Genomic DNA, 142800 nt, shown 5'->3' with positions numbered 1-142800 from the left:
CACTATCTTGCCCAGGCTAGTCTCACACTCTTGGGATCAAGCAGTTCTCCTGCCTCAGCCTCCCAAAGTGCTGAAATTATAGGTGTGAGCTACTGCACCCAACCCAATCTATTTCTTTTCTTATTTTCTTTTTTCTTTTTTTTTTTGAGATGGAGTCTCACTCTGTTGCCAGGCTGGAGTGCAGGGGCACGATCTCTGCTGACTGCAACCTCTGCCTCCTGGGTTCAAGCGATTCTCCTGCCTCAGCCTCCCGAATAGCTGGAACTACAGGCACATGCCACCATGCCCAGCTAATTTTTGGATTTTTAGTAGAGACGGAGTTTCACCATGTTGGCCAGGATGGTCTCGATCTCTTGACCTCGTCATCTGCCCGCCTCAGCCTACCAAAGTGCTGGTATTACAGGTGTGAGCCACCGCTCCCGGCCAGCCCAATCTATTTCTTTCTTTCTTTTTTTCTTTTTTTTGAGATGGAGTCTTGCTCTGTCGCCCAGCCTGGAGTGCAATGGTGTGACCTCGGCTCACTGCAACCTCTGCCTCACAGGTTCAAGCAATTCCAATTCTGCCTTGGCCTCCTGAGTAGCTGGGATTACAGGCACCCACCACCATGCCTGGCTAATTTTTGTATTTTTAGTAGCGACGGGGTTTCACCATCTTGGCCAGACTGGTCTTGAACTCCTGACCTCGTGATCCACCTGCCTCGGCCTCCCAAAGTGCTGGGATTACAGGCATGAGACACTGCCCAGCCTCCCAATCTATTTCTATAATCAGTTTTGCACTTGCCAGCATTTTAGTGACCAAGACATGTTAATCTAATTTTATTGGTTCACTGAATTTTTCCTAACACAAAATATTCCTAAATATACACACATATGTAGTATCAATTTTAAGGTATATTTCCTTATATATTACCACTACAATTTCCCAATTTTAATTGATTGGCAATACCTACTATTAATCACTACTCACATACAATAGGGGGAGGAAAAAAAAAGGACATTCACAATAGCTACCATAAAGAAAAGGGACACCTCCAGGGAAGCACCATACTTGGTCATTGGTCCAGGAACTGTGTTGTGTCTTGCTGGATAAGGCTGTACAGGTAAATGATAGAAGCAGTCAATGACAGAACCAACAAAGTTCACAAGCCTCGTTTTTGTGTAACTCACTTCCTGGACAGTGAGTTCCTTAGTCCCTGTGGTCTACCTGTTTGGAAGCCTTCCCTTGTATGACAAGCATCCTTCAGGAATGCTCCAAAGGCAGTAATGAGTAGGGTTTCCTGTTGGGAACTGTGTAATTTGAACCATCCACTTCCTATGATTGCGGGAATCTTTTATATGTCTGTCTGGGGTTGAGTCTTCCTGCAACATTGGCTTAAAAAAATCTCAGGCCTTGGTTGGCCAGCACTATGTATTGTTTTTTCCTGGTGCAACAATTCCTAAAAAACCTGGTAGCTTGAGCATTTCATTTAGGGGGAGTCACTGCTAAAAAATTCAACCCAGTAAGCTTGTCTTCTTTGAGAATTTCCAGGCCTGGTAAGGATTCAGAGCAAGGCTTGCTTAGGGGGGTTTCCTTCCTTCCTTCTTTCCTTCCTTCCTTCCTTGAGCAAGGCTTGCTTAGGGCGGTTTCCTTCCCTCCCTCCCTTCCTTCCTTCCTTCCTTCCTTCCTTCCTTCCTTCCTTCCTTCCTTCCTTCCTTCCTTCCTTCCTTCCTTCCTTCCTTCCTTCCTTCCTTCCTTCCTTCCTTCCCTCCCTCCCTCCCTTCCTCCCTCCCTTCCTTCCTATGGGGTTTTGCCATGTTGGTCTTGAACTCCTGGCCTCAAGCAATCCATGGGCCTTGGCCTCCCAAGGTGCCAGATTACAGGTGTTTGCCACTGCGCCTGGCCTAGGGGGGTCCTTTCGTCCATTCCAATTCCTCTCTAGTTAAGGGCCTCAGCCCCAGGGTATGGATGATGAATAATGGGGTTGGAGGTGTCTCATGGGAGCCTGTCTCCCCGATCTACTTTTTTGTTTGTTTATTTTGAGATGGGAGTGTCTCTCTGTCACCCAGGCTGGAGTGCAGTGACTCAATCCTGACTCACTGCAACCTCTGCCTCCTGGGTTCAAGTGATTCCCTTGCCTCAGCCTCCCGAGTAGCTGGGATCACAGGCGTGCACCATAATGCCTGGCTGATTTTTAATATTTTTAGTAGAGACGGGGTTTCACCATGTTGGATAGGCTGGTCTCGAACTCCTCACCTCAAGTGATCCGCCCGCCTCGGCTTCCCAAAGTACCGCAACCGGCCTCTAAGCCATTTTGGAAGATTAGCGTTACATGATTGTTGCATTCCACAACTATCGGTAGATTCTCTTTAGAGGGGGAAGCAATTTCACATTTGTCCAGCAGAGGGTGCTCAGTGGGAGATACTTTGGAGAGCCCCGAGGTTTGGGTTTTTCTTTTCTTTTTTTTTTTTTGAAATGGAGTTTTGCTCTTGTTGCCCAGGCTGGAGGGCAGTGGGGCAACCTTGACTCACCGCAACCTCTGCCTCCCGGGTTCAAGCGATTCTCCTGCCTCAGCCTCTGGAGTAGCTGGGATTACAGGCATGCGCCACCACACCCAGCTAATTTTGTATTTTTAGTTGAGATGGGGTTTCTCCATGTTGGTCAGGCTGGTCTCGAACTCCCAACCTCAGGTGATCCACCTGCCCCGGCCTCCCAAAGTGCTGGGATTACAGGCGTGAGCCACCGCGCCCGGCACCTAGTTTCTTTCATGTCTTGCTCAAATCTTGCCTTTTCGGTGAGACGTGCCTGACCTCCCTATTTAAGATTGCAATTTCCTCTTCCCTAGTCTCCATGAACTTTTTACCCTGCTCCATTATTTCCTCCAGAGTACTTAGCATTTCCTAACATACTATTCTATTGTAATGGTAACCAACGAATATCATTATTTGTTATGTTTACTATTATATTTTTCATCTTTATTCTTTCTATAATTTAAGCTCCTTGAGGGCAGGGGTCTTTGCCTGTTTTGTTCACTGTGCTTAGGATAGTACCTGGCATGGAGTAGGTGCTCGATTAGTAAATTATTGAATTAATGAATCAATACTCTTATTCCAACAGCTAAGATCTGGCCAGATGCGGTAGTTCACGCCTGTAATCCCACCAGTTTGGTAGGTCAAAGCGTGAGGATCACTTGATCTCAGGATTTTGAGACCATACTGGGCAACATAGCAAGACGTCATCTCTACTTAAAAAAAAAAAAAAAAAAAAAAAAGCCAGGCCTCAGGAGGCTGAGATGGGAGGATCGCTTGAGCCCAGGAGATCAAGGCTGCAATGAGCTATTATCATGCCACTGCACTCCAGCCTGGGCAGCTGAGTGAGACCCTGTCTGAAAACAAAGAAAATACCTTACAGTTTTCTTTTTTTTTTTGAGACAGTCTCACTGTCACCCAGGCTGGAATGCAGTGGCACGATCTCAGCTCACTGCAACCACCGCCTCCCTGATGCAAGTGATTCTTCTGTCTCAGCCTCCCGAGTAGCTGGGATTGCAGGCACTCACCACCATGCCCAGCTAATTTTTGTATTTTTAGTAGAGTTAGGGTTTCACCATGTTGGCCAGGCTGGTCTTGAACTTCTGACCTCAGGTGATCCACCCTCCTCGGCCTCCCAAAGTGCTGGGATTACAGGGGTGAGCCACCGTGCCTGGTCAAGAGTTACTTCTTTACTTCCCCCAGGAGTGTGGCTTGCCAGAGCACCTCTGTTAGTTTGACTGCCTTACCAAGAACCATGTTTTCTTCTTACTTCTTAATAACTCACCAGTTTGAGCCTGGTGTTCCTCTTCTGCGATGTTCTGTGTGCACCAGCCAGTGCATCATTAAGTGACTTTCTCAAAGTCTCACAGCCAGTTGATGGTGAAGACAGGATTCCTGCTCAGGAAGGAAACTCATGAATGAAGCAGGAGTTGTTAGGGAGGTAGGAGAGCCAGAGGTATTCTGGAAGCTCTCCTGGCTCCTTTCAGCATGCTGTGCTCCCTTGTCTCACCCCTGCTCCCACCTGAAAGTTCCCCACCCACCCTGGCCTCATCAACTCAGCGCTAATGTCTTCAGCTGAGACCATATGAGAGGCAGGTGCTGTGTCTCAGTGTCTGTGGTCCTGGTCCTTGATGTGCCTGATTCTCCCTCCGCGGAGACTCTGAATGGCTGGGTCAGGTCTCCCTCTGTTTGGCACAGAGTTCTGGCCAGAGCATCACATCCTGTTTTGTTTGGTTTGGTGTTCTTTTTTTTTTTTTTTTTTGAGATAGAGTCTCGCTCTGTCGCCCAGGCTGGAGTGCAGTGGCCGGATCTCAGCTCACTGCAAGCTCTGCCTCCCGGGTTCACGCCATTCTCCTGCCTCAGCCTCCCGAGTAGCTGGGACTACAGGCGCCTGCCACCTCGCCCGGCTAGTTTTTTGTATTTTTTAGTAGAGACGGAGTTTCACCGTGTTAGCCAGGATGGTCCCGATCTCCTGACCTCGTGATCCTCCCGTCTCGGCCTCCCAAAGTGCTGGGATTACAGGCTTGAGCCACCGCGCCCGGCCTGGTTTGGTGTTCTTGAGGAGTTTATTTGGGCAGACCCAGGGTGAGAGGGCCCTGCACCTGTAAGATGTCGGGCCTCTTGGTGGTGACACATGGCTTGTTGCTGGCCATAGAGGACCCAGTGGGGCAGCAGGAACTCAACCTTGGAGTCATGGAGCTGCGTGACTGCTGGCCGGTTGCACTTGCTGGCTCTGGTCTCCTCCACCTTCATGATCTGGATCAAGTGGGCCCAGATGTGGTGCTGGGTGCCCACGTCTTGGTCTGCAGAAAACAGGAGAGGGCAGGGTGACTGTAATCACTGGGATCTGGGCATTTGGCAAACCTCCTATCAAGTACCTGGCACATTCTGTCAGGCACATCAATTGCCTGGGAGCCCCCACTTGGGATTAACTGGGGGACTGGGTGACCACGAGTGGTGTAGAACCTCCAAAGTCACTTTGAGGGGCACAACCACAGCCCCTCAAAGGTGACAAGATCTTCCTGTTTGTTCCTCTGTTTAAACCACTGCTGCAAGAAAAAGAGTGTTGAGTTTAAGTGCGACATGTCCTACTTTTGTTTTTTGTTTGTTTTATATATTTTATTTTTTGATTTTGATTTTTTATTTTTTAAGACAGAGTCTCACTCTGTCGCCCAGGCTGGAGTGCAATGGCATACGATCTCGGCTCACTGCAACCTCCACCTCCCAGGTTCAAGCGATTCTCCTGCCTCAGCATCCTGAGTAGCTGGTATTACAGGTGCCCACCACCACACCTGGCTATTTTTTGTATTTTTATTAGAAATGGGGTTTTGTCTTGTTGGCCAGGCTGGTCTCAAACTCCTGACCTCAGGTGATCCGCCCACCTCAGCCTCCCAAAGTGCTGGCATAAGCCACTGCACCCAGCTTTGTTTAATTTTTGAGATGGGGTCTCTCTCTCTCTCACCCAGGTTGGAGTGCAGTGGTGCAGTCATGGCTCACTGCAGCCTTGACATCCTGGGTTCAGGTGGTCTTCACACCTCAGCCTCCCAAGTAGCTGGGACTACAGGCTCATGCCACCATGCCCTGCTGCTAATGTTTGTTTGTTTGTTTGTTTTTTGGTAAAGATGTAGTCTCGCTATGTTACCCAGGCTGGTCTTGAATTCCTGGCCTCAACTCATCCTCCTGCCTTGGCCGCCTAAAGTGCTGGGATTACAGGCATGAGCCATTGGGCATGGCCTGTTTTCTGTTTTTTTTAAAGAGACAGAGTCTCACTATGTTGCCCAGGTTGGAGAGCAATGGCTATTCACAGGTGTGATCACAGCTCACTGCAGTCTCAAACTCCTGGGCTCAAGCGGTCCTTCCATCTCAGCCTCCTGAGTAGCTGGGACTACAGGCGAGCACCACCACACCTGGCTCACTTCCTGTTTTTTGAGAGGGAGTTTCACTATCTGGCCCCTGCCTCTCTAGCTGGGTCTTGACTGTTCAGTGCTATGCATGCTCCAGCTTTGCCACACCTCTCACTGGCCCTCAACAAACCTGCATTTCTACACTGCCATTCCTTCTGCCCTGAATGCCTTTCCTCCCCAGCACTGTATGGCAAACTCCTACACATCCTTCAAGGCCCATCTGGAATGCCACCTTCCCTGTGATGACTTCCCCTATTGCCCCAGACTTATTTCCTTGTCTTCAGTGCTCCCATAGAACTTGGTGCACATCTACTCCAGTAGTCATTGCACAGAACAGTAATCATTTGTTATACATGGTGACCTCCTGGAGAATGGGGATGTGTGCTGTTTCTCTTTGTATTTGTCTTTTGTTCCCAGAACAGGTAAGTACGTGGTGCCGGGTATAGGTAGGTACTCGCTCAATAAGCGTGAATGAGTGAACGAGGGGTGGGGTTGATCAGAGCCTGAAAGAGGGAGCGCCCTAGCTGCACTTTCCCGGAGCAATCTCTAGAGGGCAGTCTCACACCATGCTTGTCTTCTCTAGCCTTTTCCCGAGTTGCTTTTTTTTCTACCATAGGCAGCTCAGATATATATGGGTGGGTGGATGGATGGATGGACAGATGGACGAACGAACGGATGGATGGATGGGTGGATGAATAGAGAGATAGGGTGGGCATGGTTCACATGGGCTCTGGAGTTGACAAGCTCTGGGACCAGGGAATCTAACCAAGTCAACCTAGGCACTGGAGGCACTGCTGGCCCATCCCTTAGACGCAGTGGCTTAGGGGCTAGGCTTATTATTGAAACCTGGAAAAAAGTTATTGTTTTTAAAAAAAAAAAAAAAGTTGCAAAATGGCATTGGATAAATATTGAAATAAATGGCTACAAAACAAAATCTCAACCAATTGCAACTCAACTCAGTTTGCATATATAGTTTATGTATAAACTACATTTCAGGCGGGGCGCGGTGGCTCACGCCTGTAATCCCAGCACTTTGGGAGGCCGAGGCAGGCAGATCACCAGAGGTCAGGAGTTCAAGACCAGACTGACCAACATGGAGAAACCCCATCTCTAATAAAAATACAAAAATTAGCCAGGTGTGGTGGTGCATGCCTATAATCCCAGCTACTCGGAAGGCTGAGACAGGAGAATCGCTTGAACCCGGGAGGCAGAGGTGAGCTGAGATTGCACCACTGCACTCCAGCCTGGGCGACAAGAGAGAAACTCCATCTCAAAAAAAAAAAAAAAACCTTCTGTGGGATGTGAATGCAGTTTAATATTTTTGACATGATGTGGGCACTCCTAAGTGTCAAGGACCCTTGACTTATTGAAAAGGCCCTGCAAGGACCAAGCGGAATGGAACCCAAGACTCCCCACCAGGGGGCTCAGGACTCTGCTCATTATAAGTCCCTGCTCTGAGTCGGAGGCTGCAGGTCCAGTCCTTCTTCCTACTGAGGGCTCTGGAGCCAAACCCGCGAAGATAACATTCAGTAACACAGGCTGCCCTCAACCATAGTCTTTCCTAATCTCAAGGTAAGATGGGAGAGGGTGGTGGTATTTTGTTTACTTAAGCTCCTACATGGGGGAGATATTGAATAAGAAGAGGCTGTGTCTCCTGGGACTGCTGGCTCGGGAGTGGAATAGACAAGAGACAAGAACAGAACTGAGTGTCGTGTACGCATGCCTGTAGTCCCGGCTACTCAGGAGACTGAGGTGGGAGGATCACTTAAGCCCGGGAGATTGAGGCTGCAGTGAGCCGAGATTGTACCACTGTACTCCAGCCTAGGTGACAGAATGAGACCCTGTCTCCAGAAAAAAAAAAAGTCAAGATTCAAGGACATCTGATGTTTAACCTAGTGCTCTTAATCACTACATCATAATCATACCCTCTTTCAGAGTGACCTGCCCAATCTCACAAAGCTGCTGATCAGGCGGCAGGACACTTATTGAGTGCTGGCAATCAGCATGTGTCAGCTGCTCTACCCATTTTAACGCATCTGGCTGAAGCAGGGACTATAATTGTCAATGCCATTTTACAAATGGGGAAACCAAAGCCAAGAGTGGTTGAGTGATTTGTCTAAAGTTGCCACCAGACAGTCTAGTTCCAGAGTCTGGGCTCTTCCCATGATGACCTATTAGCTTGTCTACTTTATGGAGGGACAAGGTTTGGGGCTGTCAAAACTCAGGGTCAAAAATGACAGGACAAATGGAATAGAGGATGGGCAGGAGGGATGCAGGGGTGTGTGAGGTATGTGAAAGAGGTGGAACATGAAGGAGAACCCAGCCACAGAGGTTCACAGATATTCTCTGCTGTTTCCTCAGTAGGAACTCAATGCTGAGTTCCTATCAAAACTACTGACAGCATATCTCCCCAAATATCATTTCCTTAAAAGGCATTTTGGGCCGGGCGCGGTGGCTCAAGCCTGTAATCCCAGCACTTTGGGAGGCCGAGACGGGTGGATCACGAGGTCAGGAGATCGAGACCATCCTGGCTAATATGGTGAAACCCTATCTCTACTAAAAAATACAAAAAACTAGCCGGGCGAGGTGGTGGGTGCCTGTAGTCCCAGCTACTCTGGAGGCTGAGGCAGGAGAATGGCGTAAACCCGGGAGTCAGAGCTTGCAGTGAGCTGAGATCCGGCCACTGCACTCCAGCCTGGGCAACAGAGCGAGACTCCGTCTCAAAAAAAAAAAAAAAAAAAAAAAAAAAAGGCATTTTGTCAGTGTCTTTTTTTTAAGAAATGGGGTCTCACTCTGTTGCCCGGGCTGGAATGCAGTGGTGTGATCTCGGCTCACTGCAACCTCAGCCTCCCAGGTTCAAGCAATTCTCCTGCCTCAGATTCCTGAGTAGCTGAGATTACAAGCACCTGCCACCATGTCCAGATAATTATTGTATTTTTTTTTTTTTTTTTTTGAGATGGAGTCTTGCTCTGTCACCCAGGCTGGAGCACAGTGGCGCCATCTCGGCTCACTGCAAGCTCTGCCTCCCGGGTTCACACCATTCTCCCGCCTCAGCCTCCCGAGTAGCTGGGACTACAGGTGCCCACCACAACGCCCGGCTAATTTTTTGTATTTTTAGTAGAGATGGGGTTTCACCGTGTTAGCCAGGATGGTCTCCATCTCCTGACCTCGTGATCCGCCCTCCTCGGTCTCCCAAAGTGTTGGGATTACAGACGTGAGCCACCGCACCCGGCCTAATTATTGTATTTTTAATAGAGCTGGGATTTCACCATGTTGGCCAGGTTGGCCTCGAACTCCTGACCTCAAGAGATCTGCCCACCTTGGCCTCCCAAAGTGCTGGGATTACAGGCCGTGCTCAGCCTGTCAAAGTGTCTTACTTAGCAAATACAGCTGATTTGCAAACGGGTTCCTTTTTCCCTTGTGACTAGGGCCACTGTTCTGCCAGAATGGCTAGCCAGTCCTCCAGATAGGGTTAGGAGCCACTTTGTTGAGAAGGATATGAGCAAGATGGCTGTGCAGGGGGAATGACTGGTGTGGACTTCATCAGAGATTGAATTAAGTGATGGAAAGGGAATGTTCCATGGCTTTGGTCCCTAATATAAATCTATTCAGGGTCGTGGCATCGGCCCTAGGTTTCCTGACTCAACTGGAAATCATAAGGACAGGTTTACGGAGGTAGAATGATTCCATTTGGAGAAAGGAGAACTAGAAAGAGACACAGAGCATCTGTAATTAAGTGCAAGAGCTCTGAAGTTGTTCTGCCTGAATTCAAATCCCAACTCTGTAGGCAGGGCATGGTGGCTCACACCTGTAATCCCAGCACTTTGGGAGGCTGAGGCTGGCAGATCGCTTGAGCCCAGAAGTTCGAGACCAGCCTGGACAACATGGTGAAACCCTGTCTCTACAAAAAATACAAAAATTCTGGTGGAGCGTGGTGGCTCACGTCTGTAATCCCAGCACTTTGTGAGGCCAAAGTGGGTGAGACCAGCCTGGGCAACATGGTAAAACCCCGACTCTGTCTCAAAAACAAAAAACAAAAAAAAAAAACACAAAAATTCACTGGCCATGGTGGTGCACACCTGTAGTCTCAGCTACTCAGGAGGTTGAGGTGGGAAGATTGCTTTAGCCCAGAAAGTAGAGGCTACAGTGAGTTGACATCATGCCACTGCACTCCAGTCTGGGCAACAAAGCAGGACTGTCTCAAAAAAAAAAAAAAAAAAAGTCCCAACTCTGTAACTGTATGACCGCGAGTGATTTATTCAACCTCTCTCCGTGGCCCATCTGCGAAATGGGTTTATTAATACCTTTGTTAATTATCACATATTAATGATTAATGTTTTGTTGTGGGGGTTAAAATGATCAAATACGAAGTGCTTAACACAGTGCTTACCATATAAGCACTCAATGCCTACTATTTTTTTTTTTTTTTTTTTTTTTTGAGACGGAGTCTGGCTTTGTCGCCCAGGCTGGAGTGCAGTGGTGCGATCTCGGCTCACTGCAAGCTCTGCCTCCCGGGTTCACACCATTCTCCTGCCTCAGCCTCCCGAGTAGCTGGGACTACAGGTGCCTGCCATCATGCCCGGCTAATTTTTATATTTTTAGTAGAGACGGGGTTTCACCGTGTTAGCCAGGATGGTCTCGATCTCCTGACTCCCAAAGTGCTGGGATTACAGGCATGAGCCACCGCACCTGCCCTATTTTTTTTTTTTTTTTTTTGAGATGGAGTTTTGCTCTTGTCACCTAGGCTGTAGCGCAGTGAGTGGTGCAATCTTGGCTCACTGCAACCTCCGCCTCCAGGGTTCAAGCGATTCTCCTGCCTCAGCCTCCTGAGTAGCTGGGATTACAGGTGAGCGCCACGATGCCCGGCTAATTTGTATTTTTTTTTTTTTTTTTTGAGACGGAGTCTTGCTTTGTCGCCCGGGCTGGAGTGCAGTGGCCAGATCTCAGCTCACTGCAAGCTCCGCCTCCCGGGTTTACGCCATTCTCCTGCCTCAGCCTCCCGAGTAGCTGGGACTACAGGTGCCCACCACCTCGCCCAGCTAGTTTTTTGTATTTTTTAGTAGAGATGGGGTTTCACCATGTTAGCCAAGATGGTCTCGATCTCCTGACCTCGTGATCCTCCCGTCTCGGCCTCCCAAAGTGCTGGGATTACAGGCTTGAGCCACCGCGCCCAGCCTAATTTTGTATTTTTAGTAGAGACAGGGTTTTACCAGGTTGGCCAGACTGGTCTCGAACTCTTGACCTCAGGTGATCCACCCGTCTCGGCCTCCCAAAGTGCTGGGATTACAGGCGTGAGCCATTGCGCCTGGCCCAATGCCTACTATTTTATCCAAATTAAAAGATGTTACACTTAAAATTTTGTTAAGAAGGTAGATCTCATATTGTGTTCTTACCACAATGAAAACAAAGTTATGACAGAAAAGCAGGTAGTCAGCAGAAAAAAAAAAAAAGTTAACTCAGAAAAAAATAAAAGATTATATACGGCAGATGCAGAACACAACAAAAATAATCCTGTTGTTCAGTATGTGTTAACAGGGACTGAAGCTGGCTACAGGAAGAATTTCCCAGCAACAAAGTATGGGAAGCCCTAAGCAAATTGTAAAAGCTCCTCCTCAGTTTCTTCCCAAGAGAAGTTTTCATCTCAGGGGTGGTCATTTCTGGAGGCAGGGGCCTGCAGGAGACGCCCTGGTAACAGGCAGGTCTGTTTGGCTTCCTGAATCTGTGACAGTTGATAAACAAGGCCCCTTCAGATGCTCTGTTGGGTATTGCCTGGGGTGTGTAACCAGGAGATAGAGTGCCTGCATTTCCAAGATCATTTATAGCTGTTTCCTGTACCCGAGTAAATTTTTGATTTTAAAGATGCCTCCTGGCCCAACCCAAATTTCGGCTTAACATTAGCAGTTGCTTCTCTTTGGCTGAGCAGATGAACTGCAAAAACTCTCAGAGTGAAAGAGGGAAGGAGGGTGGAGCTGGGTGAGGCGGCAGGGATGGGTTCCAGGAAATGGGAGGTGGGACTGGTTCATCACCAGGGCCTCTCTGGTAAACTGGAAGGCCGAGCTGGCTACTGGCAAAGAAAGAGTTACTGAGCATCAGCTGAAGGGATGGCAAGCAGTGAGGGAGGCTCTGGCCCAGCAATTCTTATCTTCAGGAAAGTTTAAGAGTCATTGTCACTTGCAGGGAATTTCCTGGACTATGAACTTTATTGCGGAGAGGACAGAATGGCTGGGTGGGAGGAAGTTAGCCTCAGGTTCCACACCCACCGCTCCCATTCCCCCACAGCTGGGTTTGCTGTTTCTCCCAACAGTTTAGTGTTAACAACATAAACCCTGGTCCAGCCTGGCCTCCTGCAGCTGTGTGGCCTTCAAGTCTTTATCCTTGCTAAGCCTTGGCTCCCTCATCTACAAATGGGTTTAATAACAGCACTTGCTTATAGTAAATGCCGAATATATGTTGGGTTTGAATAATGAGGAGGGAGCTGGGGCCAGAGATTTGCACTGAGGAGAATGAACAGAAATCTGTCCCTATTCTTCTTCTTCTATTTATTTATTTATTTTTTTAGACGAGTCTTGCTCTGTAGCCCAGGCTGGAGTGCAGTGGTGCAATCTCAGTTCACTGTAACCTCCACTTCCCAGGTTCAAGTGATTCTTGTGCCCCAGCCTCCCAAGTAGCTGGGATTACAGGCACCCACGACCACGCCCAGCTAATTTTTGTATTTTTAGTAGAAATGGGATTTCACCGTGTTGGTCAGGCTGGTCTCAAACCCTTGACCTCAGGTGATCTGCCCACCTCGGCCTCCCAAAGTGCTGAGATTACAGGCGTGAGCCACCGCGCCCGGTCTGTCCCTGTTCTTGGATGCTGATTAGAGGAACAAGACAGGCATGCATCAAAATAAATGCACTTGGTTGCCTCATCTAACCAACGGTGCAAAAGCACCAATCTTGAAAACAATTTCTAGTTACACCTTGTAGTATATTTTGGGTTCTTGTTTGTTTGTTTTGGAGATGCAGTCTTGCTCTGTCACCCAGGCTGGAGTGTACTGGCATGATCTCAGCTCACTGCAAACTCCGCCTCCTGGTTCAAGCAATTCTCCTGCCTCAGCCTCCTGAGTAGCTGGGTTTACAGGTGCCCGCCACCACGCCCGGCTAATTTTTTGTATTTTAGTACAGATGGGGTTTCACCCTGTTGCCCAGGCTGGTCTCGAACTTCTGAGCTTAGGCAATCCGCCTGCCTTAGCCTCCCAAAGTGCTAGGATTACAGGCATGAGCCACTGCGCCTGGCCCCTTGTAGTACATTTTGTCTTCCCAGTCTATTTTGAGTTGTTGTTCAAGTAAATGTGTGTCCCCAGGGCTCCAGCAGGCTCACAGCAGGAAGCAGCAGTCAGGAAGTGCAAGGTGGCAAGCAGGACACCGGTCGGAACGTGGTCGGAACGTGTTCTGGACCCACTGGCAGGTGAGGTTTGCTGAATTCTACACAAGAGCAGCTACCACATCCTTCTGTGTTCTGGAGCCAGGGAAGCTTCCAGACAGAGGGGGCTTCTCCCTGTAATTTGAGGGAGATTATTGGCTCAGGCAAAGGTGAGAGGGTTTAAAGAGGAGAAAAAGAGAAGCACCGAGCAGCCTCAAGCTGGAGAAAGCCCTGGGGACCTTGTAGAGCTCCTCTTCTGGGGACAAAGACCATGAGGGGTCATAGGTGGCAGAGCAGAGCACAACATCCCAGGGAACAGATGTTGAAGATGGATTAGACCCTGACAACGGATGTGAAATATTGACCCAGCGAAAAGTGCCTGGTGTTTGCACAGAGGCCAAATCGGTGCAGCAGCTTCCATGGGAGGAGGGGCCGGAAAGTGCCCAGGTCCGGAGGTCACTCTCCACACTCCCACATACTCTCCCAGGGGCCACAAGTCAGTCTCCAGCTCAGGGAGGATTTAAAGGAGGATGCCTGTGTTGGAAATCAAGGCAGGCATTCACGGGCATGCACCCACACGTGCCACATAGTCTTTTGTCTTTACTTGAAGGCTCACCTAGTTCTGTTTGTGTTAAAAAAAAAAAAAAAAAAAGAAAGAAAGAAAGAAAGAAAAGAAAAAGAAAAAGAACGCTCACCTAGGCCGGGCATGGTGGCTCACACCTGTAATTCCAGCACTATGGGAAACTGAGGCAGGAGGATCACTTGAGGCCAGTTCAAGCCCAGCTTGGGCCACATAGCAAGACCCTGTCTCTACAAAATTAAAAAAAAAAAAAATTAGCCAGGTGTTGTGGCACGTGCCTGCAGTCCCAGCTACTCAGGAGGCTGACGGAGGAGGACTGCTTGAGCCCAGGAGGTTAAGGCTGCAGTGAGCCGTGAAATACCACTCCTGCCTGGGTGAGACAGAGTGAAATGTCTCAAAACCCACCCCCCCCCAAAAAAAAAATCACAAGCTCACCTATACATAGAAACAACTAGATGTACTGGGTCATGGTAGTATATGCCTACAGTCCCAGCTACTCTGAGGCTGAGGTGGGAGGATCACTTGAGCCCAGGAGGTGAGGGTTGCAGTGAAGTATCGTGTCACTGCACTCTAGCCTGGATGACAGAGCGAGACCCTGACTCAAAACGATGTTTTTAAAAATAGATGGGAATGCTAATAATTGTGTTTGGTTGATGTAACTATACTTAAGTTTTGTACTTTATGCATTTTCAATGTTCTCTAATGAGAATACATTTTTTTAAAGAGAGAAAAAAGCTTTTCTGCCTGTCAACATTAAGTTCCTAAAATCAAAGGTTTCTTTCCAGTCCTACCCTACTAGTATTTGACACTATTGAACCCATTTTCTGAAACGATTTTCTTGCTTGGCTTTCAGGCTGTCCATTTTCTCCTGGTTTTTCTTCCTTTCATGGATGGCTTCTGGTACCCTGCCTGACTCGTAAAGTTAGCATTATTCAGGGTCTGTCCTCAGCCTGCCCTATCTTTTCTCTCCAGATTAGCTCGTCCACTCCCTTGGTTTCAGCTATGCCACTCATGTCAGGAATAACCTGCAGCTCCAACCCAGTTCTTTGCTGAAACATTTATCCCATTGCCTACTGAGTATCCCCACAAGACCCTCAAATTCAGTGAAAACTTGAACTTCCCTCCCTGAAGGCTGCTGTTCCTTCTGTGTGTTCTATCTTGACTGGCTGGGTCAGAATCCTAGTAATCATTTATCTGCGCCTACCTTTCTGTAGTGGGTTGAATGGTGTCCTCCCACCCAAAAAGAGATGTCCACACATGCCACCAAGCCTGGCTTTTTCTTTTTTTGTAGATAGGGGTCTTGCCATGTTGCACAGACTTATCATACCCTTTATATAGTGAACAACTATTGCCTTATACGACAAAAGGTGATTAAGTTAAGGATCTTGAAAAGACTTATCCTGGATTAGCCAACTGGGCCCTAAATCCAATGACATATGTCCTTATAAAAGGGCACACAGAGCACCCACACTGAGGAGAGGCGGCGGCACAGGGGGGAGGCACTGTGGCCATGGAAGCAGGTTTTGGAGTGATGCCACAAGTCAAGCGACACCAACAACCACTGAAATAATGGACTGTCCCCTACAGCTTCGCGACGGAGCCTTGTCTCTCACTATGCCCCACTAGAACACATACCCTCACCTCACACATGGTTGCAATTCCTTCATTTCAACATGCTCTTTGAAGCTCTTCCTTAAAAAAAAGAAAAAAAATTCAGCTTTTGAGATAATTATAGATTCACATGCGGTTTAAGGCTGGGTGCAGTGCTGGGAGGCTTGCAACCTGGGATTCTGAGCCACTCCTACATCCTCGTAACACAATCCTTCCCCACCTTCACCCTACCCTTTATTAGCACAAATAAGCTTGTTAATGTAGCTCAACTAGGTTGTGTTTTCTTTCAGGACAGAAACTAATTTCTTTTCATGTTCTAGTATTTTTGCTTAAAAGTCCTTTGCATTCTGGTACTGCTTCTCCTTCTGTCTTTGCAGAGAACCTCAGAATACATTCCCCGTGTCTGTCTGCCATCTCTGTCCCTCTGCCTCTTCCAAAGCACACTTCTCGAACATCCTTAACTTGAGCTTTCAAAACACCTTTAATTAACACTGAGGTCCCACAGCTGCCAAGTCCTTAATTTGCAGGATGACTTCCCTTATCTTTTAAGTATCCTTAGGGCTGCCGGTTAGCTCAGTTGATCAGAGTGTAGCGCTGTAAGTATCTTTACATTGCTTTTCTGGGTGGTTTTCTCCTTTCCCCGTCTGACTGGGAGAGCCCTGAAACCAAAGACTTTCTCCCCCAGCAGTTTCCGAGCTCCCAGAGGCAGAGACTTGGTTAATCTTGTATATCCCTCAGGGGAAGAACTTTTTACTTTATAAATCCTGGTCTGATACTAGCTCTGCACACTGTGGGTGCTCAATAAATGTTGATTGACTGAGTAAACAATGAACGTAGTCCCCTGGAGTGTCATATTCCTCCTTTCCACAGGGAGAAAGTAATAACATTAGGCAGAGCAGGCTGGATCTCTTAATGTGATTACCTGGGATTTGTGGGCCAGTGACTCTGTCCCCCAACTTTATTGGGTACATCCATCTCGACAGAATAGATATTACCAAACAGAGACCACTAATGCTGTTGGCCAAACGATGGGCTATCACTAATTCCCTTGACCCTATTAATCTTGATTCTATCGCACTGAAGCTGCTGCGTCCAGTCCAAGATAGGGGGAGAACGCAGCACAGCTGTGGTAGTGATTGTACTGACATCAGCGTAATCTATCCAAGTTCAACAGTGTTTAACTTGCTCTGGGTTTGTATTTGAGACATCCTTCCTGTCTCAAAGGATAATTTGAGATCTAATTCACAATGCATAAAATGCATCCATTTAAAGTATGTAACTCGGCTGGGTGCGGTGGCTCATGACTGTAATCCCAGCACTTTGGGAGGCTGAGGCAAGGGGATCACTTGAGGTCAGGAGCTTGAGACCAGCCTGGCCAACGTGGTGAAAGCCGTCTCTACTATAATACAAAAACTAGCTGGTTGTGGTGGCACACACCTGTAACCCCAGCTACTTAGGAGGCTGAGGCAGAAGAATCACTTGAACCCGGGAGGTGGAGGTTGCAGTGAGCCCAGATCATGCCACAGCACTCCAGTCTGGGTAACAGAGTGAGACTTCATTAAAAAAAAAAAAAAAAGGTATGTAACTTGATGGTTTTTAGTATATTTGGTGGTGTAACCATCTCCACAATCGAGTTTAGAACGTTTTCTTTACCCTCCCAAAATAAACTCCATACCTATTAGCAGTCAGTCTCCATTTCCCCCCAACCCCCAGCCCTAGGAAACCAAACTATTTTGTTACTACAAATTTGCCTATTCTGGACATTTCAAATAAATGGAATCATACAATAATGTAGTCTTTTGTGACTGGCTTTTTTCACTTGGTATAGTTTCAAGGCTCATCCATATTGCAACATATATGACTACTTCCTGTTTATTGACAAATAATATCCCATTGTATAGATATACCATATTTTATTTATCCATTCATTAGCTGATAGACATTTGGGTTGTTTCTACCTTTAGCAAGTTATTTCTGCATGTTTCAGCTTATTCATCCATAAAGATGAGTTAACAGCTGCCTTGTCTTGGAGGATTATGAGAGGCACCCAGGGAATATGTGAAATACATTCTAAACTATAAAGTGGTACAAGAATGTAAAGATACTTTATTACTTTAATTTTTTCAGAAATAGGGCATCAACTCTGTGGTCCAAGCTGGAGTGCAATGGTGCAATCGTGGCTCACTGCAGCCTCAACCTCCTGTGCTCAAGGGATCCTCTTGCCTCAGCCTCCCCTGTAGCTGAGGCTACAGGTACATGCCACCATACCTGGCTTTTTTTTTTTTGGAGAGATGAGGTCTTGCTATGTTGACCAGGCTGGTCTTCAACTGCTGGCCTCCAACAATACCTGCATGGGGTATTATAGATGTGAGCCATCACACTGGCCTAAAGACTTTTTTTTTTGAGATGGAGTCTCACTTTATCATCCAGACTGGAGTACTGTGGCGCGATCTCATCTCACTGCAACCTCAGCCTCCCAAGTAGCTGGGATTATAGGCAGGCATGCCCCACCACACCCAGTTTTTTTTTTTTTTTTTTTTTTTTCTTGAAACAGTCTTGCTCTGTCGCCCAGGCTGGATTGCAGTGGCACGATCTTGCCTCAATGCAACCTCTGCCTCCTGGGTTCAAGTGATTCTCCTGCCTCAGCCTCCTGAATAACTCAGGCTACAGGCACCCACCACCACGCCTGGCTAATTTTTGTATTTTTTTTTTTTCAGTGGAGACGGGGTTTCACCATATTGGCTAGGCTGGTCTCAAACTCCTGACCTTGTGACCTGCCCGCCTTGGCCTCCCAAAGTGTTGGGATTACAGACGTGAGCCACCACACCTGGCTAATTTTTTGTATTTTTGGTAGAGATGGGGTTTCACCATGTTGGCCAGGTTGGTCTTGAACTCCTGACTTCAGGTGATCTGCCCACCTCGGCCTCCCTAAGTGATGGGACTACAGATGTGAGCCACCACGCCTGGCCCTAAAGACTTTCCTTTTTTTTAAGGTGAAGTCTTGCTCTGTCACCCAGGCTGGAGTGCAGTGGTGTGATCTTGGCTCACTGTAAGCTCCACCACCCAGGTTCAAGTGATTCTCCTGCCTCAGTCTCCCGAGTAGCTGGGATTACAGGAGCCCGCCACCACACCCAGCTAATTTTTGAATTTTTAGTAAAGATGGGGTTTCACCAGGTTGGCCAGGCTGGTCTTGAACTCCTGATCTCGTGATACGCCTGCCTCAGGGTCCCAAAGTGCTGGGATTACAGGCATGAGCCACCGCAACTGGCCAAGACTTTTTTTTTTTTTTTTTGAGATGGAGTCTCACTGTGTCTCCCAGGCTGGAGTGCAGTGGTATAATCTTGGCTCACTGCAAGCTCCGCCTCCCGGGTTCATGCCATTCTCCTGCCTCAGCCTCCTGAGTAGCTGGGAATACAGGCGCCTGCCACCAAGCCCCACTAATTTTTTGTATTTTTAGTAAAGACAGGGTTTCACTATGTTAGCCAGGATGGTCTCAATCTCCTGACCTCGTGATCCGCCTGCCTGGGCCTCCCAAAGTGCTGGGATTACAGGCGTGAGCAACTGTGCCCGGCTAAGACTTTTTAATATTTATATGAGAGCAGCTAAGGAGAGCACTGGGGCCAGTGTAACTTCACTGAGCTTATGCCCTATTGTTGGTTAACTCAGGGCAATCAGTTGAATATCTCTTTGGGTCTCGTCTCTATGTAGAGTCCATTTTGCTTTTTTCCTAGGTAATGGACTGCATCCACATTTCATCCACATTTGTTCGTAGGAGACCAGGTTAGAGTATGCTTACTTCAGTGTAAGCTACTGCCACCGTAGAAAATCAAATCACAGGAGAATGATATTTGAACATCAAGGCAGTCATATTTCATCCAAATTTTTAGCAAGACCAGGGAAAAGGGCTGAAGCTATAGGTGTTAAGGCCTAGGTTTCCCAAATATCTTGCCAACTCTCCTTTTCTTGATTTTTTTTTTTTTTTTTTTTTTTGAGACAGAGTCTTGCTCTGTTGCTCAGGCTAGAGTGCAGTGGTGCAATCTTAGCTCACTGCAACCTCTGCCTCCTGGATTCAAGCAATTCTCTGCCTCAGCCTCCCAAGTAGCTGAGATTACAGGTGCCCGCCACCACACCTGGCTAATTTTTTGTATTTTTAGTAGAGACAGGGTTTCACCATCTTGGCCAGGCTGGTCTTGAACTCCTGACCTTGTGATCCACCTGCTTTGGCCTCACAGAGTGCTGGGATTACAGATGTGAGCCACCGTGCCCAGCCTCCTTTTTTAATTTTAAGTTAGCTTTCTTTCACACTCACATGTGCCAGGGTGACTTTCTTCACCCTTCACTGCCCATCCAGTAAGCATGCTAAGGTAATGCAAATACATTTTAATATTAGACCAAGAAAAAAGAAATTAGGAAGGAAAACCTGTTGCCATAACAAGTACAAAGATTCAAAAATTCAACTCAGATATATACCATTTGCTCCCCTAACTTCCTATTTTTTGCAGGTATATAGCTGTAAGCTATATAATGTGTGGGTGAGAGAGGGATGGAGGAAGGCCAGGGTGGGCAGTGGGTTATATAAGAACTACTGTTGGCTGGGTGCAGTAGCTCACGCCTGTAATCCCAGCACTTTGGGAGGCCGAGGCGGGTATATCACGAGGTCAGCAGATCGAGACCATCCTGGCTAACGCGGTGAAACCCCATCTCTACTAAAAATACAAAAAATTAGTTGGGCGCGGTGGCAGGCGCCTGTATTCCCAGCTATTTAGGAGGCTGAGGCAGGAGGATGCCGTGAACCCGGGAGGTGCAGCTTGCAGTGAGCAGAGATTGAGCCACTGCACTCTAGCCTGGGAAACGGAGCGAAACTCTGTCTCAAAAAAAAAAAAAAAAAAAAAAAAAGAACTATCGTTTACTACTAGTGGCTGCCTAAAGCATAATTTCCCCCTTCAAAGCCTTGGTAAGAGCAGCTGGGGAACAGTGGTTAAAAATGCTTTGTTTTACACCCAGCAAAAAGGGTCATTAACACCTCAACTGTTTTTTGTTGTTGTTGTTTTTTGTTTTTACCAAGCCCTGTGGAAGGGCTCCTGCTGCTGCTGACAATCATGGTAACCCTCGGGGTAGCAGGGGCAGGGGTGGATAATTCACCACAAAATGCTATTCACTGATTTGGATTATGTGCGCCACTGTTCTTCTCCATTCATGTGCTTAATTAAGAGCTGACTAGTACGAAATAAATGAAACTGCAATTCTTCACTAGAACTATCTGGGGAGCAACAGAAATTCTGCAGGGAGGGTATGTGCCAGAAAAACTCCTTTATTACCATCTCCCTATTATATATTTCTATTCTAGGGTTAGTGTTAATGTCAGGTCTCATTCTTAAGGCAGCAAAAGGCCTGGAGAAGTAGTATAAGCTTCATCTTCATTTTATCAAGGATGAAATCAAAGCAAGGAGCTGTGACTAGGACAATATAGTTAGTCTAGGGCATAACTCCCAACCACGTTGGGGAAAGCCCAGTAGGAACACAGGGCTATAGTTGGCTCAGCCCTTATTCATGACAACGTGTTTCACATCATTCAAAAGTTTTTGTAGAAGTCTCTGTAGTGACCAGCTGATACTGCCTGGGAGTTATTTCCATTTGTTCAGTCCCTGAGGGGACAGAAAATGGAATTATTGCTTTCTTATAGTTCAGTTAGGCAAATGTGGATAGAGGGCATTGAACTTAGTTCACAAAGGGTGCCAAAATCCACACTGCTCCTTTAAAAAAAAAATGCATGAAAAGTTACAGCAAGAAGTCAGGGCCTCAGGCTGGGCATGTGGCTCACGCTTGTAATCCCAGCACTTTGAAGGGCTGAAGTGGACGGACCACATGAGGCCAGGAGTTTGAGACCAGCCTGGCCAACATAGTGAAACCCTGTCTCCACTAAAAATACAAAAATTAGCTGGGCATGGTGGCACACACCTGTAATCCCAGTTACTTGGGAAGCTAAGGCATGAGAATCTCTTGAACCTGGGAGGCGGAGGCTGTAGTGAGCTAACCGCGCCACTGCACTCCAGCCTGGGTGACAGAGCGAGACTCTGTTTCAAAAAAATAAAAAGCCAGGGCCTCGGATTTCACAAACTAACGTTTCATCACCTCCTTCCCCACCTCAAGATAACTGCCAGGACACTAGGACACTCTTTTTTGTTTAATACTGAAGACAGGTGAAGAGAAATCATTGGTGGGGTCTGTCCTTCCCATAGTCCTTTTGATCACAGTTTTCCCATGAGCTTCAAAATAAAAGACTATAAACTGAAGGTTTACTTTAAATTACCTAAGTCCCTGAAATAGAAGAGTAATTTATTTTTAGTATTAAAGAGATTAACAAGTTGTCTCATTATTCTGACTTATCCATATTCAAAACTCACCTATCAGAAAACTGCAAATCCATAGTTGCTAACAATCCCTATTTAACCATTAAGAAAGGATTTACAACAATACAAGCTATGTACATAGGAAATATCAGAGAGTAGAAAGTGCTGACCAGAGGTACCCAGAAAAGCTTTCTGTGACTGAAATAATACTTCCTGTCTAAGGTTCAGGAGTAAGATGCTTCTTTGGGGGCTGAGAAATTAACATGAGAAACCTTTGGTATCCAAACTGGACTTCTGAGCTCTTTGCCATGGCATTTTTGGCTAGTCTAACGCAATCATTTGGAGAAAAACACCGAGGATGAGGTGGAAGAATTCTCAACCTCGGACCGATCTCTGGCCCCAGGGTTAGGACTGAGAACAAATACACTCAAGGGCTGACTTTGAATGGCAGTGGGACAACTAGGAAAACCAATCACTTAGTATCAAGTCAGGCCTGTTGTGAATACCCACCATGGCTCCATCCCAGGGCCCTTGTACTGAGACCCTCGGAATAATGATAGGTGAGAGGATGATACAGCTAGAGTTATGTGACTTAAAGGTAGCAACCCACAAGGATGGCAGCAGAAGTCCTTAACAGTGACCTTCAGATCAGTGACACAACTCCACTATTAGTGGCAGCAGGGCTGAGTAAATCCCTAATAATTTCAGGTTAGGCAGGATCTTGACTCATATAACTCATGGCAGAAGCTACAGGTTCTACTCTATAAAATCTCTGTACACATCCAAGAGGTTGGGACACTCAGAGAGAGTGGCAGAACACATGGTCTTCAAAGATCTGCTTCTCTGTAGCTGGGAAGATCTTGTCACAAATTGGACAATTCAAACAAAGGGCCTGCATCTGCTGTTGCTCCAAGGTGTGATCACAAATATCATCTGCTTTGCAGACAGGGCATTTCTTGATGGAGAGCTGGGAGGAAGAGTAAAGAGGTCAGTACAAATGTAAGCTATATGTGGCACAGATGTGGCCATCCTGTCTTCTACTATATCCTCAGTGTCTAGCATAATGACTGGCACATGGTTAGGCGCTCAAGAAATAGTGAATAAATGAAGAGAATGCACATTTGGAGATACTTACCAGGCTTCATCTAACCCCAGAATTGAAAGGGCCTAATATTGCTGAAGTAGCCAAAGTAGCTTCTAGCCTAGAAGGGGCACTGGACAGAACTTGTTTGGCTAGCTGCCTGGTTCCGATCTCCTCCCTACTTATGCTACCAAACAACTTAAAGGTATAGATCCTAAGCAAAATGCTGATGGATGAACTGTGCTTTCTTCTCCCTTCCACAACAGGCTGGCTCAGCCTTGGGCCCAGAACAAACTGATCCAGCTGACTTCCGGAGTTATCAGAATGAACCTGTCTCCCTATGGTTCTCCCATGAACTGGAAAAGGAAGGGAAATTTTCAAGGGCTTTGTGGGAATATTCTCATGAATCAAATACTTACCTGGCTGGGGGAAGAACTTTCTTGGATACCTGAGAAGAATCAAAAAGATCTCATTCAATGAGAAAACACCACCCTAGCTTCTTCTCATATGTACTGCTGATAGAGGGGATCTAGGTCAATGATAAGGTGAAAAGAAAACATAAATAATGAAATCTTTTTTTTTTTTTTGAGACAGAGTCTCGCTCTGTCCCCCAGGCTGGAGTGCAGTGGCGTGATTTCGGCTTACTGCAGCCTCTGCCTCCTGGGTTCAAGCAATTCTCCTGCCTCAGCCTCCTGAGTAGCTGGGATTACAGGTGCCCACCACCATGCCTGGCTAATTTTTGGTAGTTTTAGTAGAGACAAGGTTTCTCCATGTTGGCCAGGCTGGTCTCCAACTCCTGATCTCAAGTGATCTGCCTGCCTCGGCCTCCCAAAGTGCTGGGATTACACCACGCCCAGCCTGAAGTTGTATTTTTTTCTTTCTTTTTTTTTTTTTTTTTTGAGATAGAGTTTTGCTCTGTCATCCAGGCTGGAGTGCAGTGGCACGATCTCAGCTCACTGCAAGCTTCGTCTCCCGAATTCACACCATTCTCCTGTCTCAGCTTCCCAAGTAGCTGGGACTACAGGCGCCTGCCACCACGCCTGGCTAATTTTTTGTTTATCTATTTTTAGTAGAGATGGGGTTTCACAGTGTTAGCCAGGATGGTCTCGATCTCCTGACCTCGTGATCTGCCTGTCTTGGCCTCCGAAAGTGCTGGGATTACAGGTGTGAACCACTGTGCCCGGCTGAAATTGTATTTTCATTAGCTGTGCGTGTGTATATTATATATATATACAGACACACACATACACACAGACTTTATATATATATGTGTATATATATGTTATACAGTCAGAAAAAACAATAGGGCTATTTTCAGAGTGGGAAAAATGAGATTTTAATAAAAATAGTAACAATTTAAGGACAATCTGAGAATAGATTTTAAGACTGTATCCACAGACAGGTACAATGGCTCACACTTAAAATCCCAGCACTTTGGGAGGCTGAGGTGGGTAGATTGCTTGAGCTCAGGAGTTTGAAATCAGCCTGGGCAACATGGCAAAACCCCAACTCTATACAAAATACAAAAATTAGCTGGGCGTGGTGGCTGGCGCCTGTAGTCTTTGCTACTTGGTAGGCTGAGGTGAGAGGATCGGTTGAGCCCGGGAGGTGGAGGTTGCAGTGAGCCAAGTCCACTACTACGCCCAGCTAATTTTTGTATTTTTAGTACAGACAGGGTTTCACTACGGTAGCCATGCTTGTCTTGAACTCCTGACCTCAGGTGATCTGCCCGCCTTGGCCTCCCACAGTGCTGGGATTACAGGCAGGAGCCACCGCGCATGGCTACAAACTTAATTTTAAAGAAAAAATAAACTTGTTACCTGTTATAAACATCTGGTTGTAACTCTAAAGATAATGCTGCTGCTTTAAAATGCCACAAAAAGCAAATGAGATCTCATATTGCTTTTGGAGACAAATGAGAAAAGCTCCCTGTTTGGCAAGGACATGTTACCTTAAGTCCTTTTCACCCCCATTTCCTGTCCTACCACCGAGGAATCTCTGCGGAGCATGTTTCTGCTGCCCTTGGTCAGCCATCAGGGTGGCTGCTGTATCCACTAGCTCCTGGGCGGCATAACTTGCCTCTCTTGCTACCATTTCAAAACCTTAATTAGCTTCCTCAGCTTTGTATGTGTATATCTTCTACATAAAGACATTTCTCTGATTTACACATTTGGAATATGGCCATGGGACTCAATTTGTGTCTGCTGCCTCTAGGCGAATGATCTGATTTGTGTCTTCTGAATTCAGATTTATTTCTCAATTAACACTTCTCGCCTGGCAATCTTTCCATTGGGTCCTCAGCTTCTGCCCAGCAAGTCTTAACAATGAGACTGGTCTTAATGAGCACCTCAGAAACAAAAATTTAGTAGGGGAAAGGGATGCAGGCAGGGTCCTTCCAGTTGGAATGGGAAAGTTGTCTTACCAGAATACGGGTTTCCATAGACAAGTCCTGGATTTTGTCCTGCGCCTCCTTCATCTGAAGTAGGTACTTGATACGGCAAAGAATTAAAATCCAGACCCATGTAACTGAGCAATCTGCTGTTCTCCCTCTTCAAAAGCTAAGGATAGAGGATGTATAGACACGTTGAAAGACAATACCAAGAATGGCTACCAGGAACTGGCTAGGACATGTCCCTCCCAGGTAGTTCTCAATTAGCAATGTGGCACTGGAGAAACTCAGTAATCGATAATCCATAATTCTTCAGAAGGGAAGGCAGCAGTTTCAATATTCCAAAGATCTAAGTTCTTTATACCTGAATTTATTTATTTATTTTGAGTCAGAGTCTTGCTCTGTCTCCCAGGCCAGAGTGCAGTGGCACCATCTTGGCTCACTGCAACCTCTGTCTCCCAGGTTCAAGTTATTCTTATGCCTCAGCCTCCCAAGTAGGTGGGATTACAGGCACCCACCACCACGCCTAGCTAATTTCTGTATTTTTAGTAGAGATGGGGGTTTCACCATGTTCTCCAGGCTGGTCTCGAACTCCTGACCTCAAGTGATCCGCCTGCCTTGGCTTCCCAAAGTGTCAGGATTACAGGTGTGAGCCACTGTGCCCAGCCTATACCTGAATTTAAATATATTTACTACATTTTGTTTATATTAATACAAAAAAGAATTTTAAATCTCTAAATACATGCCAACTAAAGGGAGGAACAAATGTGTGAATATATGAAAGTGGCAGGAGCTATATTAATACTGCAACTATTCTGATAGATATATCAACATTGAAACTATTGTGTATTATTATTATTGTTGTTAAATTTGTTTTTTTTAGAGACAGGGTCTTGCGCTGTCACCCAGGCTGGAGTGCAGGGTGCGATCATAGCTCACTGCAGCCTTGAACTCATAGGCTCAAGCAACCCTTGCACCTCAGCCTCCTTAGTAGCTGGGACTACAGGTGCATGACACCATGCCTGGCTGACTTTTTAACTTTTTGTAGAGATTATAGACTCTTGCTTTGTTGCCCAAGCTGGTTTCAAACTCCTGGCTTCAAGTGATCATCCTGCCTTGGCCTCCCAGTGTTGTATATTATTGAGAGCAGCATATTTTTTCAATTTCCTTCCTAGAATAATTTCTTACATAATGTAAATATTCACGTGAAATAATTTTTCCTTCTTCATGTTTTATCCCATTCAAATGGATATACCAACACAGAGAATGAGTAAGAAGGCAGGGTGGGAGGGAGGTAAGGAAAAAGAAGAAAATTACTAAAAGTGGCACAGACAGTATTTAAAATTCTTAGGAAAAGGGAAAAAAGCAAATTTCCCTTATCGTCTTAAGAGGGTTTTACTACGGTTCTTAACAAAGCTTCCAAATACCGAATCTTTCCCTTCGTTTTGCAAACTGTGTGTACACCTGCCCCCCAACAATCAATCAACTAACCTAGGAAAAAGGGATTTCAAACTCAAGGTATATATATTAAGAGAATGGGAATAGGCCGAACACGGTGGCTTATGCCTGCAATCCCATCACTTTGGGAGGCTAAGGCAGGCGGATCGCTTGAGCCCAGGAGTTCGAGACTAGCCTGGGCAACATGGTGAAACCCTCTCTCTACTAAAAACACAAAAATTAGCTGGGCATGGTAGTGCGCACCTGCAATCCTAGCTACTTGGGAGGGTGAAGCACAAGAATCGCTTGAATCTGGGAGGCGGAGGTTGCAGTGAGCCAAGATGGCACCACTGCACTCCAGCCTGGATGACAGAGCGAGACTCTGTCTAAAAAACAGACAGACAAACAAACAAAAAACAAAACAAAACAAATAAATAGAGAATGGGAATAACAAGACTAGAAAGAGAACCCAAAAAGCCTTCTGCAATTATGAAACACATTGGCATAAATGATATAATCAAAAGTAGAAATTGAGGAAGAATTATTGTTTAGTAGGTATGAAGTTTCAATGTTGCAAGATGGAAAAGTTCTGGGGATCTGTTGCATAGCACTGTGATGCACTTAACTCTACTGAACTGTACACTTTTACATTATTAAGATGGTAAATTTTATGCTTTTTTTTTTTTTTTGAGACAGAGTCTCGCTCTGTCACCCAGGCTGGAGTGCAGTGGCATGATCTCAGCTCACTGCAAGCTCCGCCTCCCAGGTTCATGCCTTTCTCCTGCCTCAGCCTCCTGAGTAGCTGGGACTACAAGCGCCTGCCACCACACCTGCTAATTTTTTTTTTTTTTTGTATTTTTAGTAGAGATGGGGTTTCACCGTATTAGCCATGATGGTCTCAATCTCCTGACCTCGTGATCTGCCTGCCTCAGCCTCCCAAAGTGCTGGGATTACAGGCGTGAGCCACCACGCCCGGCCACATTGTGTGTTTTAACCACAATTTTAAAAAGAAAAAAATAGTAAAAATGATCACTAGGAGGCATAGGCCAGAAGGATTACAGAGGGTAAAGATCAGGAGGCGGAGGTTGTAGTGAGTCACGATTACGCCACTGCACTCCAGCCTGGGCAACAGAGTGAGACTCCGTCTCAGAAAAAAAGATAAGTCTGGGTGCCATGGCTCATACCTGTAATCCCAGCACTCTGGGAGGCCAAGGTGGGCAGATCACCTGGGGTCGGGAGTTCGAGACCAGCCTGACCAAAATGGAGAAACCCTATCTCTACAAAAATACAAAACTAGCCAGGCGTGGTGGCACTTGCCTGTAATCCCAGCTACTCAGGAGGCTGAGGCAGGAGAATCACTTGAGCCTGGGAGGGGGAGGTTTCAGTGAGCCAAGATTGTGCCATTGCACTCCAGTCTAGGCGTGGTGGCAGGCACCTGTAGTCCCAGCTACTCAGGAGGCTAAGGCAGAAGAATCGCTTGAACCCAGGAGGCAGAGCTTGCAGTGAGCCGAGATCGCACCACTGCACTCCAGCCTGGGCGATACAGTGAGACTCCGTCTCAAAAAAAAAAAAAAAAAAAGAGGGTAAAGATGAAGAACTGATGAAATGATGGAAGTACAGATACAGGAGTAGCAGCCAGAATGCATGGACACCTATTCTTTGATGCTGAGCAAGAACATGAGAATGGGCCGGGCATGGTGGCTCATGTCTGTAATCCCAGCACTTTGGGAGGCCAAGGCAGGAGGACTGCTTGAGCTCAGGAGTTTAAGACCAGCTTGAGCAACATAGCAAGACCTTGTCTGTACTAAAAGTAAAAAAAATTGGCTGGGCATGGTGGCCTATGCCTATAGTCGCAGCTACTTGGGAGGCTGTGGCAGGAGGATCACTTGAGCCCAGGAGATCAAGGCTGCAGTGAGCCAAGCTTGTGCCACTGCACCCCAAGCCTGGGTGACAGAGTGAGACCTTGTCTGAAAAACAACAACAACAACAACAACAACAACAACAACAAATAACATGAGAATGACTTTGACTTCAAATACAACCACTTTATTTTCTGCCATATCATCTTCAGTCAATCAATAATAAATGTTGGTTGGATGAATGAATGAACCAATGAATCAATGAATCAATGAATGCACAGCATTTATTAGGGGCCTACCATGGGTCCAGCACTGGTAGAGACCACCACTTCTGCTCCTGGTTTGGCAGCAGAGAAAAAGGAAAAAGTTGTGCTGAAGGAAAGGAGTTCCCTGCTAGCATAAAGTTATGTAGGACGTTATTCCCACATCCCCCAAGGCAACACATATGAGCTGTAAAGTTAAAAGCAAAAATAAGTTAGCTCTTCATCAGTGTGGCTTCTTTCAAGGTGACTATTGCCATGCCAAACAAGTTTCAGTTGTAGAATAAAGACAGGGTTTTGTGGTAGATTAGGAAATTAGATTAAATTTACTCTTTGTTTAGGAACAACTGTTTCACCCACTGTCCCAGAAATGGCCCTTAACTTCTTATTTTTATCACTGCATCTCTGGGCCACCCTGCTCCTTCCCCTTAAAACCTTGGGGTTTTCTACCCTCTTTCACACACTTACATCATTTTCTCCTTCCAATCTCTCTTTCTCTCTCTGCAGAGCATTATATATCATTTTCTTCTCACTCAGTCTTCTTGACAGGTCAAAGTTTTCATCCTGTCAACAATAAAAAAAATTAGGACTAGGATCACATATTGCAGTCTGGGTACAAGGCGGGAAATTGTAGAGGATCTGGCATTGCAAAGAGGGGAGACTGAGATGGAGGAGAAGGCAAATGGGAGGAAGCAATGGTACTATGGGCAGGGTGCTAAATTAAAGTGACTTAAAAAAAACACTTGAAGGCCTGAGCTGGCATCAAGATGCCAGTTGTTTTTTTTTTTTTTAAACTGAGGGTATAAGTGACCAAGGAGGGAAAAAGCAATCTTGGGGGAAATCTCAAGACTGACTTATCAGAATTAGGGATAAATGAAACTTTTTTAAATCCCACCCAACCATGAAAACTATCATCTTTGTTTTGAATAAACATCTCACTCAGTGAGGCCTGAAGCACTTAGGTTTGGGTTGATGTGATTCCTTCCTACAGTGTGAGGATAGGTATCTGAGCTCAAGTTACATGAAGGAAGAGGGAACACAGGAGGTCATTTGTCCAAGGATACAAGGAGCTCAGACCGCGGTCTTGAGCATCCCAGTGTGATAGGTTGACCTAACTGGTTTCATGCTTCAGAGTTTCCCGTCTTCTACCTGCATACATACACATGCGCATACCTCACAAAGACACTTAAGCTAAGCCTACTAGTTGTGGTTTTTGATCCAAGATTTTTTATTTGAATGCTGGTGCCCAAACTGCCGTGCGTGTCTAGCCGACCCTGAGGTAGTAATGCGAGAGGGGGCTACCCGGTGACAGTGCTGACTGCAGGCTCCTTGCTTCCCATCCCCATTGGCTCCTGCTGGCTCTTCTGGTCCTGCTTCACTTCCTCAAAAGGCAGAAATAAGAAAGGGCTCTCTGAGTCTGCACAGAAACCTGCTTGATAGTTACAAAAACCTTCCCTTAGACCTGCGGCTAAGTTGGGGCCTATATTTTCAGGGACCCCCACGCTAGTTTCTGGCCATACACTACATCCCTCTTTTTAGTGGAAAGATAGCTTTCTCACCTTAACAAGGGTGTACAATCTTCTGGACTTAGTCTAAAAACCACTAACCTTCGCACCCCTTGCTTTCCTGGGCCCCTTTATCTCTGTCACCTACCAGTGCAGCCGCCCTGAGTTGCCTGATCTGTTTGTGAAGTCGTTGACACTCTTTGTACTTCTCTAAGAAACAGGCTTTCCCGGCCTCTACCTTTGCCTTAAGGCGTTCCACCTCTTGTGCTAACTGCTCCTCCACAGTTAGTGCCGCTTTCTTGTTCCTAGGCTCCTGAAGCATAAGATACACAGTCCTCATATTTAGCGGCCTTTTAGGATGTATGAGGAATTAGGATTGCTATCAGCCAGGTGGGGAGCCCCTAGGTATTGAAAAATATCCCATGAAACCTAAGAAAACTGGCCGGGTGCAGTGGCTCACACCTGTAATCCCAGCACTGTGGGAGGCCAAGGTGGGTGGATTACCAGAGGTCAGGAGTTTGAGACCAGCCTAGCCAACATGGTGAAACCCCATCTCTACTAAAAATACAAAAATTAGCTGGGCATGGTGGCAGCCACCTGTAAACCCAGCTAATCCCTCAGGAGGCTGAGGCAGGAGAATAGCTTGAAACCGGGAGGCAGAGGTTGCAGTGAGCTGAGATCAGGTCAGTGTACTCTAACCTGGGCAACAAAGCAAGACTGTCTCAAAAAAAAAAAAAATATATATATATATGTGTGTGTGGGTGTGTGTGTGTGTACATATGTGTGTGTGTATATATATAAAAATGTATATATGTATATAAAAGAAAACCAAGGAAATCCATACCCATCACAAGGTGGCTCAAATCTTTGAATGACTATAGTTTTTTTTTTTTTCTTGAGACAGAGTCTCACTCTGTCGCCCAGGCTGGAGTGCAATGGCGCGATCTCAGCTCACTGCAACTTCTGCCTCCCGGGTTCAAGCGATTCTCCTGTCTCAGCCTCCTCAGTAGTTGGGACTACAGACACCCATCACCATGCCTAGCTAATTTTTGTATTTTTAGTAGAGATGGGGTTTCGCCATGTTGGTTAGGCTGGTCTCGAACTCCTGACCTCATGATCCGCCTGCCTCAGCCTCCCAAAGTGCTGGCATTACAGGCGTGAGCCACTGCACCCAGTCGGGACTATAGATTATTTAAAACAGTAATTTCTTTGCTACATCAGAGGTCACAAACTGGAATGTGCCTATAGAGAGCAGGCAAGAAATGTAATCGAATGAAGGAGTTGAATGCAACAAAACAGTGCAGACTGCAGCTAGATGGAGAGCTCATGACCCACCTACAGGGGACAGCAGCTACTTAGCTCTAGCTATTGCTGCTGCACAGGAATGTGGGCTCAGCATTGCTAGGTCCTCTCATTTCTCAAAGGAAGCTGGAAATACAAATTTTTATGGGAAATATTCCTATTTTTAAATGTTGATAACTACTTTATAAAACATATCTGTGTCTGACCTTGACCTATGATCTGCTGATTTGCAAACTTTGTTCTAGTCTTTCCTATATCATGCTAAAGCATATAGTATCTTAGATATAGTAGGTACTCAGTGATTGACTGGATGGTGCATATATGATGTGAATTACAATCCCAATGACTGGATATCCCTCGGACATCAGGATTTCTCATGTCCTTGGATCAACTAAGTAAATGGGGCTTCCAGGCACCTGTCAACACCAGGGGGCCTCTTCTTCAACAATGTATTACAGGAAATTATTAGTCAATTAGGCTTTCATTCCTATGTAATTGATAATGATGATAATGCTAATATATTAATTATAACAAGATTTGCTTTGGGTGGTATATTTTCCTGTTATAGAGCCCTTTATAACCATTCATTTGTCTGCCCCCATTGTAACTCTATAAGAAGAGGGTAGGGGTTATTCTGTGTGAGCCCTAGTCCAAGGATCTAGTTAACTACATCTTGTCATGAAGTTTAACTTGCAGTATTCCTTTATCACTTATTACACATTGGAAATGCCCACTTCTAAACATTTTGTAAATCTCTGTCCTTTTGGCTAGAAAGCAAAACATCTAGAGGTAAACACTTTCTTACTTATCCTGTCCATCACCTGAAAATAGGCCCATATCCCTTTCTTCTATATCCCTATAGGCTCCCTCCCACATAACCATCCAAAGACAGACGTGCCATTAATTCCTGTTGTTTCTTCATTGCCATAGTTTCATTCTGCTTCATTTCCTCCACTGTCTGCTCGAGCTTCTTCTGGTCCTTCCTCTGCACAAAAACAGATTTCAGTACCATTGCTGGGAAAACACACACATGCACACATACACCATGGAAGGGCCTGCTAAGCTAATGAGCAAGCAGGATGCAGAGGGAGAGGCAAGTCTTCTCTTGTCAGTTTCTAAAGAAAGCCATGAGCTATCTCATTTCAGACTGTTTCCTCTGAGCCCTTTCCTAGAGCCAGTGATATCCAGGTATATTAAAGAACATTAAAATGTTCTTTATACAAAGAACAATGTATATTTTCTTGCAAATGCCTAAAAGTATTGTTTTCTCCCATGACTCTACCTGTTCAGTTAAACTGAGAAAGAGGTGGCCATTTTCCTTTTTCAGGTGCTCTAACTGCTCTGTCTTATCTTGATCTCCCTGAACAAGCTTCTCCATTTCTTTCTCTTGAGTTGACAACTGGGCCTAAAATAAAAATAGTGAACATAACCAAGATACAAAAGAAGGAAAAAAAAACAGGAACAATGCTTTTTAATGTACAATAACAAAGAGATGTGTTTCCCTAGCAACTCCCAACTGCCAAATATCCTGTAGAACTCCTTTACTTTTCAGCTCAACCTTATAGCCTAAGAATCTAAGACTCAACTGAGTACAATTAGACAAACCACTCTTTAAAGCACCTCTTTAAGGCATAGCTTCCTAAAAATGAGAGCAGTTCTGCTATCTGCTCTATATTCCAGACTTTCGAGTACGATTTTGCTTGAAAAGATTAAAGTTTGATTATTGATATAGATGATTGTCATCTATATTAAGAGCTCATGGTAAATTAACTTAGTAATACATGAACAAATCACTAAGTTCCTTGTCAATTACGTTTTTTGTTGTTGTTGTTGTTTTTTTTTTTTTTTTTTTTTTTGAGACAGAGTCTTGCTCTGTCGCCCAGGCTGGAGTGCAGTGGTGCGACCTCTGTTCACTTCAACCTCTGCCTCTGGGGTTCAAGTGATTCTTCTGCCTCAGCCTCCTGAGTAGCTGGGATTACAGATGCACCTGTAAATTAGCACGCTTAGCTAATTTTTTATTTTTAGTAGAGACGGGGTTTTGCCATATTTGCCAGGCTGATCTCAAACTCCTGACCTCAGGTGATCCACCTGCCTCGGCCTCCCAAAGTGCTGGGATTACAGATGTGAGCCACTGCACCTGGCTGTGAATGATTTTTTTTTTTTTTTAAAGTGGGGGAGCATGAGTAGGGTGGAGGCTTACCTAGTTCAAGAATAGAAAATACATAACCTGAAACTTTAGTGTGATACTTTGAAAAGTATGCCATTAGGCACTCACTGCAATGAAATACATCTTTCTAGGCCACCAAATTGGAGCCATGGTAAGGCTAAGAAAATATCCTTTGACAAAGGTATGGCATTACCTACCTGAAGCTGATCCACTCTGATTCCCATCTTCTCATTTTCTGAGGACATCTTCTGGTTTTGTTCTTTCAGTCTGTGGAGGTGGAGATAACTATGTGAAAAATTCACTCATTGCAGGTCAGCTACCCCTGGCCTTAAATGATTTAAGGCTGGCTTGGCCCTAAGCCTGCAGAGTTATTTAAAAATCTACTAGTCTCCATTGCAGTCCTGTTTTGGCTTCCTGACTCCAAAAAACTGCAAGTATTCAATCCCTAAAGTTAATATTTGAAATCAGATCATTTTTCCTGACTATTCTGATACCAATTTTCTAATTCATGATTCAAAGGGCAGAGAATCACACCTTCAATGTCATAACAGTGTTTTCTCGCAAATTCCAGAAATCTAATCTGACTGTATTTAAGGGTATCGATGGTACAGCAGCTCTTCCCCTCCCAGAATTATGGGACACACTCACTGAAGCAACTCTGTCTCCCAATAGTCCTTCTGTTCTTTCACTTTCAGTTCCAACTTCTTATTGATGCTCTGTAGGGTTTCTAGCTCCTCCTATAGATTGAAACACCATCAGAGGGACAGACTATTTCTATGACTTTTGAATGGGTATCTTAGGCAGGCAACAAATATTTATTGAGCACTTACTATATGTCAGGCATAGCATGACACAGCAGTAAATGAAATACTCAAATAAAAGGAAGATGTTCTTTTTTTTTTTTTAAGACAGCGTCTCACTCTATCACCCAGGCTGGAGTGCAGTGGCGTGATCTTGGCTCACTGCAACCTCTGTCGCCTGGGTTCAAGCGATTCTCCTGCCTCAGCCTCCCAAAGTGCTGGGATTTCAGACATGAGCTACTGCACCCAGCCACAAAATGCTCTTTCTATATTAAAAATGCATCACCTTAATTTCTTATTCCACTGGAGCTTATAATTTGTTCATTAAATAAATATGTACTCAGAGCCTATTCCATACTAGACACTGTTCTTGCACTGCAGACACAACAGTGGACAAAATAGACAAAACTGCCCTTTTCCTAGAACAGTGCTGTTCAATAAGTGAGAGCCACATATAATTTTAAAATCTTAGTAGGCACATTTTTAAAAAGGTAAAAAGAAACAGATTAATTTTAATAATAGTGTGTGTATATATATATATTTATTTAAAACTTTATTTTATTTTATCTTACTTTATTTTATTTTATTTTATTTATTTTATTGTTTTGAGATAAAGTCTTGCTCTATTGCCTAGGCTGGAGTGCAGTGGTGTGATCTTGGCTCACTGCAACCTCTGCCTCCCAGGTTCAAGCAATTATCTTGCCTCAGCCTCCTGAGTAGCTGGGATTACAGGCGCATGCCACCATGCCTGGCTAATTTTTTCTTGAGACAGAGTCTTGCTCTGTTGCCCAGGCCAGAGTGCAGGGGTGTGATCTTGGCTCACTGCAACTTCCGCCTCCCAGGTTTGAGCAGTTCTCCTGCCTCAGCCTCCTGAGTAGCTTGGATTACAGGCACCTACCAGCATGCTTGGCTAATTTTTGTATTTTTAGTAGAGACAGGGTTTCACCATCTTGGCCAGGCTGGTCTCAAACTCCTGACCTTGTGATCCACCTGACTCAGCCTTCCAAAGTGCTGGAATTACAGGTGTGAGCCACTGCACCTAGCCAAATGATAGTATATTTAACCCAATGTAGCTAACATACCATTTCAACATATAAACAATTAAAAGGAGATATTCAGCTGGGGAAGGTGGCTCATGCCTATAATCCCAGCACTTTGGGAAACCGAGGTGGTTGGATCACCTGAGGCCAGGAGTTTGAGACCAGCCTGGCCAACATGGTAAAACTCTGTCTCTACAAAAATATAAAAATTGGCTGGGTGTGGTGGCGATTACCTGTAACCCCAGCTACTCGGGAGGCTGAGGCAGGAGAATCTCTTGAACCTGGGAGGCGGGGGTTGCAGTGAGCCAAGATCACACCCTTGCACTCCAGCTTGGGTGACAGAGTGAGATTCCATTTCAGACAAACAAACAAAACTAATGCCTGTTCAAAGATACTGGTATAAGAGGGTGAGATCACAGGCAAAACAGAATATGGTGCTAGATAAGAGGCACCATCCAGTTCTGATCTCCACGGTCCAAGGTCACCTATAACCAGCAGCCATACCTGCTTCTTTTGGAGCTCAGCCTGCATGTCTGAGTTCTGCTTCTGGAGGCTGACACAGCTATCCTTCAGCTCCTGGTTTTCTTTGCAAAGCTCCTTGTTGTGCTGCTCAATCTCTTCTACCTCTCCCTACAAAAGAACATTCCATAAACTATATTCCAAGTCCCTCTAGCAGAAAATTCCCATAGGTTAGGATGGTGAGGGACTGGCTGATTGCCATTCACTGCAGTGACATCTAGGTACCCCAAATGGGGGCTGCTCCTTAATACCTAGGTAAGGGTATAACAGAGGTATGTCTTTATAACTGCAGCAATACCAAAAAAAAAGCCATTAAAAGTTAAAAGGAAAATTGACACAAGAATGTAGCTTCTTCTTGCAGACCATATTGCTTGTCTCTCCCAATGGACTTAGCTCCTTGAGGCCAAGGACAGTGTTTCAACTGATTCTTCATTGTGTTCCCAGTGCCTACCGTAGTGCTGGATGAAGAGTAGGTGTCCTGTTAAATGATGAAGTAAGAAAATGAATCTAATGCTCATGTATGACAGACAGGCTGTAGGCCAGAACTGAAAGAGATAAAAATATTTGGTGCTTCTCTCCTCAAAGGAGCCTTTACATTTACCATGGTGATAAGATGTGTAGATGACAACAATTAAACAACTGGAAAAGTTAAAAGAATAACCGAATGCCAGCTGAGTTAAAGAAGTTTTAGAGCCGGGCGCGGTGGCTCCAGCCTGTAATCCCAGCACTTTGGGAGGCCAAGACGGGCGGATCACGAGGTCAAGAGATCGAGACCATCCTGGTTAACCCGGTGAAACCCCGTCTCTACTAAAAAATACAAAAAACTAGCCAGGCGAGGTGGTGGGCGCCTGTAGTCCCAGCTACTCGGGAGGCTGAGGCAGGAGAATGGTGTGAACCCGGGAGGCGGAGCTTGCAGTGAGCCGAGGTTGTGCCACTGCACTCCAGCCTGGGTGACAGAGCGAGACTCTGTCTCAAAAAAAAAAAAAAAAAAAAAAAAAAAGAAGTTTTAGAAAAGGAAGAAATCACTTATTGTTATGATTCTTGTTAACATTCCTAAGTCATTCCTTAGTGAGTCCGCATGAGTACTATATGCATTTTTTCCAACGATACCGTTAGATATTCAATAAAGCCTTATTAACTCAAATTCCACCCTATCCTACATTGCTACTCGTAACAGCAGTAAGGGATTGAGGTGAGAAGTTTTATAAACCTGAGTGGTAACAACCAGGATGTCTTCCTCATTTTCTGGACGGAACTGGAAAGGAATACTTGCTCCCCGGACCACGCCATCCTGATCCACATAGCAGAACTGGTAATACTCATCATCCTTGGGCAGGTAGTAAGCTGAAAACACAACATAAGTTTTAATTCAAAATAAGATCTATTCAGAAAAGTAAAATTCTGGAAGTCTTTTCATCTGCCCCAGAAAGCTCAAGCTGAAGGGAATTAATTAGTCTTGACTACTGTCTTTAACACCTTTGATCCAGTATTTTTCTCACCTTTGAATTGGACTTCCTGCTGTTTAGTTGATTTGTTGTTTAGGTCAATGGGCAAAGTAACCCACATGAAGGTATAATACTCACGGACTGTCTTCCATCCCACCTGCAATGACAAGAAGTTCTTATTTAGTACCTGAAAGGGGCGTGGGGAAAATCCTAATTGGGCTACATCTTCTTAAAATCACTTTTTATTTGTATATATTGAAAATATAGGCCGGGTGTGGCGGCACTTTGGGAGGCCAAGGCGGGTGGATTGCCTGAGCTCAATAGTTCAAGACTAGCCTGGGCAACATGGTGAAACCCCATCTCCACTAAAATACAAAAAATAAGGCAGGCGTGGTGGTGGGCGCCTGTAATCCCAGCTACTCAGGAGGTTGAGGCAGGAGAATTGCTTGAACCCAGGAGGTGGAGGTTGCAGTGAGCCGAGATTGCACCACTGCACTCCAGCCCGGGTGACAGAGTGAGACTCCATTTCCAAAAAAAGAAAAAATAAAATATAATAGAATGAGTTCATTATGACAAGATTCTCACACCAGGGCTCAAATCTTTTTTAATTTTTTATTTTATTTTTCACTTATGACAACTACATATGGGAAAACGTCTGATATAACCAAAAATTGGGGTGCACATACACAGCTCAAAATACAAGTCTTGGAAAGATTTGAAAACTAGCTCCTCACCACCCAGGAGAAAAGCTCCAAAAATTCTATCTACAAGTCAGAGATAGAGCTGAGACTGATTTAAGGGGAAAGTTCTGGGAATAGGAACCCTGATCCTCTTACAATGGTGTTCTTTGGGCTTCTAAATCAGAAATCACTTCTGACCTGCCCTCTCTATTGGTGTGTCCTCTATTATGTCCAATTAAGCCCTGTCATATATCAACCTACTGCATTAAAAAAAAACTCCATTCTTCTTTATAATGTCTGTTTTGGGGGCAGAGGGAGAACAGGGTTCTTAGATTATGAGGCACCAGATAAGAGATTCCAGGTCTATACAATTTTTTTTCTTTACTGTTTTTCTTCATGCATGCTTAATGATGGTTTTTTGGCAATAAAGATATTAACAACAATCTGGTAGTCATAAAGGCCTCTTCTAGGTATTGAATACAATAAATCATAAGACATAAGGATGCAGCAAAACATGCCTCAGAGCAGAAAGCTGGCTAAGTGGAAAATATTCTCACAAATGTGAAGGGGGTAAAAGATTGCTCAAATCTTATCTAGAAAATAAAAGCACACCAGAGAATAGAAAGCCAGCTATTGTGTCTTCAAGGGGACAACACTCAGCAAATGAGAAGCAAAATTACATTTATTGCCATATTTTGACCCTGCCTGAGCTCAGTAAGAAGAGAACTAAAAATAAATCCCATTTTTATATATTAAGGAATCAAAGCAGGGTGGAAAAGGCCATACCAAAAACTCATCAGAACATCCTAGGGCATGTTTTAGAGTCTCATTAATACACACCCCACTGCTGTAAGCATCTCAGAGCCACTGCAGCCTGTGGTGGTACAGGAAGCAGGAATTTTATGGAGTCCTCATTCACATCCTGGAGCTTCTTAATGCACTGTGACCGAAATATCATTGGGAAGACCTAAGAATTATCGCTGCCTTGGAACAGGGAAACAACTTCTAGCCACCTGCAATGTCTGTCCTTGGCTCCTCCATTTGAGTAGTCCTTGTTCCAGTTTGTCTTGGAAACATTTAAATGCCCAAGTCAAGGAGAGTATGAAGCATGGGATTATACACTGAGGGAAGGAAAGCAGACTACTTCCTGCTTTAGGCTCCATCATTGGTGGTGACTTTCACTATAGAGAAGATGTAATGTATTTGTATGTATTAAAAACATTTACTGGCCGGGCGCAGTGGTGCATGCCTGTAATCCCAGCTACTCAGTGGCTGAGGCATGAGAATCACTGGAACCCAGGAGGTAGAGGCTGCAGTGAGCCCAGATTGCACCTCTGCACTCCAGCCTGGGTGAAGAGAATGAGACTGTCTTAAAATAAATTTTAAAAAATACATAAAAAATAAAAAGATTTACTGAGTACCTACCTGGTGTCAGATACTACCAGTGTCTGGGGTGATGAGGAGTTGAATAGTCCAATAAAGACTACACTGAAAGAACACTGGGGAGAGCGTTTGAGGTGAGATGTGAAGGACGGAACTTTACAGTCAACTCTTCGTTCTCTAATTTACTATCTGTTGCTCAAAGGAATTCAGCAGAGTAGAGGAGAAAAAGCAGAGGTTTGGGAGCCAAACCTGCTTCACGGCTTATTCACTGTGAGGCCTTGGGAAAGTCACCATCTCTCAAGGATATTCATTTTACTTACTTACGCCCAAGAGATACTACTACCCACCTCAGGGGGCTACTGCACTGTGAGAATTTTTCTTTTTTTATATTTTAGACGGAGTCTTGCTCTGTTGCCCAGGCTGGAGTGCAATCACATGATCTTGGCTCACCACAACCTCCACCTCCCGGGTTCAAGTGATTCTCCTGCCTCAGCCTCCCAAGTAGCTGGGATTACAGGCATGTGCCACCATGCCTGGCTAATTTTGTATTTTTAGTAGAGACAGGGTTTCTCATGTTGGTCTGGCTGGTCTCGAACTCCCTAGCTCAGGTGATCCATCTGCCTCGGCTTCCTAAAGTGCTGGGATTACAGGCATGAGCCACCGCACCCAGCCCACTGTGAGGATTTAATTAGGTAATACACACATACACACACACACACACACACACACACACACACACTCTGAGGATTTAATTAGGCAACACACACATACACAGTGAGGATTTAATTAGGCAACACACACACACACATCCTCAACAAAGGCCTAGCAAAGCATGTCCTCAGGGTAGGCATTCAAGTCAATATCTTTATGGACAATGGACATTAGAAGCCCTTCTTTAGATTAACAATTATTTATTTATTGGGGTATGGTAATACCTCTGAAATGTATGAAGTATTCCAAATATAGATACATTAAAAAAAAATTTCTTTTTGAGATGGAGTCTCACTCTGTTGCCCAGGCTGGAGTGCAGTGGCACAATCTTGGCTCACTGCAACCTCTGCCTCTTGGGTTCAAGCAATTCTCCTGCCTCAGCCTCCTGAGTAGCTGGGACTACAGGTGGGTGCCAACACACCTGACTCATTTTTGTATTTTTAGTAGAGATGGGGTTTTACCATGTTGGCCAGCCTGGTCTTGAACTCCTGACCTCAAGTGATCCGTCTGCCTTGGCCTCCCTCCTGGGACTACAGGAGTGAGCCACCACACCTGGTCAAAATATTTTTAAACATTTGTTTTGAAAAAGCCCAAGATTGGCCAGGCGCGGTAGCTCAAGCCTATAATCCCAGCACTTTGGGAGGCTGAGGTGGGTGGATGGCATGAGGTCAGGAGTTCGAGACCAGCCTGGCCAACGTGGTGAAACCCCATCTCTACTAAAAATACAAAAATTAGCCGGGCATGGTGGTGGGGCCCTGTAATCCCAGCTACCCAGGAGGCTGAGGCAGCAGAATTGCTTGAACCGGGGAGGCGGGGTGCCTGTAATCTCAGCTACTTGGGAGGCTGAGGCAGGAGAATTGCTTGAACCAGGGAGGCGGAGGTTGTAGTGAGCCAAGATCGCGTCATTGCCCTCCAGCCTGGGTGACAAGAGCAAAACTCCGTCTTAAAAAAAAAAAAAACCCAAGATTTTCATATGGTATACGGTGAAGTCTTTACTGTTGGTTGCCAAGTCTAAGCAAAACAGAAATATAACGATGTTCCAAAAACAAAAACAAAAAAGATGTTATAAAGTACATTTTAAAGTCTGGTAAGTAATTTTTGAATCATTCTCTTTTTCATGATCTGTACCTGCATTAACCAATGATAGCCACTAGCCACATGAAGCTATTTAAACTTTAATTAACATTAAGTAAAATTTAAAATCCAGTTACTTGGGCCTGGTGCGGTGGCTCACACCTGTAATCCCAGCACTTTGGGAGGCCGAGGCAGGCGGATCACCTGAGGTTGGGAGTTCAAGACCAGCCTGACCAACATGGAGAAACCCTGTCTCTACAAAAAATACAAAATTAGCCAGGCGTGGTAGCACATGCCTGTAATCCCAGCTACTCAGGAGGCTGAGGCAGGAGAATTGCTTGCACCTGAGAGGCAGAGGTTGCAGTAAGCCATGATCACGCCATTGCACTCCAGCCTGGGCAACAGAACGAAACTCTGTCTCTAAATAAATAAATAAAATAAAATAAAATAAAATAAAATCCAGTTACTTAGTCATACTAACCACATTTCAAGTGCTTAACAGCCACACGTGGCTAGTAGCAGCAGTACTAGACAGTGAAGCTATAGCTCCATTGTGGAAAACTCTTACCAGGCAATGTGACCTATATGCTTCGCTACATATGAGGAAGAAGAAAAGCAACTACCATCTTCTTTCTAAGACAGAAAACACTCTGGTGTGTTGGCACACCTTTTAGTCTGATGACTCAATACTCTGCAGTCTCAAGAGCTGTCACGACACTTGCCAGTGTCCTGCTGTTGGCCACTATCCCTATCTCCAAACACCAGTCTTGCTACCTCCAGCTTAAATTGCTCATCAATAAGTCTGATGTTCCAAACAATAAAGGCAAAGGAATTCAATGAAGGATATAAATAAGCAACAGCTCCTTCTCAGTGCAGTTGAGAACGGTGTCTGATTTCAGGATGAACAGCACTGGCAAATAGGCACATGACATACTGAGGTGTCAAACCAAAGGTCACTGACATTGGGAGTTGGCAGTATACATTACTTAAAATTTGACCTTTATTTCCTGTCTCTGGAAATAGGAAGATTTGTCATTATGGTGTATGTGAGATGTATGAGAAAGACACGGATGGGAGAGCGAAGGGGACATAGAGAGTAAGCTAATTAAAATTTAAAAATACCATTCTGTACTTGAACTGATGGGGTGATCAGACACTGGAAGAGGTCACTAAGGGAGCTCATAAACTTTCAGTCCTTGGAAATCATCATAAAGTAGTCAGACGCACTTATTCAGGAATAAACTTTTTGAACACAGGATGTCAATATCCTCAATATCCTTTCTAGATTTATGGTATTTGTATCAAAACAAACTAAACACCATACCAAGTAAGGAAGTAATGTTTACTCTCAGAAGTGACATATAAGGTCAACCATCTCAGTCAAGTCATACATAAATATTTCAAAATAGGATCATTTAAAAAGCATTTAATTTGGGAGGCTGAGGTGGGCAGATCACAAGGTCAGGAGTTTGAGACCAGCCTGGCCAACATGGTGAAACCTGGTCTCTACTAAAAATACAAAAATTAGCAGGGTGTGGTGGCATTCGCCTATAATCCCAGCTACTCTGGAGGCTGAGGCAGGAGAATAGCTTGAACCCAGGAGGTTGGGTTGCAGTGAGCCGAGACTGCGCCACTGTACTTCAGCCTGGGCAATAAGCGAGATTCCGTCTCAAAAAAAAAAGAAAAAAGAAAAAAGAAAGAAATCAGTTAGGCATTGTTCTGCACACCTGTAGTCCCAGCTACTGAGAAGGCTGAGGTGGGAGGATCACTGAGCCTGGGAGGTTGAGGCTGCAGTGAACTACACTCTAGCCTGAGAGACAGAGCAAGACCCTATCTCAACAACAAGAAAGCATTTACATTTGGTATTTGACAGCACAATAAGGATAGGCGTGGTGGCTCACACCTGTAATCCCAGTGCTTTGGGAGGCTGAGGCAGGCAGATCACCTGAGGTCAGGAGTTCGAGACCAGCCTGGCCAACATGGTGAAATTCCATCTCTACTAAAAATACAAAAATTAACTGGATGTGATGGCAGGTGCCTGTAATCTCAGCTACTCGGGATGCTGAGGCAGGAGAACTGCTTGAACCCAGGAGGTGGAGGTTGCAGTAAGCTGAGATCATGCCATTGCACTCCAGCCTAGGTGACAGAGCCAAAATTTGAGGATTACATGATTTGCCATCTTATTTTAGCTTGACACTGAAATGAAAACTTGAGTCCCACAGCACACATTAGTGTGTGAAGAGAGAAGTGCTGTGGAGCTTGACTAGAATTTAAAAATTGCTCACACATATTATACAAAATGCTTATAATACATAGAGAGTCACACAGTCAGGTAACTAAGAATCACCTCTAGTTTCTGATCACTTGGTACTAAATTAATCACTTACTCTAAAGATGCCAATCCAATCCTTTTGACGAGGGATGAAATTCTGGGTGAAGGTATAACGACATGTGACGTCCCCTCCAGGGATGTAGAACTTCTCCACACTGTTAAAGATGACCTGAGAGAAATGACAGTGATCCAGCAAGACAGCTGATGTGGGGGGATCTTCGATGGTCTTCTCCATGGTAGGGGTCCTGTTATGAAATGTGGAATAGAGTAAGGCTCAGAAAGCATTGTCTGAAATGTTGGCGATTTCTGGGCTTTCATCCAGAGAACATTCTGTGCAAAGCAAGCCAGGAAAAGCAAAATCCTGACAAATACTGAGATGACACAACTTGCTTTCTGTTTCACTTTGAGCCATCTCAGTCACAACTTCCTATGCTACGAGAATTTTCTGACAATATCTTTAACTTCTTCACCACAGGCCCCACAACTCTCACATGAACAGAGGCTTATAGCTGCTTTGGTTCCCCTTTCTCTAACTGACTTAAATAAACAAGGCAGCATAGATAAAATAGCCTGAGCTGGGAACCGTGAAACTTAAATTCTAGATTTTTCATCCCAACAAGCCCTATGACTTTAGGAAAGTCCATCTCTCTGGATTTCATCTTCTATATTCAATCCCATTTATTCTATAATTATCAGGACCTTCCATATGTAAGATCCTGTGCTAGGACCTGGGGATGGGAACGAGAAGAAAGGAATGAGAGAAAATTATCTGACATGCAGTAGTGACAAGCACAGGTTCTAAATTAGAATGGTGGCATCCAAATTCCAGTTTCACCACCTATTAAATTTGTGGCATTGGGCAATTTATTTAATCTGATGGGCTCTGTGCTTGTTTCCTCATCTGTAAAATGGGGCTAAAAATACCATCTATCCCATTTAGTTTTTTGTGAGGCATAAGTGAAATAATGTAAAATGTCCAGCCCTTAAATCAGTGTCTGCCATTGTAGGCACTTCCCACCAAGTATATGCATGTTGAATGACAAAGTACTTAGCACAGAGTCTGCATAAAGGGTTTAAGAGATGTCAGTTATAGTTAGTTATATAGTTATTACTGTTGTAGTTGTGGATTTTTTTTCCTGGTACAACCTTAAAAGGGGTCCCAATCCAATTGAGAGAATAGATGAGTATACAAATGACTGCCAAATGAATCGAATAAGAAGTGCAAAATGCTCTGGGGTTCAAAAGAGGGAGAGATGCAACTACTTAGGAAAATAAAGAAAACTTCAGGGAATGAGAAGAATGTTAGATTAGCCCTCCAAGAGGATTAGGATTTTGACAAGTGGGTTTTTGAGTGAGGGCATTCTAGGTGAAGGAAACAGCATGAGTAACAACAAAGAAACAGAAAAATACAACCCACATTTGGAAGACAGCAAACAAGTTTGGATCCCTAGCTATACATGGGGATAATACCCTGTGTTTCACCTTTCTAGGTTACAGTACCCATAAAATGTGATCAAGAATAGGAAAGTTGTGGCTGGGCACAGTGGCTCACACCTGTAATCCCAGCACTTGGGGAGGCAGAGGCAGGTGGATCTTTTGAGTCCAGGAGTTCATGACCACCCTGGGCAACATGGCAAAACCCCATCTCTATAAAAAACTACAAAAATTAGCTGGGCGTGGTGGTGCACACACCTGTAGTCCCAGCTACTTGGGAGGCTGAAATGGAAGAATTGTTTGAACCTGGGATGACAAGGCTGCAGCGATCCAAGATTGTGCCACTGCATTCCAGCCTGGGCAAGGGAGCAAGCCCGTGCCTCAAAACAATAACAACAACAACAACAAAATAGGAAATTAGGGTGGTGCATGCCTGTAGTCCTAGCTGTTCAGGAGGCTGAGGTGAGAGGATTGCTTGAACCCAGGAGTTAAAGTCCAGCCTGGACAATATAGTGAGACTGTCTCTATTAAAAAAGAAAAGAAAAAAAAAAAGGCCACGCGTGGTGGCTCACACCTGTCCTAGCACTGTGGGAGGCCGAGGCAGGTGGATCACTTGAGGTTAGGAGTTCAAGACCAGCTTGACCAAGATGGAGAAACCCCATCTCTACTAAAAATACAAAATTAGCCAGGCGTGGTTGCACATGCCTGCAATCCCTTGGGAGGCTGAGGTACTTGGGAGGCTGAGGCAGGAGAATTGCTTGAACCTGGGAGCGGAGGTTTCGGTGAGCCAAAATCACGTCACTGCACTCCAGCCTGGGCAAGAAGAGTGAAACTCTGTCTCACCAAAAAAAAAAAAAAAAAGAAAGAAAGAAAAAAGAAGAAGAAAAAAAGGCCAGGCATGGTGGCTCACACCTGTAATCTCAACACTTTGGGAGGCCGAGGCGGGTGGATCACCTGAGGTCAGGAGTTTGAGACCAATCTGGCCAACATGGTGAAACCCCGTCTCTACTAAAAATATGAAAATTACTCCGGCGTGATGGCAGGCGCCTGTAATCCCAGTTACTCGGGAGGCTGAGGCAGGAGAATCGCTTGAACCCAGGAGGCAGAGGGTGCAGTGGGCCAAATAATGCCACTGCACTCCAGCCTGGGGGACAAAGTGAGACTCTGCCAACAACAACAACAACAAACAAGAAAAAAAAAAAAAAAAAGAGAGAGAAACCATTTTAGAGGCAAAAAGAGTACATAAAATAAACAAAGTGGGCCAGGCGCGGTGGCTCACGCCTGTAATCCCAGCACTTTGGGAGGCCTAGGCGGGCGGATCACGAGGTCAGCAGATCGAGACCATCCTGGCTAACACGGTGAAACCCTGTCTCTACTAAAAATACAAAAAATTAGCCGGGTGTGGTGGCGGGCGCCTGTAGTCCCAGCTACTCAAGAGGCTGAGGCAGGAGAATGGCGTGAATCCGGGAGGCAGAGCTTGCAGTGAGCCTAGCCGAGATGGCACCACTGCACTCCAGTATGGGAGATATAGCAGACTCTGTCTCAAAAAAAATAAAAATAGAAATAAAATAAATAAATAAATAAATAAGTATGATAACCAAAAAACAAGACCTCCCCAAACAACCATAATACTTCTTCTAGGCCGGGCGCGGTGGCTCAAGCCTGTAATCCCAGCACTTTGGGAGGCCGAGACGGGCGGATCATGAGGTCAGGAGATCGAGACCATCCTGGCTAACACGGTGAAACCCCGTCTCTACTAAAAAATACAAAAAAAAAAAATTAGCCGGGCGTGGTGGCGGCGCCTGTAGTCCCAGCTACTCGGGAGGCTGAGGCAGGAGAATGGCAGGAACCCGGGAGGCGGAGCTTGCAGTGAGCCGAGATCCGGCCACTGCACTCCAGCCTTGGCGACAGAGCGAGACTCCGTCTCAAAAAAAAAAAAAAAAAAAAAAAACATAATACTTCTTCTAGCCCCATCCTATCTATTTACTGGTTTTGCTTTGAAGTCTAAGCAACCAGGCCTGCTCTTTCAACTCCCCAGTAGTCAGTTTTTTCATAAAGAAGGCAATGGGACTTTGGAGCACTAAACTGTCTGTTCTTGAAATTGAGTTAAGGAACTAAAAAAATGCATTGACTTTCTGGTTTGTGACACAGTTTAGCCACATCCTCAACCTCAAACCTCAAAAGAGTTTTTCTTTCCTTTTTTTTTTTTTTTTTAGATGGAGTTTCGCTCTGTTGCCCAGGCTGGGGTGCAGTGGCGCTATCTCAGCTCACTGCAACCTCCGCCTCCGGGGTTCAAGCAATTCTCCTGCTTCAGCCTCCCGAGTAGGTGGGACTACAGGTGCAAACCACCATGCCCGGCTAATTTTTTGTATTTTTAGTACAGAGGGGGTTTCACTATGTTGGCCAGGCTGGTCTTGAACTCCTGACCTCAGGTGATCCACCCACTTCAGCCTCCCAAAATGCTGGGGTTACAGGCGTGAGCCACCACGCCTGGCTCAAAAGAGTTTTTCAAAGATGGGGGAGAGGTCATATTCCAATCTAGGTCAAGACTTTTCCCTATAATAAACTGTTAAATGTGTACAATGAGGGTTTCTCTTGGATGCTATGGGAGAGTGGGCAGGGAGGTTTCTCAGCTTGCAGATCCTTTATTTCCAAGTGATCTACTGTCATATGGAGGCCAGCATATCCCCTCTGTCCTAGGCCTGCAGAACCAATTTATCTGTGCATGTAAAATTACTTAACCTGTCCTTTGCGAATCATGAAGAACACTCAGATAAGAGTGCTGGGTGCGGTAGCTCATGCCTGTAATCCCAGCACTTTGAGAGGCCAAGGCAGGCAGATCACCTGAGGTCAGGAGTTCAAGACCTGGCTGGCTAACATGGTGAAACCCCGTTTCTACTAAAAATACAAAAAATTAGCTGGGAGTGGTGGCACGCATCTGTAATCCCAGCTACTTGGAAGGCTGAGGCAGAATAGCTTGAACCTGGGAGGCGGAGGTTGCAGTGAGCTGAGATCTCACCATTGCACTCCAGCTTGGGCAACAAGAGCAAAACTCTGTCTCAAAAAAAAAAAAAAAAAAAAGAGTGACTTCAGGACCTGTCCCTCAATGAACCCAAGTACCTTACTCCCATTTCTTTTCCTTCACAACACTATCACCATTGTATACATAACACAATGCCTAAGGTGTAGTAATCACCCATTAAGTATTTGTTGGATAAATGAACTAATATGCACATCATTCATCAAAAAGTAAAAAAGGAAGGGCTTTGTAGGTAAACAATGGTAAGGGTGACTCTGGGGCTAAGAGTGTGTGTGTTTTATTTTTTTAAGCCCTCTTAATTTGTTGGTTACCTTGGAAAAACTGCTGTTTCTCAGTTTTCTCTTTTCTAAAATAGGGTGAGGAGATGATAATCTTCAAGTGCTAAATCACTTCTTGGTATGGCTGGTTCAGCTGGCATGGCTGGTTCAAGTGGCATGGTGCCAAAAAAAACCCAAAAGGCATAGATTTGATTTCCTTAAGAACCCATCAAATTCACACTCCATTACCTACCTTACACACACTCAAACTGGCAAGCTGTTGTGAAAATAGATGCTACTCTGAAAGGCAAGACCAGCTAAGGGCATGGGGTGGCTTGGTACAGTCTCTCTTTCATTACTAGAAAAACAACCAATCCAGCCATGTGCAGTGGTTCACACCTGTAATCCCAGGACTTTGGGAGGTCGAGGCGGCTGGATTACTTGAGGTAAGGAGTTTGAGGCCAGTCTGGCCAACGTGGTGAAACCCTGTCTCTACTAAAAACACAAAAAAACTAGCCGGATGTGGTGGTAGGCGCCTGTAATCCAAGCTACTCAGGAGGCTGAGGCAAGAGAATCACTTGAACCCAGGAGGCGGAGGTTGCAGTGGGCTGAGATTACGCCATTGCACTCCAGCCTGGGCGACAAGAGCAAAAAACTTCATCTCAAAAAAAAAAAAAAAAAAAAGAAAAGAAAAACAACCAATCTAAGTTAGCTCATAAGCAGAACGCTTAAGAAAGGACAGCACATATATAGACAACACGAAAGAGCTCATGTTCTGAGGCTTGAGTATACAGTCAAAGGAAATTCTAGCTCTTTTCATTCACCTGAAAACCTAATAATGTGTCTGGAAAAGTCAACAGCTTTGGTTCCTTGCTTATCAAAAATGCAAAAGACCCCACAGAGCTTCCCATTTCAGAAATCTCATCACCTTCCCAGAAGGGATTCAGAGGGCATCCAATGGCACTTGGGGTATTGAGAACTCAATCATTCTTGAATTAAGGTTAAAATTATCCTCTGCCAAGACTGGGGAAGGGTTTGAGGAGGCAAGTAAATGAAAACAGCAGTGGCTTCTCTTTTCTCCTTTTTACCAAGCTGTGGACACAAAGGGCCATGAGTAAACTAGAACATAACCATGCCAACTCGAACTTGGCCAGTGAGGAAGTACTCCAGTTTTTCCTGGAGGGAGGGCATCTACTGAGTTTTAAGGTCAGTAATCTTTAGTCTTCCCTTCCTCCCAGTGATAAAATTCCTGGGAGAAATGGGTTCCAACAATGGCTTGGGAAATTACCTTTCTGACAGAGTAGTCTAGAAATGAGTATTTGTGGACAGGGGAGGGAAGATATGTAAAAAGAATTATTATTTTTTTTGGTGGGGGGGGGCAGGGTCTCACTCTGTCACCCAGGCTGGAGTACAGTGGCGTAGCCATGGCTCACTGCAGCCTCAGCCTCCCAGGCTCAAGTGATCCTCCACCTCAGCCTCCCAAGTAGCTGAAACTATAGGTATGTGCCACCATGCCCAGCTAATTTTTGTATTTTTGTAGAGATGGGGTCTCCCTATGTGCCCAGGCTGGTCTTGAATTCCTGGACTCAAGCAATCCTCCCGCATTGGCCTCCCAAAGTGCTGCGATTACAGGCTTGAGTCACTATACCTGGCCATGAAAATTAAAATGACTTAAGCATCAACTTCCCCTCCTTTAACCACCTTTCCCACTATAGAACCTGTCTACCATTCATTTCTAATTTGGCAGCAATTCATAGAGTTAAAGAAAAGAGAAGAAATATAAGAAGAGCAAAAGTTAAATTTAGAAGCCCAGAGAACTACTGAGTTATGAAAAATTAGTGGGATGAACTAGGTTCCCTAGAAATTATAAAGTGGTATTCTACCTAATTCCTTACTCCTACCCTCAAATCAAAGGAGTAGTTCACATAAGGAGTGAACAGAGAAAACAAATAGGGATTTTCAAAAACAAAACTATCAAGCATGGGGAAAATAATGCACAGATTCCACAAAGTGTCAGAGGCAACTTTATTTGGCCTCTGACATAGTCTTTACCTTTTTTCAGCTCAGTTTCCAAAAGGATTAGGGCCCCCAGAGGAGCAGGCAATAATGGGAAAGTATTTTTAAACGAGTCCCCTGAACTGTCTCCTAGCTTCCAAGAAAACCTAGCACATTTTCATCTAATGAGCTTTTCAGGCCTAATATACTACTCCCAGGGCTGTTCCATGAGGACATAGATCCTCTTATGTCTTCCTGAAGAAAAGGAACAGCAGCCTGTTCTACTTCTGCTCTTGCTGTTTGTTTGTTTGTTTTTGACACAGGGTCTTGCTTTGTCATCCAGGCTGGAGTACAATGGCATGAATGCGGCTCACTGCAGACTTGACATCCCTGGCTCAAGCGATCCTCTCACCTCAGTTGGAGTAGCTGGGACCCTAGGCACATGCCTGGCTAATTTTTGTATTTTTGTAGAGACAGGGTTTCACCATGTTGCCCAGGCTGGTCTTGAACTCCTGGACTCAGGCGATCCATCCGCCTCAGCCTCCCAAAGTGCTGGGATTACAGGCGTAAGCCACCATGCCCAGCCTACTTCTGCTCTTTCTAACTACACTGATAGGCTTTGTAGCAGAACATTTTTTAAATGGCCAACATTTTTACATTAGCCTTTTATACCAGTGGGCATATGTTTCAAGAGAAATGAAGACTACAGATTACTTCACGGAAGGAAATCAAATGCTTCTACAACCAAGAAAGAAATGCAAATCAATTCTTCATTTGAGAACACTAAAAATGAAGATAAAAGACAAACCCAATTTAATTGGATTCCTTTATCTTTCTGCTTACTTTTTTTTTTTGAGACAGAGTCTCTCTCTGTTGCCCAGGCTGGAGTGCAGTAGTGTGATCTCGGCTAACCATAACCTCTGCCTCTCGGGTTCAAGTGATTCTCCTGCCTCAGCCTCCCAGGACTACAAGCACGTGCCACCATGTCCGACTAATTTTTGTATTTTTAGTAGAGACTGGGTTTCACTATGTTGGCCAGGTTGGTCTCGAACTCCTGACCTCATGATCTGCCCACGTTGGCCTCCTAAAGTGCTGGGATTACAGGTGTGAGCCAGTGCGCCTGGCCTTCTGATTACTTTTCTTTCTAAACAATTAGCAATTAGCAAAAATGGATGAATTGATTTGAATCCCATTTCTCCCGGGCCCTGGCAGAGATGCTTACACATAACCAGCCTTAAAGAATACCGGCAGTGGATACTATGGGTATGTGTAGATGGCCCTGAAACAGGTAGCAAAAGCAAAGACACAATCACTGGTCTTCAAATTATCGAGCCATTTGCTCCAGCCCAAAATTTCCAAGTTAATTCTAGACCCTTACCTAAAATATGAACATGTTTCAGAGTGTCTTATAAAAATTTTACACCCTAGGAGGCCTTTTATTACTACTCATTAACAATTGTTTGAATTTGGTGTACAGCTTGTTCTAAACAGGCCCTCATCTCACATCCACACCACCATAGTGCCGGCACCAGTTCTAGGGGAAGATGGAAAAAATAGTTCTGGGACATCAGGTGTGGGCAACTGGAAACTCTGAAAGGCTCAAAGCTGTGTACTAATCTCCATTTTACTGAGACCATCCACTTTTCCCTTGACAGGGGTGATTCTGACATGCCATGTCCCTGTGACATGGGCAGTGACAGTGTTTGAAGTGTGGTGGAAAGGGGACTAGGCTAACAGCCAAGGAAACTGGGTTCCTTTCTTAGTTCTGCCACTCTGAGAGCTTGGCCAAGTCACACTATCCTTTTCTGGCCTGTTTCCTCATCAGTAAAATGCATGGCTCAGGCTAGAAAATCTTCAAGGACCTTGCCTAATATAATGATGATCCTAAATGAAGGAAAAAAGAAGAAAGAGTTCATTTAACTCTCTTTGCATCTAAAAAAAATTAAGGCTACATGACATTCTATCATTACATACTGCCAAATTAAAGTTTTGTTTGTTTTTTGTTTTTTGAGACAGAGTCTCACTCTGTTGCCCAGGCTGGAGTGCAGTGGCACATCTCAGCTCACTGCACCCTCCACCATCCGGGTCCAAGCGATTCTCCTGCCTCGGCCTCTCAAGTAGCTAGGATTACAGGCGCCCGCCACCACGCCCCACGAATTTTTGTATTTTTAGTAAAGACAGGGTTTTGCTATGTTTGCCAAGCTGGTCTTGAACTCCTGACCTCAGGTGATTCGCCAGCCTGGGCCTCCCAAAGTACTGAGATTACAGGCGTTAGCCACCACACCTAGTCAGCCAAATTAAATTTTTAAAGAGCCACAGATGCACTATCTGACTCGAAAGACAATATGACCTGTTGGTGCCAGGTAACTCAGGATTATTGACTACCTTTTTCAAGGCCCTTTCCATTCCACAGCTGTCATGTCTGCCAAAGGATAGAGTTTCCAGGTCCCTTGAAAATACCTGGGAAACCGAGCCATCTGGATATTCCTTAATCATGTATTCTCCACAAGCTACAAAGACCTACCACATAAAGTCCTTTACTTGCAATGGAGGTTTCCAATAATAGAATAAGTTATATTATCCATATTTTACTCAGCTCATGGCCACTTGTTGGCTTGCATCTGAAGCAAGAATCCAAGTGATAGAAAAGAATTAACACGTCCAGTGGGGTTGAAATAATATACAAGTGGGAACATTAGCTCCCAAACTAAGCTGGGTCAGTGGTGGAGGGGCAATGGATTAACAGTAAAGAGGCAGGTCACGACAACTTCTCTCCTCCTGCCTAGAACGCCTTCTCCGACAGTTGCAGCATGCAAAAGGCAAGGCGCTTCAGGGATCAAACCTACTCGTAAAGGGGGACACTGAGGCCCAAAGAGAAAGTAACCTGCTCAGGGTGACGCAGCAAGGCCCCACCTCCGCCTCGATGCCAACGGCGATGACATCCAGGCGAGGGATTACGGAACCACCACAGCTTGGGCCCGCGGGAGGGGACGGGACGCCACGACCCGTGGGGCGGCAGCCGCCGCCAGGGGTGTCTCTTTTGCCCGAGGAGCCTCCCACCCAGCCACACAGCACTGCAGCGCTGCCCTCCGCAGGACAAAACTGCCCCGCAACCCTCCCGGACCGAGGGAGGGGCTCCAGGGCCTTCAGGACACCACTCCCACTATCAACCCAGAGGGTGAACTGCGGTGAGAACCGAAACCGGCCACATCTCTACCCTCTGTGGCCCCTTCTCAGGACTGCAAGTCTGAATGTGGGCACCCCGAGGGCCTAACTGCCCCTTTCCACTTGAGGCACTCACCAGGGACAGCAGCCAGCGGCGGCGCGACAGCAACAGGGCAGAGTGGGACGGGGGCGGGGCTAAGCACCCGAGGGAGAACCCATCCCTCCTGGCCCCACCCACACGTCACAACGGTCAGCAAGCCCCGCCCCCGCGCGGCGCTTGCTGGGACTTGTAGTGCTCAGGCGACCGGGCCCCAGGAGTGGAACTCTGCCTTTGATAGCTCTCCTAAGTCCTGAGCAGTGATCTCACCCAAAGAAACCTACTTCATCCCCTGGAAGAAGCTGTTTAGTTTTTTTTTTCTTTTATACCTTTATTTCTTTTTTCTTTTTCTGTCGTCCAGGCTGGAGTGCAGTGGTGTGAACACTGCTCACTGTAGCCCCGACCTCCCAGGCTCAGGTGATCCTCCCACTTCAGCCTCCTGAGTAGCTGGGACAACCATGGTACCCGTAGAGCTCCGCCAGCACGCCAGGCTAATTTTTGTATTTTTAGTAGAGATTGGGTTTTGCCATGTTGCCTAGGCTGGTCTTGAACTCCTGGGCTCAAGAGATCCAACCGCCTCGGCCTCCCCAAGTGTTGGGATTACAGACCTGAGTCATCGCTCCCGGGCTACACCTTTATGTCTTTCATCCCTGAACGAGAAAGCTTTATACATTTGAAGGGCCATTAAGAGGTCATCTTCATTTTTCTCCTGGCTCCACTTAACACTACTTCACTAAGAGTCTTTATTTTTTTTTTTTGCTTTATTTTTTTTTGAGACAGGGTCTCACTCTGTCGCCCAAGCTGGAGTGCAGCGGGGCGATCTCGGCTCAGTGCAACCTCTGCCTCCCCTGAGTTCAAGCTATTCTCGTGCCTCAGCGTCCCCTGTAGCTGGGATTACAGGCGCCCGCCACCATGCCCAGCTCATTTTTTTGTATTTTTAGTAGAGAAGGGGTTTCACCATGTTGGCCAGGCTGACCTTGAACTCCGTCTCAAAAAAAAAAAAAAGAAAAAAAGAGAATAAACTCATGGCCAGGCACAGTAGCTCACGCCTGTAATCCCAACACTTTGGGTGTCCGAGGTGGGAGATCTCTTGAGCCCAGAAGTTTCAGATCAGCCTGGACAAGATGAGGAGACCCTATCTCTACAAAAAATCAAAAAATTAGCCGGGCGTGGCGGTGCTCCCCTGTAGTCCCAGCTACTCAGGAGGCTGAGGTGGTAGGATCGCTTGAGCCCAGGACGTGGAGGCTGCAGTAAGCAATGATCACACCACTGCACTCCAGTCTGGGAGACAGAGCGAGACCCTCCCCACTCCCCAAAAAAAGAATAAACTCAGTAAGAAAAGAATTCTGCTAAGTCAATTTAAAGAGAATCCCCCATCCTTAATATCTAATCACCCTGACCTGCCTTCGACAAGAGTCCTGTTAAGTCGGTTTAACAAGAATCTCCTTTTAGTAATTTTCCATGCAGTGACCCCTCACTCTGCTAGTTGGCTATAAATCCCACTTGTCTTTATTGTATTCAGAGTACAGCATAATCTCCCCGTCGGTACTGAATAAATTCTTCCTTGCCATTTTAACAAGGGTCAGAATATTTTTTTCTTTAACATCCAGAAGATGTTAAACACTGTATATACTGTCTATGAAAGATTAAATTCGGAAGTGCCCCTTCTTCCACTGTTTAAATGTGGAATGAAATTTTCTGTGCCATCTGACCAGAAAATTTATGCCTCTGTGAAGCAGCTTTAGATTTCAGGCAGGGGGAAATGAGCATTCCTTCTTTTTTTTTCTGCACAGAGTCTCGCCCTGTTGCCCAGGCTGGAGTGCAATGGCATGATCTGGGCTCACTGCAACCTCCACCTACTGGGTTCAAACGATTCTCCTGCCTCAGTCTCCTGAGTAGCTGGGACTACAGGTGCCCGCCACCATGGCTAATTTTTGCATTTTTAGTAGAGACGGGGTTTCACCATGTTGGCTGGGCTGAGGCTGGTCTTGAACTCCTGACCTCAGGTGATCTGCCCGCCTTGGCATCCCAAAGTGCTGGTATTACAGGTATGAGCCACCGCACCTGGTCTTTTTTTTTTTTTTTTTAAAGTAGAGATGGGGTCTCACCGTGTTGCCCAGGGTGGTCTCGAACTCTTGGGCTCAAGTGATCCTCCTGCCTCAGCTTCCCAAAGTGCTGGGACTATAGGCATAAACCACCATGCCCAGGCTAGTCTGATTTATGTATTTACGTAGTTATTTATTTATTGAGATAGAATCTTGCTCTGTCACCCAGGCTGGAGTGCAGTGGTGTGATCTCAGCTCACTGCAAACTCCACCTCCTGGGCTCAAGTGATTCTCCTGTCTCAGCCTCCCCAGTAGCTGGGATTACAGGTGTGTGCCACCATGCCCAGATAATTTTTGTATTTTTAGTAGAGACGGGGTTTCACCATGTTGGCCAGGCTGGTCTCAAACTCCTGACCTTAAGTAATCTGCCCATCTTGGCCTCCCAAAGTGCTGGGATTATAGGCGTGAACAACTGAGCCAGGTCTTAATCTGATTTATTTCTAATAGAAATGTCAAGGGAGGGCTGCAGCTGCACCCCTTTATAGCTGGATATTGAAGGAATAGGAATTTATATTCAGACCTACAGAGAAAATCTTTCACTTCTATCTTCAACTGCTAAATCTTAGGGCAAAAGAAAAAGATTGAGGGGGTATGTGGTTACTCTGTGCATGACACAGTAGATTATCTCATTTCATTCTTCTAAGGGAAACATTTTTATTATTTGCATTTTATAGATGAGAAAAGTGAGGCTTAGAGACATAACATTATTTTCCCACACTCACATAGCTAATAAGTGCCATCAGAAGAATTTGAGCAAAGCATTCTGATTCCAGTATTGTACTCTTCACCTTTTTTTTTGTTTGTTTGTTTTTAAAGAGACAGTGTCAGAGGTGTTTGAACCAGAGTGACTTCATCTTGAATAGGAGCTGGTAGGCCAGGCGCGGTGGCTCACGCCTGTAATCCCAGCACTTTGGGAGGCCGAGACGGGCGGATCACAAGTCAGGAGATCGAGACCATCCTGGCTAACCCGGTGAAACCCCGTCTCTACTAAAAAATACAAAAAACTAGCCGGGCGAGGTGGCAGACGCCTGTAGTTCCAGCTACTCGGGAGGCTGAGGCAGAAGAATGGCATGAACCCGGGAGGCGGAGCTTGCAGTGAGCTGAGATCCGGCCACTGCACTCCAGACTGGGCGACAGAGCAAGACTCCGTCTCAAAAAAAAAAAAAAAAAAAAAAAAAAAAAGAATAGGAGCTGGCTAAAATAAAGCTGAGACCTACTGGGCTGCATTCCCAGGAGGTTAGGTATTCTTAGTCGCAGGATGAGATAGGAGGTTGGAACAAGATACAGGTCATAAAGACCTTGCTGATAAAACAGGTTGCAGTAAAGAAGCCAGCCAAAACCCATCAAAATCAAGATGGTGATGAAAGTGACCTCTGGTCATCCTCACAGATCATTATACTCTAATTATAATTAATTAGCATGCTAAAAGACATTCCTACCAGCGCTATGACAGTTTACAAATGCCATAGCAATGTCAGGATGTTACCCTATATGGTCTATAAAGGGGAAGAACTCTCAGTTCCAGGAATTTCCCACCCCTTTCCCAGAAAACTCATGAATTACCCACCTCTTGTTTAGCATATGATCAAGAAACAACTGGCTGGCCGTGGTGGCTCATGCCTGTTATCCCAGCACTTTTGGAGGCCAAGGTGGGAGGATCACAAGGTCAGGAGATCGAGACCATCCTGGCTAACATGGTGAAACCCTGTCTCTACTAAAAATACAAAAAATTAGCTGAGTGTGGTGGCACACGCCTGTAGTCCCAGTTACTCGGGAGGCTTGAGGCACGAGAATCACTTGAACCCGGGAGGCGGAGGTTGCAGTGAGCCGAGATCGTGCCACTGCACTCTAGCCTGGGTGACAGAGTGAGAATCCATCTCAAAAAAAAAAAAAAAAAAAGAGGCTGGGCTCGGTGGCTCACACCTGTAATCCCAGCACTTTGGGAGGCTGTGGCAGGGGGATCACCTGAGGTCAGGAGTTTGAGACCAGCCTGGCCAACATGGTGAAACCCTGTCTCCACTAAAAATACAAAAATGAGCTGGGTGTGGTGGCGGGCGTCTGTAATCCCAGCTACCTGAGAGGCTGAAGCAGGAGAATCACTTGAACCCAGCGGGTGGAGGTTGCGGTGAGACGAGCTTGTTCCACTTCACTCTAGCCTGGGCAAAAGAGTGAAACTCCATCTCAAAAAAAAAAAAAAAAAAAAAAAACGAAAGAAAGACAGAACCATAAAAATATCTAACCAGGCCGGGTGCGGTGGCTCAAGCCTGTAATCCCAGCACTTTGGGAGGCCGAGACGGGCGGATCATTGAGGTCAGGAGATTGAGACCATCCTGGCTAACACGGTGAAACCCCGTCTCTACTAAAAAAAAAAAAATACAAAAAACTAGCCGGGCGAGGTGGCGGGCACCTATAGTCCCAGCTACTCGGGAGGCTGAGGCAGGAGAATGGTGTAAACCTGGGAGGCGGAGCTTGCAGTGAGCTGAGATCCGGCCACTGCACTCCAGCCTGGGCCACAGAGTGAGACTCCGTCTCAAAAAAGAAAAAAAAAAAAAAAATCTAACCAGCAGCCCACCGAGCTGCTCTGCCTATGGAATAGCCATTCTTTTATTCCTTTACTTCCCTTATAAACTTGTTCTCACTCTATGAACTCACCTTGAATTCTTTCTTGCTGGATATCTAAGAACCCTCCATTGGGGTCTGGATCAGGACTCCTTTCCAGTAACAACAGGATGTCACTCTGTCACCAGGCTGGAGTTGAGTGTCACGATCACTGCTCACTGAGCCTCAACCTCTGGGGCTCAGGCAATCCTCCTACCTCAGCCTCCTGAGTAGCTGAGACTATAGGTATGCACCATTGTAGCTGGCTAATTTTTTTTTTTTTGGTTTTGCACTCTGTTGCCCAGGCTGGAGTGCAATGGCACGATCTCGGCTCCTGCAACCTCTGCCTCCCAGGTTCAAGCGATTCTCCTGTCTTAGCCTCCCGAGTAGCTGGGATTACAGGTGCACACCACTAGGCCCAGCTAATTTTTGTGTTTTTAGTAGAGACGGGGTTTCACCATGTTGGTCAGGCTGGTCTCGAACTCTTGACCTTGTGATCCATCCACCTCAGCCTCCCAAAGTGCTGGGATTACAGGTGTGAGCCACCATACCCGGTGAAGCTGGCTAATTTTTTATTTTTTCTAGAGATGGGGTCTTACATTATGTTGGCCAGGCTGGTCTCGAACTCTTGGCCTCAGGTGATCCTTTTGCCTCAGCCTCCCAAAGTGCTAGGTTACAGGTGTGAGCCACCTTGCCTGGCCCCATTCTTAACCACTATCTTCATTATGTTTTTAATGAAGAGTTCAGCAAGCCACAAGGGAAGACAAACACATAAATGACTGTAATACCACAAGATATTGGCTTTACTTATTTATTTTTTTGGGATGTAGTCTCACTCTGTTGGCCAGGCTGGAGTCCAGCGATGTGATCTCGGCTCACTCACTGCAATCTCTGCCTCCCAGGTTCAAGCAACTCTCCCTGCCTCAGCCTTCTGAGTAGCTGGGATTACAAGTACGCGTCATCATGGCCGGCTGATTTTTATATTTTTTAGTAGAGATGGGGTTTCGCCATATTAGCTAGGTGGGTCTCGAACTCCTGGCCTCAGGTGATCTGCCTGCCTTGGCCTCCCAAAGTGCTGGGATTACAGGCCTGAACCACTGCGCCTGGCCAAGATACTGGCTTTAGAAAAGGAAGTTTTACACAGTGCTAAGAGAGCACAGAATCAATTTTTTCTAGGGGCAAGAAGGAAGCCTTCATGGGAGAGATGTTAAAGAAAAAATCATTCTGAAGCCTATTAAAGTAGTAAGGAGGACTTCATTCAGGACTGTTGCATTAGGGACATTACAATAGGCGAAAGGCAGTGTGCTCAATTCCAAATTCAATAAGGACAAATGGGATGTACAGCCAAGGAGCAGAGTGAGGAAAATCCATGGATAGAAAATTATTAAGAGGAGACATCAAGAGTAGGGGGCAGGATTCTTGCTAAACCAACTTAACAGGATTCTTGCCAAAGGAAGGCTAGGGATTGATCACATATCAAGAGTGGGGGTGGCTGGGCGCAGTGGCTCACACCTGTAACCCCAGCACTTTGGGAGACGGAGGTGGGAGGATCACAAGGTCAGGAGTGTGAGACCAGCCTGGCCAATATAGTGAAACCCGGTCTCTACTAAAAATGCAAAAAATTAGCTGGACTTGGTGGTGGGCGCCTGTAATCCCAGCCACTTGGGAGGCTGAGGTAGGAGAATCACTTGAACCCAGGAGGTGGAGGTTGCAGTGAGCCAAGATCACACCACCGCACTCCAGCCCCGGCGACAGTGAGAGACTCTATCTCAAAAAAAAAGAGTGGGGGGATGAGGAATTTGATCAGTTTTTGAGGGTGATCAGTTATCAAGGGTGGAGGGTTCTCTTTAAACTACCTTAAGAATGTTGCCAAAACTGCTGGGTGCAGTGGCTCATGTCTATAATCCCACCTCTTAGGGAGGCAGAGGCGGGAGGATAGCTTGAGCTCAGGAGTTTGAGACTTGCCTGGGCAATATAGCCACACTCGGTTCTCCATGAAAAGGAAAAAAGAAAGCCAAAAAACAAAAAAAATTCTTGCTAAAATCAGACTCAGCAGGGACAGACATGGAAGCCCAAGGTCAAAGAGGGCTCAGAGGAGGCTAACTAAAGTTTGGTCAAAGAGAATCTGTGGCTGGGCATGGTGGCTCACGCCTGTAATCCCAGCACTTTGGGAGGCTGGGGTGGGCCTATCACCTGAGGTTGGGAGTTCAAGACCAGCCTGACCAACATGGAGAAACCCCATCTCTACTAAAAATTCAAAATTATCTGGGCAAGGTGGTGCATGCCTGTAATCCCAGCTACTCTGGAGGCTGAGGCAAGAGAATGGTTTGAACCTGGGGAGTGGAGATTGTAGTGAGCTGAGATCACACCACTGCACTCCAACCTGGGCGACAGAGTGAGGCTCCATCTCAAAAAATAAAAACAAAAAACTAAACAAACAAAAGTAGTACTGGGAGAGCTGGGTGCTGTGGTGCGCACTTTTAATCCCAGCTACTTGGGAGGCTGAGGTGGGAGGATCACTTAAACCCATGAGTTAGAGACTACCCTGGGCATCATAGTAAGACCTTATCTCAAAAACAAAAATAAAAAGCAAAACAAAAAACAAAACAAACACACAAACAAAAAACCAACCCAAAACTTCTGGTTCACCAGGTCTGCCAAAAAAAGAAAAAAGTTATCTGCAGATTTTCAACTGCATAGGTGGTTGATGCTCCTAACCCCTGCATGGTTCAAGGGTCAACTGTAAAATCCTTAACATGTGTTCATTTTTATATCTACATGAGAGTTTGGTTTTATCTTTATTAAGAAAATTCTCATTTTTTTTCAGTTTTTTTTTTAACATGTAGATACATGTTTGACATAGTCATAGCCTTTATTAACACATATGAAGTTTCATTGCACCAAGAAAGTAAAAAACTTCGTATGTATTAGTTTCTTTTTTGCTATAATAAGTGATTCTACCGTAATTTACTTCACCATTTTCTAACAATTGAATATTTAAGCTGTTTATTTAAAAAAAATTTTTTTTTTGAGACGGAGTTTTGTTCTTTTTGCCCACGCTGGAGTGCAATGGCACCATCTTGGCTCATTGCAACCTCTATCTCCTGGGTTCAGGTAATTCTCTTGCCTCAGCCTCTCGAGTAGCTAGGATTACAGGTGCCCGACATCACACCCAGCTAATTTTTGTATATTTAGTAGAGATGGGTTTCAACATGTTGGCCAGGCTGGTCTTAAACTCCTGACCTCAAGTGATCCACCTGCCTCGGCTTCCCAAAGTGCTGGGATTATAGGTGTGAGCCACCGCACTGGGCCCAATTTTATTTTTTTGATCTGGGGTCTCACTCTGTCACCCAGGCTGGAGTGCAGTGGCGTTATCTCGGCTCACTGCAGCCTCTACCTCCCAGACTCAAGCAATCCTCCTCCCTCAGCCTCCAAGTAGCTGGGGCTCCAGGTGTGCACCACCATACCCAGCTGATTTTTGTATTTTTAGCACAGATGGGGCTTCTCCATATTGTCCAGGCTGGTCTTGAACTCCTGGACACAAGCACTCTGCTCGCTTTGACCTCCCAAAGTGCTGGCATTACAGGCATGAACCACGGTGCCCAAACAAATTTTTTTTTTTTTTTTTTTTTTTTTTTTTTTTGAGACGGAGTCTCGCTCTGTCGTTCAGCCTGGAGTGCAGTGGCAAGATCTCGGCTCACTGCCAACCTGTGCCTCCCAGGTTCAAGCGATTCTCCTGCCTCAGCCTCCTGAGTACCTGGGATTAACAAGCGCCTGCCACCATGCCAGGCTAAATTTTGTATTTTTAGTAGAGATGAGGTTTCACCATGTTGGCCAAGCTGGTCTCAAACTCCTGACCTCAAGTAATCCGCCCCCCTCGGCCTCCCAAAGTGCTGGGATTACAGGCATAGCCACTGCGCCCAGCTAATCAGGGCACTTTCTATGGAACTTGTCTGAAGGCCATCTATACCAAGACAAGGATGCTTTAAACACAGCCATGTTGTTCCCTTACAGGGCAAAAAGGAAAAAAAAAAAAAAAAATCTATGAAGAGGGAAGTTTGTTTTTCCAGAAGGTGGAGGAGGATGAAGAAGAAAGGCAAAATAAAAACAGAAACCTGCCTGTAATCCCAGCACTTTGGCAGGCTGAGGTGGGCAGATCACCTGAGGTCAGGAGTTAGAGACCAGCCTGGCCTACATGGCGAAACCACCATCTCTACTAAAAATACAAAAAAATTAGCTGGGTGCGGTGGCTCACGCCTATAACTCTAGCATTTGGGAGGCTGAGGCACCTACATGGCGAAACCCCGTCTCTACCAAAAATACAAAAATTAGCCAGGCGTGACGGCAGGTTGCCTGTAGTCCCAGCTACTTGGGAGGCTCAGGAGGCTGAGGTAGGAGAATCGTTTGAACCCGGGACGTGGAGGTTGCAGAGAGCCGAGATTGTGCCACTGCACTCCAGCCTGGGTGACAGGGCAAGACTCCATCTCAAAAAAACAAAAGCAAAAACAAAAAAACCCTGGAAGCTCCATTGCTCATTGGTGGGCAGTCCCCTGTCCAGAGGCTCTTTCAGCCCCATCAGATATAGTTAGAAATCAAAATGGAGAGGATTCAGAAGAGGTGCTTGGCAGCAGTTTCTATTGCTATTTCTATTTCACTAATAATGGAGTGTATGGAGGATGGGGTAGTGGACTCTATGACCCTACTGCAAGCCTTAAGCAAGCCATCTCACTTTCCTGGGCCTCAGCTTCCTCATCTGAAAACAGGACAAATGCCATGGAGGTCTCCAATAACTCTTCTGATTTAAAAGAAGCCCGATTCTGTGATTATACACACTTCTACAACATTCTCTCATGCACTGCAGACTTAAAGCAAAACAAATCTGGGGTATGCAAAATTTTACCTAAGCATCCTTGCCTCATTCCCACTCCTTATCTCATTCCTGGTACACATATCAAGACTTTATGTTGGCTGGGCACGGTGGCTCACACCTGTGATCCCAACCTTTTGAGAGGCAACAAAAGAAGATCCTGTCTCTGCAAAATTGTTTTTTAAAAAATTAGCCAGGCATGGTGGTAATCCTAGCCTATAATCCTAGCTACTCAGGAGGATTGCTTGAGCCCAGGAGTTTGAGGCTTCAATGAGTCATGACCATGCCTCTGTACTCTAGCCTGGGCGACAGAGCAAGTTTTTTTCCATCTCAAAAAAAACCAAAATAAAATTATTTTGGCCGGGCGCAGTGGCTTACGCCTGTAATCCCACCACTTTGGGAGGCTGAGGAGGGCAGATCACAAGGCCAGGAGTTTGAGACCAGCCTGGCCAACATGGTGAAATCCCGTCTCTACTAAAAATACAAAAATTAGCCGGGCGTGGTGGCAGGTGTCTAATTCCAGCTACTCAGGAGGCTGAGGCAGGAGAATTGCTTGAACCCAGGATGCAGAGGTTGCAGTGAGCTGAGATCGCACCACTGAACTCCAGCCTGGGCAACAGAGCAAGACTCCATCTCAAAAAATAATAATAATAATAATAATAATAATAATTTTGACTGGCATAGGAAGAAAGGGCTTCTAGGAGGGACCTTGGTTCAGTGAGCAGAAGCAGGATCTGTCTTTGTTTCATTAACTACTTGAAGGAAGAACCCCAAACTGAGAAAAGGCTGTGTGTGAAGTGCAGAGCAAACAACCTTACGGAGGTTTTAGTGTTGTTTTACTATTTATTTAGTCAGGTGGGTGCCTTAGGAACAAAACAACAGTGAAAACAACACGGTTGCACCTGGATTTTTCCACATACTCTTGCCTCTGAGAGCTCCTAGGACATGGTCCAAATTTTTTGACAATTAGGAGCCTCCATCATTCTGGTTCAGTTTTTCATGCCCAGTAAGTCCCTCAGTATTTACCCTGTGGATTTGTCTGTTTAGGGTTTGCCAGGCACAAATCACTGATATTCTCTGCTTTCCTGGCTGTCACTGGGTTGAAGCTTTCTTTGCTGTACAGTGAGGGCAGCTCCACTGTTCACCCTGTGTTTGCTCCTGTCATCAGCCACGAAAGGACAGTAGTGCCAGGCTCTGACCTATGAGCTCCCATTGCATCCTCTCATAAATAACCGGTTGTCAGGGATTTTAATGGAAACCCTCTGAAAGCTGTAAATCTTTGCTGCTCTCTCCTGCATCCTCTCCCTCATTTCCATCACAATATCACTCCTGAGGGACCGGAGACCAAACAGGAGCTAGGCAGAACAGATTGGTAGGACGCTGGGGAAAGAAAACAGTGGGATGGGGGAGGGGAACAGGGCTGGGACAGTTGGTCTTAGGGAAGCATCTGCTGGGTGACCAGTTGATGATGGTCACCTGGCCCCTTAGGGCCTGGGGGGAGGGGCACCACAGCACGGGGCCCACCTGCGGAGGGAAAAGAGAAGAGGGCTGACTGAATGGCAGAGGGGTTTCTGAAAGAGCGGCAGATGGGCCACTGGTTCCACCTTGGGCCCTCTCTTCCCTCCGGGGTAACTGTAAGCACCACGTAGTAGGCTTCCAGGGTCGGCTTGGGGCTGAGCTACACCCTTGCCTCTGGTGTTCTGCCTGTGCACATCAGCAGATGAAGGGGATCTGTGTTGGGAGGAATTTAGGTTACCACCCCAGGCCCAAATGAACAATGGTTACTTATTTATTTGAGACAGAGTTTCCCTCTGTTGCCCAGGCTGGAGTGCAGTGGCACGATCTCAGCTTAATGCAACCTCTGCCTCCCGTGTTCAAACTATTTTCCCGCCTCAGCCTCCAGATAGCTGGGACCACAGGCGCGCGCACCGCGCCCGGTTAATTTTTGTATTTTTAGTAGAGAGGGGGTTTCGCCATGTCGCCTAGCTGGTCTTGAACTCCTGAGCTCAAGCGATCCACCAGTAGGCCTCCCAAAGTGCTGGGATTACAGGCGTGAGCCACCGCGCCCGGCCGTCTACAATGATTTGAATCCAGTCACTACTACAGATTCTCCACCTGAGGACCAAATGGTTGCTCTGAGAAGCCCAGACCCCTGACTCCTTAAGTCTCACTGACTCTTCAGTCGGTCTAGGCGGCCCTTTCTTACTGATCAGTTCACTGGAGGCCATGATCCCCCACGCTCTGGAGGTGAGGTCAGGATTCAATACACCTGAGCGGTCATGACAGGTTTGCAATGCGCATTTTCCTGTTGAAGAAGCTAAGTCTCACAGAGGTAACGTGGCCTGCCCAAGGTCACACTGGCACTAATTTGTCTGAGATGCTGATTTAAGTCTCCAACCAATGTTTTCCCACATGGCCTCCTGCTTCAGGTTTGCCCTCTCCTGAAGGCCTAAATTCAAGGTGCCCCCCTCCGTCACCGCAGCCCAGCGCAGCAGGACCTCTGGAGCCAGACGTTCCGGCCGCGCCCGCGCAAGACGCCCGACGGCACTGGCGCGGGTGGGCTGAGGCTGCGGCTCCGCTCGCTGGGCACCGGTAGGACGGCGGGGGCGACCGGCGGTCCAGCCCCTGGCGCCTGCGTGCGCTGTGCGCGCGTCCTGCACGTCTCCCGGGACAACCGTCGGCGCGCCCCTCCCCTACCGCCTGGGCGGTTAATTGGATTCGGGAGGGAGGGGGCATGGCAGCTACTGCAGGGGCCAATCGAAGGCCTAGAAGGCCCAGTATGCAAATATGAGGGCCGGGTAGACCCAAAGTTAGGGCGAGCGCGGGTTGGGGTTGGGGCTGTCGGGCAGCCAATGGGAGCGTTACTCCTTCATCCTTCGAGGAGGGGGCCGGCAGGTGTGGTTGCAAGCTGGACTAGCAGCCCAGCCGGGCGAGACGGGGGAGTAGGAATCGCTGGTAAGAGAGCCCCAAAGCCCGGTGCTGGCTCCAGACCGCAGCCTCCTGGTGCCTGTCCCCTGAAAACCTCGCTAGACACGTCTCCTTAAACCTACATGGGACCCAGGTCCTCAGGGTAACCCGCTGCCCTCCCTAGTGGCGTTCCACGGCGCCAGGCACTCACCCTCACGGTTCCGCGGCTCCGGGGCTCCCCCCTTTTCAGTTCCTCTTACTAACGTTCATTTCCTGCCCTCCCCCAATTTCCTAAGCCACAGTCCACCAAGGAGCTGTCCCTTAGACACCAGCGATCCCTGGGACTCACACAACTCTCTTCACCCCCTTCATCCCCATCATTGGGTCATTTTCTTCATCACTGTTCTTCCTTTGTCTGGAGAAACCATCCAGAAAGACTCTTTCCATTTTTCATGGCTGGCATAGTCCTCTGCTGATGCCCCTACCCCCTTCCGGCCTGGTGTTCTTTCATTTCCAGTTGTTATTTCTCACCCCTCCTGAAAGAGTACTCTTCTGGTTTTGCAGAAGGTTCTCCTTTATGATTTGAACTCTAGGAAAAATATCACATGGGGGATGAAGTGGGAAGGGAGCTAATGTTTTTAAAAGCACCAGTATGTGTGAGGCACTCCAAAAAATATTTAATATTTATGCCAATCTTATTACTGTATTTTCTTTTTTGTTTATTTGTTTTAAGAGATGGGGGGGTGGTCCTCACTTTATTGCCCAGCCTGGTCTCGAACTCCTGAGCTCAAGTGACCCTCCCACTTTGGCTTCCCAAAGTGCTGGAATTACAGGCATGAGCCACTACGCCTGGCTTATATTTTCATTTTACAATATAGCCTTTATTTTGAACCAAGCACTGCTTTAAGGGTATTAGAAATATTAACTCATTTAATCTTTAAAACGACTCCATAAAATGAATGTGTTTTGTTTGTTTGTTTGTTTGTTTGTTTGTTTTTTGAGACGGAGTCTCACTCTGTCGCCGGGGCTGGAGTGCAGTGGCATGATCTCAGCTCACTGCAAGCTCCGCCTCCTGGGTTTACGCCATTCTCCTGCCTCAGCCTTTCCAGTAGCTGGTACTACTGGCGCCCGCCACCTCGCCCGGCTAGTGTTTGTATTTTTTTTAGTAGAGACGGGGTTTCACCGTGTTAGCCAGGATGGTCTCGATCTCCTGACCTCGTGATTCGCCCGTCTCGGCCTCCCAAAGTGCTGGGATTACAGGCTTGAGCCACCGCGCCCGGCCTAAAATAAATATTATTATCGCTATTTTACTTATACAGAAGCTGAGGTACAGAGAGGCTAAGTTACTCACCCATGGTCACGCGTTCTAGAAACTAGTAGAGCTGGGATTTGGATCCAGATCCATCTGTCTTTGCTAGCAATGCCCTGAATATTGTGGAGAAAATTACTGGGCATGAGCCTGATCTGAATATTGCATCTTCCAATCTTGCAGAATTTCTCAGTTTCTAGCAGAATAAAAGATAGCATATAAGTCAGCAAGATTCTTATTGTTCCCACTACATGTGACCTGTCATTCTCAACTCTTCTTATTGGCAAAGCCCTTGAGCAACTGGGTGCCCCATCCCTCCCTTGTTAGTCCGTATTTTTCTTAGGACTCTTTCAGGCCCTGGGCTGAAATTCAAAGGGTGACTAAAATGAAAAGTCAAAAGACCACAAAAAACATCTTATTTTATCCTGTCTGAATCAAAGCCCAAAGCACTTTTCTTGATGTGAAGCTTTTATCCTCCTAGTGGTCCTGTAATTATAGAGAAGATAGGGAATGGGAGAGGAAATAATTGCTCGGATTTTTATGACATACTGAATTGGAGGGGCAAAGCTGAAAGCAAGATCCAGAGGTCTTACCTCCACGTCTTTTCTTCCCCCATCCACTTTGACATTTTCCAAGAGCTAGCCACTGGAGGCCTTCAGAGGGATGCTTCCAGTAGGGAAATGAGGACCAAAAGATGAAAAGGAGGTACGTGAAGGAAAACCTATTATCTGGGGAAAGAGAGGGACTTCACAGACAGACACAATAGGGGAACCCTTCAGCGCTCTGTATATTCCTATAGACTAGAAAAAAAGTCCAGGTGGTGAAGGTCAGAGATGAAAAAACTTGGCTACAACTTGAAATATGTTCTCCCATGGTTCTCTTAATCAACCACCAAATTATTGTTTTGTATCATTTATAGGATACCCGTGTTCATTCAGTTTTGCAAAAGAAAGCACTAAACTGCGGGGTGCAGTGGCTCAGGCTTGTAATCCTAGCACTTTGGGAGGCCGAAGTGGGCCGATCACCTGAGGTCAGGAGTTTGAGACCAGCCTGACCAACATGGTGAAACCCTGTCTCTACTAAAAACACAAAAATTAGCTGGACATGGTGGTGCATGCCTGTAGTCCCAGCTACTTGGGAGGCTGAGGCAGGAGAATCACTTGAATCCGGGAGGCAGAAGTTGTGGTGAGCCGAGATTGCACCATTGCACTCCAGCCTGGGCAATAGGCTGGAGTTTTTTTGAAACTCTGTCTCAAAAAAAAAAAAAAAAAAAAAAAAAAGAAAGAAAGAAAGAAAAAAGAAAGCACTAAACATTTTCCACCCTCTGCAACACCTCCAGGGGAAAGGAGAGTAGTCAACAAGTATAGTCCTTCAGAAGTGGAAATGAGACAGGGACCCTCCTCTGAGTTTTTTCCAAATAACCATCAATGGACCCGTCCCAGTGAACCCGTCCCACTGCTTATTCCCTCCCCCTGGTGGCCAATGTAGGACATTTTCATGCTGTCTAACCAGGATCTGGTTTCAGCCTCTGGTTTGGAAGATCTCAAGATCAAACTCTGTACTAAAATGGAAGGAAACATGAGAATTTTTTCGGTGTCTTAACTATCCTACTTGGAAAGGTGAACTGATACCCTTCCTTAATGACACAATGCCCTTTCTTGTGTCATTAAGAAAAACTGAAGATGGGCCGAGCGCGGTGGCTCACGCCTGTAATCCAAGCACCTTGGGAGGCTGAGGCGGGCGAATCACGAGGTCAGGAGATCGAGACCATCCTGGCTAACACAGTGAAACCCCGTCTCTACTAAAAATACAAAAAGAAATTAGCCGGGCGCGGTGGCAGGCGCCTGTAGTCCCAGCTACTCAGGAGGCTGAGCCAGGAGAATGGCGTGAACCCGGGAGGCAGAGCTTGCAGTGAGCAGAGATGGCGTCACAGCACTCCAGCCTGGGTGACAGAGTGAGACTCCCGTCGCAAAAAAAAAAAAAAAAGAAAAAGAAAAAGAAAAAGAAAAAAAGAAAAAGAAAGAAAAACTGAAGATGCTATTTTGCTATTTACTATGTTTGTTACATTGGTAGTACGGCTCTTAGTCTTTTTTTTTTTCTTTTTTTCTCTTTTTTTTTGTTTTTTTTTGAGACAGTGTCTCCCTCTGTCACCCAGGCTGGAGTGCAGTGATGCGATCTCGGCTCACTACAACGTCCGCCTCCCAGGCTCAAGTGATTCTCCTGCCTCAGCCTACCGAATAGCTGGGATTACAGGCGCCTGCCACCATGCCCAGCTAATTTTTGTATTGTTAGTAGAGACGGGGTTTCACCATGTTTGCCAGCTTGGTCTCCAACTCCTGACCTCAAGGGACCTCAGCCTCCCAAAGTGCTGGAATTACAGGTGTGAGCCACCGCACCCGGCCTTAGTCTTTATTAAACTCTCTAAGGCACTTAGTCCACTTTGCATGTCCACTAACCCGGCATAATGGGAAGGTGACTTTGGGACCACGAAGCTGGGGTTTTGATGGTGCTTCTGATTACTTGCTCTCTGGCTATGTACAAGTCCCCTCCCCTAGCACAGACTGGTAGAGGGCAGGGAGTTCAAAACCTCTTCTAAAAAGATTCCTTCCAGCTCTAACATTCAGGAATTCCATAGAAGTTTAGAAAATATTCTAATTACACCCTTAATAAGAGTCCTGGTACAATGTGGACATTGGTGAAAAGAAGGGAAAGAGTGAAAATAAATACAAGTAGAAACAATACAGCTGTTACCAGGTTATGGCAAATCTGGAGAGATCCAAGCCCTTGTTGGAGATGGGAATTTAGAAGCAGTTGGCTTTAAGGAAAATGATATGGAACCAACCGATTCTTTTTTTTCCTTTTTTTTTTTTTTTGAGACAAGGTCTGGTTCTCTCTTCCAGGCTAGAGTGCAGTGGTGTGATCTGTACTCGCTGCAACCTCAGCCTCCTGGGCTGAAGTGATCCTCCCACCTCAGCCTCCTAAGTAGCTGGGACTACAGGCACACACCACCACACCTGGCTTATTTATTTATTGATTGATTGGTAGAGATTGGGTTTCACCCTGTTGTCCAGGCTGGTGTCAAACCCCTGGGCTCAAGTGCTCTGCCCACCTTGGCCTCCCAAAGTGCTGAGATTACAGGCATGGGCCACCGTGCCTGTCCCTAACTAATTCTTAAGGGACTAAACTAAGATTGCTTTGGGAGTTAAAAGATCAGTTACTTTACTTTATGGTCACACCGTTTATGGATGGCCAGCAGAGAGGAAAAGGCAGTGAGGGAAGCATGGAGAGACAGGCTGTGGGGTCAGATGGACATGTCTTCCAACCCCAGCTGTGCCTCTTACCTTAACCTCTCTGTGTCAGTCTTCTCATCTGTAATAGAGGAAAGAGTATCTATGATAGGATATTATGAGGATGAGATATTATGTGTATAAATGCTTTAGTGTAATGCCTGCTACTTGGTAAGTGGGTTGTCAGTAGTCTATTGCAAGTGAATGAAACAAGCATTTTAAGTGCCAGCTATATGAGAAGGACCCAAGGTTGATGCTTTAACAATGTAAATAACAAATGTTATTTACCTAATGCTCACAACAACACTTCTATTATATAGCTAAGGAAAATGAACCTTGGAGAAGCTTAATCAGTTCATGCATTTATTCATTCTTCCAGCCCATTAATTCAAGGAACATATGGACATCTCATTTTCAGTATCTTTTCTAGACACTGCTAGGAGCTGAGAATGCAGAGACACAGCCTCTTCCACCAGGAAGTTCACAGTCCAGGGTTACATAGCTGACAGTGGTAGAGAGCACTTTGTGAGTACCTACTATGTGCCAGGCACTGTTCTAAGAACTTTGTGTTGCATTAAGTCAAATAAGTAAACTCATTTAATCTCTATAACAGGGAGAAGCCACTTTACAGATGAGGAAACTAAGGCAGGAGGTTAAATAAGCTGCCTGAGGTCAGACAACTAGGATGTGGCAGAGCTGGGATTTAAGTCCAGACAGACAGACTTTGAAATCTGAGTTCTTAGCCACTACACTGCAGCTGCCTCTTAATAAGTGACTTAGTCACCTATAGCTGACAGCAGAGGCCCTTACACCATGATGTATGTATATTTCAGGATGCCACCAGCAGCTCCTCTCATTCCTTTGTATTCTCCTTAGGCCATGTCTTTTGCCTTTCCTCCTTTTATTCCTCAAGGCTATAAGACTGCTTTTGGTGTTGGCACCAACAAAATTGGTAAGCAGGGCAGTAGGTGGGAACTACCAGGTGAGCAGGGAGTGGTTGCTAAGACTGGTAAGATAAGTCCTGTAGAACCAAATAAAGTCCACATCTGAAAAGTCTGAGAGGGGTCCCAGTTTCACCTGGGTCAGATTTAATTCTTGTTCTGAAAACCAGGGAATTAAAATGCTTTCTGGCTGGGCGTGGTGGCTCATGCTGCAAAACCCCATCTCTACTAAAAATGCAAAAATAATTAGGCCGGCACGGTGACAGGTGCCTGTAATCCCAGCTATTTGGGAGGCTGAGGCAGGAGAATAACTGGAACCTGAGAGGTGGAGGTTGCACTGAGCCGGGATCGCACCACTGCACTCCAGCCTGGGTGACAGAGCAAGACTCTCCTGTCTTAAAAAAAAAAAAAACAAAACAAAACTTTCTGCTCAGCCCTGGTGGAAGTAGCTTTTGTTTTCACTTGTAACTGCTTGGAGGCCAGAGATACTAGAGCAGAACTGGTATAAATTCAGGTGTCTATAGGGTTAGGCCTGTAGCTTAAATGAAAGAAGTGGGCTGGGTTTAAGAAAATGTCACCTCTCTTGAGCTGGGTACAGTGGCTCATGGCTGTAATCCCAGCTACTTCCAAGGCTGAGGCAGGAGGATCTCTTGAGCACAGGCGTTTGAGACCAGCCTGGGCAACGTCGCAAGACCATGTCTCTAAAAAAGAGATGTCTCAATGCTGCTATAAGAAAAATAGGCCGGGTGCAGTGGCTCACACCTGTAATCCCAGCACTTCGGGTGGCCAAGGTGGGTGGATCACCTGAGGTCAAGAGTTCTAGACTAGCCTGACCAGTATGATAAAACTCTGTTCTCTACTAAAAATACAGAAATTAGCCAGGCAAGCCGGGCGAGGTGGCGGGCGCCTGTAGTCCCAGCTACTCGGGAGGCTGAGGCAGGAGAATGGCATAAACCCGGGAGGCGGAGCTTGCAGTGAGCTGAGATCCGGCCACTGCACTCCAGCCTGGGCGACAGAGCGAGACTCCGTCTCAAAAAAAAAAAAAAAAAAAAAAAATTAGCCAGGCATGGTGGCAGGCACTTGTAATCCCAGCTACTCAGGAGGCTGAGGCAAGAGAATCACTTGAACCCAGGAGGCAGTGGTTGCAGTGAGCCAAGATCACACCACTGCACTCCAGCATGGGTGATGGAGTGAGACTCTGTCTCAAAAAAAAAAAAAAAAGGAAAAATAATAGCACAAGGATAACTGTTACTTGGCTCCTGTGTCAGGGAGACAAAAAGGAGTGTTGGACATTGGGGCAGACTGGAAAATGTCTACAGGAGGCATTACTGAGCTCTGGTTGATTGCTGACATGAAGGAATAGAGACCCACTTCTCCAAAAGAAACGGAAATCTGCATTTTCTAGTAGTTGGCAACTATATATATACACACACACATATATACACACTATGTATATATACATACTATATATGTGTATATATGTACTCTCTCTCTCTACATATATACATATACTATATATACACATAGGTTTTTTTTGTTTGATTGTTTTTTGAGACAGGGTCTCGCCATCACCCAGCTGGAGTTCAGTGGCATGATCACAGCTCACTGCAGCCTCAATCTCCTGGGCTCAGGTCATTCCCTTATCTCGGCCTTCTGAAGTGTTAGGATTATAGGCATGAGCTACTGTGCCCCAGAAGTAGACATTTCTGCAAGCTAGATTCAGCATGCATGTCCCCAGTAGGCAAACTTTGAAGGAGATACTCTCTTTCAGGATTTTCAGAGAGACAGGGTTCAGCCTTGGAGATTAAACAGGGAGAGAAGCTTGGGGGAAATGAAAGCAAGGAGGCCAAAAACAAAGCAAAAATAGTCACATGGCAAGTACTATTTGCCATCTTGCACCTGTCTTGGGTACCATCCAAGATGGCTCTTATGTCATAGGCAGCCTAGAATACAAGGGAATGCAGGCAATAATTCCATGGCGACCCAGTTCATCTAAAAGTGCATGGGCTCAGTTTTTTACTCTACATGCTTGAGGCCCTCTCATGTAAGAGCAAATATAATTTGACCTTTTTTTATTTTCTTTTCCTTTTTCATTTTGAGACAGAGTTTTGCTCTTGTTGTCCAGGCTGGAGTACAATGGCATGATCTCAGCTCACCACAACCTCTGCCTCCCAGGTTCAAGCAATTCTCCTGCCTCAGCCTCCTGAGGAGCTGGGATTACAGGCCTGCACCACCATGCCTGGTTAATTTTCTGTATTTTTAGTAGAGACGGGGTTTCTCCATGTTGGTCAGGTGGGTCTCGAACTCCCGACCTCAGTTGATCCACCCGCCTCATCCTCCCAAAGTGTTGGGATTGCAGGCGTGAGCCGCCGCGCCCGGCCTTTCTTTTGTTTTTTTGAGACAAGGTCTCTGTCATCCAGGCTGGAGTGCAGTGGTGCAACTGTGGCTCACTGCTGCCTTAAACTCCTAGGCTCAAGCAATCCTCCCACTTCAGCCTCCTGAGTAGCTGGGACTACAGGCATATGGCACTGTACCCAGCCAATTTTTTTTTTTTTTTTTTTAATAGAGATGGGTTCTCACTTTGTTGCCCAGGCTGGTTTTGAACTCCTGGGCTCAAGCAATCCTCTCACCTTGGCCTCCCAAAATGTTGGGATTACAGGCATGAGCCACTACACCTGGCCTACTCTTTGAGGCAGACACATAAAAGGAGCCACGACTTGTTCTTATCACTCAGGCAAGGACTCAAAAATGGGCAAAGAGAATTCGCACCTCCAGAGGTCAAATTCAGGGTCAGTTTTCTCTCCCCAAGTTAACATTAACCTTTAGGTAAACAGAGCCACTCCTCCTTGAGGGCTTGGTACATAGGAGCCGTTGTGGAGGGCTAGGGGAGTGGAGCTGGCCGTTTACCTGCAAGGAAGGGAGCAGCCCAAGGTCAAGATTTCATGTACCTTAGTTCCCCTGAACTTTGCCAAGAATGTGCCTGTTCACTGGAAACAATTGACTCACAAGACCCAGGGTTTATCTGTCCCGAGCACATCTCTTCTTCCTCCTGCTCTGGTGTCACCACAAAGGGTCTTGCCTGTAAGTGGCAGCCCTCTTCAGAAAGAGAAAGAAACAAGTGGCAATCCTTGGCTGACTTAACAATTCTGCCCTCCCTCTCATTGTAAGCATTCAATGGGAGCATGTATATGAAACTTCTTTGAAAAGCCCAGAGAACTATCCCTACATAAAAGCTTATTATTATATTATTTATAGGTAACTTCCATAGTTAAAGGGCTCCACACCACCAAATTTGGTTTTAGAAAGGAATAGAGGCCGGGCGCGGTGGCTCAAGCCTGTAATCCCAGCACTTTGGGAGGCCGAGATGGGTGGATCACTAGGTCAGGAGATCAAGACCATCTTGGCTAACATGGTGAAACCCCGTCTCTACTAAAAAAAAAAAAAAATACAAAAAACTAGCCGGGCGAGGTGGCGGGCGCCTGTAGTCCCAGCTACTCGGGAGGCTGAGGCAGGAGAATGGTGTAAACCCGGGAGGCGGAGCTTGCAGTGAGCTGAGATCCGGCCACTGCACTCCAGCCTGGGCGACAGAGCCAGACTGCGTCTCACAAAAAAAAAAAAAAAAAGAAAGGAATAGAGAGAGGTGGAAGGGTGCAGTGATATTAAAGACATTGGCCATAGGGTATAAAAGTTGTCTAGAATTAACAAGTTTGGGCCAGGTGCGGTGGCTCACGCCTGTAATCCCAGCACTTTGGGAGGCTGAGGCGGGCAGATCATTTGAGGTCAAGAGTTTAAGACCAGGCTGGCCAATATGGTGAAACCCTGTCTGTACTAAAAATACAAAAAAATTAGCCTGACATGGTAGCGGATGCCTGTAATCCCAGCTACTCAGGAGGCTGAGGCAGGAGAATCACTTGAACCCGGGAGACGGAGGTTGCAGTGAGCTGAAGTTGCACCACTGCGCTCCAGCCTGGGTGACAGAACAAGACACCATCTCAAAACAAAACAAAGCAAAAAAAACCAAAACAGAAATAGCAAATTTGTATATAGAGGGAAGGTGATTCCCAAGACATTGTGGGGCTCTGGTGAGCCTACTCTTGTTGCATATTGCTGGTAGTAGTCCAAATTATTGCAATCCCTCTGGGAAGCAACATGGTATTTTATATATATACATATGAGAAGCGATGTAATTTGCATATTCATTAACCCTGTAATATCAAGATATTAAGAAAATAACCCTAAGTAAGTAAAAGGCCTTCTGCACATGCAAGAGTGCATTTTAGAGCTATTTATATAATATCAAAATTGGCAGCAACTTACATTTCCAACAATAGGACAATGATTGGTTACATTGAGGTGCATTCTTTCAATGGAATACATACAGCCATTAAAAACTAGAAATGGTCAGGCATGGTGGCTCATGCTTGTAATCCCAACACTGTGAGAGGCAGAGGTAGGCAGATTGCTTGAGGTCAGGAGTTTAAGACCAGCTTGGCTAACTTGGCGCAACCCTGTCTCTACTAAAAATATAAAAGTTAGCTGGGTGTAGTGGTGCATGCCTGTAATCCCAGCTTTTTGGGGGACTGAAGTACAAGAATTGCTTGAACCCAGGAGGCAGAGGTTGCAGTGAGCCGAGATTGCACCCACTATAGCCTGGGAAACAAAGCAAGACTCTGTCTCAAAACAAACAAACAAACCAAAAAACCCAGAAACATGTAAACTCTGCTACAATGAAAAGGTTGTTTATGATCTACTAAGTGGGCAAAAAGCAAATATAAAATTGATTACAATTATATTAGAATAAGTATGCTTAGAAATTATTTTGGCAGGATGAGGTGGCTCACACCTGTAATCCCAGCACTTTGGGAGGCCGAGGCAGGCGGATCACCTGAGGTTGGGAGTTTGAGACCAGCCTGACCAACATGGAGAAACCCCCATCTCTACTAAAAATACAAAATTAGCCAGGCATGGTGGTGCATGCCTGTAATCCCAGCTACTCAGGAGGCTGAGGCAGGAGAGTCATTTGAACCTGGGAGGCAGAGGTTGTAGTGAGCTAAGATTGCACCACTGCACTCCGGCCTGGACAACAAGAGTGAAACTCCCTCTCAAAAAACAAAAAACTGCAACAACAAAAGAGAAATTATTTTTTATTTTTTAATTAATTGATTAATTTTTTTTTGAGACGGAGTCAAAAAAAATCGTGCAGTGGCATGATCTCGGCTCACTGCAACCTCCGCCTTCCAGTTCAAGCGATTTTCCTGCCTCAGTCTCCTGAGTAACTGGGATTACAGGTACTTGCCACCACATATAGCTAATTTATTTTTCGTATTTTTTTTTTTTTTTGAGACGGAGTTTCTCTCTTGTTGCCCAGGCTGGAGTGCAACGATCTTGGCTCACAACAACCTCCGCCTCCCAGGTTCAAGCGATTCTCCTGCCTCATCCTCCTGAGTAGCTGGGATTACAGGCATGCACCACCACGCCCGGCTAATTTTTGTATTTTTAGTAGAGACGGGGTTTCTCTGTGTGGGTAAGGCTGGTCTCAATCTCCCGACCTCAGGTGATCCGCCTGCCTTGGCCTCCCAAAGTGCTGGGATTACAGGCGTGAGCCACCGCGCCTGGCACTTTTTTTTTTTTTTTTTTTTGTATTTTTAATAGAGACCGGGTTTCACCATGTTGGCCAGCCTGGTCTCAAACTCCTGACCTCAAATGATCTGCCCGCCTTGACCTCCCAGAGTGTTGGGATTATAGGCGTGAGCCACTGTGCCCAGCAATATTTGCCATTTTGAACAAACATGAAAGAAATCTCATGGGGCCAGGGAGGATGAGACCTTTGCTGGACTTCCTTATATGTATTTTATAATTTGATCTTGTTTTTATTTTGGAATGGATGGTGGGGGAGACATAGCCTTCTCTGTGGTTGGTGTCTCTGAAGGTCTGCATCTGGCCCTGGGCTTGAATCTTATTGTTCAGTCAGCTACACATTAGTCCTGTACTCCACGAGCGGCAGTTGCATTCATTTTCAGGCCAGCATATTGTTGTGGGGGAGGTTCACTGCAGTGCTGAAACAGTTAACAGACCTCCTCAAAGCACCTCTACCTGCACCCTCTGGGACTAACTCTCTCAGCTAGGAAGGCTTGGGGCTTCGCTGTCTCCAGACACTCACTCACTTTAATATTGTTTACCAGGTGGTGCCATGCATAGCATCTCTGGCTTCTCCTGAAAATCCCAGGAGGGAAAAACCAAGGCTAGGGTTGGCTGAGTGAGTCTCCAAGGTCACAGCCAATGGCAAAAGATGGAATCAGCTCCCTCCCAGAGTTTACATCAAACCACGGAGGCCAGGTGGCATTGTATAAACTGCAACCTGTTACCTTGAATTAGAACCCTGGGTCACCACCCACATGAGCGAGGGAGGGGGTCCCCCTGCAGGTGGATCCCTGTAACTGCGGCTCCCTCTGCCCTCTCTCTAGGGGCCTGGTATTTCCCCAGAGCCTCCTCTCAGGCCAGGGAGATGCCACGGTGCCGAACTTTGGAAAGCCAGGAAGGGGCAAACTCCGAAGAGAAGGGGGACAGTTCCATAGAAGATCCAAAAGAAACCATCGCGCTGGCTTTTGTGAGAGTGAACCCAGGGGCACAAAACAGACTTCAGAATGCCCAGCAGCAAGGCAAGAAGAAGAGGAAGAAAAAGAGGTTAGGATTGAAAGCTGGGGAATGGGGAGCCATGTTGGTAAGAACAGGAAGGACCTGGAGGGAAGGGGGTCTTGGCTGATGATGAGAAGGTAAAGGAGAAGCTGTGTGCCGAGACTGTCAATATCTCACCACTTTTGGTTCATATAAAAAGAATCTACTTTTGATGATCTGTTTTATAGAATCAAATGATCGTGTGTGTAATCTAAAAAAACCACACCTTGTCCTAATTTTCATTCTATTTGTGTTTAGGATGCCTTTAAAAAAATAGCAGGAAGAGAAGATTTCCTTGTTTTAAGAAGGCGCTTATTTGTCCTGGAAATTTAGTGCACCTTCAATATGATAGCACCATACTGACTTATCAGGATCCAACTGCAGCTTGTGCATTCCGGTTCTTGTTTAATATTTCACCATGCCTTGCTCCATTCAGACTGATTGATGAATGGAAAAGCTTGTCCACTTTCTTATTCATAGCTTCCCTTAATGGGGGGAAGAGGAAAGAGACAAGTATTTTGGCCAAAAAGATGTTCAGTTCCTGTCCCTGATGAGCCAGTGGAGTAAAAGGCTTGAGGCAATATGTTAGTGAGAAGCTGCAAGCGAGATTAGCTGTAATGGCAACACAGAATTTCTACCTTCCGGGTAGAGTAATAGTACCCTGATGCCATGTTTTCCACCATGCTGTACCCCTTTGGACTCGTGTCTTCAGCAACAGGGGTGGTCAAACGAGGCTTAGCATGGCAGGCTAGATTTCAGAGAGCTCCACCTGGGACAGGATGTTTCTGGGCACAGTCACTTGTTCCGGCAAATGTGTTTCTGTCTTGCTGCTTTCCTTTTTCTCTTTTCCAGATGATTGGTGATCAATCTATCCAGCTGCCGGTATGAGAGTGGTGAGCATCTACATTCAGGGGATCTATAATGGGGACCCACCGGATTCTCCCAAAGGGTTGGGAAGAGTCACTTTTGTGTATTTGTGAGGATGGAAGGGTGTGTCTCCAAATCCTGTCCTTCAGTTCTCCTAGCTCAATGAACTACTTAATTAAGGAAGTTGGGAATCTTATTCCAAGAGTCATGGGTTTTCACCAGAATGGTGTGTACTTCAACTATCTGTAATTCTTATATATAGTGATTTGGGGATCTAATTGTAAGAGACAGCTGTTGCTGCAGCCAGTGGCTCTGTTTTAGAGCACAAGTTACAAACCTGCAGTTTGTGAACTGAACCTGATCTACAGACCTATTTTGTACTTCAGAGCACAGTGTTGCTATTGCTGTTGCTTTTTTTTTTTTTTTTTTTTCCTTTTTTTGAGACGGCGTCTTGCTCTGGAGTGCAGTGGCGTGATCTCAGCTCATTGCAACCTCCACCTCCCAGGTTCAGGTGATTCTCCTGCCTCAGCCTTCCAAGTAGCTGGGATTACAGGCAAGTGCCACCATGCCTGGCTAATTTTTTGTATTTTTAGTAGAGATGGGGTTTCACAATGTTGGCCATGCTGGTCTCAAACTCCTGACCTCAAGTGATTCACCTACCTCAGCCTCCCAAAGTGCTGGGATTATGAGTGTGAACCACTGTGCCCGGCTTTTGCTGTATTGTATTTATTTATTCATTTTATTTTATTTTTTTTGAGACTGAGTTTCACTCTTATTGCCTAGGCTGGAGTGTAATGGCACGATCTCAGCTCACTGCAACCTCTGCCTCCTGGGTTCAAGCGATTCTCCTGCCTCAGCCCCCTGAGTAGCGGGGATTACAGGCATGCACCACCTTACCCAGCTAATTTTGTAGTTTTAGTAGAGATGGGGGTTTCTCCATGTTGGTCAGGTGGGTCTCGAACTCCCGACCTCAGGTGATCTACCTGCCTCGGCCTCCCAGAGTGCTGGGATTACAGGCATGAGCCACTGCGCCCGGCCATTTATTTATTTTTTTTGAGATGCAGTCTCGTTCTGTCCCCTAGGCTGGAGTGCAGTGGCATGATCTTGGCTCACTGCAACCTTCGCCTCCCAGGTTCAAGTGATTCTCCTGCCTCAGCCTCCCAAGTAGCTGGGAGTACAGGTGCACGCCACCATGCCCAGATAATTTTTGTATTTTTATTAGAGACAAGGTTTTGCCATGTTGACCAGGCTGGTCTCGAACTCCTGACCTCGGGTGATCCGCCCGCCTTGGTGTCCCAAAGTGCTGGGATTACAGGCATGAGCCACTGTGCCCAGACTGTTGCTGTATTTTAAATTCAAATGTGAATGCTTTAGGGTAGTCTTGTACTGTCCCGGTTACTGCAGGCACTTCTCCCATTCTAGCCCCTTGAAAGCATTTGAGTTTGTATTGGAGTCAGCTCCTACTTATTAATCCTAACAGGGACAGAAAGGATATGACATCACAGATGTAGTTTTGAAATGTAGTGTGTACTTTAAACAAAATGTATGCTTAATATACCATATACTAATTAAGCTTGGCTCTGACTAATGTTAAGGATTAGTTTATATTCCCTGAACATTCAGAGCTTGGTGTTTGGAGGAAAGCCAGAAGCTTGCTTTCTGGCAAAGGGAAGCCACAACAGGCAAATCATTCACCCCAGATAACCTTCTATGGGGATCATTGAGTACAGGCTGGATTTTTCGGTAGTTTTCAACTCTCCATGTTCCTTTATTTATTCTCTTTCTCTCTCTCTCTCTCCTTCCTTCCTTCCTTCCTTCCTTCCTTCCTTCCTTCCTTCCTTCCTTCCTTCCTTCCTTCTTTCTTTCTTTCTTTCTTTCTTTCTTTCTTTCTTTCTTTCTTTCTTTCTTTCTTTCTTTTTTCTTTTTTTTCTTTCCTTTTTCTTTCTTTCTTTCTTTTCTTTTTTTTTTTTTTTCTCTCTCTCTTTCTTTTTTTTCCTTCCTTCTTTTCTTTCTCTCACAGGGTCTCCTGTTGCTCAGGCTGAAGTGCAGTGGCATGATCACGGCTCACTGCAGCCTCCATTTACAGGGCGCAGGTTATTCTCCCCTTCAGCCTCCTGAGTGGTGGTGCCCCACCACACCCAGCTAATTTTTTATATTTTTAGTAGAGACGGGGTTTTGCCATGTTGGCCAGGCTGGTCTTGAACTCCTGGGCTCAAGTGATGCAGTGGCAGTGTTTGACTCTCCATTCTTGCATTAATGGAGACAGGGCAAGATGGCTTCCAGTCTCAAGGAGCTGAGTTCTCTCGCTTCAGTACTTGGTCTGGGAGCACCTAGTAATGGAGCCTCCCCACCCCATGCTCCTCCCCCACGTCCCGGGCTAATAGGCCTTTCTTTCTTCAATAGTGCGCAGGGCCGCCCAACAGTACGGCCTTAGAGAGGGAGGGGAAAACGATGACTGGACTCTCTATTGGACAGATTACTCAGTATCACTGGAGCGGGTGATGGAAATGAAAAGTTACCAGGTATTTGGGCTAGTGATGGTCCTTGGTTTAAGTGTGGCATCTTACCCGGTGGGGCCCCATTTTTACACCTGTGTCCCAAGGAGATTTTGTGGTACTCCCATGTCCCTCGATTGCTCATGAATTCCGGCTTCCCTTGCAGAAGATCAATCACTTTCCCGGGATGAGTGAAATCTGCCGGAAGGACTTGCTGGCCAGGAATATGAGCCGCATGTTAAAGATGTTCCCTAAAGATTTCCACTTTTTCCCTAGGACCTGGTGTCTTCCTGCTGAGTGAGTGCCCCCTGCCCTGTGCTTCCTTCTCCAGTCCTCTCCCCATTTAGGTTTCCTCTTGCCCCTGATTCCCTGGTTGCCACTTTCCCTGCCCATATGATCTCCCATCTCTCTGGCTACTGTTCAGGAAGAGAAGGGATAAAGGGTGTGTCCAAGGTTGAGAAAACACAAGGCTCTGCCTGTAAAATTAGATGATATTTAGGGGCTGGGTGCCCTGGAACCTGTACCTGCAGTTGGGGTTAGAGTTTGTTCTGACGCTGAAAGCTGTTGATTTTGAACTCATTCCAACCACGTAACTATGCAGTTTCTGAATCTTTAAGGACCATGAGCACCTCTGGAGAGTGTGGTAGTGGTTAGCACCTAGGTTAGGAGCAGGGAGGGATGCCTGACCTCTGTCCCATGCAATGCTATGGATAGCAGTCAGCACTTCCCCTTCTCTGCTCTCTTTATATCCATTTCAAAACGACATCAGTTCCTGGTATGTAAAATGCTCTGGACCACACCACCGAGGAACAGGAGAAATGTGAGATGACATACATGACCTGGGGTGCAATCTGGTGGCTGAGACAGGGCTGAGACAGTGAACAGTGCCACTATCAGATTATACTCACATGGCAAGGGCATCAGAGGAATTCCATCCTCCCCTCTCCACCCAGTGCTTTCCAAAACCAAGAGCTCCAGGGTTCTCAGACTTTCCTTCGCTTGTCTGGAACAAGTTTCAGGGCTTAGCAGCAAATTAGAAGGAAATGTATTTGCCATTAGGTCAACAGGAGCTCCAGATTTCATGGTTACTGAGGAACATTGCAGTTAGGTGATTTTTCCAATGGTTACAAGGTTCCTTTGAGTTAAAACACAGAAGTATAGCGAGACTGAGAGACAGAATCCACTCATTTAGTTTCTTTCTTTCTTCTGAATATACTTTCCACAAAATATGTTCAAATATATGATTTGCTCTCCCATACTCTGACTAAAATGGAGGCGTCACAGATGAGACACTGAAGCCCAGTGCGGGTGAGAGACTGATGGATCCAAAGTCACATCACTTGTCAGGGCTTGAGCCAGGTCCAGAACTCCAAAGCTCCTACCTGCAAGCCCAGAAGACCAAACTACCTGTGCCATGGTCATCTTGATGGGTCATGCAGCACTGTGCCCGCATTATGTCATGCAGCTAAGCACCACAGCAGATGGGTGTCGTTATTATCTTTACTGTATAGATGATGAAGTTGAGGTTTAGAGAGGTCAAGTCCTTGCAGAGGGTTGCACCGCTGGTAAGTGGTGTTGCTTGGGCTTCAACCCAGGCCTGAATTCCCTCTGAAGCCCACACTCCCTGCTGTGTGTGCTCTGCTGCCTCCCATTGCCGGGCCTCTAGGCATCTGTCAATGCCAGGGCTTTGTCACATTAGATAGCTTTTCTTTCTTTTCTTCATAAAGAGTTAGCCTTCCTTTTCATTGTTCCCTAGCTAAAGATGTATCTTGTTCCCTCCCTGCTCTGGTAGCTGGGGAGATTTGCAGACCTACAGCAGGTCAAGAAAAAATAAGACATACATTTGTAAGCCGGATTCGGGCTGCCAAGGGAAAGGTATATTCATCACCCGGACAGTGAAAGAAATCAAACCAGGGGAGGATATGATCTGTCAGCTCTATATTTCAAAGGTACTTCCTCATTGTGATTATTTATTTATCACCCACAGCAACTGCGGGCTTTAGCTCCACTGGACAGAATGCGAAATGAGGGAATGGAGGGTGAAGACGGAGGTGGAGCTGACCTGGCTTCTGCCTTGCACTTTGTCAGACCAAACGTTCTGACCAGGGGTGCTGGCACGTGCCTGGGCCAGAGTGTCTCTTATCCTTTTACCCTTGTCAATTGGTCTGGCCCTACCAGGCTGGCCCTTTTCCTCTAACACATTAGGGCTAGGGGAGCACCTTCGGTTTGGGACAGCCCTCATGTGGGAAAAGGGCATGGTGCTAGAGAGCAGTCAGCTTTTCTCTTTGACTGGAGGTCGTCGGTCACAGCCCACTGTGGGGAGGGAGCCCTCTAGGAGTGTGGACAGAGTGGGACACACTGATCTCTCTGGGAAGAAATGGCCAGGAGATGACATTGCAGGGAGGACTCTTGTAGAAATGCCACTGTGTGTTGGCTGCGCAAAGTGGCTCAGGCCTGTAATCCCAGCATTTTGGGATGCCAAGGTGGGTGGATTGCTTTGAGCTTAGGAGTTTCAGACCAGCCTGGGAAACATGACGAAACCCTTTCTCAACAAAAATCAGCCAGGTGTTGTGGCACATGCCTGTAGTTCCAGCTACTCCAGAGGCTAAGGCTGGAGAATCGCTTGAGCCCAGGAAGCAGAGGTTGCAGTGAGCCAAGATTGTGCCACTGCACTCCAGCCTGGGCAATAGGGTGAGATGCTGGAGACCCTGTCTCAAAAAACAAAACAAAACAAAACAAAAAAACAGAAAAGAAAAGAAAAAAAAGAACTGCAACTATATGTAGCCCTGAATGGTGACAATATGTTCATGCATCAAAAGACTGTATTTTATTTTTATTTCTTTAGAGATAGGGTATTGCTCTGTCACTCTGACTGGAGTGCAGTGGCACAATTATAGCACATTGTAACCTCAAACTCCTGAGTTCATGCAATCCTCCCACCTCAGCCTCCCCAGTAGAGCTAGGATTACAGGCACACACCACCACATCTGGTTAATTTGTAATTGTTTTTTTTTTGAGACAGAGCCTTACTCCACTGCTAGGCTGGAGTGTAGTGGTGCAGTCTCGGCTCGTTGCAATCTCTGCCTCTCAGGTTCAAGTGATTCTCCTGCCTTAGCCTCCCAAGTAGCTGGCACCCACCAGCACAGCCAGCTAATTTTTGTATTTTTAGTTGAGAGGGGGTTTCACCATGTTGACCAAGCTGGTCTCAAACTCCTGACCTCAAGTGATCTGCCTGACTTGGCCTCCCAAAGTGCTGGGATTACAGGTGCCCAGACTAATTTTTTATTAAAAAAAAAATTATTTGTAGAGATAGGGTCTCTATGTTGCTGAGGCTGGTCTTAAACTCCTAGGCTCAACAGATCCTCCTGCCTCAGCCTCACAAAGTGCTGGGATTCCCAGTGTGAGGCACTGTGCCTGGCTTATCAAAGAATTTTTATTTATTTATTTATTTATTTATTTAGAGACAGGGTCTCACTCTGTCACCCAGGCTAGAGTGCCGTGGTGTGATCAGGGCTCACTGCAGCCTCGACCTCCTAGGCTGGAGCAATCCTTCCACCTCAGCCTTCTGAGTAGCTAAGACTACAGGCTTGCACCACCACACTTGGCTAATTTTTTTTGAATTTTAGTAGAGACAAGGTCTCACTTTGTTGCCCAGCCTGTTCTTGAACTCCTGAGCTCAAGCAATCCTCCCTCCTCGGCCTCCCAAAGTATTGGGATTCTAGACATAAACCACTGCACCTGGCCCATCAGAGGACTTTTTTTTTTTTTTTTTTTTTGAGATGGAGTTTTGCTCTTTCGCCTAGGCTGGAGTGAAGTGGCGTGATCTTGGTTCGCTGCAATCTCTGACCCCTGGGGTTCAAGCGATTCTCCTGCCTCAGCCTCCTGAGTAGCTGGGATTATAGGTGCCCACCAACACGCCTGGTGAATTTTTGTATTTTTAGTAGAGACGGGGTTTCACCATGTTGGCCAGGCTGGTCTCGAACTTCTGACCTCAGATGATCCATCTGCCTCAGCCTCCCAAAGTGCTAGGATTATAGCCCGGCCTCAGAGGACTGTTTAATGTTTCTCTGTTTAATTGCCAAGATACCTCTTAGAGGTGGTTACTTGTGTCACTTGACAGATCAGGAAACCAAGGCACAGTGTGGTTTAGTGACCTCCACAGGGTCACATGTTGGGACCCAGAGCCCAAGTCTCCTTGTTCTTCTCTCTGGCCCTGGACAAGCCTTCCCTCCACAACACTAGGCAATGTTGGAGCCAACTCCATGGAAACAAGGCAGGAGCTAGTGATTTTCAAGTGTAAATTTCTCCCCTAATGCATGTCTGACTTCTGTTCTCTCCTTCCAGCCCTTTATCATTGATGGGTTTAAGTTTGACCTACGCATTTATGTACTGGTGACATCCTGTGACCCCCTCAGGATTTTTGTGTACAATGAAGGACTGGCCCGCTTTGCAACGACCTCTTACTCCCGCCCTTGCACAGACAACCTGGTGAGCTAAGGGGACACACTACCTCACCCTATCCCCATAGCATGATTTAAAAAAAAAATCCTAGTTAAATCCACGTTCTCAAGACATTGTGAGGGTCATTTGTTGAGCGCTTGCTATGTGCCGGGTTTCATTTAGCCCTCCCAGGAACCCTCAGAGAGAGGGATGATTATCCCCATTTTACGAATGACGAGATTAAAACCCAGAGCATAAGGGACTTGTCCAAGGTCACATAGATAGGAAGAGGTGAGTCTGGGGCTTGTGGCCAGGTCTGCCTGACTCCAAAGCCAGAACCACAGTTCAGGGGTACTCAAGGAGAAAAGGCCATGGGTGAGCAGCCCTGCCATCCCCGCCTTTCCTGGACCCCCAGGACTCCTGAAGTTTTTCTCAGGCTGGGCACAACCCAATCTTGTAAAGAATTGGAGTTTTTTTTTTTTTTTTGAGATGGAGTTTCATTCTGTCGCCTAGGCTAGAGTGCAGTGGTGCAATCTCGGCTCACTGAAAGCTCTGCTTCCTGGGTTCATGCCATTCTCCTGCCTCGGCCTCCTGAGTAGCTGGGATTACAGGTGCGCACCACCAGGCCCGGCTAATTATTGCATTTTTAGTAGAGATGGGGTTTCACCGTGTTAATCAGGCTGGTCTTGAACTCCTGACCTTGTGATCTGCCCACCTCAGTCTCCCAAAGTGCTGGGATTACAAGCATGAGCCACTGCGCCCAGCAGAATTGGAGTTTCTTAGGCTTGAGGCTACAGGACACCCCTTCTTACTTCCTCTATTTTGCCACACTAAATAAGCCCTAAAACTTCCTTTTCTTTCCATCCCTTCAAGCTCCAGGGGCCATGGGAGGGCACAGAGAGGAAGCAGGGGGCCTGCCCTTCCGAGCTGACCCCACAGATGTGTGTCTCTTTCCCCAGGATGATATCTGCATGCACCTGACTAATTATTCCATTAATAAGCACAGTTCAAATTTCAGTCGAGACTCTCACTCTGGCAGTAAGAGGTAAGGAAGAGGCTTCATTTTTCTTTCCTTTCCCTACCAACCTCAGAACTGCTTTCTGGGATTCTACCCAAACCCTGTCAGTCCCCATCAGTGTTTCCATCTTGGGTCACATGGTCTGAGAAAGTACTTCTTTGCTTCGCAACCCAGAACAAATTCCTTCGTCTCTGCCCTCTTGGCTGTTAATCATTAAAAGAAGGCCCCATCATAAACCCTGGGAGGCTGGGAGGAGGAGAGATAAACATGAGCTGTTTCCCCAGCAGAATATATACACACACCAAAACATACCCTTATTACAGTTGGCCCTTCTGATATTTCCAAAGCAAAAGATATTTACTGATCTGCCACGTGAGAAGGACTTGCCAAGCAGTCATTGCTTGGCCCGTGTTCCCCTGGGTGTTGCTCCATTAGAGATTCCCAAATGATGTGTCACAGTACCCTGATATGTGGCTAGCTGGCTTGAAGATTCCTCAGAAGGGGGGAAATTGAGAGCGGTTCACGACAGTATCTTCATGACAGGCTTTTCCATTCCTGTTATTGTCTAATCAGGTCTCATTTGAGTTTTAAGAAAATGGGAGACTGAAGAATGTGAACTTGACCAGGTGAAGGGGGAAAGGGAAAAAGAGCAAGTATTTCTGAGGCTTCATGTGTGTTGGGGTCTGTGTTTGGTGCTTTCTGTGCATTTTTTATTGCTGAATTTTTCTTTTCTTTTTTTTTAGACGGAGTCTCGGTCTGTCACCCAGGCTGGAATGCAGTGGCGTGATCTTGGCTCACTGCAACCTCCACCTCCCGGGTTCAAACGATTCTCCTGCCTCAGCCTCCCAAGTAGCTGAGACTATAGGCATGTGCCACCACACCCAGCTAAGTTTTGTATTTTTAGTAGAGATGGGGTTTCAACATGTTGGCCAGGATTGTCTTGAGCTCTTGACCTCGTGATCCGCCTGCCTCGGCCTCCCAAAGTGCTGGGATTACAGGCGTGAGCCACCATGCCTGGCCTGTTTTTGAATTTTTCACAGCAACACTATGGCAAAGGCATTGCTATCTGCTCTCTGTAGGTGGGGAACTGTGAGTTAGGTGCCATCTCCATCTTACAGATGAGGAAACTGAGTCTCAGAGGTTGCGTGAGTTACCCCAGGTCCCACAGCTGTGACTGCTAGACTGGGTGGAGAAGCGAGGTCTGTTAGACCCCAGAGCTCATTCTCTTTTCTAACGCACCAAGCTTCAAAGGACCACTGAACAGGCTATCAGTTTGACTTCAGACCATCAGAGAGGCATGTGACATTTCATGACCCCCCAAGTGGCAGCATTCCAAAAAGCACACCGAAAATCACTAAGTTAAGGCTGCTTAAAGGGGATGTGGAAGACTGGTGGGAGGCAGTCTCCCCCTTTTCCGGAAGATGTCAGCCACCTGTGCTGCCTGAAGCTCTGCCACTTCCTCCTCTCCTCCCCACCTGGGCTATGGGCACCAGCTGGGCCTCTTGCATTGCTGCGTTCTGAGCGTCGGCACTCTGGGAGGTCTAGCTTGTAGTCCCGGCTCTGACACTTGCCAACTAAGCTTGGACAAGTTACTTCATCTCTCTGAGCCTGCACTTCTTGGTCTGGAGGATGAATGTGATGAGTCTCCCTGCCATGCCCTGACACCTCACAGGGTCTCTGTGAGGTTCAAATGACTTGTGATGGCAACATAGACAGTGTGCGTGGTTACTGTCATTTTTCATTAGCCTAAGGGCACAGAATGGAAAGGTTCTCATTTCCCTCCTCCAATGAGAACTGGCACCCCAACAGCAGGCTCTGGACCCTCGGCTGTGATGGAGGAGTGTCTTAGGGTAGCAGAACTAAGGTGAGGTTGCAAAGGCTTCAAGTGTTGTTCTGCCTCTTCCATTTCCTTCTTCCTCTTCCTCTGTTCATCTCCCTCTCACCCCACGGTGCTTCTCCATCCACTGTCTCCTGGAGCAGCCGCCTGCCCCCGTGGCCTCCGCCTGCCCTTGCTGGGCTCAGCCTGTCTCCCTTGGGCTCCAGGTCCATCTCTCCTCATTTCCACCTGGACGTCTTCAACACAGCATTTCCCAGTGTGGGTGTGTTCTCTCTCCTTGCCTCCACCCCAACACTCCAAATTGGTCTCCCTGCCCAACTTCCTCATCTCTACCTTCTCATCTCCAGGGCTGGAGAGCTTGGACATTTCTTTTCCTAGTGATAATTTACATACTTGAAACCACTTAATCCTCCTCAAAACAACACTATGAAGTCGGCATTATTATCATCCCTATTCTGCATATTAGGAAACTGAGGTGTGAAAAAGTTAAGTAACTTACACTGGGTGGCACAGCTAGGAAGCTGGGATTGAAACCAGGGCTGTCTAACCCCCGAGTTGGTGCCCTTACCCACTAAGCCATGCTGCCCGTGCCATCCACTCCATGAGCAGGGCACTGTCTTTTTTTTTTTTTTTTTTTTCTTGAGATGGAGTCTTGCTCTTGTCACCCAGACTGGAGTGCAATGGTGCGATCCCGGCTCACTGCAACCTTTGACTCCTAGATTCAAGCGATTCTCTTACCTCAGCCTCCCGAGTAGCTGGGATTACAGGCTCCTGCCACCATGCCTGTCTAATTTTTTTTTTTTTTTTTTTTTTTTTTGTATTTTTACAACCCTCACGGCCAATATCAGCCATTGCCCATAGCTGTTCTTTACCCAGGGCACATTTGTCTTTTGTCCCTAGTTGTACTTTGCTCCTTGAGGGTTACAATGGTGCCCTGGCCTTTGGGGTTCTTCCCATAGTGCTGGGCAGAGTTCTTATCTCCTCCTTTCCCTCCCGTTTTGCTTCTCCTTTCCTCTTCCTCCTCTCCATCTTTTGAGACAATCTGCTTCTCATACTGACTGTCTCATCTGTCCCAAAGTTGGCAGTTGAGGTCAACTGCCATCCCTGTCAATACCCCACTGGGGCACAAACTCAGGAGTAGTGCTGCGGTCACAGTGAAGGAGAAGACAGGAAACCTGAAAACCTGGCAGGATTCTCTGGCAGACACCAAGCCATCTTCATCTTTCAGTGTGCTCAGCACATGGCTGGTATTAAATGGAATTGACTCACCACTGGGCATTATGAAATTATACAATAAAGTATATTCATTGTGATGAGTCCTGAGTCATCAAGAAAAGATTATGTTATATGTTGTCAGGGAATTATATAATCTATTTCAGGAAAATTTATTTCCCAATTAGGCAAATTAAATACATTTTTTCCACTTGAAAAAAATTGGCTTAAAGCAATCTGGAAAATCCATTTATGTGCAACACTGTTTTCTGACAACGGCAGGTGGAGGAGGTGGCCTCTATATTGAGTAGCCTTGGCTTATCTGTCTTTATATAAATGCATCCTTGGTTGTTTCACATGTGTGTTGACTCCCTGAATGGTCCTGAGGCTTCCCATGACAGAGGTGACAGTTTCTAGTGTCCCCTCCTTGCATGAGGCTTTGCATGCACCAAAGGCCCTTATCAAATGCACATTGTCTGGCCGACCCTGCTTCCTCCTCCTCGACCCCTTGGGCTGGGGTCTAGTGAGCTTTTGAAACTGCCTGGATGAGCCGTGTCTCTTGTCTTTTTCATTATTTCTGCTGTTCACTCCCCTGCACCTCCTCCTTCCACATTGCCACTTCCACTTTGGCTCTCTGTGCACATGTATGTGCATGTGAGGGGGCAAATGTCTGTCCCCACCACTGCCTCTTGGATTTGTGAGATCCGTCCTCTCTCGGTAATGCCCAGCTCAGAGCTGGCTGAGCACCCACTCAGGTATTTCTTCATGAACTGTTCCACATGAGGTAGACATCTCTGAGTTTCTCTGTGATCAGGCGACCCCCAGCTGTCTCTGTTTGCCCATGACTGAGGGGTTTCCTGGAATTCAGGACTTGCAGTTCTAAAACGGGGACAGTCCAGTTTGCCTGGCACAGTTGGTAACCTTATCTGTGGACATGCCCTGGGGTGCCTTTTCCTTGTGGGTAGCCCTAAAACAAGACTTCTGTGTCATTAATATCCCCAGAATCCCCTCAGATGGCTGAGGTGGGACCCAGGCATCAGCGTTCTTAAAAGGCTCCCCACATGCTTCTAATAAACCCCAGAGGCTGAGGAATCATTGCTGCCAAAGTAAAACCATGGTGTCGGGGGGTTTTCTTGACTCATCCCTTCCCCTGCGGATAGATGTTTTGTGGGTCACAGTGAGAGTGTCCCGACCATGTCTTATGTGACTGCATCCGCACCCACCCCAGGGCTCTGGAGACTTGGAGGGGGTAGTCCTGGGATTCCTGGGACCTCCTCTGGCTCTGACACAGCCCAGGTGTCACCCTGGCTCCTGGGTGTTCGTCCCTGCTGGCTCTGGAGCCTTGTCTCCACCAGGAGTTTCTGGTTTCCAGCATGCCATGGCCTCGGGTGACCAGAGGTCAGCTACACTGCCTCCTGGCCTGTGGTTCCCTTCCAGGAAGCTCTCCACCTTCAATGCATACATGGAAGACCACAGCTACAATGTGGAGCAGATATGGAGGGATATTGAGGACGTCATCATCAAGACCCTCATCTCGGCGCACCCCATCGTCAGGCATAACTACCACACCTGCTTCCCCAGCCACACACTCAGCAGCGCCTGCTTTGAGGTCCTGGGCTTCGACATTTTGTTGGACTGCAGACTCAAACCCTGGCTGCTGGAGGTAGGGAAGTTTGGGCGAGGGGCGAAAACGGACTCTTGTTATTGGGGCCAGCTCGCTTCAAGGATTCCGCCCTCCTGGCTTACCTGAATTGTTCAACTTCCCAGGCCACTTCCTCCCATGGTGCCTGCTGCCTGGGGCTTCTCTCTTAGCTGAGAAGTGGCCACCAGAGGGGGGTAGACAGCTGGGAATTAGATAATTCCTTTGCCTTCTTGAGGTCCTCTCAGACAAGGAAGTGCTGATCTCAGGCACAGAGTGATTCTAAAGACAGCTCGACCTTTTGTAACAGAGTTGTCTCCCAGAAAGGGGCGTTCTTCGTCAAAGCTGGGTTGGCAACGTTCAGTATCAGACAGGAGGGACTGTGCCCCACTCTTAGGGGCCTGGACTACTCAGTTTACACACACCAGCAGAGAGTGTCCTGGGCCCTACCGCCACTGAAATGGGTAGGGGGCCATGTAGTGAGTTTCCTGCCTCCCCGAGACCCACGGGTGGTGAGAGGAGGAGGAGAAGCTTTCCTGGCAGCTACCTCTCTTCCTGAAAGAATTGTCCCCAGGAGCCCTCTCACGTGGCCCTTTAGGGAGCATCGTGAGGAGCAACGAGTGCTAGTGCCAGGTTCAGTGACACAGGTCAGACTTTGGGGTGGAGAACCCAAGACTACAGGTCAGATTCCTGCAGCTTTGCCCTTCTTCCATTCCCAGTCCTTGTTTCCAGGTATGGCGGGAGGAAGAGGGATGTGCCTGTTTGCAGCCCTTACCCAAAGAGCAGAATGAGCCACCAGGAGCAAGACCTTCAGAAACTTCTAGAAATCTGCAAATGTCACATGGTGCCTCCAAACAATACAGACTTTTCAGTGTGCAGGAATAAGTCCTTCCCTCCTCCCACCTGTCTCCCCTCCACCCTGGCCAGGCTCCTGAATGCCACTCCTCTCTACCTCCTGTATCCGAGCCTGTCCCTTTGGGCAGTACCCCTTCCATTCTGCTCTCTGGATGCCCAGTGCACATAAGGGAACACATGCACCCCAGATGGAGTGGAACACACACACCAAAGAGAGGGTAGCCCTGATGCTCCCAAAGAAGAAAGGCCTGAGATAAAAGCTGGTTTAACTACAGGGAGTTATGCTTCCTCCTTTTTTCACCGTGGCTCCAGTCCAGATGCTTTCCCCTCCCTTCTTCTCATCTTGGTAGTCAGGCCCTGAGGTGGGCTTTGGTAGCGCCCTGCAGGTGGCATCTTGGCCTCACTCTCTGCTTTCACTCTGGATGGCTTTGTCACCGGTTGCCCATCTTGCCCTCACAGGTCAACCACTCTCCAAGCTTCTCCACTGACTCTCGGTTGGATAAAGAGGTGAAAGATGGTCTGCTGTATGACACTTTAGTCCTGATCAACCTGGAAAGCTGTGACAAGAAGAAAGTCTTGGAGGAGGAGAGACTACGGGGGCAGTTCCTGCAGCAGTGTTGTTCTCGGGAGATGAGGTACAGTAGCACTCCCCAGCCTTGGGGGGCTCTCTCTCTCTGACTCCCCTGCTCCCAGTAAGAATGGTCTGTCCCAGGCCGGGTGTAGTGGTTCACGCCTGTAATCCCAGCACTTTAGGAGGCTGAGGCGGGAGGATGACCTGAGGTCAGGAGTTTGAGACTAGCCTGGCCTGGTGAAACTCTGTCTCTACTAAAAATACAAAAAAATTAGCTGGGTGTGGTGGCACACACCTGTAATCCCAGCTACTCAGGAGGCTGAGGCAGAAGAATTGCTTGAACCTGGGAGACGGAGGTTGCAGTGAGCCGAGATCACACCACTGCACTCTAGCCTGGGCGACAGAGCGAAACTCCGTCTCAAATAAATAAATACATAAATAAATAAAATAACAGTCTGTCTTGGTCCAAATTATGACTCGACAGCCTACTAGTTATGTGGCCTTTCTGTCACTTCTCTGAGCCTCAGTGATCTTTCTATGAAATGGGGCTATGATACATAAGGTTGTTGGGTGAATGAAATGAGATAATGAATATAAAAGGCTTAGCAAAGCACTTGGCACTATAATACATATCGAAGGCTATTATAATCTTGCCTGGAGTTGGAGGGAGTCATTTTAACAAATGATAATCCCATTTGGAAAATGAGTTTATATTGGCAGAATGTAGCAGTTTGAATAGTTTTACTTGGAATATTCCTTTGTTCCTAGAAATAGGAGATTAAGTTACAGATATATAGCTATATATAATGGATAGAAATTAATTAATATGGCCGGGCGCGGTGGCTCAAGCCTGTAATCCCAGCACTTTGGGAGGCCGAGACGGGCGGATCACAAGGTCAGGAGATCGAGACCATCCTGGCTAACATGGTGAAACCCCGTCTCTACTAAAAAATACAAAAAACTAGCCGGGCGAGGTGGCGAGCGTCTGTAGTCCCAGCTACTCGGGAGGCGAAGGCAGGAGAATGGCGTGAACCCGGGAGGCAGAGCTTGCTGTGAGCCGAGAGCCGGCCACTGCACTCCAGCCTGGGTGACAGAGCAAGACTCCGTCTCAAAAAAAAGAATTAAAAAAAAAAAAAAAGAAGAAATTAATTAATATTATGTGAAGCTTTAGGAATTACCAGTATAAAAATAAGACCATTCCTTTATTTTTACTATAAAGAAAGATGTGTCTGTCCTTCTCCACGTTCCCATGTTGCCAGGAGCTAACATCCCCTGCTTCCTGCTGGGCAGCACTTGCCTTGTAACTGGGGCTTCCATTCTGTAGAGAGATTGTAGTGTCAGGAGACTCTGAGCCTAGTCAAGGGCTTTTTTGTTGCTTTTCAGACCCCACTACAGCCCCCTGCACTCCTCATGGGCAGAGCCAGTCTAATCTTTTGGGGTTGAGTTTCTGGAACTGAGGCCATAAATAGCATTTATGTTTGGAAAGCACCATGTGTCTCAGGCACTTGCACTGTCTTCCCTGTAAGGAGTGGGCAGCTAGGTAGGGTGGAGTGCCGTGTGGCCTTGTTCTGGAAGCCAAGGAAACCAAGACTCCAGAAAGGGAACTGACTTGTACAAGGTCACCATGCTGGTAAATGACAGCTCTGGACCCAGAGCCCAGTGGGTCTGCTGCCTGGGATTCCAGGATGCCTTTCGCCGTGTCCTGCCATCTCTAAACTCCCCGAGAAAGAGGCAGTGTCCTGTTGAGGAGCAGCTGTGAGGTCTAAGGGCCTTCTCTGAATCAGTCTCCTCATTATTTGGCCTTGGATGTTTCTGTGGCTCTGGGTTTCCCTGCTGTAAAAGGGGGCTTATCATTTCTCCCTACCTGACCCCCACTTCCCCAGGGAGCTGTGAGGAAGAATGAGATCATTGCAGCTCATAAATGGTCATCAAGGTCATCCAGGAAGCCCTCAAATTCAGTAAAAGTACAGCGGCTATTCTGTAGAGAAGGATAATCAGGACTGTGAATGGGAAGGTGGTGACAGTCTGCCTAGTCAGAACTAAGCCGAGTGGAAAATGGGTTTTATTTGGAACAGGACAGAATTTGGTGAGTTGTCAAAAAGACTGTGCTAACCAGCTCTTAGTGCATATGACGTTGGCTGTCCCAGGAGGGCTAGAATCTCCTTTCAGGGAAACAGTTATGCATTTATTTAGCAAACCCTGATTGACCACCATTATGTGCAAGGCCTCCATCGGGCCCTAGACGACCTCCAGCTTGGACATGTCCCTTCCAGGCTTTGTCCCAAGAAAACTTGACAGCAGCCCCACGTTCTGCTTCCCAACAGGATTGAGGAAGTCAAGGGTTTCCAGGCCATGCAGTTAAAGAAAACTGAAACATATGAGAAGGAAAACTGTGGAGGGTTCCGACTGATTTATCCCAGTCTGAATTCGGAGAAGTATGAGAAGTTTTTCCAGGACAACAACTCCCTCTTCCAAAATACCGTTGCTTCCAGGGCTCGGGAGGAGTATGCCCGGTAGGAAGGCATCTGGGATGAGGTTGGTGGGGGGTTCTGGGGATTGTTTGTGATCTATTGGCTGACTGGCCTGGAGTGGCAGGGAGAGTCCCCAACCATGAAAGTTGCCAGAGCAGCCAGGCACCGTGGCTCATGCCTGTAGTCCTAGCACTTTAGGAGGCCAAAGCAGGTGGATGGCATGAACCCAGGAGTTCAAGACCAGCCTGGACAACATGGCGAAACCCCATCTCTACAAAAAAACAAAAAGGAAAATTAGCCAGGCATGGTTGCCTGTGCCTATACTCCCAGCTACTCAGGAGGCTGAGGTAGGAGAATCACCTGAGCTCAGGGCAGAGGGGTGGAGGCTGCAGTGAGTTGTGACTGCACCCCTGCACTCCAGCCTGGGTGTCAGAATCAGACCTTGTCTCAACGAAAAGCAAAAACAGAAAGTTGCCAGATGAACATCTGCCCTGGTCTCACAAGGACAAGGAATTGGAAGATTCCCTGTGTGAAGTGGAGAGAGGTAACTCTTTCTAGAAACTGACTCCCGAGGATAGCCATCCCTTCAAAGCTGCCTCATGGATTCACATAGGCGTAAACTCCAGGAGCTGGAGGGAGTCATCCACTGAGTGCAGTCCTCTCCTACCAGCTCATTTTATGGAAAGGGAGGGCAGAGCAGAGGAGTGATCACATATAAAGATGATGACGGAAGAGGGACCAGAACTCCCCTGTGTCCTGACTCATGAGACTGAGTTATTTCTGCTATATTATGTCACCTTTTGTCCACTCTCAGCATCCATTGGCTACAGAGGCCCAGCACATGAAATGGCCCAATATGAGAGCCTTTGGCTTTAGCCTCCTACCCAGACCCTCTTCCTGGCACCTGCCATGGATGGGAACTGGCCTGCTGGGAAGTGGGGAACAGATAGGGGTGTGGTGGACTAGGGAATAGCCCCCTTACCGCGTATCTCTCCTTGGATGCTGTTCCCACACGGGGGATAGTATGCTTGGCAGAATGATACTTTCCTCCACACCCTGCTCCTTAACCTTCAATCACTTGTGCAGACTGGATATGTTGGAGGAGGGAACGTGGAACTCGCTACCTCTTCGCCCAGTCATGTCCATCCCTCAAGGAGAATGCTTGCCTGCACAGCGCATCCCTAACCCCTGTGACACTCACTTGTTCTTCATGGGCAGGCAGCTGATCCAGGAGCTGAGACTAAAACGGGAGAAAAAGCCCTTCCAAATGAAGAAGAAGGTAGAGATGCAGGGGGAATCGGCAGGCGAGCAAGTGAGAAAGAAGGGCGTGAGGGGCTGGCAACAGAAACAGCAGCAGAAAGACAAGGCTGCCACCCAAGCCTCCAAACAGGTAAACCTGGATCATGGGGAACACACGTAGCCAGCACCCTTCCCCACCTGGGCCTGATCCATGGAGGGGTGCTGAGGAGACCACTGCTCAGAGCCCAGACACACTGAAGGGCCGCACAGAGGGCTTGGCAACGACGGGGTGGTGCGGGGAGCCCTGAAGGCACACAGGAGCTGGCATCTTTTAGAGAATCCCTCCGTCCAGGCAACAGAGGACTCTCACCGGTCTGTCCTGCTTGCCTCCTCCAGTAGGAGTAAGAGCAGCCAGGCCATGCTGGGAGGCTGAGCACGAACCTTATTTAGGGAATGTTATTCAGGGATTCAGGAGTGCATATACTCCTGGTCCTCAACTGCAGCTTGGGTTGGAATGCTCCCCTCTAGTAGGCCAGGGCACAGTGGAGAGAGCAGGCTACTGGGAAGAGCTTCTGGGAGCAGGACTCTCAGAACATTACATGGGATGCTGATCATGGCTGGGTCTATCCTCTGTGCAAAGCGTGGACCAGTCCTGGCTGTGGGTCAGCTGTCCAGTTGGCCTGTGGTCTGTCTTCGCCTTCTCTGCTTAGCACTCTCTTCTGGCTCAGTGGGAAAAGTCAGCTGAGTTTTCAATCCATCTCCTTTGTCTCAAAGACTCACCTGGATTAGAGTAGAGATTTTTGTTTCATATTATTTAACTTTGTTAGGGTCACAGACCCTTTAAGAATTTGATAAAAGCTATGGAATCTCTTGCCAGAAAGTACAAAATGCAGTTTTTAAACTGCAATTTCAAGTGGCTCAGACCCTGTGAAGCTATCCACGAATCCTGTAAGGGTCCCAGAATTCCAGGTTGAGAGCCCCATGTTAGAGAAATTTTGCTATCCACTGCTTTCCTCCTCATCTCCTTTGCACCTACCCCTGGGTGCAGGTGAATCTGGAAGTGGATAGAGCTAGGTTCCCATGGGCTGTGTGTTGTGATTTCCTCCTCCCCAGTACATCCAGCCATTGACATTAGTGTCCTACGCACCTGACTTGCTCTCAAGTGTCAGAGATGAAAGGAAAAATGAAACAGACGGCAGCCTCAATGAGGAAGCCCCCATGAAGGAGGCCGGCCCTGTTTCCCCCAAGCCGACGTCTGCGAGGCCCTCCAGTTCTGTACCAGACCTGAGGAATATCAGTCTCAGCAGCTCCGAGTTGGAGCCCAGTAAACCCAACTTCAGCATAAAGGAGGCCAAGTCTGCCTCTGCAGTGAACGTTTTCGCTGGCACTGTGGTAAGTAGTGAGCCGAGCTCTGGCAGGGAGTGGTGGGAGTCTTGCTTACTGGTCCTTTTTCTACCCCCAACTTGCTGTGACCCTTTGAGCAGGCCACTGAGCCTCCCTGGGCCTTGGTGTCTCCCCTTGAGAAGCCCACACTATGAAATGGCATAGCTGCTGGGAGGGCTGACATTTAGGAAGGTGCTTTTGTGAGTCCCCTCTTGGGAAGCAGGTTATCCCCCGGAGTGGTTCCTAGAGCTGCTGTGGCAAATTGCCTCCAACTTGGTGGAGGCAACACCGTTTATTCTCTCACAGTTCTTGAGGCTGGAAGTCTGAAACCAAGGTGTTGGCAGGACCATGCTCCATCTCAGGGCTCTAGGGGGAAGATCCTTCCTTGCTTCTTGCTTCTTGCTGGATTCTGTCTGGTGGCTGCTGAGTGCTTGGCAGTCCTTGGTTTGTGGCAGCATAACTCCAATCTCTACCTCTGGTGTCACGTGACTTTCTTCTCTGTGCTTCTTCTCTGTGTATCTTTTCTTTTTTCTTTTTTTTTTTTTTGAGACAAGGTCTGGCTCTGTTACCCAGGCTGGAGTGCAGTGGTGTAATCTCTGCTCACTGCAACCTCTGCCTCCCACGCTCAAGCCATCCTCCCACCTCAGCCTCCCAAGTAGCTGGGACTACAGGCACACACCACCACGCCCAGCTAATTTTTGTATTTTTTGTCAAGAAGATTTCACCATGTTGCCCATGCTGGTCTTGAACTCATGAGCTCAAGCCTCCCAAAGTGTTGAGATTACAGATGTGAGCCACCACGCCTGGCCTTCCTCTGTGTATCTTTACATGGCCTTCTTATAAGGACACCAGTCATTGGATTTAGGGCCTACCCTAATCCAGTGTGATCTCATCTTAACTTGACTAATCATACCTGTGAAGACCCTCTCTCCAAATAAGGTTTTGGTAGTACACCTTTGAACTCAGCACAGCCTTAACAGTATTTCTCAAACTCTGTTGATATACAGACACCTTGTTTTGAAGGAAAGAAAACTCTCTCAGACCCCCATGGTAGACTTAAATTATTTTTATGAATATATACAAGCATAAAACCAGATATAAAATATTTATACTTAGAGCACTTAGGCAACCATAGAACCAAACCAAAACAAATAGCACCAATGAAATTCAAATAAAAGCTGGGCGCAGTGGCTCATGCCTGTTATCCCAGCACTTTGGGAGGCCGAAGCAGGTGGATCACTGGAGGTCAGGAGTTTGAGACCAGCTTGGCCAACATGGTGAAACCCCATCTCTACTAAAATACAAAAATTAGCTAGGTGTGGTGGTGCATGCCTGTCATTTCAGCTACTTGGGAGGCTGAGACAAGAGAATTGCTTGCCCGGGAGGTGGAGGTTGCAGTGAGCCCAGATCATGCCACTGCACTCCAGCCCGGGCAACAGAGTGAGACTCTATCTCAAAAAAAAAAAAAAAAAAAGATCAAATAAAAAATATTCACTTAAGGTGATAGTTGACTTTCTATTTTTGCAGAAACGAAGTTGCCACATGAATATGGTACTAAGTGCCCTAGCACAGATCTCTTTGTGTTCCTCCCACTGAAGCCCACCAAGGGCTGACTCTGCTGTAATTACTGGAAAATCTTCAGCATTGTTGGGCCTTCATTTGGACCAAGTGCAGTAAAGAGTAGGGCAATGTTTTTCAAAATTTTAGCCATAGCCCACAGTAAGAAATCCACTTTATTTCACAATTCATCACCCTGCCCCACCTCCCACACATACACCTGGAAAAAAGTTTCTAAAACAGTGCTTAGGCATACTACATATGATATCTCAATTAACATTTTATATCCCGTGCTATTCTGTCTGTTCTATTCTTTGAAAAAGTACCAGTTAAGGCTGGGCACAGTGACTCACTCCTGTAATCTCAGCACTTTAGGAGGCCGAGGTGGGTGGATCACCTGAGGTCAGGTGTTGAAGACCAGCTTTGGCAACATGGTGAAACCCTGTCTCTACAAAAATACAAAAATTAGCCGGGCATGATGGCGAGTGCCTACAATCCCATCTACTTGGGAGGCTGAGGTGGAAGAATCACTTGAACCTGGGAGGCGGAGGTTGCAGTGAGCCAAGATCATGCCATTGCACTCCAGCCTGGGCAACAGAGTGAGACTCTTTCTCAACAAAACAAAACAAAACAAAAACAAAAACAAACAAACAAAAATATCAGTTACAACCTACCAGATTAATTCATGATTTCATAGGTTTACAACCCCGTGGTTTGAAAAGCACCTTTAAGAGAGTAAGCTTTGCAACTTCATAATTTCTTGGGCATATGACACCAAAAGCACAGTGAACAGAAGCAAAAATAGGCAAATGGGACCATGTCAAACTGAAAACTTTTGCACAGTAAAGGCAACAACCAACAGAGGGAAAACACAACTTGGGCAATGGGAGGAAATATTTGCAAACCGGGGCCAGGTGCAGTGACTCATGCCTGTAATCCCAGCACTTTGGGAGGCCAAGGCGGGAGGATCACCTGAGGATCCTGAGGTCAGGAGTTCAAGACCAGCCTGGTCAACATAGTGAAACCCCATTTCTATAAAAATACAAAACCTAACCAGCCATGGTGGTGCGTGCCTGTAATCCTAGCTACTCGGGGGGCTGAGGCAGGAGAATTACTTGAACCTGGGAGGCAGAGGTTGCAGTGAGCCAAGATCGAGCCTGGGTGATAGAGTGAGACTCTGTCTCAAAAACAAACAAACAAAACAAAAAAGAAAGAAAGAAAGAAAAAGTATATATATTTACAAACTATGTGTCTGATAAGGGATTTGCCTTAGTCTGTTCAGGGTACTATAACAGAATGCCTTAGACTGGGTAACTTATAAACAACAGAAATTTATTTCTTACAGTTCTGGAGGCTGGGAAGTCCAAGATCAAGGCGCCAGCAAGTTTGATGTCTGGTGAGGGCCTATCCCTCATAGATGGCAGCTTCTTGCTGTGTCCTCACATGGTGGAAGGAGCTAGCTAACTCTCTGAGGCCTGTTTTATAAGGGTACCAATTCTACTCATGAGGGTTCTGCCCTTATCACCTAGTCATCTCCCAAAGGCCCCACCTCTTACTACCATCCCCTTGGGGGTTAGGACTTCAATATGAATTTTGGGGGAATATCAACATTCACACCATAGCAGGCTTAATATCCAGCATATATGAAGAATTCCTACATCTCAACAGCAACAAAAATACAATTTAAAAATAGACGAAGGACTTGAACAAACATTTTTCTAAAGAAGATAAACAAATGGCCAATAGCATGAAAAGATGCTCAACATCACTAGTCATCAGGGAAATGCACATCAAAACCATGAAATATCACCTCATAGCTGTTAGGATAGTCATTACTTTTAAAAAAATGAAAAACAGAGGGGCTGGGCGCAGTGCCTCACACCTGTAATCCCAGCACTTTGGGAGGCCGAGACGGGCGGATCACAAGGTCAGGAGATCGAGACCATCCTGGCTATCATGGTGAAACCCTGTCTCTACTAAAAATACGAAAAATTACCTGGGTGTGGTGGCGGGCACCTGTAGTCCCAGTTACTCGGGAGGCTAAGGCAGGAGAATGGCGTGAACCCGGGAGGTGGAGCTTGCAGTGAGCCAAGATCGTGCCACTGCATTCCAGCCTGGGCAACAGAACGAGACTCTGCCTCAAAAACAACAACAACAACAACAAAATAAAACAAACAAACAAACAAAAAAAACAGAAAATAAGCCTTGGTGAGGATGTGGAGAAATTGGAATCTTTCTGCACTGTTGATGGGAATGTAAAATGCTGCAGCCTCTAAGAAAACAATGCGGAGCTTCCTCAAAAAATTAAAAATAGGGCCAGGTGTGGTGGCTTATGCCTGGAATCCCAGCACTTTGGGAAGCTGAGGCAGGCAGATCACTTAAGGCCAAGAGTTCAAGACCAGCCTGGCCAACATCGTGAAACCCCGTCTCTACTAAAAATACAAAAATTAGCCAGGTGTGGTGGCACACACATGTAATGCCAGCTCCTCAGGAGGCTGAGGCAGGAGAATTGCTTGAACCCGGGAGGCGGGTTTACAGTGAGCCAAGATCACACCACTGCACTCCAGCCTGGGCAATACAGTGAGACTCCTGTCTAAAAAAAAAAAAAATTAAAAATAGAATTACCATCCCACTAACCATCCCACTCCTGTGTATATATCCAAAATAATTGAAAACAGGATCTCAAAAAGATATTTGCACACCCATGTTCATTGCAACATTTTTCATAATAGCCAAGAGGTAGAAGCAACCTAAAATGTCCATCAACCGCAGATAAATGAATAAAGAAAATGTGGTATATACATATAATGAAATATTATTCAGCCTTAAAAAAGAGAGTAATCCTGTCAAATGCTGCAACAGGACTGAACCTTGAGGATGTTTATGCTAAGTGAAAGAAGCTAGTCACAGAAAGATAAATACTGTTATGAGTCCACTTCTGTGAAGTATCTAGAGTAGCCACTCTTACAAAGTGGAATCATGGTTGCCAGGAACTGGGCGGAGGGAGAGAGAGGGGAATTGTCTAATAAATACAGAAGTTAAGTTTCACAAGGTGCAGAAGTTCTAGAGATCTCTTGCACAACAAATGTGCATATAGTTAACACTACTACACATAGAACACTTTAAAATGACTAAGATGGTAGATTTTATGTTATTTATTTATTTATTTATTTATTTTAACCACAACTTGAAATAGAGTTTATGCTTTGGAGATCTGGCTGCCTTCGATTGGATCCTGGAGTCTCCTTTTAGTAGATACAGAACTTCCTTTTAGTCACTTTAAATTCTCTAAGCCTCGGTTTTCCCATTTAAAGAATGGATTTTTAAAAATAGAGTCTGGGTGCAGTGGCTCACATCTGTAATGCCAGCATTTTGGGAGGCTGAGGTGGGCAGATCATTTGAGGTCAGGAGTTCGCTGAGGCAGGAGAATCGCTTGGACCCAGGAGGGAGAGATTGCAGTGAGCTGAGATTGCGCCATTGCACGCCAGCCTGGGCGACAAGAACCAAACTCCATCTCAAAATAAACAAAATGTATTTAAATATAATTTGATTATACATCTCATTCTATGTCCTCTTTTTTTTTCTGAGCCCTGTTTTTTTCCTAAGATTAAATTTACTCAAATCTTAACTGTACAATTTTGGCAAATAAATATACCCTATAACCTACATGCTATCATGATATATCATGATACAGAACATTTTGATATCTCCAGAAAGTTTCCTCCTGTTTATTCCCAAGCAATCTCCCTCCCCTCATCCCTCCTCAAGGCATCTGCTACCCTGACTCTGACTTCTTTGACTTTTTCACCTTAGTTTTGCCTGTTCTAGAATTTTACGTACATGGAATAATATAGTATATATTCTTTTGTGTATGGCTTCTTTGGCTCAGTACCATATCCCTGAGATAAATCCATGTTGTTGAGCTAATCAGTAGTTTGCTAAGTTGTATTTCACTGTACAGACATACTACAGTTTGTTTATCCATTCACCTATTGACAGACTTTTGGGTTGTTCCCAGTTTTTTGTTTGTTTGGTTGTTTATTTTATAGTCATTAAAGCTCCTGTGAACATTTTTGTAAACAGCTTTTTGTGGACAAATGTTTTCATTTCCTTGTATAACTACCTAGGAGAAAGATCATTGGATCAAAAGGTAAATCTATATGTAACTTTATAAGAAACTCCAAAGTGACTGTATTATTGTACATTTTAACTAGCAATTTATGAGAGTTCCAGTTGCTCCATAGCTCCATCTCTTTGTTAACATTTTGGTGTTATCTGTCTCTCTTTTTTTTTTTGAGATAGAGTCTCGCTCTGTTGCCCAGGCTAGAGTGCAGTGGCACAGTCTTGGCTCACTGCAACCTCAGCCTCCAGGGTTCAGCAATTCTCATGCCTCAGCTTTTAAATTTGAACCACTCTAATGGCTATGTTTTGATATCTCATTGTAGTTTTACTTTGTATTTCCCTGATGTTTACTGGTTATTTATCTTTCTTTGTCAAGTATGTTCAAGTTTTCATCCCCTCTCTTTTTTCCCCAGCCTCTGAGACAGAGCCTCACTCTGTCACCCAGGTTGGAATGCAGTGGCACCATCATAGCTCACTGCAACCTCAAATTCCTGAGCTCAAGGGATCCTCCCTTTCACCTCAGCCTCCTGAGTGGCTGAGACTACAGGCCCTCACCACTGTTCCTGGCTAATCTTTTTGTTGTTGTTGTTGTTGAGATGGAGTCTCACTCTGTTACCCAGGCTGGAGTGCAATGGTGTGGTCTCAGCTCACTGCAACCTCCAACTCCCGGGTTCAAGAGATTCTCCTGCCTCAGCCTCCTGAGTAGCCAGGATTACAGATGAGCACCACCACCCCCAGCTAATTTTTGTATTTTTAGTAGAGATGGGGTTTCATTATGTTGGTCAGGCTGGTCTCAAACTCCTGACTTTGTGATCAGCCCGCCTCAGCCTCCCAAAGTGCTGGGATTACAGGTGTGAGCCACTACGTCTGGCAATTTTTTTTTTTTTTTTTAAGAGACCGAGTCTTGCTTTGTTGCCCAGGCTGGTTTCAAATTCCTGGGCTCAAGCAGTCCTCCCACCTCAGCCTCCCAATGTGCTGGGATTACAGGCACAAGCCACTGTGCCTGGCCCCCTTTTTGGATAGGATTGTTTGTCTCTTGATATTCCATTATGGGAATTACTTAATTTATATATTCTGGAAATTTGCCTATTTTTTTCCTAATAGTGTTTTTTGATTAGTGAAAAATTTTAATTTTGATAAAGTTTATCAATTTATCTTGTATATGTCTTCCTTCCTTTCTTCCTTCCTCCCTCCCTCTTTCTTTATTTCTTTCTTTTCTTTTCTTTTTTTTTTTTTTTTTGAGATGGAGTCTCGCTCTGTAGCCCAGGCTGTAGTGCAGTGGCATGATCTTGGCTCACTGCAACCTCTGCCTCCCGGGTTCAAGTGATTTTCCTGCCTCAGCCTCCCGAGCAGCTGGGACTACAGGTACACACCACCACACCTGGCTACTTTTTGTATTTTTAGTAGAGACGTAGTTTCGTCATGTTGATCAGGCTGGTCTTGAACCCCTGACCTCAAGTGACCTGCCTGCCTGGGCCTCCCAAAGTGTTGGGATTAAAGGCGTGAGCCACCGCGCCCAGCATGACTGTTGCTTTCTATATCCTATCTAAGAGATTTTTATGTACCTCAGGTCACAAATATATTCTCCTATGTTTTTTCTTTTTTGAGACAGTCTCACTCTGTTCCCAGGCGCCCACCACCATGCCTGGTTAATTTTTGTATTTTTAGTAGAGATGAGGTTTCACCATATTGGTCAGGCTGGTCTCGAACTCCTGACCTCAGGTGATCCTCCTGCCTCAGCCTCCCAATGTGCTGGGATTATAGGCCTGAACCACTGCACCTGGCCACTCCTATGTTTTTTCTAGAAGTTTTATAACTTTAGCTTTATGTTTCAGGTTCATGATTCACATCAAATTAATTTTTAAGTATGTTAGATGACGAGATCCAAGGTTTGTTTTTGCCATATATATGTTCAGTTGTACCCAAACTATTTATTGTAAAGACTTTCCTTTATCATTGAATTGTTTTGGTAACTTGGCTGAAAAGTGATTGACTATGTAAATGTAGATCTATTTTTGTACTCTAATCTGTTCCTTTGATTTTTTAGGGGGGGGTGTGTGTGTGTGTCTATCCTTATGCCAATACCACATTGTCTTGATTACTGAACCCTATATAGAAAATCTTGGAATCAGATAATATAAGTCCTCCACTTTTGCTGTTTATTTTCAAGACTGTTTTGGGTCTTCTAGGTCCTTTGCATTTCCACTTAAATTATCAATTTTTGCAAAGAAGCACGCTGGGATTCTGATTGGCATTGTGCTGAATCTGCAGAAAATTTTGAGGAGAAACAATTTCTTTAACAATAGTGAATCTTTGGTATTATGCAGCAAGAAATCAAAATAAAACAAAACAAAATAGTGAATCTTCCAATCTTCCAACATGATTCATCTTTCCATTTATTTAGATATTCTCTCATTTCCTCAACAAAGTTTTATAGTTTTTAATGTAGACATTCTGCACATCTTTTGTTAAATTTATTCCTATTTGTTTTTTGACAATATTATAAATGGAATTATTTATTTAGATTTTAATTTCTAGTTGTTTGTTCTTAGCATATAGAAATAATGATTAATGTATACTATCCTGAATTTTGAGACTTAAATTTCTTAAGAATTCTAGTTAGTTTTTTTGTTGATTCTTTAGGATTTTCATCATATGTCATTTTCAAATAAAAACAGTTTTACTTCTTTCCAATCATTAGGCTCTTTATTTTTCTTGCTTTATTGCACTGGCTAGGACTTCTGGTACAATGTTGAATAGCGGTGGAGACAGCAAACATCTTTGTCTTGTTTCCAATGTTAGCGGGGAAACATTCCATCTTTTACTATTAAGTATGATGTTCGTTGTCAGGTGTTTGTAGATGCCCTTTATCAGATTGAAAAAGGTCCCTTCTGTTCCTAGTTTGCTGAGAGTTTTTAAAAATAATGGATGGATGAGGCTGGGTGCAGTGTCTCACGCCTGTAATCCCAACACGTTGGGAGGCCGAGGTGGGCAGATCACCTGAGGTGGGGAGGTCGAGACTAACCTGACCAACATGGAGAAACCCCGCCTCTACTAGAAATACAAAATTAACCGGATGTGGTGGCGCATGCCTGTAATCTCAGCTAATCAGGAGGCTGGGTCAGGAGAATTGCTTGAACCTGGGAGGCAGAGATTGCAATGAGCCAAGGTCATGCCATTACTCCAGCCTGGGCAACAAAAGCAAAACTCTGTCTCAAATAGTAATAATAATAATAGCCGGGCGTGGTGGCTCAAGCCTGTAATCTCAGCACTTTGGGAGGCCGAGACGGGCGGATCACGAGGTCAGGAGATCGAGACCATCCTGGCTAACACGGTGAAACCCTGTCTCTACTAAAAATACAAAAAAACTAGCCCAGCAAGGCAGCAGGTGCCTGTAGTGCCAGCTACTCGGGAGGCTGAGGCAGGAGAATGGCGTGAACCTGGGAGGCGGAGTTTGCAGTGAGCTGAGATTCAGCCACTGCATTCCAGCCTGGGAGACAGAGAGAGACTCCGTCTCAAAAAAAAAAAAAAAAAAATAATAATAATAATAATAGATGGATGTTGAACACTGTCAAGTGTTTTTTGGGCATCAAATGATATAATCATATGGATTTTTTTCTTTAGACTGCTAATATGGTGGGTTACACTGATTGATTTTTCAATATTGAACCTACCTTGCATTCCCAAGATAAACCTCACTTGGTCATGGTATATTTTTTTAATACATTGCTGAATTTAATTTGCTAAAATTTTGTTGGGAAATTTTATGTCTAAGTTCATAAAAGATACTGGTCTATAGTGTTTTTTTTCCTTCTGTTTTCTTTGTATATCTTTGATATCAGTGTAATTCTGGCCCCATAAAGTGAGTTGGGAAGTAGGAAGTATTCCTTTCTCTTTGGTTTTCTGCAAGAGATTATATAGATTTGTCGTTAATTCTTTTTTATTTTTTTTTTAAGATGGAGTCTCGGCCGGGCACGGTGGCTCACTCCTGTAATCCCAGCACTTTGGGAGGCCGAGATGGGTGGATCACAAGGTCAGGAGATTGAGACCATCCTGGCTATCACGGTGAAACCCTGTCTCTACTAAAAATATGAAAAATTAGCCGGACGTGGTGGCGGGTGCCTGTAGTCCCAGCTACTCGGGAGGCTGAGGTGGGAGAATGGCGTGAACCCAGGAGGCGGAGCTTGCAGTGAGCCGTGATGGCGCCATTGCACTCCAGTCTGGGCAACAGAGCAAGACTCTGTCTCAAAAAAAAAAAAAAAAAAAAAAGATGGAGTCTCACTCTGTCACCCAGGCTAGCGTGCAGTGGCACGATCTTTGCTCAGTCTCCTGGGTTCAATCAATTCTCCTGCCCCAGCCTCCTGAGTAGCTGGGATTTATAGGTGCCTGCCACTATGCCCACCTAGTTTTTGTATTTTTAGTAGAGACATGGTTTCACCATGTTGGCCAGGCTTGTCTCGAACTCCTGATCTCAAGTGATCCACCCACCTCAGCTTTCCAAAGTGCTGGGATTACAGGCATGAGCCATGGTGCCTAGTGATTTGTCATTATTTCTTATCTAAATATCTGGATAGAATTCTCCAGAGAAACTATCTGGGCCTGGACTTTTCTTTTTTAGAGTATTTTAAACTAAAAATTCAATTTAAAAAAGTAGATATAAGACTATCCAAATCGGCCGGGCGCGGTAGCTCAAGCCTGTAATCCCAGCACTTTGGGAGGCTGAGACGGGCGGCTCACGAGGTCAGGAGATTGAGACCATCCTGGCTAACACGGTGAAACCCCGTCTCTACTAAAAAATACAAAAAACTAGCCGGGCGAGGTGGCGGGCCCCTGTAGTCCCAGCTACTCGGGAGGCTGAGGCAGGAGAATGATGTAAACCCGGGAGGCGGAGCTTGCAATGAGCTGAGATCCGGCCACTGCACCCCAGCCTGGGCAACAGAGCGAGACTTCGTCTCAAAAAAAAAAAAAAAAAAAAAAAAAAAAAAAAGACTATCCAAATCACTTATTTTATTTTAAGTGAATTTTGGCAGTTTGTGGTTTTTGAGGTATTGGTTCATTTCATCTAAGGGGGCTTTATACATGAAGAGTTATTTATAGTAGTCCCTATTTTCATTTTAATGCCTGTAGAGTCTAGTGATACCCTCTTTTTCATTCCTGATATTAGTAATTTCCTTATTCTTTCTCTCTTTTTTTCTTTATAAATGTTGCTGGAGTTATCAATTTTATTGACCTTTAAAAAAAAAACCTGGGGCCGGGCGCGGTGGCTCAAGCCTGTAATCTCAGCACTTTGGGAGGCCGAGACGGGCGGATCACAAGATCAGGAGATCGAGACCATCCTGACTAACACAGTGAAACGCCGTCTCTACTAAAAATACAAAAATTAGCCGAGCGTGGTGGTGGGCGCCTGTAGTCCTAGCTACACGGGAGGCTGAGGCAGGAGAATGGCATGAACCCGGGAGGTGGAGCTTGCAGTGAGTGGAGATTGCACCACAGCACTCCAGCCTGGGCGACAGAGCGAGACTCCGTCTCAAAAAAAAAAAAAAAAAAAACCAACCTGGATTTTGGGCCAGGCGTGGTAGCTCACGCCTGTAATCCTAGCACTTTGGGAGGCCGAGGCGGGTGGATTGCCTGAATTCAGGAGTTCGAGAACAGCCTGGGCAACACAGTGAAACCCCGTCTCTACTAAAATACAAAAAAGTAGCTGGGTGTGGCGGTGTGCGCCTATATTCCCAGCTACTCAGGAGGCTGAGGCAGGATAATTGCTTGCATCTAGGAGGCGGAGGTTTCAGTGAGCCGAGATCGTGCCCTGCGCTCTACCCTGGGCGAGAGAGTGAGACTCCGTCTCCAAAACAAACAAACAAACAAACAAACAAACAAACTGGATTTTGGTTTCATTGAATTTTGTCTATTTTTCTATTTTTGATTTTATTGATTTCTGCTATTTTTTAATACTTTCCTTCTGCTTGCCTGGGATTTATTTTACTTTTCTAGTTTTTTTTTTTTTTTTTTTGAGATAGAGTTTTGTTCTTGTTGCCCAGGCTGGAGTGCAATGGTGCAATCTCGTCTCACTGCAACCTCCGCTTCCCAAGTTCAAGCGATTCTCCTGCCTCAGCCTCCCGAGTAACTTGGGATTACAGGCATGCACCACCACACCCGGCTAATTTTGTATTTTTAGTAGAGATGACTTTCTCCATGTTGGTCAGGTTGGTCTTCAACTCCCAACCCCAGGTGATCCACCCGCTTTGGCCTCCCAAAGTGCAGGGATTGCAGGTGTGAGCCACCGCACCTGTCTACTTTTCTAGTTTTTTAATGAGAAAGCTTAGATGATTGATTAAGACTTTTTTCCTAATATAGTCATTTATTTATTTTTATCTTTAGACAGGCTCTCACTCTATTGCCCACGCTGGAGTGTAATGGCACAATCACGGCTCACTGCAACCTCAGTCTTCCTGGGCTAAAGCTATCCTCCCACCTCAGCTTCCTGAGTAGCTGGGATACAGGCGTGCACCACTACGCCCAGCTAATTTTTGTATTTTTAGTAGCGACTGGGTTTTACCATGTTGGCCAGGCTGGTCTCGTACTCCTGACCTCAAATGATCCACCTGCCTTAGCTTCTCGAAGTGCTGGGATTATAGGCATGAGCCTGTAATGTGTCTGAGTGTGGTTTTATTTGTAAAAGGTGAAAGATTTATACAATCTAAAGAGAAACCAGAGTATGGTTTTATTTGTATTTACCTTACTTAGGGTTCTTGATCTTGTTTCTGTAAGTTAATGGCTTTCACCAAATTTGATAAATTTATTGCCATTATTCAAAATCTTTTGCTGTCTTGTTTCTCTTCTCTTCTGGACTCTTCAATAACATGTATGTTAAGTTACAGAATATTGTCTCACAGACTTCTTAGGCTCTACTTATTTTTTTTTAATCTTGTTTCTCTTTTGTTTTCAGACTGAATAATTTCTATTGCTCTATAGTCAAACTCGCTGACTCTTTTGTCTGCCATTAAGCCCATTCAGTGAATTTTTAATTTCAATTATTATACCTTTAAGCCCTATAGAAATACTACTCAGTTCTTTTTATTTATTTATTTTTTTGAGACAGAGTCTCACTCTATCACCCAGGTTGGAGTGCAGTGGCACAATTACAGCTTACTGCAGCCTCAACTTTCTGGGCTAAAGCAATCCTCTGACTTCAGCCTCCCAAGTAGGTGGGACACAGGTGCATGTCACCATGCTTGGCTAATCTTTGTAGTTTTTGTACATGTTGCCAGACTAGTGTTCTTTTTTATAGTTTGTGTTTTTCTGCTTAGATTCCCAACTTTTGAATTTTGTACGCATACATTCTTTTAATTTTTTTTTTTTTTTTTTTTTTTTTTTTTTTTTTTGAGACAGAGTCTCACTCTGCCGCCAGGCTGGAGTGCAGTGGTGCAGTGTTGGCTCACTGCAACCTCTGCCTCCCAGGTTCAAGTGATTCTTCTGCCTCAGCCTCCTGAGTAGCTGGGACTACAGGCACGTACCACCACACCCAGCTAATTTTTGTATTTTAGTGGAGATGGGGTTTCACCAGGATGTTGGCCAGGATGGTCTTGATCTCTTGACTTCATGATCCAGCCACCTCGGCCTCCCAAAGTGTTGGGATTACAGGCATGAGCCACCGCACCCGGCCATATTCTTTTAATTCTTTGGCCATATTTATAATGCCTGCTAAAGTTCTTGTCTGCTAATGAACCAACATTTGGGTCATCTCATAGTATTTTATTTCTTTATTTTTATTTATTTACTATTTTAATTTTTGAAGCAATAGGGTCTTGCTATGTTGCCCAGGCTGGTCTAGAACTCCTGGTCTCAAGCAATCCACCCGCCTTGGCTTCCCAAAGTGCTGGGATTATAGGTGTGAGCCACTGCAGCCAGCTGGTCTTAGAGTAGACTACTTTTTTCTCTTGAATGTGGATTATATTTTTCTGGTTTTTTTTTTTTTTGCATATCTAGTGGGAGTTTTTGTTTTGTTTTGTTTTCAGATAGAATCTCGCTTTGTTACCCGGGCTGCTGGAGTGCAGTGGCACAATGTCAGCTCACCACAACCTCTGCCACCCGAGTTCAAGTGATTCTTCTGCCTCAGCCTCCCGAGTAGGTGGAATTGCAAGTACCTATCACCACGCCCGGCTGATTTTTGTATTTTTAGTAGAGATGGGGTTTCACCATGTTGGTTAGGCTGGTCTCAAGCACCTGACCTCAAGTGATCCTCCTGCCTTGTCCTCCCAGAGTTCTGGGATTACAGGTGTGAGCCACCGCACCTGGCTATATCTAGCGGTTTTAAGTTTGGATGCTGGACATCACGAATTATGCATGATGCAGTGATTCATTGTAGAATCTCTGGATTCTGTTTGTTCTTCTAAAGAGCAATATCTATCTATCTATCTATCTATCTATCTATCTACCTATCTAGATAAATATATATATTTTAGTCAAGGTCATCCTGCTCTGTCACCCAAGCTGGAGTGAAGTGGTGTGATCATAGCTCACTATGACCTCAAACTCTCAGGCTCAAGTGATCCTCCTGCCTCAGCCTCCCGAGTAGCTAGGACTACAGGTGTGCACCACCATGCTTGGCTAATTTTTAAACAATTATTTTAGAGATGAGGATCTTGCTGTGTTGCTCAGGCTGGTCTCAAACTCTTGGCCTTAAGTGATCCTTCCCCCTCTGCCTCCCGAATACTTGGGATTACAGGCATGAACCACCTTGCCCAGCCTAAAGAGTGATTTTTATTTGAACAATCCATTAACTTCACGTTCTAAATCTACTGTGGTCAGCAGCAATCGAAATCTTATTAGTTATTTCAGCCTCTAGTGCTTTTTTTTTTATTGGGTCCCCTGAGATCCTTTCCTCCCCATTCCACACCCCCCAGCACGTGTAGTTTATCAGTCATGCCAAACTGCACATAAAAGGATTTCACACTTTCACAATTTACGCTCTGCATCTCTGGCTTCTCTGACTGCCTCAAACTTTACCTCTAGCCAGTAAGGCTGTGGCTTTCTGCTGCCCACGCCGTGTGGATTGTGGGTGTCCTTGGACAAAAAGCTGCAAAGCTGCAGATCTCATCAAGTGCAGTTTCTTTTGTTCCCCAACACTAGCTTTTGTTTGTTTGTTTGGTTGGTTGGTTTTTTTGTTTGTTTTTGAGACAGAGTTTTACCCTTGTCACCCAGGCTGGAGTGCAATGGTGTGATCTCGGTTCACTGCAACCTCCACCTCCCAAGTTCAAGTGATTTTCCTGCCTCAGCCTCCTGAGTAGCTGGCATTACAGGCATCTGCCAGCACACCTGGCTAATTTTTGTATTTTTAGTAGAGATGGAGTTTCACCATGTTGGCCAGGCTGGTCTCGAATTCCTGATCTCAGCTGATCCACCCACCTCAGCCTCCCAAAGTGCTGAGATTACAGGCATGAGCCGCCTTGCCTGGCCTTGAGACTAGGTTTCAACCGCCCATTTCACCCTATCAGTTCTCCAAGGTAGGGACATACAGGTTGCCTTTGCTTCTCCCCCACTATAAATAATGCTGCAGTGAACATCCATCTATATGTTTTTTTATTATGATAAAATATATCACATAAAACTTACCATTTTAATTATTTTTAAGTGTCTAATTCAGTGTCATTAAGACAGACACACATTTGTGCAGTGATCATCGCTATCTACTTCCAGAATTTTCCCATCACCCTAAACAGAAAATCTGTACCCATTAAACATGACTCTTCATTCTCCCCCCCCCTCAGCCCCTGGAAACCCCTGTTCTCCTTTCTGTCTCTAGGAATTTGACTACTCTAGGGACCTCATATAAGTGGAACATATAGTATTTGTACTTTTGCGTCTGGCTTATCTCGCTTAGCATAAGGTTTTCAAGGTTCAGCCATGTTACAGCATGTATCAGAACTTCCTTCCTTTTGAAGACTGAAGAATATTCCATTATATATATTTAGGGTTTATACCATTTTGTTTATCCCTCCATCCGTTGTGAACATTTGAGTTTTCTACTTTTTAGCTATTGTGAATAATGCTGCGGTAAACACTGGTGTATGTTTTTTTCTTTTTTCTTTTTTTTTTTTTTTTCCTGAGATGAAATCTCGCTCTTTCCCCCCAGGCTGGAGTGCAGGGGCGCGATCTCGGCTCACGGCAACCCCCGCCTCCCAGGTTCAAGTGATTCTCCTGCCTCAGCCTCCTGAGTACCTGGGATTACGGGCTCCCGCCACCACGCCTGGCTAGTTTTTGTATTTTTAGTAGAGATGGGGTTTCACCATGTTGGCCAGGCTGGTCTCAAACTCCTGAGGTGATCCGCCCACCTCAGCCTCCCAAAGTGCTGGGATTACAGGGATGAGCCACGGCACCTGGCCTGTTTTTTTCTTTTTTGAGACAGAGTCTCACTCTGTCATTCAGGTTGCAGTGCAGTGGCACCATCTTGGTTCACTGTAACCTCCGTCTCCCAGGCTCAAGCAGTTCTCTCACCTCAGCCTCCCAAGTAGCTGGGACCACAGGTGCACACCACCATGCCCAGCTAATTTTTGGTAGAGACAGGATTTTGCCATGTCTGCCAGGCTGGTCTCAAACTCCTAAACTCAAGCAATCTGCCTGCCTCAGCCTCCCAAAGTGCTGGGATTACAGATATGAGCCACCATGACCGGCCACAGTGTATGTATTTTTCAAGAGCTGTCTAATAACTTATTAACTATATATACCTAGCGGAAGAATTGCTAGGTCACAGAATATTTGTAATTTTACTTTGCCAAATATTTCTAGGTGGTTCAGAATGCCTATAGCAGCCTAGATTCTCAGCAGCAGGGGGTTCCTCTTCCTCTGCACAACACTGGCATTACCTAACTTTCTAATTTTTGCCAGTTTGATGGCTGTAAAATAATACCTAGGCCAGGAGTAGTTTGTTTGTTTGATTTTTTTTTTGGTTTGGTTTTGAGACAGAGTTTCACTCTTGTCGCCCAGGCTGGAGTGCAATGGTGCGATCTTGGTTCACTGCAACCTCCACTTCCCAAGTTCAAGTGATTCTCCTGCCTCCAGGAGGCAGGAGATTACAGGTTCATGCCTGTAATCCCAGCACTTTGGGAGGCTGAGGTGGGCTGATCACTTGAACCCAGGAGTTTGAGACCAGCCTGAGCAACATGGCAAAACCCCATCTCTACAAAAAATACAAAAGCTGGACGTGATGGTGCATGCCTGTGGTCCCAACTACTTGGGAGACAGAGGTGGGAGGATTACTTGAGCCCAGGAGGTGGAGGTTAGAGTGAGCCAAGATTGCACCACTGCGCTCCAGCCAGGGTGACAGGGCGAGACCCTGTCTCAAATAATAACAATAACAATAACAATAATAATACCTATTGTTCTGATGGCCAATCTTTGTTGTTTATAATCTCTCTCATGTTTAGAGACTTTTAGAGGAGGCTATAGAGTCTTCTACCGTCTTCTGACCTACTGTTTAACCAATTCATGGTGAGGAAACTATTCTAACCTAATCTTTCTTGCTGCTAATGAATCAGCTCTTAATCTGTTTATTTTAATCAAGAATAGCATGGGAGCTGGGCATGGTGGCACTCACATGTAGGATCACTTGAGCCCAATTCGAGATCAGCCTGGGCAGCATAGCAAGACCTTGTCTCAAAAAATAAAAATAAAAAAAGAATAGCATAGGAAGGAACCCTTAGTTTTCCGCAGTCTCATTTTGAACTGTCTTTTCTTCCAGCACTTAACCTCAGTAGAAACCACCCCAGAATCCACCATCCAAGTCTCAATCTCCCCAAAGTCTCCACCAACCCTGGCCGTGACCACCAGCTCTGAGTACAGTGGCCCAGAGATGGATAGGGTGGTATCCTTTAAATGCAAGAAGCAGCAGACCCCTCCACAGTTAATCCAGAAGGAAATGTTAAAACCTCTTCTGCCCACAAAATCCAAGAGCTTCTGGGGGAGTCCGAACACAAACTGGAGTTTGCTAAAGAGTGACATGAAGAAGCCACATTTGCTATCCGAGTTATTGACCAAGCTTCAACTGAGGGGAAAGCTCTCCTTCTTCCCAGCTCACTACAACCCCAAGCTGGGAATGAACAGCCTGTCACGTGAGTACCAGTGTGTTCAGGGATGTGCCAGGAGCTTAAAGGGGAGACGGACCGATAGAACCAGTCCTAATCTGTGGGGAGCTCCCAGTCTTTGGAGGGGGGACAGCCCTTGTCCTCAGGGAAACCCCAGTCTGATGGTGGAGACACAGTCCATACCATTAGGAGGCCTCTAGTCTGATTGGGAAGACAAAGAAGATAAAAACAGAATGCTGTCCAAGTCCCTTCTTCAACATTTCCTAGTTCTCATTCACATGAGGCTCATTCAGCTGAGGCTGCACCAGTTATTGATGTTAAGTGTGAAAAAATGGGGAAAGAAAACTATTTGGAGAAAAGGAGCAATGGCTGATTCTGGCTCAAAGAGCTTCAGCCAGTTATAGGCCATGGAACCCTACTGGGAGGTAGTCTTCACCAGGAATTTGTGCTGAATCCAGCAGCACAAATCACTGATGCTTATGACTTTGCCTTTCCAGAAAACGCCTCCCTGCCTGGGGAGTGCCACTCCTGCAGTGACAGCTCTGGCGAGAAGAGGCAGCTGGATATGCCCGCCCTCCTCTTGCAGGGTCCTCAGAGCTATAATGTTACTCTGAGGGACCTGCTGGTGATTACCACTCCAGCCCGACTGGATCCAAGGCCTTGCAGAAGCCACACAAATGCTATGAGGGAGCCGTGTATGCAGGATCAAGAAGCATACAGCCATTGCCTGATCTCTGGCCAAAAAGGATGTTAGAGGAGCTAGGTAGGCCCACACATATTCCCTTAATGCATTTGGTGCGTTGGCAGATGCTCTGTGTTTTTCTGGAATGTTGGATAGGTAGGAGGATGGATGGATTGATAAAGACATACAGGTAAGTAGACAATGAAGACTTAGTCGAAATGTGACCCTGGCTGGCCGCAATGGCTCATGCCTATAATCCCAATACTTTGGGAGGCCAAGGCAGGAGGATCCCTTGAGCCAATGAGTTTGAGACCAGCCTGACAACATAAGGGAGATCGAATCTCTACAAAAAATTTAAAAATTAGCTGGGTGTGGTGGCACATGCCTGTGGTCCCAGCTACTTGAGAGGCTGAGGCAAGAAGACCCCTTGATGCAAGGGGTTCAAGACCAGCCTGGGCAACATAGCAAGACCCTGTCTCTACAAAAAATTTAAAAATTAGGCTGGGTGCGGTGGCTCACGCCTGTAATCCCAGACTTTGGGAGGCAGAGGTGGGTGGATCATGCGGTCAGGAAATCGAGACCATTCTGGCTAACACAGTGGAACCCTGTCTCTACAAAAATACAAAAAATTAGCTGGGTGTGGTATCACACTCCTGTAGTCCCAGCCACTCAGGAGGCTGAGGCTTGCCTCCTGAGGGAGGGAGAGGGAGGGAGGGGTTAGGAGAGAGAAGTTGCAGCGAGCTGAGATCATGCCACTGCACTCCAGCCTGGGTGACAGACTGACTCCGTCTCAAATAATAGTAATAATAATAATTTAAAAATTAGCTGGGTATGGTGGAGCATGCCTGTGGTCCCAGCTGCTTGGGAAGCCAAGGTAGGAGGATTCATTGAACACAGAGCTCAAGGTTGCAGTGAGCAGGGATTGCACCACTGCACTCCAGCCTGGGTGACAGAGTGAGACTCCATCTCAAAAAGACAAAAACAAAAACACAAACACCCCAAAAAGTAGCCGGGCATGATGGCACGTGCCTGTAGTCCCAGCTACAGTTACAGTGAGCTGAGACTGAGCCACTGTGCTCCAACCTGGGCGACACAGCGAGACTCCATCTCCAAAAGACAAAACAAAACAACAACAACAACAACAAAAACATATGGGTAATAAGTACTTGTCTTACATGTGGACCCAGGCCTAGGCAGAGGAGCCTGTTACAGACAGCCCTGACCTGTGGGCTTGTTATTGGAGCAAACTCTGATCCTTGAGGAGCTCCAACCCACGACCACTATCTTCAATTCTTGTGCCTCAGCCTCTTGAGTAGCTGGGGCTATAAGCATGTGCCTCCATGCCCAGAAAATTTTTGTATTTCTAGTAGATATGGGGTTTTGCCATGTTGGACAGGTTGGTCTCAAACTCCTGGCCTCAAGCAATTCACCCACCTCGGCCTCCCAAAGTGCTGGGATTACAGATACGAGCCACCCCACCCACCCTGTTTCTACTATTTAAAAAAGAGAGGGGCCGGGCGCGGTGGCTCAAGCCTGTAATCCCAGCATTTTGGGAGGCCGAGACGGGCGGATCACGAGGTCAGGAGATCGAGACCGTCCTGGCTAACCCGGTGAAACCCCGTCTCTACTAAAAAATACAAAAAAAAAACTAGCTGGGCGAGGTGGCAGGTACCTGTAGTCCCAGCTACTCCGGAGGCTGAGGCAGGAGAATGGCATGAACCTAGGAGGCGGAGCTTGCAGTGAGCTGAGATCCGGCCACTGCACTCCAGCCTGGGCGGCAGAGCGAGACTCCGTCTCAAAAATAAAATAAAATAAAATAAAATAAAATAATAAAAAAAGAGAGGATGATGTACAGATTACCATGAGAACTTGTATTCAATAGGACTGTTAAATGAAATAATAATGATCAGAAGCCACACAAAGAAAGGGAAGAGATCATTATACGAAGAGGGTGTGATAAGGTGCTTCCTGCATTGACCGTTGAATTTGGCTCTGAACCTCTTAGCAGAAAAGGCCAGACATAGCATCCTGTTTTGGTCCTTTTTGTCTGTCCAGTCATACTAGAGAGTCCCTAGTGGCATGGACTATGTCTCTGCCATCAGATGGGGGTCTCCCTGAGGACAGGAACTTTATTCCTCCCCCTCAAGATTGGGGGCTCCTCAAAGATTGGGACTGGTTCTGTTGGTTTCTCTCCCCACGTGCAAGTTTCAGGTACATCCCTGTATGCACTGGCCCTCACCTACTTGGAGTTGTAGTGAGCTGAGAAACAGAGAACCTTGGTGAATGCCTCTGACATCAGATGCTGATTCTTCATGTCACTTTTTAGCAACGTGAGCTGAGATTCCCTAAGGAGCTCTGGTATTTTGTAGGCAGAGATGGTTTCAATATTTTCTCGTAGGTGAGTAAAAATAAGTTGAGTAGCTCTTTAGGGAAGACTTCTTTCCCTGAAACAGCATTTTATCATGTGGAGTCTCATAGGTCTTTACTGCCATAATAAACAATGGCTGAGGGCACTGTCATGTGTTAGTATGAGTCATGGTGCTGGGCATGGTGGCAAGTGCCTGTGGTCCCAGCTACTCGGGAGGCTGAGGCAGGATTGCTTGAGTCCAGGAGTTCCGGGCTGTAATGCGCTATCCTGATTGGGTATCCGCACTAAGTTTGGCATCAGTATGGTGACCTCCCAGGAGCTGGGGACCACCAGGTTGCCTAAGGAAGGGTAAACCAAGACGGAAATGGAGCAGGTCAAAACTTCCATGCTCATCAGTAGCGGGATCACGCCGCTGAATATCCACTGCACTCCGGCCTAGGCAACATAGCGAGACCCCGTCTCTAAAAAAAGAAAAAATCAGGGTGATAGATGATGATAGTTGCCCTTTTTTGCTAGCTGACTATAAAAGCGCCAGCACTCTTCTAGATAAATATTTTATCCAATTGAATTTCAATCACAATTGCACACTTTATTTTTATTTTCTTTGGAGACAGTCTTGTTCTGTTGTGCAGGCTGGAGTGCAGTGATAGGATCATGGATCACCATAATCTCAAACTCCAGGGCTCAAGCCATCCTCCTGCCTCAGCCTCCCATGTAGCTAGGACTACTGGTGCACATCGTGATGTCCAGCTAATTTAAAAATTATTTGTGTAGCACAGGGTCTCCCATGTTGCCTAGACTGGTCTTGAACTCCTGGCCTCAAACAATCCTCTTGCTTCGGCTTCCCAAAACTCTGGGATTACAGGTGTGAGCCATTGCACTTAGCCTTGAACTTTAGAAAGGAAAAAAACCCAAAAAAACAAAAACAAAATCAAAAAACAACTGATACTCAAAGAGCATAAGGCTTAACATTCAGCAAGTCTCCCCGTTTTTAATTGGCACAGCAAGGATTTGAGTCAGATGCTTCTGATTCTCAAGTCCCAAGCTCTTGAAGCCGTATTATCTGTCTGTTAAATTATACTTTTCATATTAAGTCTTTAGTTAGAGCTGACGTGACAATAAGTAGCTCTTCAGTGGAGGCATTTCTGCAGGTAGCAGATATGACAAAGACCAAGCAGAGCCTCCTAGAATAACATATGGGGTCACCAGATCTCAGAGCTGGCCCCCTGCTTTTAGGCCAAATAATGGCTTCTAAAACTTCTCTCCAAACTAGTCAGACCATTAAGGACTTACACATAAAAAAGCAAACTCACAAAAGACTAATTATATATAGCAGAATGTCCATTGGAGTGCATGATATTAATGCATTGATTTACAGATGGAGCAGAATGTGGTGTGAAAAGAGGTCTTCTGCACAAGAAATAATGGTTGAAGGAAAGAAGGAAGAGCAAGCAGAGGCCCCAGTTGAGGATCAGGGGTTTCTTTGGAAAGCATAATAGTAATAACACCTTCCACACATCAGGTTTACAGATCATATCTCATGGAATCCTCACATTGACAATGTGAGGTTGGCAAGGCAGACGTTATTACCTTATGCCCAGTTTGCAAGTGAAGAAACTCAAGGTTGAGGATGTTAAATGACTTGCTCAACCTCACACAAGTGATGGACGGGACAAACAGCTCTATATTTCTTCCTCTATACCACCTGGCCACGAACTTGGCACCCATCCTGACCCATGTGAGGAATGGAGCCCTGACAAACTCCTCCATTTTTCTGCTTTAGTGGCTAGAATCTCGTTCTTCTTCCTCTGGATCCACTTTCACAGGGGGTTGGTCACTGAGTCCAGGGTGCAGATCTGTATAACAGTTGAATTCTAGGGGATAAACAACCTATTTTGTAGGATTTTCTTTCTTTCTTTCTTTCTTTTTTTTTTTTTTTTTTTGAGACGGGGTCTTACTGTGTCATCCAGGCTGGAGTGCAGTGGCACTATCACGGCTCACTTCAGCCTCGACTTCCCAGGCTCAGCTGATTCTCCCACTTCTGCCTCCCGAGTAGCTGGGGTGACAGGTGCTTGCCACCATGCTTGGCTAACTTTTTCTTTTCTTTCTTTCTTTTTTTTTTTTTTGAGATGGAGTCTCCCTCTGTTGCCCAGGCTGGAGTTCAGTGGTGCGATCTCGATCTCAGCTTACTGCAACCTCTGCTTCCCAGGTTCAGCTGATTCTCCTGCTTCTGCTGGCTAACTTTTTCTTTCTGTTTTTGTTGTTGTTGTTGCTGCTGTTGTTTATTTTTTTGTTTTTTGTGTGTTTGTTTTTTGAGACAGACTCTTGCTCTGTCACTCAGGCTGGAATACAGTGGTGTGATCTTGGCTCACTGCAACTTTCACCTCCCAGGTTCAAGTGATTTTCCTGCCTCAGCCGCCTGAGTAGCTGAGACTGCAGGTGTGCCACCATTCCTGGCTAATTTTTGGATGTAGCTTTAGTAGAGATGGAGTTTCTCCATGTTGGCCAGGCTGGTCTCAAATTCTTGACCTCAAGTGATCCACCTGCCTCAGCCTCCCAAAGAATTGGGATTACAGGCATGAGCCACTGTGCCTGGCTTCATTTTGTAAGATTTTAAGGATGACTCATGGCTTGGTAAAGTGGGATGCCTGGCATCTTACTGAATCAATGGTACCTGCAGTGATGGTGATACTATTGCTGATGAGGATGATATTGTGCTGATGGTGATGAGCCCAGCATGAACTGGCCCAAGACACACTTCCCATTGGTGTACTAAAAGCTTTTCATATATTGTCTCAGTCCTCAAGGCATTGTTGTTGTCTTTTTCCAAATGGGGAAACCAAGGCTGAGAGAGGTTAAGTAACTTGTCCAAGGGCATACAGCTTCTTAACCACTATAACATTCTCTCCAGCCAGCCATCTTGGCTGCTCTTAAATGATCCATATCCAATGTTTCAGGCAAGAAGGCTGCAGGAAGATGAATGTTGTGTAGGTAGAATGAGTTTCTGGTGATTACAGGTATGAGTCACCTAAGCATCTCTTGATCCACTAGATATGAATGGTGATGATGAGTTAATTGACTTTAATATTCTGGAGGCAATTTTAAAGGAAAATCTAAAAATATATATATATGTATTTTTTTCCCAGAATCAGACTGGATCTCTGCCACTTTTCTCTTCCTACCGCTCAACTTGCAGGAAACGGTTTGTCTCTTCCGACAGTGTCTCCAATGTTCACAGAATCAACTGAAGTTTTGTTTCCTCATCTAGATATCCTTGTCTTCCATTAGCTCCTATTAGCAGCACTGGGGCCAACAGCCCTGCCTTTGTGCCCTCCCAGTTAGCTTACAGTGCTACAGGACCATGATTTCTGGGGTTGGATTGGTGCTGCCCCAGGACACACCCCAGTTGCCCTACGAGTGGCACTTCTCTGGGTTCCTCACATGGCACCATCATCCAGAATATTCCGCCCAGATAAAGCAACTTGGGGTGTAGTGTTTCAGAGAAGGACTCATGATTTCCAGGAGTCAAAAGCCCTCAGTCCACCAACAGAACTATGCCAGTTGGTCTTCATCTCCAGGATAAAAGATGAAGTCAGGGATGGGCATAGTGCATAACTCTGAGCCCTGAGTGAGATAACTGAGGCAGCTGCAACTTCACAAGGTCAAGGCCCGACCTCCGCCTATCCCCTCCAGCCCAAAGACTTGCCACCTCAGTGCCTGAGCATCTTCTGGCGACCTCCCTCAGCAGCCCAACTTAATCTCACCAGTGAAAACAGAGGTGAGGCGAGAGTACCCAGCCTGAAGATGCTTCTTCTATCAACCTGCAGAAATGTTACACTTTCCCTTCAGGCATCCATTAATAAAAGAAATTGCCATGCTTACTGCCAGGAGGAGGAGCCTGATCTGGAGGGAGAATGGGAAGGGAAGGTTGTGGGGAGACAGTTATCCTGAGTACCCCTCACTAAGAAAGCTCCAGGCCAGGCACAGTGGCTCATGCCTGTAATCCCAGCACTTTGGGAGGTTGAGGCAGGCAGATCACCTGAGGTCAGGAGTTTAAGACCAGCTTGGCAAACATGGCGAAACCCCATCTCTACTAAAAATATAAAAATTAGCCAGGTGTGGTGGCAGGCACCTGTAGTCCTAGCTACTCAGGAAGCTGAGGCAGGAGAATCGCTTGAACCCATAAGGCAGAGGTTGCAGTGAGCCAAGATCGCGCCACTGCACTCCAGCCTGGGCGACAGAGCGAGACTCCGTTTAAAAAAAAAAAAGTTCCGAATACATTGAAAATATGTCAGGAACCTTTGAAGACTTTCTTGGGACAAATGGTCTACAGTAAGCTCTGCCCTCTTTACTAGGAGCCCAGGGCCTGCTGTTGCCCTCTCTGGGGCACTCTGACTCCTCCAACTGTGCCCAACAGGGCCTGGCTAGACCCCAGGCATAACATCTTTCCTTATCTGCCAGCTCACAATCTGCCCTTTCCAGGAATGTGATCCATTTTGCTTCACTCACTCTTCCTGAGTCCATTCCCTGGTGAGACCTTTGGGGTGTGTGGGGCAGAGGTGAAAGAAGTAACTTCGGAAGACAAGCACTTGCTTCACAGTGTTGACCCGGCTTTGCCTTAAGGATTTCCAATAGAATGAATTTCTGGCCTCAAGAATGTCAGGGAAACCTGGGATGCTTGAAACCCACAGTACCCTTCAGGCAAATGACCTTAATTATCCAAGATATTGAATGGAGACGTTAGACTCAAGTCATTTGTGTCCAGCTCTGAAACACACATGTGTACACGTCATCCCCATGTGGGCCTGGTTTTCAAGGATTCCGGGATAGTGTTCTTTTTAGTAAGTAGTCAAGGCCCACCAGGATGGCAAAAAAAGCCAAGGCCTGGTTATCCCAGCAGACAAGTAAAAACTTAATTGCCATCCCAGCCTCCACAAGCCCATTCCTGACGCCATTCAGAAGGCTCAAAACAGACTGATGTGAGGCCACTTTTCCCATTGTTCTCATCAGGTTGTCAGAGATCATAGCCTGGGTCAAGCAAAAGATGTAAGACTTGCTGAAAAGGGGCTTCCTGGAATCTCTACATCTCTCCCCTTTTCTCCCTGGTCACCAGTTCCAGCCAGTCAAGGTTCCTGAGCTGATAAAAAGGAAGTCTCTTAATAAGATGATGCCAGAATTATTTGGCTTTCTATGGGACACTGTGGTGCCAGCACCTTTGCTCCTAGAGACAGGGCATGCAATCTGTGCAGTCGCACAGGGTCCTGCACTTAGAAGAGCCCTGTGTTTGGCTTAATGCCTTATTGCCACCATCTTGAAATTCTGAATCATTTTTGAACATGGAACTCTGCGTTTTCATTTTGCAGTAGGCCTGCCAAATTGTGTAGCCACATCTTGTCTAGAGGCTTTAACAGCTCAGGGTTATCCAATGAGAAGGCGCAATGTCAGGCTGCCTTCCCAGCCCCACTCACCTCCTGCCTGTTCACTCATAGGGCTGTGCAGAGCAACTGTCTACTGAGTGCTTCTGCCAGACAGAAAAATGCTGTGGCAGTTCCTGCTCCCGAAGAGTGTGCAGTGGAGGAAGGTGGGTGCACAGATAACTAGCCTGAGTTAAGTGCCACTAAAAAAGAGTGTCAGTAGATGAGAAGGAAACACCCTCACACCTAGTTGGGAGGACTAAGTCCACTTCATTGGAGGAGGCGATATTTGAGTTGGCAGAAAAAGATAAAGAGGACTTTATTTTATTTTTTGAGATGGAGTCTCACTCTGTCGCCACGCTGGAGTGCCGTGGTGTGATTTCAGCTCACTGCAGCCTCTCCTTCCCGGGTTCAAGTTATTCTCCTGCCTCAGCCTCCCGAGTAACTGGGATTACAGGCGTGCACCACCACACCCGGCTAATTTTTGTATTTTTAGTAGAGACGGGGTTTCACCATGTTGGCCAGGATGGTCTCGATTTCTTGACCTCGTGATCCGCCTGCCTCAACCTCCCAAAGTGCTAGGATTACAGGTGTGAGCCACCGTACCTGGCTGATAAATAGAATTTTAAAAGGTGGAAGTAAGATATGGACTGAGGTATAGAGGCCTGGAAGAAACTAAAAACGTTGCACATGATCAAGAGGTAACGTCTAGGCTGGGCATGGTGGCTCACGCTTGTAATCCCAGCACTTTGGGAGGCCGAGGAGTGTGAATCACCTGAGGTCAGGAGTTTGAGACCAGCTTGGCCAACATGGCAAAACCTTGTCTCTGCTAAAAATACAAAAATTAGCCAAGTGTGGTGGCGGGTGCCTGTAATCCCAGTTACTTGGGAGGCTGAGGCAGGAGAATTGCTTGAACCCAGGAGATGGAGGTTGCAGTGATCTGAGATCACGCCACTGCACTCTAGCCAGGGCAACAAGAGCAAAACTCCGTCTCAAAACAAACAAACAAAAAAAACAAAACAAACAAAAAAGTGAGGTCTAGTCCATTTTGGCTGGATCAGAAAGGAAACTGGGAGATGAAGGTGGAAAGATAGATTAAGAGACCATATTGGAAACCCAGGGACCCTTTGTTTGTATTACCATTATTGCACTCCTCATGATAATGAATTTGTGCAACTGTCTGTCCACTGGAATGTACCATGTCTCTACATCTTTATATTCTCTACTTTTAGTTTAGTACCTAGGACATAATAGGAATTCAGTAAATATTTGCTGAATGAATAAATATTGCAGAGGATCTAAACTGTTATCCTGGGTAGTGTTTACCTTATTCAGCAGGCAGTGAGAAACTGCTGAAGGTTTTTGAGTGGGAGATTTTATTTAGCGTTAGGAAGATGAATCTGGTAGTAAATGGTAGAATGGTTTGGCAAGGGGAGGGACCCAAAGGTGGGAGAGGGCTTGGGAGTCTCATACAGTGGTCCAGGATTCAAGCCCTTGCAGCCTCTATCAGGATGGCTGGCTGGGGGAAAGAAAAGGAGGCAGATATACTTCGATAAGCTGGAAGAAAAAAAAAAGAGGTAAGTGAGAAAAATATCATAGAGCTGGGACTTAGCAGCTGACTGTGTGGCAGAGGATAAAGGAAAAATAAAGAAGGTTTCAGAGGAACTGAGTCCCCTGAAAGAAATTGGGAACATTAGGAGAAGGAGCTTTGGGAGGATAAAGATCAAGGTATCTGCTCCTAAAGCAGTTGGATGAACTCTTGTCCCCAGACAGATTTACGAAAGCAACACTGAAGGAAAAGTTTCCAAGTGCAAAAGTGACGTTCCTGAAGACTAAGTTGTTAAAAATAGCCATCTTGGATGGGGCAGGTTCTCTCATCTCCAGGCTCAGAGATATCTGGGCAGTTGTAAGGACCTGTGGTTCTCCCTAGACTTTATTAGTCACTTCAGAGCAAGGGTGAGGTCAACTTGGATTTAAAAAACTGTGCCTGGCCGAGCGCGGTGGCTCACACCTATAATCCCAGCACTTTGGGAGGCCGAGGGAGGCAGATCACCTGAGGTCGGGAGTTTGAGACCAGCCTGACCAACATGGAGAAACCCCGTCTCTACTAAAAATACAAAATTAGCCGGGCGTGGTGGCAGGCACCTGTAATCCCAGCTATTCAGGAGGCTGATGCAGGAGAATCACTTGAATCTGGGAGGCGGAGGTTGTGGTGAGCCAAGATCATGCCATTGTACTCTAGCCTGGGCAAGAGTGAAACTCTGTCTCTAAATAAATTAATTAATTAAATAAATAAAATTAAAAAAAACGAAAAGGTCTGCCAGGGAGTTCTGATGCTTAGCCAGGTTTGGGAACCACTTGTCTGGCTTACCCCACACTGGATTAGGCTGCCTTAGACAGCATGGGTAACTCTTACTAGCCTTAAAAGGGTGCCTTCAGGCTGGGTGTGTGGCTCACACCTGTAATTCCAGCATTTTGGGAGGCTGAGGTGGGAGGATCACTTGAGCCTAGGAGTTTGAGACCAGCTTAGGCAACACAGCAACCTTGTCTCTACTAAACAACAACAGCAGCAACAAAATTTGCCATGCATGGTTAGGCACACCTGTAGTCCCAGCTACTCAGGAGACTGAGGTGGGAGGATTGCTTGAGCTCACAAGGTCGAAGCTATAGTGAGCTATGATCGTGCCACTATACTCCAGCCTGGGTGACAGAGGGCGACCCTGTTTACAAAAAAAGTGATTTTAGATTCCAGCTTTCCTTCCATCCTGGCAGAGAGTGTAAGCAAGGCAGACTGGCAGCTGTTGCAGGCTCCCTCCCCGCACTCATCCTGGATGATTACATGAACTGAATGAATCATTCACAACCCTTGCCTTTACAGCTGGCATGTCACTTAGCTTAATTACAGCATGCAGTGGTATTTCAACTCGAGGAATCTAAAAAAGCAATAAAAAGAGTTTTGTAAATTGTTAGGAAGGCAATGAAGACCTTGAAACTGCAATTTACTAAGCATTGCTTTCAATTATTTTGCATTCTCCAGCCATGACTAAGTTATTCACTAGCAGCCTAGAGCCAAGCAGGTAGTGTGTCATATGGAGGGTATTTCATGTCTCCCGAATGCCCACTGTGCTGGGGAGGTGGCTGGAGGCTCTGGGAGTTGCCTTGGGTATGCGAGGGGACGTGATTATTCTGAACACATGCTCTTCCCATCAGGTACATGATAATCATGCTTCCTCCAAGACTCTCCAACCGTGGGCTCTGGCTGGTCTGGGGTGACCTTCAGCAAGGGGCTCCCTTCTCCTTTACTCCCCACTATCTACTATTGTCCCCAGAAAGCAAGAGGAAAGAAGTGTGGAAAGCAAAGCAAGTGCTTTAAAGATCTAGGGTTTGTGCCTGTTTTTTTTCTGGCTGGCTGTCTCATTTCTTTTCCTGGCATACTTCCTGATTCATCTTAGTCCTTGAGTATGTACTTCTTGGGGAGCCATTTGAAAAGGAAAGTCTATGGCCTCTTTTCACCACCCTGCTTTCTCAAGCATAGGAGTCTTGTGACAGTGATAACAAATTAGGACCCCATCCGTCTGAGAAAGGGGAAACAGCAGCAGCAGGAAGTCTCAGCCAGCATGATAAGCAGTAGCAGAATGCCAGCTGCCTTAGCAGCCATGCCGGGCGGGAGAGCAAACACCTAAATCCTGTTGGCAAAGTCAGCAAGACACCATCACACTGCAGCCAAAGCAAACAGGAGCTGAGACAGGCCTACAGTAATGGATTCTCACTTCCCCCTGGATCTGGCAGAGGGTGAGACTAAGCCAGCTGAGCCCACGTGACAGGGCATCAAGTAGCCATGGGGATGCTCACACCCATCCCTGAGCTGGGGCCCAAGCTGGACCCTTGCCTTCTTTGCCATCGACTCTTTCTTTTCTTTTTTTTCTCTTTTCCTTTCGTCCTTTCTTCCTCATTCTCTTTCTCTCTTTCCTTTCTTTTTTTTTTTTTTTTCAGTGTCTTGCTTTGTCACCCAGGCTGGAGAGCAGTGTCTAGATCATGGTTCACTGCAGCATTGCTCTCCTGGGCTCAGTGATCCTCCCAACTCTCCCCGCTGAGGAGCTGGGACTGCAGGCATGCACCACCATGCCTGGCTATTTATTTATTTATTTATTAAGATATAGAGTCTCACTATGTTGCTGAGGCTGGTCTCAAACTCTTGGGCTCAAGGGATATTCCTGCCTCGGCCTCCTAAAGCACTAGGATTACAGGCTTGATCCAAGCCACCTCGCCTGGCCCACAGTCTCCTTTCAGTTTGATCCAGGCCAAGGAAAGGCTGATACTGAAAAAGTATTGTCACATATATTATGTTGTTGATTCTTCACAGCAGTTCTGTGAGATCAATATTATCCTCATCTTATAGATGTGAACATTGAGGCTTGGGGATATCAAGGACACAGAGCCAGGCCTTAGTCTCAGGCCTCTGACTCAGTGTCTGCTGCCCATCTCATTTCCTCCACCCTTCCACCTCTCCACCCCAAACTCTCCATGTCAATTCCCACAGTCCCTTCATGGGCTGAGCTCCCACAGTCTAAATGGGACTTGAGTTCTTTTTTTCCATTTCGTAGTTGAGAAGCAGACTCCAGAGTGGGGGTGGGGCTGGGGGTATTTTTTGTTTCTAAACCAGGAAACAGCTTGTTGACTTACTTGATTCTGTCTACCACACCCACCAACATGAATGGAGGTCCAGTGAGAAGTATATGTTTACAAATATTTTCAATCATTTTGCTTTATCAACAGCATCCCCCTCCCTTATTAAAACGTGAAAGATCTGAATCAAGACCTCTTGTTTCTGATGCCATAATTTGGTTGTCCTTGGACATAGTCTGAATAGACCCCCTTATGACCTGAAGCTCCTTGGTGTCTCTAGGGCCCAATGTACCTATGAAAATTCATATCCCTCACCACCTAGTTGAGAAACTTATAATTATTAATGGAGAAATGCACAGTAGCTATATTCATATCTAAAGGAAAGACTGGGCTTCTATTGAGAGAAGAAAAGCCAACTGTTGGATAGGACATTCCCTTCTGGTTCTCCATTTCCCAGCAGATTTGCTGATCATTGAAACGTTTCTCAATCGCTCTGTTGAAAGGGAAAGGAGCGGAGAAGGAAAGAGGAATCGTTTATTGGACTCAGAGCCAATTCACCGGTTCTTTTTTTTTTTTTCTTAGCCTTTTCTTTTGTTCTGCTTCTAGGGGCCCTAAAGGAAAACACCATTCAACAGAAGGGGCCGTGGAAACTGTAGGTGGAGGGCATCGTTGGAAATCTCCTCCATTCCCCCATACCTGAAGTGGGTAGTTATAGGGCAGGTGGGGATTCCGCAGGAGGGAGCGAGGAATGCGTGCGTGAGGCTGGCTTGGAGGTCCTGTTGGAGAAGGCGCGCTCGGGAAGGTTCTTCTTAGCGAATTTGCCTGGAATTGGAGTAGGACGCACAGAGAGGAAAACCTTGCGCCCCACAGCCCAGTCCGGAGTCCCTGAGCCCCGCTCTCCTTGGCGGAAAAAGATCCTGGGTCGACGAGAAAAGTGCTCCCAGCCGCTGAGTCTCGCAGGCGGGGCCCAGGCACCCAGGTTCCAGCGCAGAGCCTGAACCCGCACCGCGGCCACGTGCAACGCAGGGCCAAAGGGCCTTCGCCCCAGCTGGGGCAGAGAGAAATCCTCCGGAAGCTGGAAGAAGCAGGACCAAGGGTCTCAGCAGAAATGCTCAGGGCAGGGCCGGACCAGCCCGTTCCTTCTCGCTCTTCTGCTCGCTTCGCCCAAGCGGCTCCAGCTCTGAAGCCCCAAAGCCTCAGAGGTGAATTCGGTTCCAGAATGAGCGTGGAATCGGATTCCTCCGGTTCCTGCGTGTACACGACATTGTTAATGTAGCGCGTGTGATGTGCCAAGCACTGGGGCAAAGCGCTTTTACAAGCTTTATTATCCCCAAAACCGCTTTCCGAGGGGGATACGAGCCCCATTTACAGATAAGGAAACTGAACCCGAGAGAGAGTGTAAACCCAGTATGTGTCCCGAGCAAGACTGGATGAGGCCGGTGGCTCCACGGCCACGCGGGACCTCTGTAGCCCTTCCCCGACCACAGTAGTTTGAACTTGAACTGCAGAAACGGAATTCTAGTGTGGAGATCAGTGTGAAGCCACGGAGGGGAACAGCGCTTCGGGTTCCAGCGTGGTCACCTTCATTCCGTCACTGTTCCCATTAGGACTCCAGAGGAAGACTGGCAGGGAATGGTGGTTACTCCAATTTACAGTGTAGGAAACAGGTTTACTACGTCCAGGTCATAGCTACTCCAGAGACAAGATCCCATCCCGGGAAGGTCTTCTGATGTCCCAAACCCAGGAAGAGCTTTCAGCCAGGGCATTCATCCTGAATTTTTCATGTGCCATCTAAGTGGGGTGCTGAAACAGGCCCTGAGGAGTGTTGCTGCCACCGCGCCTGGCCCTCCTCAGAGCCCTTAGGTCTCCTGGTGTGGAGGACCACCAGGTGAACCACGAAAGGGAACTGAGCTCTCCCTTCTTCCCTTCCTCCCTTCCTTCTTTCCTTCCTTCCTTCTGCTCACCTGCTGTGGAGAAGAGTGGGCTTAGGTGATTTTCCTTTGATTCAATTCCCAGTCATCTTGGTCACTGGGCTGAGATGGGGCAGAGGTCAAGTGTCCGAAGGTTTTTCTCTGGAACACGCACTGTTTGGCCTTGGCAAAAATCCTAGAGGAAGATGAGGCAGGCAGGACATTATTTTGGTCACTAAGCACGGGGCTCTGCAGCGCTGGGCTCACCACTGCATTGATTTAATTCCAGCATCAACTCTGCAGTTATTTTACCTATAAGGAGACTCTGCTCTGGGAGATGAAGACCGTTCCCCTGGCCTGAAGCTGCTGGGGAATAGGACTGGGGTCTAAGCTGGGTCTATGTAACCTCATAGCTTTGCCCTGTCCTGCTGTGCCTTGCCAGTGGCCCAAGAATGGAAATAGGAGTCAAAACAACCTCCCTCCACACCATCAACATTAAAAATGACAGCCATGAGATTCTTTCTTCTCTTCTTTTTGACGAGAGTCTCGCTATATTGCCTAGGCTAGAACTCCTGGCCTCAATCGATGCTCCCACTTCCATCTACCAAAACGCCAGGATTACAGGCATAAGTAACCAAGCTCAGCCCTGTAATCATTTCCTTAAAGTTCAGTGACAAAATCCCTCTCCAAGGAGTATGATTTCCACTCTTGTGCTAGGGAAAGTTGACAGTATGTGCCCGTAACCCTTCACAGATGCCCGCTCTCCCTTCAGAGAAACGTCCTTCAGGTGATTCTTAACAAACGGGATTCTGGAAGCTGTGCCCTCCGGCTTCCCCCGCCACCCAGCCCTTCCAGCTTCGTCATTTCCATAGTCGCATTCCCCAGGCCCGCGTGAGCCGTTCTTTAGCCCGAGAGAAACCACGCCCCATGTGATTGATGCTCCTGCTTTGGTCTCAAGCAGGCAGCCTAGCTGCCGGATCGGAAGGCCGCCCTGGTTTTCTGGCAGGAGAGAGGATTTCAGAACGTCTCCTCCACTCAGAATCCCTCCCTTCCCCGTCCGTCTCCCTGCCGCCCCCTCCCTCTCCCTGCCGCCCCCTCTTTTCTAGTCCCACCAGTTTCCAAAGCGCAGAGGATGTTTACCCTGCGGAGCGAGGCCTGGACGGCCTGAGGTCACAAGCTTGATTCACCGCAGGAAAGCCCCCGAGCCTGCCCCCACCCGGTGTCCCCAGCTCTGCCAGGGCGAGGAGATCACGCTTGGAAACCCCACCCTGCCGGGCCAAGAAACGCCCCCGCCACTCCCCAGCCTCCCAGGCATCCCTACTGCGCCCAGGCCCTTCCTTCCAAAGGCGCTCGCCAGGCCCAGATGCGCGAAACCGTGGGAGAACCCGGAGGGGTCCCTGGGCGCTCTTCCACCTCGCCCCATCCCTGCCCCTAGCTGCCAAAGATTGAGGGTCGGGGCGGAAGAGAGGGTAATGCGCTCCATTTCACCTCCGAGTCATTTTAAGACTCGCGTGAAGCAGGCTGGGGCATTCCCTGACAAATGACTAAAGGTTTCCGGTTTATCCCCAAACCGGGCTGAGAGACTCTCCTTTAGGCTTGGAGACGGGTGCTGGAGGCAGAGACAACTTGCTCTGTTTCATCAGCCAGGAGATAGGAGTTCAGGGGATTTCCAAGGGAATCTCAGGATGAAGGGACGTTTGTCTTCTCACTGTGTCCTCTAAGGATGTTCCCCTTCCCTTCAGAACCCTGAGGGGGTTAATGTTTCACCAGTCACTCCCTTCCTCCCTTTCCTCTCACCTGGGGGCTCCAAGATGCACCCCAGTCCCTAATCCAGCCACTACCTTGTCCCAGGTTGGGTCAGTGGAGCGGGCTGTCACCCAAGCAGCCCCTCTTCATCTGCACCGTCCCAGCCCCCGCTGGTGTCTGCCTGAGCTTGTTGCCTCGGCCCCCACCTGACCCCGACACACTGATAAGACCTCAGACGGCCAAACATCGTTAACTTCTTTGCCTTTCTAGACTTCTCAGCCTGTCCTTTTCCCGACCCCAGGCTGGGGGGTCGCCTGGAGGTGCGTCTGTGCTTTCCTAGGCAGTGGACTCCACCACACCACCGTTGTCTTTCACCATACACTCCTCCACCCCAGCCCCCATCCCTCCTTCAGGCTTCTTGACTGCAGCAAACTTTCTGTGACACCCAGGTGGTCTAACCGTGTCCTCTCACCCTCTACTGCGCCACACCCAGGTGGTCTAACAGTGTCCTCTTACCCTCTACTCCGACACGACTCGCTTGCCTGCCTAGACAGTGACTGCCTCAGAAGAGTTCCAGGAAACAGTAAAACTAAAGAGAAAGAAAGGGGAAAGTGACGTCAGGTGCAGTGGCACCCACCAGGGAGGGCAGAAGGTCAACATGTTTTTTCACAAATTGAGGCTTAAAATCTTTCCCCCCTCTCCCCTGAATATGAGGGGAAGAGGGAAGAATTGAGTTGTCCACTCAGACTGTTAATATTAAAACATATTCTCAGCTTCTTATTTCCCTTTGCTTTTAAAGATCTTGCCCACAAATGGGATCAGACTGATAGGAGACAGCATCTTCACTGAAACAACCAGTTGATGTGAAGCATCAGGATGATTTTGGCTTCCCCCTGGTATCATGGAGTGTGGACAAAGCCTGTGTGAGTTAAGGCCCCAGGTTCGCAGACTATCTGTCCAGGGTGGAGGGAGCTGCCATTATAAATCCGGTCTTTCTTGCTGCAGCTGCTTGCTTCGGGCACCCCCACTGCCACTACCGTGCAACACTAACTCCACCCTTAGATTCTTCCCCAGCTCTTTCCCCGACACTCTGGAAGACAAGCTGTGGACAGAGAGGCAGAGTGGAAGCATGGGGAATGGCATCCATGCACACCTGAGGGCACTGGCACCTGCAAGGGAGGGCGGAAATGTGTGTGTTGTAGGGATGGGAGCTTTTCCTTCCTGGAAGGACCACCTCCCCTTCTAGACAGGAGCAGACATCTTAAGCACAAGTGTTCAGTTTACACTAACTCGCGCAACTGTTTGGACAAACCTTTTTTTCACCTGAAATAACCTGATAATGGGACCAAAAAGTTAAATGTTGTTTGGTCAGAAATCAGATAAGAAAGCCCCCGGGCCACACCTGGCAGAGGACTTTCGGCAAAATAATTATAATAATTCATTATCTGAATACATCATTATCTGAATAATTGTTTTTTTTGGTTTTTTTTTGTTTGTTTTTGAGACAGTCTCCCTGTATCATACAGCCTGGAGTGCAGTGGCTATTCACAAGCGTGATCATAGCTCTCTGCAGCCTCCACCTCCTGGGTTTAAGCAATCCTCTCACCTCAGCCTCCCAAGTAGCTGGGACTACAGGCATGTGCCACCACCCCAGCTAATAATTTTTACTTTGTTGGCCAGGCTGGTCTCTAACTCCTGGCTTCAAGTGATCCTTCAGCCTCAGCCTCCCAAAGTGCTAGGATTACAGGCGTGAACCACTGCACCAGGCCAAAAATGATTTTTAAATAAAAACTTAAAATTTTAATTTACCAAATCCTGTACTCCACGTCCAATAATTCTGAGGGGGTAAAACTTATTAACAAACCCTTGGGGGAAAGTCTATCTCTATTTCAAACTTTAAACGCTGCGGTAAGGCGTTTGAGGCTGACTGAAGTCAGCTCCACCTTGGAAGCTGCTGGCAAGTTCCTAACACACAGAGCATGCTCAGGAAGTGTGAGTGATTTCCTCTCCTGGATTAGGTAGACCAGGCTCGGAGCCATGGAACTCTGTAAGGCCGACTTCTCTCTGCCTTTCCTCTAAAAATCTGCCTTCATTTTTTGTCCGTTTCTTGTCTATGCTCCAGGTAGGATACACGGGCACAAACCATTCTGTCTTCCAAATAATTCATGGAAGTGACTGGAATGCGGGGTTGAGGCATAAACCCCGGCAAAATGCTGGCGATGGCGGCTTTTCACACCAGGGGAAATTCGGTGGGGTTGAAAGGGCTGCTTTTGCGACCAAGACTGGGAATGCCGAGCCCCTGCCTGGAGACTTTGGGGCGATTGGCTGAGCGGGGGGGGGGGGGGGGGGGTCCGGAGAAAGATGCGGTGCCTCTCGAAAGAGCCAGAGTGGCCTCTGAGGTCCCTAGGATTGATCCTTTCGACCCCTGGCTTTCCTACCTGGCCCCCAACTCCTGCCCCACCAGCCCTCCCGACCCAGCCTAGTCCTTACTGTCCCACTCCTAAGCAGCCGCTTGTCCTCCAGGGAACATACATAAGCTCATGGCGATCACCAGGTCCCAGGAGCTGAGAGTGGGGACCGGCTACTTTCTTTCAGTTCACTAGGAACTGGAGGCCAAGGCGACACCCTTCTGCCTGACCGACACCCCTCTGCCTGGGAGGAAGGGGTAATGTCAACAAGCCAGCTGCCTGGAGGGGCTACAGCTTAGACCCTAACCTCCTTTCCTTCTAGTGGTTTTCCGTGAGGCTCCGGCGTGGGAGACTGATGACCTGCCGAGGGGAGTTTGCTCTAGGCTGAGGCTTAGAGCGAAGGAGGCTGCCGGGGCGGAGATGGGGACGCCAGGACTGAGATCTTGGTTCTGCAGTGATCCAGCTTTTTCCATCCCGGTCTAACGTGGAACTTTTCCGTGTCTTCTAACCTTAAAGACAGTCAGAGATGGCGAAAAAATGATTAAGAAACAAAGCAAACCTCTCCCCATCTTTTTCAATAAGGTCAGAATTCCATGAGAGAAAAAAATCTAAGCTGACAGTAGTCCACATTCGGCATCCCCTCCATTTTGTCCTCCATCTCCGGGAAAAATTGTCGGGAAAATTCCAATAAGTATAGACGGATAGACTTTGCATTAGTCATGAGCATAACTTTTATTGACAAAACCAAACCGAAACACAATCTCACATTTTAGCAAAATACCATAAAAACAAATTATGAAAACAACGAAACGCAAAATACAATAAAAACAAATTATGAGAACAATGGAAAACAACAGAAAATGGGAAAACATGAACAAAGTTTTCTGGAAAAGAACATACAAATTGCTTGTAATTCTGAAAATATGTTCAACTACTTCAAAACTTAAAAATGCACAAGTCCTTTGAGATCACCCATTTCTAAGAATATATCATACAGTTATACTTCCATATACACAGAATAGTGTATATTGTGTGCACCACCTGAAAAAAGAAGCAAATAAAATTGGAAACAATCTAAGTATTTCTCAATTGTCATCTAGTTACATAAATTAAGATATATTCAGAATACAAAATGAAACCATTATAAAGGAAGAGACCGTAGTAAAGGTATAAAATCATCATTAAGATGCACTAAGTTTTCAAAATACAAGGCAAAATATAAAGCTTGATATATGGAATGTTGTCATTTGTGTTAAAAATTTTTATTTATACACATTTCTGTAAAGATACTATGGGAATAGTAGTTGCTTTTCAGAAGGGAAGCTGGGATAAGAGGTGAGAGGAAGACTTATTTTGCTTTTTAATGTATGTCCCCAATGTAACTTATGACGCTTTCCTTTAGCATACATTACCTATTTTTTCTTTTTCTCTATTTTATTTAAAAAAATAGAGACGGGGGTTCTCACTCTAATGCCCAGGCTGGTCTCGAACTCCTGGGCTCAAGAGATCCTCCCATCTCAGCCTCCCAAAGTGCTGGGATTACAGATGTGAGCCACTACACTGGCCCCTATTTTTTAAAGATAGATCAAAATCGGGAAATTATTTTAGTAGTGCTTGTTTTTATATATGTAGGTAATAAAACTACTATGGACAATTTTGAAAATATGAAAAATTTTAAATTAATTACATTTCTGCGTATTAAGGTCTGGTCTACATACTCTTTATTACAACTAAAAGGCAGAGTTTTCTCAGATAATTAAAACCAACGAAAATCAGACTGCTGACCTAGTAATTCATTTTTTAAAATAAAAACTTTTTTTCTGAGGCAAGCTTTCAGAGCTTAATTCAACAAGAACGATATCTAAGCAGTTGCTTAAGCTGGTAGCCCGGGTTAAAAAAAAATTGTTGGAAGGGGTTGGGGAGGAATAGATACTAATTTCCTTTTAGCTCGCAAAGCAGCTTTATGCAGCTGAGATCAACTGAAGAGTGAAGAGGAGAAATTATTTGCACCATTCACACCAAAAACTAAGCCAAACTGAAACCTATTTGTCGTTGCTGGGCTTCCCGAGTTCTCCAGTTCTCTCTGGCAGTGTAGATCTTCGGACCTTTTCGCCCTGGGACCCAGTGGAGCCCGCTCTAGGAGACCCTGTTTCGGCGGGACTTGGCTGGCGGGAGTCAACGCGCAGCACTGGGGCTGCTGCTTCTGGGTGGACGCCTTTGGAGGAACCGAGGGGGCCCTGGGAGTGGAGCGTGGGCCGAGATGGCATTCACCATACCCCAATGGAAACAGATACTCCTGGAGGGCAATGCCTCCCTCTGCGCCCCTCTGCGCCCCGCTTCTGCTCGGGTAGGCGATGGGTGACGAGCAGCCGGAGGAAGAAAATGGGGAGACCCTCTTTCTCTAGACCTACACTCCCGACCGCTGGGCCCCGCTTCGGGCCATCTAGCTGGATTGGACTGTCTCCGGTGCGTTACGCAAAACACAGCCGGCCCTCTGTGCCTGCGTCAGTTCTCGGGGATTTGGTGAGGAAGCTCGCAGGCCGAGAACTCTCACGCTCTCTCCACGGAGCTGGAGGCCCAGGAAAAACATGGGGCGGGAGCGGGGAGGTGGCTGGAGGCCCCTGTGAGTCCGCTGCTTCCCGCTGGACGGCGGCGCGGGCTCTCGGCGGTGCGGGCTCTCGATGTTCCTGGAGCGACCTGAGACAGACTCCAACCCACGCAGGAGAAACACGGGTCTTGGGTCTGGGCCCCTACCCACAGATTTGCCCGAATTCTCCCTTTTCCTCCCCGGACAATAGCCTCAGCTGTCTTCTGAGTCCTCCGCAGTAAAAATATAGGGAAACCGAGGCATGGAAATATAAAGAGATATGCCTGAACCGGGTCAAGAAGGAAATCCTAGGGATGCTTTTGTAGTCAGCAAGAGCCTTGGCTACCCTGGAGGATCAATCGTGGTGGAGAACAGGCAGATAAGGATGGCCCAAGGTGGGGGCGCGGGGCATCTATGCCGGGAGAGGAGCTGCAGGATGGACAGAGAGACCCCCCCCTCCCCCGGAGTCCCCAGAAGGAGCCCCGGGAAGGGGGACTCTAACTTGAGAACCAGCAAGCGAATTTCCCAGGCTTCTGGTGTCTCCTCAAAACGCAGCCTCTGAGAAGCCAAAATGATGCAAACATCGTGGAATTATAAAGGGACTGATTTACCCCCAACCAGCAACCCCCTCTTTCCTTCTTTCTCCATTTCACTGATGGCAGCATTCCACCTCCTCCACTCCCTTCCTGGGATTCTGCTCTCCCTCATCAGTCCCTCCAAAGAAACTACTAAACGAAGGAAAGACCACTGTCAGCCAAGCGAATCTTGTTCCTCAATCTCCTATTCCACTCCCATTTCCCTCCTGGGCCCTCTGACTGATGGGGCTAAATGGAGGGGTAGGGGGTTGGGGAGTAGACTGGAATCTGCCTATTTGCCCAAATGCTTCGGCTTTCTTTCTTGTGAATATAGCTGTGACTCTGTCACATCAAACAAGTAGAGATAACCAAGAATAAGACTAATGATGAAAATGAAAATAAAAATAAAAACTTCCAGATACAGGCTACCAAACACACACACACACACACACACACACACACACACACACACACACACGTAGGCTTTCTGGGGCTTTAAAAATGTGGGTGGGTCTCTAGTACTGTTTTTGGGCCTATAACTTGATGAAAGAGATTAGAGCTGATAGAACTTCTGGATCACTCTAGATTGTTTTGTTTACAAGCAACAAACCAAAACACTTTCCTCTCAATATTCAGTCAGTAGAGGTGAGTGATTGAGAGATTTTCCCCCACTGACAGGTCGATCAGCTCTTGGCTGGGAGAGAAGGCTCTGGGGTCTACTCTTAGCTAAGCGCAGGACTTTGACTAGCTCCCGGCAGGAGCTAACAACTCAGGGAAAGTGAAAATTCCAGCCAATCAACTATTGTTTGGTCAAAGAAAAGCCAAACAACGGCACTGGCTGATTTCTCCCAGAATTGGCAGGGCTGGCTGGTTATTTTGTCATCCTAGAAAGTCAACCTAGCGGGTGCTGAGCTGAGCGAGGTCTACCTGTGTCAAAACAAGTTCTGGATAATCCCAGCCTCCACTACCGTCCTATCCAGCTCTCTGGGACTTCCCATCGGCTCTGATCTGCATGCCCTGAAAGTCCCTGATTTCTTTAACTCCAATTTTCATGCTTCTTCTTTTCCCTATGTGAGCTCCCATCTGTCCCTCTGTCCCTCTGCCTGTCTGTCACAGACTGCTTCCTTTTCTCTGGAGTGGGGATTATCTGGATTCAATACCTCGGGTCTGGCGAAGGAATTAACCCATCTCTGGTTAATTGGCTCCTTCAAAGGCTGGATCAGCTCATCTGCGTGTGAGGACGCAGCTGCTGTTGTTCCGGCACTGTATCTTTTTGCAGGTGGGTGCTTGTGGGCACAGTTTCGGATGGCACTGTTTCAGATGCCTTGTGGGGCAGACAAAGCTGTCTTCATGGGGAGAGTAACCCTCCACAGCCTGCATTTATTAAATTCCCACATACTTTGAAACTATATCACATTTATTTCTTTCCTCTTGGAACTGAAAGTTCAAGTAGGTCAGAGAGAGGAAGAAAATTTTATTTTTTTCAAAAGTTTAGAGTCCCTAGGCCTGCCCATGCATGAAAAAGAAATTCCAGGCTGAGACTCTAGCTGAAACACAGACTTTATCCACTGTTTGGAAGGCCGAGAGGAGCTTCAAAGACCAGTCAGGACAGAGTTCCAGGGTCCGCAGGGAGCTGAGGGGGTATTTGCAATCTAGCCTCTCTTTTACTTGGGGGGAAAAAAAAAATGTCTGGCTTCCAGGTCAAGAACGGAGAATTAAATTAAAGAATTAAAGGAGGCAAAAGGGAAAAGAAAGCCAGGAAGAAGAAAAGCTGAAGGAGGCTTCCTCTACTTAGAACTGGCTGAGTGCAGGGTCCCTAGCAGAGCCTTCCGCTTCTAACTCAGGGGTCAGACAAAAACGGAGAGAAAATAAGCCATCCCATTCTTCCTTCAGTTTCTCCTTCCTTCCTTCCCCGAAAAAAATCAGATCTTACCTTCTTTTCTGGGGCAGGAACCCAGGTGCAATGCCAGAGTCTCCCCTTTCTTCTCTGGCTGAAATCTGGGTAGGGGGCTCACAGTCTCCCTTGGATCCCTTCCCCTCCCCCACCCAACCTCCTCCTCTGCATTGCCTGGGTCTGGAGAGGGCACCTGGCAAACAGGTGGAGCTACATAGAGTAGCCAGATGCACTCCCTCCCCATTTCCAGATTCTGTTTACATGAACAGACTCAGCCCCTCAACCCTACCATCCCAAAAATGTTTCAAAAACGTAGACTCCCTAATGCTGTAGACCAAGAGGCTCTGCAGTGTTAATGGTTCCATGGGAGAGGCTCACACCCATTCTGAACAGAAGCCTGTTTTGTAGATGTGGGGCCTGGAGTTTTTAAAGTTACACAGAAAGGAGTATAAATCCCAGGCAAGAGCAATTCCACACTGCACAGGAGAGACCTTGAGATGTGAGGTGAACACGGATCATGGGTGATAAAGACCAAATTTCAGAGGCCCTGGCAGTAGAACGAGCTTCGGCTGCCAGGTTAGCTATAGAAAAACTCAGCATCAATTTCTATTCTGCAATGAGATGGCTTCACATATCCTTTGCAGATATTGCAAAACAAATGATTAAAATATATAAATGTATATGTGTGTATACATGTATACATATATGTTATATGTATACTATACATATAAAAATACCAGATGTTCTAAAGTAAACCTCATCAAATCAGCAGTTGAGAAAACAAGGCCCAGTCTCTTAGTACTCCTAGCCAGCCGAGTGAGCTCTCTTTAAACTGAAGTCACCCTTACATTTTGCCCCAGTACCCTCAAAGGATAAATATGAGTTTCATGTAAGTCTCTGGAGAGGATAGCTCGCAGCCAGTTACTTAGAATGGATTATGTGAGATTCAGTTTATGAGTGCAAATTGTGTTTCACACATGAGTCACCTTGAATAACCCAATAATTAATTAAAACCATGTCCTGCAGGGGAGAATTTATTACATTCCCTGGCTTTTTATGAGCTAGGTGTAGTTTGGAAATGAAAAATGTGAGGCCTCTTCAATAATGTCTGCGCTGCATTCTGCACTCACGGAGTCACCCTCTCACCCGGTCCCAGTGAACAAAGTTTTGGACAAGAGAGACTTCAGCTTAGAAGGGTAAAGCAGGTTTATTGCAGCCTGGTTGGGGCCCCTTCAACTTCTGGAACCAGATTGGTCAGTGTTTCTTGAAATTCCTCTTGGAGAGAAGTTGGGGCTTTGAGTAGTTGGTGCACCAAAGCTAGGAGCCCTAGAAAGAAGGAAGGGGGGAGGCCGGGCGTGGTGGCTCACACCTGTAATCCTAGCACTTTGGGAGGTGGAGGCGGGCAGATCACCTGAGATCAGGAGTTCCAGACCACTCTGGTCAACTTGGTGAAACCCTACCTCTACTAAAAATACAAAAATTAGCCAGGCGTGATGGAATGTGCCTGTAATCACAGCTACTTGGGAGGCTAAGGCAGGAGAATCACTTGAACCTGGGAGGTGGAGATTGCAGTGAGCTGAGATTGAGCCATTGCACTCCAGCCTGGGTGACAGAGCAAGACGCCATCTAAAAAAAAAAAAAAAAAAAGTTAGGGGTGTGCATGCCGGGAGAGGGGGACTCAGGGCTGAGATAAGGCCAGGCTCCAGACTCCTTGGTGGTTCCTGGGGAAGAGGAGTGGGCATCCTGGTACTCTTCCCCATGCTAGGACGTCACAGTTTCTCCAGTGGGTCAACATTCAGCCCAGGTATCTTCCTAGCTGGAGGGATGTGGGGTGTGTTATGGCTTCTTTTTATACACAAGAGAACAAGTTTGTCTGCTGGTTCTTCTTCCAACCAAAATCTTCACCTTCTCCTCAAATACCACCAACTATGAGAAAAACAATACTTTGTTATATAGGCATAACACTCTTTGTAGAATCTCAATTTCCCTCATCGTGATTGATTGTCTCGAAGCAGCCCTGTAAGGAAGGATGGGCAGAGAGGATCACTTCCATTTTATAAATGAGAAGACCGAGGGCTGCAGAGAGGAGATGGCCAGTCCAAGGACACACAGCTTGAGCACAAGCCAGAGCAGAGATAGCAGTTCAGGCTTTCCACCTCAGTGGTACCCTAAGGGCAGGAAGGAGTGAGAGATGGCAGAGCTAGACTGGCCACTCCACCTCTGAAACAGATCATGTTCTTTCTTTGGTTCCCTTGGGAAGTATTCAGGCCTCTACGTGCATCCCCAAGGC

At 46.4% G+C, this 142800-nt stretch overlaps 2 protein-coding genes and 1 non-coding gene across 5 annotated transcripts; 1 reads left to right on the top strand and 2 right to left on the bottom strand.

Annotated features, from left to right (window-relative positions):
* Nucleotides 1-4959: 4959 nt before the first annotated feature.
* On the bottom strand, nucleotides 4960-5087 carry LOC119622218 (small nucleolar RNA SNORA68). The gene has a single exon (XR_005238889.1). It is a non-coding gene; the product is annotated as a small nucleolar RNA SNORA68 (small nucleolar RNA).
* A 16587-nt stretch (nucleotides 5088-21674) lies between these two features.
* Nucleotides 21675-53953, bottom strand: CALCOCO2 (calcium binding and coiled-coil domain 2). 2 transcript variants are annotated; one of them, XM_008013028.3, is made up of 13 exons: nucleotides 53865-53953; nucleotides 43893-44082; nucleotides 37712-37814; nucleotides 37423-37556; nucleotides 36198-36323; nucleotides 34502-34590; nucleotides 34051-34120; nucleotides 32969-33091; nucleotides 32585-32671; nucleotides 29348-29443; nucleotides 25357-25492; nucleotides 23354-23382; nucleotides 21675-22820 (listed from the first exon to the last, which is right to left on the bottom strand). In XM_008013028.3, exons 2-13 carry the CDS (start codon nucleotides 44070-44072, stop codon nucleotides 22653-22655), a joined length of 1341 nt encoding a protein of 446 aa, XP_008011219.1. In that variant the 5' UTR covers nucleotides 44073-44082; nucleotides 53865-53953; the 3' UTR covers nucleotides 21675-22652. The 2 variants fall into 2 exon arrangements, with proteins under 2 accessions (XP_008011219.1, XP_008011221.1); XM_008013030.3 differs by lacking the exon at nucleotides 36198-36323.
* A 24658-nt stretch (nucleotides 53954-78611) lies between these two features.
* On the top strand, nucleotides 78612-123229 carry TTLL6 (tubulin tyrosine ligase like 6). 2 transcript variants are annotated; one of them, XM_037993050.2, is made up of 14 exons: nucleotides 78612-79407; nucleotides 81785-81903; nucleotides 82043-82173; nucleotides 83669-83825; nucleotides 86221-86364; nucleotides 87276-87361; nucleotides 91821-92046; nucleotides 93337-93512; nucleotides 95773-95961; nucleotides 97138-97309; nucleotides 98272-98550; nucleotides 115958-116327; nucleotides 116798-117063; nucleotides 122497-123229. In XM_037993050.2, exons 2-13 carry the CDS (start codon nucleotides 81883-81885, stop codon nucleotides 117052-117054), a joined length of 2208 nt encoding a protein of 735 aa, XP_037848978.2. In that variant the 5' UTR covers nucleotides 78612-79407; nucleotides 81785-81882; the 3' UTR covers nucleotides 117055-117063; nucleotides 122497-123229. The 2 variants fall into 2 exon arrangements, with proteins under 2 accessions (XP_037848978.2, XP_072861506.1); XM_073005405.1 differs by lacking the exons at nucleotides 78612-79407; nucleotides 81785-81903; nucleotides 83669-83825 and having other exon boundaries at nucleotides 82068-82173.
* Nucleotides 123230-142800: the final 19571 nt, after the last annotated feature.

Source organism: Chlorocebus sabaeus, chromosome 16 (assembly GCF_047675955.1).
Source record: "Chlorocebus sabaeus isolate Y175 chromosome 16, mChlSab1.0.hap1, whole genome shotgun sequence".
Classification (NCBI taxonomy): Eukaryota; Metazoa; Chordata; class Mammalia; order Primates; family Cercopithecidae; genus Chlorocebus; species Chlorocebus sabaeus.
Note: the sequence above shows the minus strand (reverse complement) of the source record. Positions and strands in the feature narration are given on the sequence as shown.

Coding starts and splice junctions, on each gene's coding strand:
- TTLL6 (XM_037993050.2), top strand. CDS start 81,883: ATGGAAATGAAAAGTTACCAG. Junction 81,904..82,042: donor TGGAAATGAAAAGTTACCAG/GTATTTGGGCTA, acceptor CTTCCCTTGCAG/AAGATCAATCACTTTCCCGG. Junction 93,513..95,772: donor TGTTGTTCTCGGGAGATGAG/GTACAGTAGCAC, acceptor GCTTCCCAACAG/GATTGAGGAAGTCAAGGGTT.
- CALCOCO2 (XM_008013028.3), bottom strand. CDS start 44,072: ATGGAGAAGACCATCGAAGATCCCCCCACATCAGCTGTCTTGCTGGAT. Junction 34,591..36,197: donor CTGAGCTCCAAAAGAAGCAG/GTATGGCTGCTG, acceptor TTCAATCTATAG/GAGGAGCTAGAAACCCTACA. Junction 25,493..29,347: donor GATTGGAAGGAGAAAATGAT/GTAAGTGTGTGA, acceptor CTCTATCCTTAG/CTTTTGAAGAGGGAGAACAG.